The sequence below is a fragment of the Calonectris borealis genome, chromosome 6 (assembly GCF_964195595.1).
Source record: "Calonectris borealis chromosome 6, bCalBor7.hap1.2, whole genome shotgun sequence".
Classification (NCBI taxonomy): Eukaryota; Metazoa; Chordata; class Aves; order Procellariiformes; family Procellariidae; genus Calonectris; species Calonectris borealis.
This window is the reverse complement of record NC_134317.1, coordinates 27352942-27497120: the sequence shown is the minus strand read 5'-3', so window position 1 is coordinate 27497120 and position 144179 is coordinate 27352942. Positions and strand designations below refer to the sequence as shown.

General features: G+C 41.6%; 1 protein-coding gene and 1 long non-coding RNA gene across 8 annotated transcripts; both read right to left on the bottom strand.

The window, feature by feature from the left end:
* Positions 1-71814: 71814 nt before the first annotated feature.
* On the bottom strand, positions 71815-130664 carry UBE2E3 (ubiquitin conjugating enzyme E2 E3). Of its 7 annotated transcripts, none has more exons than XR_012674126.1 (7): positions 130479-130664; positions 129081-129283; positions 126883-126933; positions 77385-77517; positions 75407-75554; positions 74081-74335; positions 71815-73751 (listed from the first exon to the last, which is right to left on the bottom strand). XR_012674126.1 is itself a non-coding variant. In XM_075153364.1 (6 exons), the coding sequence occupies exons 2-6, from the start codon at positions 129272-129274 to the stop codon at positions 74238-74240; spliced, it is 624 nt and encodes a 207-aa protein (XP_075009465.1). In that variant the 5' UTR covers positions 129275-129283; positions 130479-130664; the 3' UTR covers positions 71815-74237. The 7 variants fall into 7 exon arrangements, 5 of the variants coding, with proteins under 5 accessions (XP_075009465.1, XP_075009466.1, XP_075009468.1 ...); XR_012674127.1 differs by having other exon boundaries at positions 71815-72646; XM_075153364.1 differs by having other exon boundaries at positions 71815-74335.
* Positions 105475-113002, bottom strand: LOC142083641 (uncharacterized). The gene is made up of 2 exons (XR_012674128.1): positions 112105-113002; positions 105475-108636 (listed from the first exon to the last, which is right to left on the bottom strand). It is a non-coding gene; the product is annotated as an uncharacterized LOC142083641 (long non-coding RNA).
* Positions 130665-144179: the final 13515 nt, after the last annotated feature.

Here is a 144179-nt window from a genome sequence, read left to right as displayed (position 1 = left end):
AACAAACAGAGCATGTCAAATGTCGTAAGTGGAAGAAGGTTTTAAGCTTTGTCTGGGACAAATTTTGCCGAGCAGGAATAGCTGGCTTTAGCATTTCATTTGTGCCAGTGTAGTTAGTATCTGATCCAATTTGGATGGAAAGTGTCTGTTCCAAATGTTCAGCAGATGGAAGGGTGGTGAGTAGTCACAAGGAACAGGTTATTTCTATTACAATAAATTGCTTGGAAAACCAGGTATTCCTCCACTGCCACTGACAGATGTCATTATAGCACAGAGTGTCTGTAAATCAGGTAGATTACTGTCAACCCAAATGTAAGGTCTCTCACTCTGGGTAGTGCTTCTTTATAAAAACCAGTTTCTTTCCAAATGCTCTGCTCATTGTTTGCGCTCAGGGCTGCGGTCACATTGTAAGGAGTTCTCCTGGCACGTTCTGCCATCCCTTCAGAGCAGGGTAAAGCTGATTGATTGGAACTGGAGATTTTGCCACTATAAGGACTATACATTCAGGTCCCTCTCTGTTTCACTGTTACCTTGGAAATTTCTTGTATGAAGGAAGTATTTCATAGTACTGTTGCTACTGCTTTTACTATTAAAAATAAAAGGTACCAACGGGAAAGGAACAGAATCAGTATCTCTTTCTTTTCCATACAACCACTTGTAATTCTCTTGGCATGCGAGCTGCCAGACACTTTGACTCATGCAGTCAGAGCTAATATACCAGTATAAAAATAAGAGATACTGAGACAGCAGGAAGTGTTCCAGAAAAGCAGTCTGATCTTCACACAGCTTCTTTTCTCCTTTCTTCTACTTGGCATGCTGTATTTTGCAGCTCATTAGTTATCATATGTTCACTTTGCTTTCTGATTCTCATGATAAATACCTCTGGTAAAGAAGAGCACAACTCAGAGAATCTGCCTCCTCATTTTGGGTACTGAAGAAACTACTTTTAACCCCATCATCCTCAGTCCCAGATTGCAGTTGTGTCTTTGAGGTCCTCATCTCATATTCCATTTGCTGTAGCTTACTTAAAAAAAAAAAAAAAAAGAAAAGAAACTGCAATATTATAATCAACTTAAGCTGGTAAGCATGACACTATTTCTTGGGTCTAGGCCATATCCCTAGCATTGTTTTATACATGCAGTGGCAAATGTAGCAAAGGCTATAAGATTGGAATATTGATTTAACCCTGAACTTCAACATCTGTAGAGTGCTCAGTTTCATGGCTCTTCCTTTGGCCAATAGTATATAGAGGAAATTCTCAAAGTTCATTCAGAAACATCAGATCCAAGTTTCTGATTTCTTCTCAACTGAACAGGGAGAAGTTTTATAAGTTTTGCATTTTCATTTTTATAATAATTGAATACTTTTTTATGTGGTATTTGAGTGGAGCTCTGTATTACCTTTGTACAATTCTAGCATAGTGCTTTCTGTGACAGCAGGAAGATTTATGCCCTAGCACATATCAGACATTTAAAGCTTTCTGATACTGAAAGTACTGTTGCCACTGTGATTCCACCCAAATAAAGCCAAGGAAGGATGTAAGTATAGCTTGGAGAGCAGCACTGAAGGCGCAGTGTGGTCATTACAAAGTTTTCTTCCTGCTTCTGTTTCCAGAAAATCATCATTGGATGATGATTGGAGATGGAGAAATATACTACAGGCTTAGGCTGTAACAAGAACATATTTTGAAGGGCAAAATGTGCACTATGGCCATTTCTCTGTCCTCTGGTTGTCTTATGGACAGCTCCTCATCTCATTAGTTTTGCTTATTCCTCAGGTTTAGGCATGGAGTTTCTCAGTGTTTACATAAAGCTACGGAAGTGTCCAATGTTATACTTCCATGGATTTAGTATGTGGAGAGCAGCTGCAGAAGAATAAGTTTGAACCCTCCAAGATTTATACGCTGATCTCAACAAGGCACAGAAGATCGGTTTTTGATCTCCTGAGGGGCACCTTCTTTTTCTATGTGTGCATGTTCGTCTTAATATGTAGTCACAAATATATCTGTATTTAAGCCAGTTCTTTAAATATCATGGGAATTGGATTGAGACCAGTTCCCACAGACGCAATAGAAATGGAAAATTAGGAACTGGGAAGAAATCCAATGTATATGAATTATGCTGCTTCACTTCCACCAGTTTCCATTTACAAAGAGCCAGAGCTGATGATGCCACTCTGAAGACTGCAGAGTCTAGCACTCCAGTGAAACGATCTTATCTTCTGTCTCTATATAATTATTATTGCTAGTTCTTACAAAATTTTACAATAGTAATACAAGATGAATAATTAAAGAAAATAATATTAATTTCAATATTACAATAATACTTGCTTTAGGAAAATGTACAGGAAAACTTGCAGTCCTCATTAAGTTGTCCAGAAACATTTTCCCTGCTGCTGTTTTTCAGCAGATCTTTTGTACCCTGAAGTGCAAGCATAAGGATTTATATTCCTGCCAAAATTCTTGAATATTATGATACTTCACATTGCAATTTTAGATATCCATAGAAATAGCTTATCTCAAACCTTGTCCATCTCCTCATCTTCATGGTATCATACGTAAACAAGATCCATTGACCAAAGCTGTTTTGCATGAGAACATTTCTCAAACACGAAATAGTTTGTATTCTGCCAGAGAACTGTTTCTGTTGCGAACACACAGCCTCAGGGGCAGCTTACAAGGTGGAGGGGAGTGGGATACAGCCTTTGAACAGGTTCAGCAGCCCAGAGCGCCTTGTGCATCAGTGTTTGCCCTGCTCACTTACAATGCAGAAGGCTGCATTTCACTTCAGAGCAGGCTGCAAAAGACAATGTACTTTCAAAGCTATCTGACCAAGAAAATTGTTCAAATGTACAAAAACCTTTTGAAACTTCTTCTTCTGTGATGGTAAAATATTAACTTAATCCTTCAATTATAAGTTTAGCTGGAGATACAGTGACCCGATCTGAATCTGAAATATAACACACGTGTCTAACAACTGCTTTTACCCCAGAACCTGTTGTCCAGTTTCAGAGAGCCAAGAGCAATCAGAAATCCAGTTTTATCTCATTCTTTTTAGAAACAGTGTACTGACATCATGATGACCTTTTAAATAGAAGGTATATTATAATGACTGAGTGAAAGAAAACCTGCATGTTGTCTGTCTGAGCAAAACATCTAAATCCTAGTGTTAATCATCTTTTAGTTGTCCTTGTGATTCTCCAGATGTTAATGTTTAAGCTTAAAAGTCTACCAGCAGCTGTGACACTTCTATGATACCCCAAGGCTCATACCTGGGTGTGAAGCTCAGTGTGCTAATGGGAACACCAGAGAAAGACTTCTGCATGATCTGTTACCACCAAATCTGACTCTATGTAAGTTCCCTATGAGATGGCTCATTTTAATCTGAACCCAGAATGAAAATAATCTTTCATATGTTTTCTTAGTAACATACTCGGTTCTTGTACAAATGCCAAATGTTTTAATGAGTTTCCTCATTTTTATGAGCATTTTTACTTCTTATTCTGAAGCTTTGTTGAGACAAACCTCAGAACAATGAAGAAATTCCTAGTCTCAAATATCCTCACATAAACTGAATGACTGGTGTTAAAGCTTTTGTAACTACAGATCCTATGAAGAATAATTTTTCCAAGATCTGATGGTGAAATAGAATCTGTGGGGCCTGTACTTCAAGGGCAGTGTAATATCGGAGGTGAAATATCAGAGGTGTAATATCTGAGCATAACTACTGACAGCATGTCATCTCAAACATGCCCGATGTCAGAATTCCACTGTGCTCTCCTATTTTTAGTTTGTCTGTTTACATTAACTAAATTAAAAGACATTGTCAAAACCTCCAGGCATTGTATTTAATACTGATAACTATTTTAATAACAGATAACTATTATAAAGGATTTGCCATTGTAGTCTGAAAGTCTTCCTAAACTTTCTTCTAGAATTTCCCTAGAATCACTCATATCTTCAGAAAAAAAAAAGAGGCAGAATATACAGAAGATCTGTAAATTGCCTTCGAGCTTTTAGCCAAAATTTAGCTGTCTCTTTGTTAAAGCCGCTATTGCGCCAGTACTTTGGAAGATACCAATCTCAAGCATAAGTAGGATCATATTAGAACATCATTGTTCAACTTTTAACTTACCCGAAAACACTGTGAAATGCTTTACACATAAGGGAACATAGTCTTAATGTATTTCCTACATATGTTATTAGCAAGTAAACACAGCAGTTTATACAAGCAAAAGTTTTTTAATGGTCTGTCTTTACAGCATAAGCAGAGTCCAGGAATTTACACTTATGCTTACAGAAGCATAGTATAAGATCCCTAGCTGAGAAGATGATAGGTAGCTTCCAGCAAAGATCAAAATAATTACCATGAAATGGGTTTCGGACAGTAGCCAAGGGTTCAACAAGATCCTGTATAACAGGGTTGAGGAATTCTCCTGCTCTCTCCTGCTGATATGTGTGTTTGTGACTGGGCTGAGTCATTAGCTAGTTCAGAGGCGCTACCCAGCAACCCAAGGAGTCTCTGGGAAAAAGGTAGCATCAGCGAAAAGGCAAAGAAATCCCTATCTCCTTCTGCCACTGAAATCACTGGAGCTGGCATAAAAATTAATTGTGTTTCTAACTATCTATTCCACGTGACAAAAAGGCCTTTTTCCTTTGAGTTCCTGTTTCTATGAACTCCAGGAAAAAAAAAAAAAGAAAAAAAAAATGGGGGGGGGGGCGGGGAAGGAATGTCCTGTAGGAAGAAAAAGAGCCCTATCTGGGGATCTTGGAAGCAGAAGGAAATGTGATCAGAAAAAAAGATAAATCAATTTAATTTGAGAAGACAAAACTTGCAGGCAGGCAAGAGCAACACGAAATGACTGTAGAAAATGTCTATCAAAGCTTTTATGGTAACCTTTGGAAAGTGTCCATAACAGCAGGCTCCAAGATGGGCTTTTAAACCTTTTGAAGTTTTTTAATCACTAGTCATAAGAGTTTCCCAGTATTTACTTTGTGAAATTCTTCTTTATAGTTGTAGGAGAGGATTGGTCAGGATATGTTAAACCAAGATGTGCAAATGCTTCTGAATTTAACCATTCCAGCAGCACATTAAGAGCTCTCATACCATGAAAGCAAACCTTGCTGCTCAGGCAAAAAAAGATATGATAATTCAAGCTCCAAAGACTGATCAAATAAGGAGTATAAACATGTTTTAGGCAAGTCTCTTTGTATAACTTAAAACTTCTGCTCATGTCTCTGCCAATGCATCCTCTTCCAGGAATATGGAATTGAGATCTTCCAAATTTGGCTTTGCATGTTTTTAGCAGCTTTTTACAACTGGATCAGACATCCAAGCTGATACCATAGCTCTGTTTTTCTTCACTGGGTTACTGCAGATTGATGACAGATTGAAAAACAGCTTTATATGGAAAGAGTTTCAAAAAGCCTCCCAAACTGTTAGCAATTTATTTATTTTTCTCCTTACTGTGGAAATGTTTTGGCTCTGTATTGCAAGGTAGCATCTTTAACTGGCACCATTCAGCCTGTTTCAGGCCATTTGGTTCTGTAGGGAAGCTCTAGCAGCCCTCTGAGCAAACTCCAGAAAGGGACCCCTTGACCACGCAAACATTCGCATTCACATCTTCACAGACTCCCCGTTATTTTCTCAGAAGAATCAAGATTTGGTCACTTGAAATCACCTGACCAGAGTCAGACAGGAAAGAAATATATAGTAGGCAGTATCTATGCATTCTATACCCATACCATGTAATCAAAAACAGTCTCACGAAACCCAGCCATTGCGTGTGCTCTGGGTGAACCAGAGCCCATTCCCGCTCCGCCTGCAACATAGCCTTTTTTTTCCTCTTTTCTGCTGGATTTGTTCCATGGCACCCGACAGAGTGCTGGCCCTGAGGAAGGGCGAGAGCTGTGGAGGGGAGGAGCAGTTGAGTGGGACAGTTCCCCCCTCCAGGGAGCTCTATGAGTTGCTTAGTTTGACAGCCATGTAGCTGATGGGTGCACAGCTCCTGCCTTGGAGCCAGACCAGAGGGAGAAGAAGGAACAGTTACTGTTTCATTTCTTGTGACAAAACAAGAGGTAAGCCAAGATCCCTGTGTGCAAGATGCTGTGCAAACAAAACACTGCTTCTAACCCTAAAGCAAGTAGGTACCATATATAAAGACAAACCAAGGGGAAGTAGTAGCACTTTCTAGACCTTTATATGAGAATGTGAGAGGTTTTATCCTCAATTGTTCAAAAGGGAGATTTTGAAGGAAAATGAATCAAAGAAATGGGCATATGCACAAGTTCATTTTTAACCACAGATAGTTAAAATTGACCACAGGGAACAAGACCTCAATGATCCAGGTAACCTCAGAGTAAAAAAATTAGGTTGTATCTCAGATCTAATCTCTGTAAAGACAGGTGGCTAATAGGCTGGTGTTTTCTGACACTGACCTCATGCCCATGCTGAGCTTTCCGCTTGCAGAGGTAAAGACACTCTTGGCCTTTGCAGTTTAGCTTCTGAGGTGTGGCTAAGACTTACTTCCAACAGGCTGCCACTTTTCTTCTTTCTTAGCATTATCTGTATCTATGCATGTTTTATAGGTTAGTAGTATGCTATTTTCATTCTTTTTTGTATTCTACCATCAATATGTTTAGTACAGTTCCTTTAAAGCCAGGTCTTTGAAAAAAATTGTTTCTCTAGAGCTTGATTCTTTCACATTCATGTCTTTCTCTGGGGAACAACACGTAATGCTTCCAAATATATTAATTTCTAAGTTCTTTACTTTATTTAAATACTCTCATTTTGCATTTGCATGAAAATGACCAGATTCAATACCAGATAAGCTAAGGCAGGGGTCTCTTCTCAAAGAAGTGGAAACTCCAGCGCAGTGGTCCTGTTTCATGCCACCAGTACCAGGGAACAGCTCAAAATCCCCTGAGAGTTGGCAGGGCTCATCATAGAATCATAGAATCATTTAGGTTGGAAAAGACCCTTAAGACCATTGAGTCCAACCATAACCTCATGCTACGGTGGCATGGCGGTGGCAGTAACAAGGACACTGCACCTGAACTGAACTTCCGCTGGATGAAAGTTGCTTCTACTGCTGTCTGTCATAGGAAAGAAACTAGCTTTGCCTGATGTCAGGAAAAGCAACTACAATTTAAAAGGTAAATAAAGACAAAGTACATGACTGGTGGTGGGTAAACATATTTAAAAGATCACAAGTCAGAGCTGTGCAGACAGAAGATGCACAAATGAACCCCTTTGAAACTGGAAATAATCATAAATAACTGTCTCCGCACATACTCTTCCTTCTGTGTGACTTCCCAGTTAGCCAGAGTCACTCCTTGCTATGCAGCAGTCAGCTGAGCCACTGAATAAATGCTTTGCCAGGTCTTCTTGATTTGTTTGTCTGATGTGTCTCACTTCCCCTGCAAACTCTCACCCTTGCTGCTAGGTGGCCACGGCCTCTTCAAATCTGGGATGCATCACTGCATACTGGATTCGCTGCATTTAACACCAAAATTTAGCCACCGACATTCACAGAAGTGTCTGTGACGCATGCACAGAAACTTAGAGAAATAAATGTTTCTGAAGACAAGGAAATAACTGGTAGAGAAGAAGCTTGATCCTGCAGGGCAAAGAATGAGGATTATTGTGTACATTTCGACAAGGCAAATGTAATGAACAAAATAAGAAGGCACGGACTATCTTATTCTTGCATGATTGCCCCTTCATAGCTCCCTAATTGATGCATGACCATGATTATCAGAGGCAGATGGAAGAACGTACAGCTAAGCATTCATCTGCACAAAGAGGATCATGGTTCAACTCATGGTTCCCTAAATGTGCTCATTCACTGCCCGCGCCTTGAACTTCTTTTAACCTGCACGCTGGCAAATAGGCGGGTGGGGCTAAGATTAACTTCTTTAGGGCACAGCGATCTACTTCATCCACATGTGACCTGAAGCGCAAATCATCATGTCCCCTGGGACATATCACACAAGTAGCTGCTGGCTCAGAGAAGAGAGGGTGTGCCATCAGCCACGTTCCAGCCTCAGAAAATGCTAATTACACATCCGATTTGCAAGTAAACTAGACCAGCGTAACTCTCATTCTTCAGATGAACTGTACCTACGTGCATGCACATACTGAAGTACCCAGCATGTCCTTATTCATAAAAGATATTTTCCATTATTTCAAATGCAGAATGATTCCAGATAAATTTAATTTTTATATCTTTTACCACCCAACATAAAATTTTAGCTGTTTTTTTACTACATAATTCCTATTAAAATCATGCATGCTTTTGAAAGTTTGTTTCCATGTCCTGGTTCACATAAAAGGGCTTAAAAACTTTTAGACAAAACTGCCCCTTTTCAGCAAGTCCTCAGCTTCCTGTTTCCTCAATAGCACTTAACACTTGACTTTGAAGGTAGGTGTGAGAAAGGGAAAAATACTTCCATGCTGAAATACTGCTTTCATTGATGTAAAAACTTGGAAATCAAGCAGAGTGCCAGAAGGTAGGGATAGATTCTAAAGCTAAATGCTTTCCAGTACTTTCAAACATAAATATCTGTTAGATGAAAGCACAAGACAAGAAAAAGTAAAGACCATATGGTTTCAATGCTGTCCATGTGAAAACAAAACCACTCTTAAAAATAGTTAACTGATGATCTTTCTGAATTAGATCAGACATCTTCACGCCACTGAGGGGAAGAAGACACGATAGTGCATGCCGCACAGTATGTGTTACAGAAAAAGAAATCCTTGGATGAAGCATCTTATATAAGTAAATAAGCTATTTTACTGGTTCTAACAGCTATTTTTAGAGGCATTTCTGTGTTTTATTGGTTGCTTGGGAAGAGGGAGAAATGAGATAAAAGAAGTATAGAAATAGACATTTAATGTCCCAAAAACTGATTTCCCACAAGCTGTGTAAACTTTTTATGTTTAAAACAAATGGATTTTAAAAATTTTAAAGATTAGTTTTTCACAGAATGTTTACAAGAAGCTTTTTCTGCTTTTGGCTCTCATGATATCTAACAAAGAGTTCACAAATTTCTGCTGCCTATCTCTGAGTTTGACATGTTAAAAAACATTGATTGATCTCAGATTCCTTCCTTAATGCAAATATTCCCAGACGGAAACCTCAACTAGATTACAGATAGAAAAGCACTGGACAAGGTTTCTGGGGCAGCCAGGCAAGATTGCACTAGATCAGGATTTTTCAGATTTTGGAAGGTGATGGTGACCCTCTTTTGGATCACCATCGTGACCCAAACATGACATCTCTGGATCAGATGAGCTATGGGAAGTGGGAAGAAAACCTGTGCCCGATTTTGAGTGTTTTCTCTTAATGCCCTTCAACCTTGTAGTTGTCTGTAGGAGCTGCTCAGCCTTCAGCAGTTACAGCATTGGCTTGCCTGCGGGTAGTGGAGTCACTTGTAACCATTAGTTAGGGTCTGCTTTCACTCTTCTACCTTGGCAAAACTGGCCTGCTGCTAAATCACCCTGGTATAAAATACTGTGTGACCCTCTACGAAGCCTTTTCTCATCACCTTGGGAATCACAATCCACAGTATGAGAACCTCTGACCTTGTCAAGCATATTGATATGATCTTCCAGTGTTTTACATTGTGTACAGGATTGTGTCAGAAGTTTGGAGCTTGACTTTCCAACCACAACCAATGTATAGGTGAACCAGGTGAAATCACTTGTAGATTTTTGATTCGCACCTGAGGGCAGTGCAAGGGCTCACGGATATGCTGCTGCATGACTATGCAGTTTGGCAGAGACCCTGCTGCTGCTATCAGCCTTCTCAGCCCATTCATTCTCCAATGTCATTCACATCGTTTTTCCTGTAATGCTGAAGGGCAAATAAAACCATATCCACCAACCATAAGCGCTGAGGTTTTGCTTTGCATAGTTCTCCACCAAACTTTTTGGCTGCCTTCAGTCATTGTAAGAAAAATATGGAATTCCCAACATTTGGTGTTCAAAAAGATTCCACGGCACTTTTTGGTGGGGAGAAGGGGAAGGGAAAAAACCCCAAACGACCAAAGAAAAAAACACTCTAAAAGCCCAGAGGCATCAGCATAGTATCTGGGCCAGATTTCTGGATTTAATTTTTCCTCTAGAAACTAGGTTTACATGTTATCTATATTCATGCTATTTACAGTATCAACTAGTAATACATGTCCTTTATTATAGCAGCGTGTGCAGCTATGTGCACTGCTGAGAGGATAGAAGTAAAGGGTTTGCAAATGCAACATAATTCTTAGCTATTTGTTGTGTTAGGATTACATGGTAAGGCTGGGAAGTGGGGAGGAATGTAAAAATTGTTATCTTTATTTCCATATGCAACTTACTGTTTACCTTATGCAGATATGGCTATTGTTATTTTTCATTTCTTATGGATTAGTCAATAATCTCCCAAAGAATGGTAAACCACAGCAAAATCAACTTAGTACTACAAACTGCACTCCTAATGAGCTGAACATTTATTTTGGTGTTTCCTTATACAAGTCATACTCTCGTAACAGGAAGTCCCATGTTAAAAAAGGAAAATGTTAACTGGAAAAATACAAGCTACTCTCTGTTTTGAGAAAGACCTTGAAGTCTTTGTAGAGTAGCAAAAGGATGTGGCTTTAGTTTCTTCCCATATCTGAATGTGGGAACTATAAATAGTGAGTAAACTGAAGCACTTAAAAAAAAAGAAAGAAAAAAAAAGAAAAGGCATGCAGGAATAGCACATGATCAGGAAATGAAAAGGGACTTTACATCTTGACACACTCAGTCCTATCTAGGGGAGCTACCTTGATCATTGAGCAAAGATCAGAGCCAAGATGTATAAAAGAAAAAGCTAAATTGCTCTCATGAATACCATAACACATACTTCTTTTTCTCTGAGTTATTTTTACTTATTCCCTGAACATAAACTCATTACTTTAAAATTGCTTTAAGGAAAACTAATAGAATTTTTTCATCAAGAGTCTGAGGTTTTCAACTCATAGAGTCTCTGTGGATCTTTTATGCTGGACTTAACAGGAAAATGTCCCCTGATGAAAACATAGCTATAGCAAGAATGACACAAGCCCAAACATCTCATGTGAGGTGAAAACATAAACCATATTTCCAGCCTCTATTGTTTTCTTAAACACAGCACCTAGGTGAGCTCAATCTGTTCTCATATTGAGTGAAGCTGTGATGTGAAAACTGAAATGTTGGGTACTTTTAGGAAGTGACCATTAGCTTGGTCTCTGAAAAAAATTTTCCATGTCCTCTGTGTATGCAATGTGAAAGTCATACCCCTTGCATTTCTGGGGCTTGCTTGTGTTTTGTTCTGAAATTAGCTCCTTTTTTTAATCTTATTTTGAAATGCTGTCCATTTCTTAATGTTGAATTCTTACAGTTCTGCTTTTTTTGTTCCTCTCCCTTTAGATATAAGACCAAACATTATACTTCAGGCGTCTAAACCCAAAGCCTTTAATAAAGTTCATGAGGATTTAAATAATACTAAGGGCTTGCTTTTTGTTTTAATTTTCTCTTGTCCTCTAAACTGCATGCCTTTTCCACCATGCTGATTATCTTTGAATTTTTAAAGGGTCCATCAGAAGGGACCTCTGAGTCAAAGGAGAGCAGCCTTCTCCTTTTTACAGGATGCTATCTGAATGAAGACAAGACTTTGAAAGATGATCATTGCAGAAGTTTGCCCTGACAGCTCTTCAGGAAAGGGATTGATATCCATGGCCTCATATTGAAAAGATGGTGCAAATGCTGCCATTAAAAATGTTAATCCTTCCTAGCAGCTGAATTTATAAAGGGAAACAGCCCCCGTGGTAGCAGGATCTCTTACAGAGCTTACTCTTAGGTAAGGAATGCTGACAGGGAATTTTATTCTGCACTGCAATGACTCTGCAGTGGAAGACCATGGTGTCTATTCCACTATATTCAGAATAAGTCGGATTTCCTCCTCTTTCTTCGGAATGTTTGGATATTGAGGTGAAAAAAGACAGGTTCATTCTAGCTAGATCTTACTCCAAGAAGTCAGCATTTCTTGGTGACTTAAGGAGAAGCAAGGAAAATTCCAATGTGTGAAGAACCTCACTCTTATAGTGCAAAATCAGTTGGATTTGGGTACATGCATTTATCTGACTCCTTTGAAAACCCTTTCTTAAGCTCATGGAGTGAATAGCAATGTAAGAATATATAAAAGAAATTAAACGGAGTAGAGTATCCAACAAATTGAAACATTGAGAGTAAGAATCAGACCCTCCTTTGGAGGACAGTTGTTCTGTGCTGACCAGTAAGTCACAGCTCATGTGGGTCATTCCTGTTTAACCAGAATTTCTTACTGATATGGACTTGATCACTTTTTTGGTATTTATAAGCAACAAACAGAACACCTGAATAGGGATTGCATTAAATTAAGACATTGGATAAGTGCTGTAAGATATTGGTCAATTATCAACCTTATTTTCACTCTAATGGAGCAGAGGAAAATCTACACTATTATAATAACAGCTATTTGCTCAGCGGGTTTACTTAATGGAATGATAAGAATTAAGAGAGAAAGTCCTGCTGCCTTAGCACAGCGAGAAATAATTCCCATGGCTTGAAAAAGGATCTGAGAGGATAAGACTGCTAAATATGGCAATTTACTCGAGTAAAAGTTCCTAGAAAATCCATATATTATCAGCTGAAAGCACTGAAGGCACAATTACCAATTGAGAATACATATAGTCAGATGCTTATAAGCTAACTTCAAGGAGAGCACTTGTAGCATGGCATGAAAATAAAAATTATTATGTCCTCTTTCTCTTCATCATAATGAACTTATCAGTACACGCAAGTTCTCTTTTATTTTCATGAAGCCAGCAGCTAAAAATAGTTGTATATATAATTAGTAGTCAGTAGTTGTGAATATAATTACACAAGTATAAATTATAAATATTGTAGTACTTTTACATTTAAACTCATAAGGAATCCAGTGCTGTCTGTATTTCCTATGTCTTCTTGTTGTTGAAGCAGAATAGATTCGGCATAATCTTTTAATTTTGCACTGATTCTGCATGGAAAACAATAGGAGTAACTTAATGAGATTTTTGGTTGCTCAGGTCCCCTGTTCCCGCAGTAACCCCTATCCACAATGGACAATGTGATACTTTGTCTTAGATTTTAAGTAAAGTTTAAGATTCTCTAGTATGAGAGTTTTGTTATGTACATACCTGTCAGCCTACAGGATGATTTTGGAGTGTATTGTTCATAGCCTTCTTTAACTCCCTGCTGAAATGAAACTTCATTTTAGCAAACAACAGTGCCTCCATGATTTCTGTGCACTTTCACTGAAAACTAATCACACTAGATATAAGCCTGCATTCTGGTTTATCACAGGAAGGACTGTGCCCCAGAAAAAAATAAACTGTAAAATAGTCAAAATATTCGCATTGTTGATGCAACTCACAGGGACACACTAGAGTGTCTAGGGCAAATGATGCTGATTTTGAAGCCAGTGCATTTGAACTAGGAAGACCTGAAAGCCAAAGAAGATACCAGCAGTGAGGTCCGCAGCTCAAGCATGCATCCACAAGCACAAATCATCCAAATCACAAACCAAAGCCATGTGGGAGCTGAGCTGTTGACTCCCTTCATGGCATGATAGAAATTACTTGGCCAGAACACCTTGGCAGCTCCTGTTACAGACAGGCACAAGGACCAAAACTGTCATCACTCAGTCAAAAGAGCATTCCTCAGGAATTGGAGAGAAGCTGAAATTTTACATTAAAAAATGGATGTCAATGTCCAACTATGTATATGAACCCAAGGATTCATTTAATTGTTTGCCTGCAAAACCCAAGACTTCCTAATCCTCTCCCTGCAATTCTGGCACATTGTGTGAACGCAAATGTAACTAATATGTTAGTTAGGCAGAAAGCATTCTGCAGTGTATCAGGAAAGAATCCCATAGAAGCAGATTAGCAGCTGTTTTAGAAAACCAAACAAGCCTCTAAATTAAACGCAGCTTCACTTTGATGCTGGTGAATAAAGTGCTTTTGGTGCCCTTGAGATGCCTTTCTCTAAACAGAGGTTCCCATTGTGACATTCCTGTACAGAGCAGTAACAACATGGTTTTACTTTCTGTGTGATAAAGTTGTGTGCTTTAAGTCTGACAACATTCATGATACCTTGCTGCTTATCAGCACTTTGAACAAAGCTCTTTTTTTCACTAGAAAACAGTGCTGATACGTTATTATCTTAAGAATAAAATTGCAGGTTATCAAATGGTATTTTAGAAGATGCTCTCAAAACACTGATTTTTACGATCCAAAATTGAGATTTCATAACAGTTAATAATCTAGTTAAACATTAAACATCATTTGCACAGTGCCATTATTGTGCAGTCAGTCACGATGCAGTCTAAATAATATCTAAGTTAAAGTTTTATTATTTCTGCCAGGTGTATCTCATTATTATTCTTACTACTCCCCTCTAATTTGTGGACCAAGAATCCAGCAATTTTACCCAACAGATATTAGCTAACAACGTAAGTTTTTCTATGCAGGAGAGTGAAAGAATGACTGACAGGGAATATGATAGTGGAATAATCATCTGTTGAATAGTCCATTCAAAATAATTCTCAAATTATTAATAGACCTTAACTGAGCCCTCTTATGGAAAATTTTCAGTGGTGTCAAAGCTGTTATCCTTAGCTGATAAAAGACATCACATATAAAACCCTGACTTCAATGAGACTTTGTAAAAAGGACAGGAGAAAAACTTGAAAAGATATTTAGGAACCTGATTTTACATACCTGTTTTTTAAATCCTGGCTTCTTCGTGACCTATATGAATGCAACTTTGCTGAACACGAGAGTTTCTTGGATTTGGATTAGCTAATTTGATGGATTAGCTAAATCACACTCTCCACATGCCTCTCTCCTCTATTAGCTATACAGAAAGCCTAGGGCAACTCAAATCCTAATTTAAGCACTTCCTGTAAAAGCCAGATGCTGAGTGGGATTGATCCATGCCTCTGTTCATGGTGAGGTGGGCCTTCCAGGCGAAGCCAGATGAAAGATCATTTTGATGTAACTGTGCTGCTGCTTCTTGACAACAGGCAGCCTCTGCCACCCCTCTCAACTTCACAGTGTTCATCCCTACAGCAAAGAAAAAGAAACTTTGGCAAGGTCCCCACTGACCCCAGTGGGACCAGCAGGCAGGTTAATGGCAGCATCCGACAAGATCAGCTTTCCTTTCAGCAGCAAATACAACTTTTGTAATACCTCAAAGACTACAACATAGAAAAAGAAATGCAGCCCCATGGAAATTAGTGACAAAGCGCTGACTGTTGGCTTCACCACGTCACCATTTCATCCACGTCTAAAGCCCAGTTTTCCTGCTAGCTGAGGTATCTGTACCACAGTGAATTGCTCGTTGTAGATATAACATCTTGCTTCAGACCCTCGCCTTGAACCAACCCCAGCACTTATCCAGCTGCTGCCGTGGCTCTGGGAAACAGCAGGGAGCCGAGGCTCTGATGCACACCAGTTGTGGCAAAAAACGTTTCTTTCCGTTTGAATTTTTAATGTCCCATTGGAACATGCTCCCAGATTAACACATTTCAGTACATCCATATCCCTGAACAGAAACTACAGTGGTTAGTCAACCTTGTGGGAAGTCAGTGTTGTCCTCTGACTTTGTGTCACTCAATGGTCTGAGTGACAGCTGCTCAATTCTCTGCAAATGTAGTCATTACATACTATCATATATTGCAGGTTTTGTTATGCAGTTTTTTATAGAAGGTGCTGAAAACATAGAAATCAGGTCACTTGAAATTTCAGTATGTCTTGTTTTCTCTGAAAGCACTTACCTTGTTAAATTAATGGTCTACTGGTGGTGGCTAAATGAAGCCTTCATTATGTTATCTATCACCTCTACAGACTGCTTCAAATAAACACAAGACTCCGTCCTTCTCCTGAAATTCGCTGTCTATATTTTTGTTCTCGGCAAAATTGGACACTTCTTCTATCATCTATTAAGCAAAGTTCCAGATGTGTTTACTGACACTTAAAAACTCATAAGTAGAAAATGTTTTGCTCATAATAATGTTTACATGATTAGATACATTTTTAATTAAAAGTAGCAGAAGACATTAGATCATAAAAATGAAATAACCGCCTCATTGACTGATTTATTAGAAAGATTTAACAAGAACATTTTACTCCAATAATGGTGATAGTACCAGTTTCCTGTTTAATGGATGTTTTCAGAGATATTTAGCCCACAAATATTTCAGAGCTATCTCAAGCATAATATTAAGTTGTTACGGAGGAACTATATAGAAATAATCAGAAATACCAGACTTGAATTACAAATACATTTTTTTCCCCTTTGAATCTAGGTTGGGAAAGTTAAAAAAGGGTTCATTTTATTAAACGTTAGACATAAATTGGAAAATGCAAAATTGAACAAATTAAATAATTTTGAAACAATGGTGTTATAAATAAACATGATAAACAGAATAACAGCCTTAAGAGATTACATATGATTTAAAGTTAGCTGCAGCTCCCATGTCATCATAACTTTTAAGGTAAAGACGTATTTGAAGAGATGTTACCAAATTCCAAGAAGCAAGCTTGGAAGAAAGTAAATACCGAGAATAAACTACTACTTTGCGATTGATTTTCATATCAGTTCTCTGCATGTATTTTATTCAGGCAAATTATTTCAGTAGCAAAATATATTATGCAGAATCAAGTTTCTGTCATGGTCAAAAGACTCATTAATGTATAAACTAATGCATTACTTGAGTCTATGAGTTTTATTTGTAAAGGCTTTGTCTTTGTGAAATGGTTCCTGCCAAATAAAGAAATAGCTACTTTAACCTCATGAATGGTGAATCGTTCACCAATTACAAACAGATTGTCCTCATGTGCCATATAACTTCATTAGGTTTTTCTCAGTTTGCTTTGTTTAACCTGCCCCACACATCATCATCTCATTCTGATCATTGGTATTAAAAAAAAAAGCAGAAAATAATGAAATCTTTCTCACTGATTTTGAATCACAAACTTCTGAAACGGGCATAAATTCTAAGGTGTTTTATCACATTTCTCAGCAGATCCTATAAAGCAATGACGACCTTAATGCCAAATGGTTCCATAACCGGTAGGAACATTGTACAGTCAGTGAATGAAATCACTTGGGCATTACTCATGCTTGTATTACCAGGGCCATTATCCCTTTGCAAGCATTAATTACTGCAGTGATTCAAAAATAAAACCAAATTCACAGCCTTCTTTTAATTTAAAAGAGATTAAATAACTATCTGTATGAGGAACATATCCTAGCTCCATAGCTATTTGTGCATAGAAAACCAATTTAAAAGCAATAGAGCACGCTGGCAGTGGTACAATAGAATAGCTCTTCATTTTATAATACTACCCACAAGTCTCGCTCAAGCAGACTAAACATTCTTCAATGATTGTCAAGTATTTGAGTTTACCTGAACTATGAGAAATTTTGATTCAGAATCTGCACTAGAGACTGCAAAGAAGATGGAATAGTTTGCAGTGCATGACAACTCTATCCTGAGCCAATTCTTTTGACATTTCTACAGTTTCAGTGTGGACCTGACAAATTAATACCCGAGGCAGGTTGTAACTTTGAAGTTAAATGTGCAATTATTCCAGTTGAATGTAAAATGTTTTCATAACATGAAGTGCCTGTGAGGCAGCAATTCATTTACAAGACTACAAGATAGAAGGTTTAACATCAGTCATGCAAATGGCATTTTAATCTTTTCCCATCCTGAATACTTGCAGGGCCTCCTGGAAATCAGTAATATGACCATCTTCAAATGCTTTCCTTTTTTATAATTAGAAAATCTGATTCTTCTACATAATTAGGACTCCTCTAGTGACAATTTCCCCCGTGCTCATGAAGAGAACAAATCTCTCTTTTAGCGGGTGTGTAGGATAAATAAAACAAATGTCATTTGTAGGAACAGGACTACATGCAAATGGTGTGTGAAACTGGTAGAGCTGGACTCCTGCACACGGAACCCTGACTATTCTATTCTGCCTGTAATGTTAAATTTACACAGTTACAGACAACAACAACAAAAGAGCCCAACAAACACAGACATCTCTCAACAAATAGAGCAGCTCCCAAAAGAAAGCTAATGATTGAGGTTGAGATTTTGTAGCAGGAATTTTTGGCACAAATGTGAGGCTGATTACCTGTTATTTTTATAACTCAGTGCCTGTATGTTTGTATACACACTGCATATAATTGTATATCAATATATGAAACCATGAGCAGAGAGATAACCCGTCCATCCATTAGATACACACACATGGTAAGTAGACCTAACCCAAGAACTCTGTCATTCTTTCTGGTAAAGAACAGTCTGAAATCTTTTCCTCTAAGAAAAGGGATGGAGACAGATTCTGCTAAGAGAGGTTGTTTGCTTCATTCGGAGCCAGGACTATCATATTCTCCACCACTATTTTCATGGCAGCATATCTAAATGGATGTTTCTGATTCTTTTAGGTTTGCTAAATTTAGGCATTCAGTAAAAATGAATTTGTTTTTCTGTTCTGCATATACTGAGACTCTCTTGCAAAATGATCCTTTACACCTATATTTTCACTAATAGTGCTAAAAACAGTGTGAAAGATATCTCAGGGAAGAACAGTACTCAGATGTAAGGAAGAAATAAAAATGAAGCAAAAGCTCTTCTATTTCCTACTGTCAACAACAGTGTCGTTTTGCAAGTAAGTTTGGGAATAATAGATTTGAATTCAAGTTCCCTGAGAGCCTTGTGTATAAATTCTCACATGCACGCGTGTGGCTTGTGAACAACACTATCACCTATTTTATTTATTAACTAGCTGTTTTATTTATTACCTTGCTGTTCTAATTTTGAAGTGACAAGGAACGGCAACCCATGAAATTCAACTCTTGGTTCACAAACTGCACATGTATCACAACTCCGTGGCCACAGATTTGTTCTTCAGTCGAGCAATGTTTAGTACTGCCTGAAAACTCCCCATGAGATTCCTGGCTGCTGGCACCAGAGCCCTTCCCCAGACTGCCTGTTGAGAAACGAGGGGACAGGGAAACCTCCACATCAGCAACCATGTTCAACAGTAATGTAATGCCAGATGTGAGATCTCACTCATTAACACTGAGTGAGATCCTGGCCCTGAGGAAATCAATGACCTCAAACAGATACATCCCCCGAGACATGTTTATAACACGAGTATGCTGTTGGCCATGTTAGCATTAATGTGCATCTTGGGAACAGAAAGCCTATACTTATCAAGACAGTATAGACAAAGTATAGACAGTATAGCATAGCAAGGCCGTCAGCTGCATCTTAAAATATATTTGAATCAATTGCTAATACGAATTAGTATAAGTCAGTTCATATTCTATTGCCACTTATGTTAAGGCACTGTCCTGAAAATTTACTATATAGTAAAATCACAGTGGCCCTAAATTTCTACTTTAAGTAGATATGTCGTGATCAATCCTATAGAATAATCTTAGGGCAATCTCTCTTTTTGCATTTAGAGTTATTTTTGAGTTATTTTTTCTCTTTCGTATTTATGAAGCAGAAGAAAGTAATATTGAAGCAGATGGTCATGGCAGAACACTGATTTCAAGTAGGAGACTGTGAGTCAGCCTGTATCGAAATGCAGACAGGATAGATTGGGAAAGAACAGTGACTTTCTGATTGGGAATTCAAAACTCATGTAAAAGGGGAGCCTGTGAATGCTTGTGGATATTTCGGACAAAATGGGAACAGGTGAGGTTGCCACTGGGAGCCCGAGTGGTCAGCGCTACCCGGAGGGAAGGCAACAAGCAATTTTTCTGGTGCTGGAGAGAAGGTGCAGCATTGCCCCTGTCCCACTTCTGCTATTCCTCACAAGGAAGTGCACACATAAATCATGCCATTTTGTAAGAACAAGTATTACAGCCCCTGAAACGTTGAATGCAATAAATTTTTTTATTAAAATTCACAAGTCTATATTTTTTTCCTCTCAGAACTAATATGTAAATGCAGATAAGGACTGCAACTTGAGGAAGAGTCTAGAATAAATCAGCAAGAGTTCCTTACCTTCCAGAGGTGTTTCTGTATGTGTGGCAAGCCAGAAAAATGCAGAATTAATGACAAAAAGTCACTTCCTGTATCATTTCTTCTGTAAAGATCTGGTAATGAAGTCCAGATCTTGAGACGTGCAAGATTTTTTTTCTGCGCTTATACATTTGTTATATATTCAGGTTTCAGCATACTACGGTATCACTTTCAAGATATTTGGCCAGGTCAGTTCAGACACTCTGGGGAAAATACTTTAAAATGAAGCAGGTAAAAATTATTAGAAAGTAGACTTAAAAAAGCAAGCCTCAGTGTTCAACTTTGTGCATGTATTCATGGAGGTTAAAGCAGAAAGGACCATCAGATACTGCTGTCTCATGACTTGCTAAACACCTGTTAACCTGATGTTTTGGGAATTACTAATGTGTGGCTTGCGTTTAATTAAAGCCTATCCTACTGAAGATCATCAATTCTTTATTTGAAGGAAATGTGTGACTATAAGTACATGACCTCCAAAAGCAACTCATTCTAGCGGTTCATCTAATAACATCTAATGCTCATCTAAGGTTCATCTAGCATGCCTCATTTAAATTTGTCTGGCTTCAGCTTCCAGGAACTGGTTCTTGTTATGGCTTTTTCCACTAGGTTAAAGAATCTGCAATATGTATTTCTTCTTTTTATGTGGCAGCTATTTGTGCATGGTAGTCAAATCACCTCTTTCCAGCGAACAGACTGAATTCTTTGCTTCTTTCATTCAGAAACTTTTTTTTTTTTTTTGCATCCTCTTGTGTGGCTTTTTTTGCACTTTGAATACTCCTTTAAAATGTGGATACTGGAATGGAATGAATTGTTTCCGTATCATCCTTGTCAATGATAGATTCGGAGTTAAAATTGTTTCTCTCTTATTTGTGCCCTACACGTATGTATTTAGCACAAGGGTTTGTTTATGTTCTGGTTTCAGCTGGGATGGAGTTAATTTTCTTCCTAGTAGCTGGTATAGTGCTGTGTTTTGGATGTAGTATGAGAATAATGTTGATAACACCCTGATGTTTTAGTTGTTGCTAAGTAGTGTTTATACTAAGTCAAGGTTTTTTCAGCTTCCCATACTCTGCCAGTGAAGACGTGCACAAGAAGCTGGGAGGGAGTATAGCCAGGACAGCTGACCCAAACTGGCCAAAGGGATATTCCATACTGTATGACATCATGCTCAGTATATAAGCTGGGGGGAATTGGCCGGGCTTTCTGATCCCTGGCAGTGATCGCTGCTCAGGGACTGGCTGGGCATCAGTCGGCGGGTGGTGAGCGGTTGCATCGCTTGTTTTTTTTTTTCCCCTGGTTTTGTTCCTCTCTTTCTCTCATTGTTTTACTTTTCATTACAATTTTTATTAGTATTAGTATTATTACTATTATTATTTTTTTTTTCCCCAAGTATTAAACTGTTCTTATCTCCACCCACAAGTTTCCTTACTTCGCTCTTCTCATTCTCTCCCCCATCCCACCGGGGCAGGGAGGGGGGAGGGTGAGCAAGCAGCTGTGTGGTGCTTAGTTGCTGACTAGGGTTAAACCATGACAGTTTAGTTGTCCACTTTGACCCTAATTCTTCTTGAAGGTCACTGCTTTCCAAGATATAGTCCCTTATGCTGGGCATGTGGTTGCATTTATTGTCCCTAGACATATTTTGCATTTAGCTCTATCTGAATACACTTTGCTTCAACTAGCCCAGCCTGTCTTTGGGAAAGTGGTATATGTACAGTAAATTTTATTCACCATAATTTTATGTGTACTTTCCAGTTCGTTGATGTGAATATTCAGTACTGGTAGGAATGGTTGCAAATCTTTGTGAACCCTGCGTAAAACCTCCTGCTTAAGTCCCAACTGAAAAGTTAATGCTACACTGTATCAATAAATCACATATTAGATGATTTTATTAGACGAATCTAAACAAATAGCTGTCAATAGGAACAGTATGCCAAATGTCTGACTGAAGCTTATTACATTTATATAGTTATTTATATAGTTATAGTTATTTATTAACCAGCAGTCCTGGTTAACTGGGGAGGTCCCGGACGACTGGAGGCTCGCCAATGTGACTCCCATCTACAAGAAGGGCCGGAGGGAGGATCCGGGGAACTACAGGCCGGTCAGCCTGACCTCGGTGCCGGGGAAGATCATGGAGCGGTTCATTTTGAGGGCGCTCACGAGCCATGTCCGGGACAACCAGGGGATCAGGCCCAGCCAGCACGGGTTCATGGAAGGCAGGTCCTGCTTGACCAACCTGATCTCCTTCTATGACCAGGTGACCCGCCTAGTGGATGAGGGAAAGGCAGTGGATGTGGTCTACTTGGACTTCAGTAAGGCCTTTGACACTGTCTCCCACAGCATTCTCCTAGAGAAGCTGGCGGCTCACGGCCTAGACAGGTGCACTCTTCGCTGGGTAAAAAACTGGCTGGACGGCCGAGCCCAGAGAGTTGTGGTGAATGGAGTTAAATCCAGTTGGCGGCCGGTCACGAGCAGTGTTCCCCAGGGCTCAGTACTGGGGCCGGTCCTGTTCAATATCTTCATCAACGATCTGGACGAGGGGATCGAGTGCTCCCTCAGTAAGTTTGCAGACGACACCAAGTTGGGCGGGAGTGTTGATCTGCTGGAGGGTAGGAAGGCTCTGCAGAGGGACCTGGACAGGCTGGATCGATGGGCCGAGGCCAACTGTATGAGATTCAACAAGGCCAAGTGCCGGGTCCTGCACTTTGGCCACAACAACCCCAGGCAACACTACAGGCTTGGGGAAGAGTGGCTGGAAAGCTGCCCGGAGGAAAAGGACCTGGGGGTACTGGTTGACAGCCGGCTGAACATGAGCCGGCAGTGTGCCCAGGTGGCCAAGAAGGCCAACAGCATCCTGGCCTGTATCAGAAATAGTGTGGCCAGCAGGAGCAGGGAGGTGATCGTGCCCCTGTACTCGGCACTGGTGAGGCCGCACCTCGAATACTGTGTTCAGTTTTGGGCCCCTCACTACAAGAAGGACATGGAGGTGCTGGAGCGCGTCCAGAGGAGGGCAACGAAGCTGGTGAAGGGCCTGGAGCACAAGTCTTATGAGGAGCGGCTGAGGGAACTGGGGTTGTTTAGCCTGGAGAAGAGGAGGCTGAGGGGAGACCTCATCGCGCTCTACAACTACCTGAAAGGAGGTTGTAGCGAGGTGGGTGTTGGTCTCTTCTCCCAAGTAACTAGCGATAGGACAAGAGGAAATGGCCTCAAGTTGCGCCAAGGGAGGTTTAGATTGAACATTAGGAAAAATTTCTTTACTGAAAGAGTGGTCAGGCCTTGGAACAGGCTGCCCAGGGAAGTAGTGGAGTCACCATCCCTGGAGGTATTTAAAAGACGTGTAGATGAGGCCCTTAGGGACATGGTGTAGTGGGCATGGTGGTGTTGGGTTGACGGTTGGACACGATGATCTTAGAGGTCTTTTCCAACCTGTATGATTCTATGATTCTATGATTCTATGATTTTACCAACCACATTTTAAATTTTTTCGGGGACTGAAATCAGGCTCTTGAAGTAATGGGACAATATGGAAAATTTCCAGAAGGCTGAAGAGGGCTCCTTTTTCACTTTGAGCCTCTCCCTATGAATATTGTAATGCTCCTTCCTGCTCCTGGCTATGAGAGTCCAACATTTCACTCTTAAAGCTGCTATGAAATTTGTGGGTCCCTGTATAAATCATGAGAAAAAGCCACCTGCAAAGTTTAGCTATCAGATCAGAGAAGGCAGGAGAGAAAAGGAAGGACTGAGCATCCTTCAGTAGGAGACAGCGTGACTGACTTGTGTGTTTGCTAACACTTACTGAGTTTAATCAGTGTCGGTAAATGTCTGTTTGAGTGGATTTAAACAATAAGTCTTGGTTAAATATAATGAGCAAAAAGAAAAAGAATGGGAAGCCCAATACAGATCTTCAAATTGTTTCACTCACCCAAGTCCCCTCTCATCCTAGCTACAGTGCCTGGCTCCCTTTCAGTGAAAGCAATGCCTGAAGGGCACAGTCTATGGCCAAGTGCAGACCTATATGAGCACTGTGTCTGGAATGCTTTTCTGTGGAGCTTCATCTTGATTAATTGTTCAGTTTATTCCTCTAGTGATGCTGGTTGAGCAATTTTTGGAAATCAGTGTCTGCAAGCCATGTGAGACACACACAACCCACGTACCGCAGTCTGTTCCCTGCAGCAGTGTCTCTTGGGTAGCCCAGTATATCCCTGAGGTGCTTCTCAACAAGCATGAAGCTGCATAAGAAGGAGGAGAGAGAGGGTCACTGGATTCCAACTGGCCACCACTGCTGAAAGACAGTAGTCTCAGGGTCCCCCCTCCAAATCGTTTTCCTGCACAATCCCATCTGCTTACATCCATTATTTACCTGGTGCCAGCTATGATATTCTTCTGAACTGCCATGAGATGCAGCAGCTCACTAATCCAGCACAAAACTAAAATTGCAAAAAGACAAAGCGGACAGTTTTCTGCTGTACTGTTGGAAGTGGCTTGTAGAAGGATGTGAGTGTTGGGGGCTGTGCAGAGCTGAGAGGCAGGAGCAGAAGCGGAGGAGGAGAGCAGCAAGGTAGAAAGAGCAGGAGTGGGACCTCCCTCAATGGCCACCGGGTATCAGAGGTACCCCACGCTCTCAGGCTGCATTACCGAGTCCTCCAGAGCCAGAATGAGCAATGCAGCTCCTGCCCACCAGCCACCTCAGAGACGTGGGCAGCCAAACATCTGCCTGGAGAAATCTCTTTCACAGAGGTTATTTAGACTAGCTGGTTTCAAAATGTTTGTGTCTAAGATTTCCCTTAGTTGTAAAAGGGCTATATCTACCTGTTTCCTAATATAGAACATAATGATTTGTCAAGCTCTGCCTTTCCTGAATCATTGTTACTAGATTTTCCTGCCTGCTTTGAGTAATGCTGCGAGAGAGCTCCTAAGATTATTCTTTTTTCTGCTACTTTTAACATTTTCCAGCTTGCTAGTTTTCTAGCTTCTTATATCACGTTTTCATACTCCATAAATCTTTTTTTAAATTGCCTCTTTTTTAATATATTTTTAATTCTCCCAATAAAACAAATGCCATCTTTTCTTTTTCTTGGAATAAATATTTCTCCTTTTTCTTGTTTTCCTCAGATGTAAGACAGTATATACACATGTGCGCATAGATCTCAATGTACCTTGGCTCAGGATATGCAGGAAACACAACGTGATCATTTGTTCACACGTTCTTCTGAAAATTTCAGTTCTAGCCACAAATAGTAAAAGAGTGACATTAAAATACCTTTAAAAATAAATAGGTAAACCTCATAAACTTTACATTTGAATGAAGATATAATAACTTCCTAAGCTGATCAAATAATAAAACCTTTTAAAGAGAGTATTTATTTAACAGAAATCAAGCAGTATCACCTGCTGTATAATCCACAATAGTTAAATCAGTCAGTGTTGGGTTTTTACTCTGTACTAGAAACCATGTTTGCAGTGCACAAATACAGTAAACCCAAGCAGCTGTATACCAAGTCCATCAGTATTACTCTCTTTAACTAGGAATTTCCCAAGATTATTCTCCTCTGTATTACAGTTCCAATCTTTGGACTTTCAACTTAAGAAGGAGATGAAGGGGCATTCATTGTGAGATTAGACAGGGAATGATTTTATAAGCCTCATAATTTGGAAGGTTTCATTGTGTGATTTACTAAGCTTTTGTTAGAGTCTTGTTTTGGTTTAGGCTTTTGTTGCTTTAATTTGTAAAATGTCTTATTCTGACAATTACTAATATCACGTGGGTGGAGAACAAGACCCTGTTTCTCCAATTCTCACAGAAAAACTACAGGGATTAAAAGACATCCATGCAGGGAAACCAATGCTCTATCTCCTGGGGTTCTTTTAAACTGACACCCACTTAAATTTTCTTTAGACTGCCAGAGAGCAAATAAACGTTAGAACTTCTGGGTTTTCCTTTTGTTCTCTGTAAATAAAGGAGGGTCCATAGATACTTGGGTTGAAACACTGACTATTCATTCCACAATAGCTCTTTTATAGCCCACTGTGGATGATAATGATGTAATTACAATCCTTTTAAGGCTACATTGTCTATATGTGATAAACTAGCAATTATCTGATTAGAAAAATTTTAGAGACCAATATTAAGTATACAATAGACCACAAGTCTAGTCAGCCGTGCAAATAAGGAACGCATGCTGTTCCTAATCAAAATTTATCTAAAAGCACTGCTTAGTGCATGTGCAAAACATAAGTTTAAAACCTGGCTGTCTTAGTTTCCTTTAATAATATTAAACAGTAACAGATGTTAGTTTGGGTTGAAAATTGTTTTCTTATTTTGTCCATTTATTATTAAGTTCGTTCTAATTTTACACTAATATAAATCTGTCTTACTAGTTGATGCCATTGTGAAATGCCACTCTTAACCAACTCATTTGGAGGGATGGAAATGTATCCAGACTTTGGAGATGCCTTATTGCTGTGTGAGGTTAGACTAATCTTCCCAGAAGGTCGTTCTTGAACTGAGTATGCAAGAATGTTATTAACATGTTGATCTTTTTTCCATGTTATGCACGTTTCCATGTTATACAATCTAAAGCTATCAGTTTCACTGTAGAGAGAGATCATTAAAATGTTGATAATGCTGAAACCGGTGAGGATGGCAGATGTGGTGAATAATAATTAAAGAGATGCAAATGAGCAGGAAGTTTCATGTGCTTGATTGAAAAACATCCAGTAGGTTGGACATACTTTGAGCAATTCTGCCCTGCCTTTCCCATGACAAGAAGCAATAGACAAGTGAGGGGAGACTGGAGAACTGAATAGACCCTGGCTCAGTGATTTCAACACATGAACCTCCTCCATCATATACAAAGTTTTGAGGTTGAAGTAACTTGAGGTAATTTCTGCAAAAGTGAAGAGATTCCAAACCACTTAGAACAAACCTGGAAAAAGTATTACAGTAAAAAAAAAAAGCCAACAAGTTTCACTCAACTTCCCTGAAAAACTAAACTTACAGGAGAAGTACAGCGTCCTGGTTTCAGCTGGGATGGAGTTGATTTTCTTCCTATTAACTGGTATAGTGCTGTATTTTGGATGTAGTATGAGAATAATGTCGATAACACACTGATGTTTTAGTTGTTGCTAAGTAGTGTTTACGCTAGTCAAGGACTTTTCATCTTCCCGTACCCTGCCAGGTGCACGGGGGGCTGGGAGGGAGCGTGGCGGGATGGCTGGCCCAGCTGGCCAATGGACTATTCCATACCATATGACATCATGCTCAGCATATAAGGCTGGGCGAAGAAGAAGGAGGGGGGACACATTCAGAGTGATGGCGTTTGTCTTCCCAAGTAACGGTTACGCGTGATGGAGCCCTGCTGTCCTGGAGATGGCTGAACACCTGCCTGCCCGTGGGAAGTAGTGAATGAATTCCTTGTTTTGCTTTGCTTGTGTGCGCAGCTTTTCCTTTACCTGTTAAACTGTCTTTATCTCAACCCATGGGTTTTCTGACTTTTACCCTTCTGATTCTCTCCCCCATCCCACCCGGGGGGGTGTGAGCGAACGGCTGCGTGGTGCTCAGTGGCTGGCTGGGGTTAAACCATGACATACAGAAAGAATTTGAATCACCTTTCGAGTCCAATGGGAGGTTAACTGTGTCTATAGTCTTCAGTCTCTCTTCAGTCAAGGATTTGTTGGACATGCAGTCACTAGCATCTCATGATTGTAACCTGCAGTAAAGCCCTCAGGACAGGAAAGTTGGAAAGTTGGAAGTTGGAAATAAAATCAGACCCTCTTAGTGTGGGGAAACATTTAGGTAAAGCATTATAAGCATCATACAGGGGGAAAACAATCAATTGGGCTGTAATAACAGGGGAACTGAAGGAAGAAGTGAAATGAACCAAAATTGGAACCAATGTAAATGTGTTAAAGGAAACAGGAAAGCAAGGCCATACCCACAGAAAGCGGAAAGGGGTAACTTGAGTGTAGGATACTCTGTTTTAGGGTCTGATATCTGTGGCATGAAACCTAAAGTAGCTCGCGGCTTGTCCAGAGAGTCTGGCAGGGGAATAACCGCATGACCTAGAGACTGGCATGCCCTGAAGAGGGTGCAGGGTCTTGGGGAACACCTCCACCCCGGCGAAATCAAGGCAGCTGCGCTTCTGTTCAGGCTGCATACCTGTGGTCTCCCTGTGATGATGGAGCTGGGGATACCTAATGCTGATGGTGCTGGAAGCAACAGGGAAAAGGTGGCTGGGCGTGGGCAGCTGGGGCAGGTGCGCCACAGCTCCTGCCCAAGCAAGTCTCCAATATAGCTGTGGTGGAATCACCCAAATTTTACTGTTGGAAAAGTTTCTGTGCAAACACACTTTACTAGAACAGAGATCATCTCTGTCATGTTTTTTGACTTTCAAATTAGAAGAGTAAGCAACACCTGTGGAAGAGTAATCAATGCTTACAAATCATATATCTGCGTATGAGCTGATCTTACTCAGACACTGTGCCACTGTTAACAGCTCACTTTTGTGAAGTCTCAGGTGGAGTATTACACACAAGTGACCACAGTATCCAAAAGGCAGTGTGTGTAAAAATTTAGAAGGGAAGTCACTTCAATTCTAACTTCCTTTTCTGCACCTGAACCATAATAATAATAACTATAATAATTGTATAATCCAACTGATATTTTAAAAAAAACCTGTCACAGACGTTTTAGTGATGTGTGTATGAGAAACAGGCATTTACACATGTATTTTTGTAAACCAAAATCATACCAGATTCAATGTCAATGAAAATATATGATCCCATATCTTGGGATTTGTCGGTGTCCTGGGAAGTGCCCCTAAAACTGTTCTGCAGTAAAACAATTTCTGGCCTGGATCTCAAGCTGTATTTGACAGCAGTATTTCCCATTTCTGATAGAAAGAGGCTACTCTCCTACCATATACATTTGTGAGTTCATGAACTGTCAGAGGAAGTTTTCATATTGTGAACATCTGTTTTTTCCCCATTCAGCTGCACAACTACAGCTGGGAAAGACAGGAACTGAGCTGTTAGTCATTTCTGAAATAAAAATAGATATAGTCTATGACTTCAGACTTTGGCTGTGAGCCTGAGACCATCATTTAAGGCTTTTTATTCCACTACATTGCATTACATTAACTTACTTAATTACAGGATCCTTATTTAAGAAAGCATTTGAAAAGAATAGAAGAAAAAGCACAATCTTTTCTGATAAATTAAAACGCCTTTTTAATGGTCTATCTTCCAAAGGCATGTAGTTTTTGTAGTACTACTCTTCAATCGTTGACTAGCCAACACATTGCAGACAACTTGCATGGATCCAAACAGCTGAAAAACTGGCACGGTGGTTAATCTTTTTCCTGGAAGCACTGATTTCTGGAAGTCATTTCAAGTAATGATATAGCAGTTCAGGTGTGGCCTGTGCTCTCTCCTGTAGATTTAGCACTGAACAGTACAATAATATATAAGACAAAATATCTAGGAGTTGCTTTTTATAAGTAATTGTGTTTGAGAGCTAATTTCAACATGGTGAATAGAAGAGGTTCATGCATTCTTATGAGGAAATAATGGTATTGGGCAGATTTATCCAGTGGAGACACACACGGAAAGAATGATCTCCAACCCATCCACCTCTGCTGCATTACTGTTTCCCTGTCGGGGAGATCTTGGGATCTCCCAAGTGAAAAGGGTTTGAGCCAGGAGTGGGATCAAGGAAAATGAAATTATTTTCCCCGTGAAACCAGCAGAAAATTTTGAGCAAGGTTAAATAAGCCTAGAATTTGTTAAGTTTCCTATAAAAATTTTCAAATAGAGATGATTGCCAGAGTCTTGCTCTGGGCTAATCTGACCATGGCAGCCCGACTCCGAGTAAGGGTCTTCTGCACAGAATGTCATAGGTTTCACCGGTTTTCAGGCACAACCTCCCTCCTTTTAGTGAGAAATCTTCGCACTCACCAAAACCATGTGAGGAGGCATGTCAAAGATATGGTAGAGCCCTCAGAACTCTCCCACTCCCTAGTTATCACCTGAACCCTTTACTAAGTAAAGAGAAGCAATTTGGTTAAATGACAAACATGAAGACATATGTGTGTTTCTATAACCCACAACATGAAGACTCATCAATGAAAGGTGCTAGGCTAGAAGAGGGTGCCAGCTGAATCTTTGCTGAGAGCCCTATGGTGCTTCTAAATTAGGCAGAGAATAAGCAGGAACTATCCAGGACACCACAGCAAAAATGCAATTTTTGCAAACTAACCAAGGGAGACTAACACTCATCTTGCTTGAAAGACAGCAACTGTCAGCGCTACAGACTATCTCAGTAGCATCTTGGAGTCAACATGGATCAACATGCAAAGGTGTTAAAATAGGAATTAACTAAAAATTGTTTTTCATTAATTTGATTTTCAAAGCCATTGACATAGCTGATCCTTAGATTACAAGGAAAACCAAAATTGCATTTTCAGAAAAGTAATTGCCTTTGACTTAGTAGTATTCAAGTTTCTAAAATACTTCACAGTTAATAGTTTTCCAAGGCTATGTTCTATGCTCCATTTCACTCTCAATAATCCTTTAACTAAATTTAGGCAATAAGGAAACCACTTTTAGGTGATTGCAGGTGACTTAGGTGTTGCTTTGTTCAGTATACTACTCACCCGCCACTAACTCTAGTGGCATGAGTATTTTTACAAAGTTTTACAATGAGCAGTGTGCTCTTCAGTCCAAATCAACATCTTCAAGCAGCCCCCAAGACAGCTCATGAGGTGCCAGGACAGCAAGCACTGGCAATATTCCTGTAAACGCAATTTGCGAAAAAGATATCATATACTGACAACCCCAGTCAGTCTCAGTGTTTGGACAAGATCAGATAATGAACAAAAAAATGGCTGCTCGAAAATGAACCTCAGAAAGAGAGATGAGACTGATCTGTGAAGGAAATACTTGAAGAATTTGCAGATATGGTGCAGTCCTCTTCTTTTAATGGTACACATGCATGAGTAAGTGGTTAAATCCATCATTGTAAAAGTCATTAAAGTAAAACTTTCTGCTGTCTCTAACTGGTAGGGGAATGTGTCCCACCCTGACATCTTGGATATGTGTCTTCTCTAGCTGCATGGAAAATAGCAACACATCTGGCCATGAAACTATGAGTCTTAGGAAACACTGATAAAGAGCAGAGGAGTGTGGTTCCCTAACTACTCATCTCCCAGTGAGCCCATCTCCCTCTCTTCACCTTCCCTTCCTCTCTGTAAAACTCAGGAAGAGGCTGGAGGCTGACAGCAGAAATCCCTACCATAGGGCAAAAGTTCACCTATGCAGAAGACAGAGCTGCTCTGGAATAATCCCAGATTAGAGAACAAATCTGTGCCAAGCAGAACAGGCACTGCAGACATCCCTGCACTTCTCTTAAGTGAAAAGTGCAGCTCTGTGGCCTGTATCCTTTCATACAGATGCAGTAGGACAGACCTGTTTTATTTAAAAAGAAAAAAGAAAAAGAAAACACCCAAGTACTCATTTTTTCCATTAGGGAGAGAATGAAAAAAATGAACAGCATGTAGTAGATATTAGTTGTGTTACTTAGTACACTGCTTACTCTAACTTTTCTATATACTGTGGTGGCAGGCATTGGTATTAAAACTCTAGTATAATCTGTTTTGAAAGTTCACCTCAAAAAAGAAAATGGGGATCAGACATTTTTTCTTTAACGTTTTCCCATAAGTGAGTTAAATGCTGTTTCTATTTACAAAATGTGCGAATAAAACACAGAGAGTGTGAGAAGTCATCACAGGAGTGAGATGGGAACTCAGAGCAAGATGAGAGCGTGGCAATCATTTCTACCCACTGGCAAGGATCAGCTATCCTCCCTCCTCTTAATCTTCCTCCTTCTGCTCTTCCTATCCCACTTCCTACTCTCCTACTGTTCTCTTGTTGTGAATTCTTCCATATGCTTCTTGTTTTTACAATTCCTCCCTCTCCTGGAGATTGGAGTTAACTTAGATCATCATCTTCAAATATCTTCTCTTGAAATACACTTTTTCTGAGATGCTTTCAAATGGGAAATCATGAGAAGTTGTATCAGCATAAGAGGGCAGAATATGTCTGATGATAGATAATTTTCATGAGTTATCAGTTACTGTAGATACAAAAAGAAGAAATAATTTAGTCTTGTTCCAACAGGGAATTATATTTTGCTGATTATTTAATTGCCCCCTGTCTGCTTACAGGAAGACAATAATACACCTATTAGCTTCCAGACCAACACACGCCACCATTTGGAGGTTCTTGATATTGACACCTCTGCCCAGACCTGTGAAACAAATGCAATCTATGTAATTCAGAGGAGAATTTTTTTCTTTCTGTTTCAGCAAGAACAAGCTGCATCTGTCCTGCTTGCCCTGGCAAACCACAACAAGCACCCCAACCTATTCTTTAACTGAGTTATGAACCCAATACAGAATATAGTGAAACTGCTGGTGTCGTATTCACAGGAAGAAAGATTCATTAGCAAAATTCACTTTTTGGAAAGATGTGGATGTATGTTAGCACTGCTACATTACTGTACAGTGTTGCCAGCTAATGGAAGGGAGAAGCTGGGTGGTGTTGATGCGCTACAGGAAACAGTGGTGAAAGAAAAGGGTGATGGACAGAAAATTAGGTGTTACTGCAGCTGTGCTTAGTGAGAAGAAAATATGCAAAACCATGTATTGGTATTTCCTCTGATACATTTGCCTCTATGGCTCCCAAGACTGGAGCATCTGCACTAACTCTCCTGCTTTTACTACCAAGATTACAACAGCTGCTGTGAGAATTGCTTTATTTTCCTGCAGTACAAATAATTAATCTTTATTCAGCCCAGTTATTTCCACTAAATATTACACAAGGTTTGAATGCCCACACAGATTAAACAGATAGCATTTCTCTGCATATTTATCAGCAGAGTGCACAATGGTATAATGAATGTGCTGAGCTTCTTTTTGAACAGCCACTCTAGTGCTGCAACTTGAAGCATGACAAAAAACTCAAACAAACATTTTCTGAGGTTTTGAAAAAGTCCAATTGTCTTTTATCAGGTTGAACTGCTCCTTTTCTTCAGCCTTTACCACAGTCTTGATGAAGACTAAGACCCTGGAATTGCAGAGATACAACTAGCTACTATGCGTGAGCCAAAAGTACCCTAACTCTTCTGTACAGCACAGTTTGGACAGGGCATACCACATACCTGACCCAAAGAGAAACACGCAGAACTTTAACATGAACATGGCTTAACTTTCCCTGTTGATGTCATCTCTTCCATGTGCTAAATGTGGCTGTACCTCCTTTGGCCTCAGTGGATCAGCTCCTGAAATCCTGTTAGGAAGAATATAACTGTAGCCTTTAGTTTACTTATTTATTTTAACAAAATAGATATCTTGAAAGCAAATTGAATTGTATCTTCTTTTCCAAAGTGTTTAAATTCCTCAGAATCTGGTATACACTAACAGAAATTGTAACTGGGAGGCTAAAGGAGCCCAGACAGCCATCTGTGGCTTAATCACACAACAGGCCCAAGGGCACCTCCAGGGCCATGAACAGAACTGCCTCCGGAATCTGTGGAGAAACCAGATGCTTCTATATAGAGGAGAAGTCTTTGCCATTTACACCCCTGAGGCTTCTCTGTGCTTGGAGAGGAATCTGCACTGGGGCTGATACACCCGCAGCATCCCTCCTTTAAAAAACACATATTATTAAAAGACATCTCAAGTTCAAGAGCAGAAAATAAATGAATAAATGGATCAATGACTGAAAAATGAAATTATTGTTTTTGGAGTTAATGCTCTCATTGACTAGATAAATTGACTCAATGACTAGATGAATAAAAAGGCAATAGAGATAACAGGCTCCTCTTAGACTACAAAGGAGCATATGAAGCAGGCAAAGGTTCCCGGAAACATTTGGACATGCTCTGATTCCTTCTAAAAGAGCACAGATTGGCGAGAAGGTCACTTCTTGGTTAGTGGAGAATTTTATCACCGTTTGGTTTCAATGTATGAATTATGTCCATTTAATTATTAGGTTTTGTGCTGATTTCTTTATGGGTGTGAATGTCTTATTGCATGAGGATGATTCCTACATTCTTGAAAAGACCTCTGGTGAAAGTAAGAGCTTGCTCCAGATTTCAGTGTTGAAAAACACCTCCACTGTATAGCTGCTAAGGTTAATTCTTATCTTTGAGTTTGCTTTGATTTTGGATGTTCAAAATCCAAATTCATCTTTTTACACCATGTGCTGGCCACTAGACTTCTACAGCTGCCTAATGGGAAACTATCATCACAGCAGTCGTTCATCTCCTTTTGTTTAAATGCCACCTTTTCCCCAGTATCCTCTGTAACTCATTCTCTCATATGACTACCAAGAGGTCTCAGATTATGATGATGGCACATATCCTAAGATTGTTTGACCTCTATCCCATCTTTCTGATTTACATTGTACAAACTGCCAAAGCTAAGTCTGGAATATTTTTTTTTTTTAATCTCAACAGCTGTGACACTGTCCATGAAAATATAGAAATCTTTTCCTAAAACAGAGTCCCAGGAATAGCTCAGATCTGTTACCAAATTAACAAATCTGATAACAGCCCAGAACATCTTTTTGAAAGAAGATGTTCTTTTTCATTTTATGAACTGCAGCTGCACATCTTTTTATGTTTACATTTTCCTCGTGAGCATTTTTGCAGGTTTATTCAAAATAATTTACCAACTCGTATTAGATCTATAGGTCAAGCACAGTGAATTTTGACAGGCATTGATTTCTTTTAAAATCTTGTGAAGATCATCTTCCTTATGACTGAAGGTTGTAGCACTGGCATTCATGTTTCATCATTCAAAACATAGTTTTCTACAAAAATGTTCTAAGATTATTTAAGCTAACAAATTTCCTGCCAAAACCCCAAAGGTTGATACACTTTCAAAAGCACAAGTTTCATAAAATTTCATTTATGAGCTTTGAAATGTTTCCTTGAGTAATGTAGAAAAGACTTTAATCCAGAAAGAAGTTGGTACACTAAATTAAATGGAAATGCATTGGGAGCAAAGGAATACATTGGAATTGTTAGATAAAAGTTCCCTTGAAACATTTCACAAGACAGAAATGTATAAACATCCTATCTAACATTTGGCTGTGTTGTATCTGATATCCTGGATTGCTGCAGGATCAGAGGCTGAGGATTTATCTCAGGACATATGGAAATTAAAATGTCTTCAGATCCATATGGGAAATATCTCTGAGAGCAGAGTAGAGATTTACAGGCTAATGTTACTTCCTGTGTAAAAAGAAAATCCTTTCTACAGGAATTGTCCTTGTCCTAGATGTTTCCAAAACTTTGTTTCCAAAGTTTTATATTTAGTTGGGTAAGTTTTCCTGTGCCTACGTGTCATTCATCAGGCTTTCATACTGATTACGGCATTTCTACTGACTAGTTTTCTTTCTTCAGTGGAATTAGTTGGGCTGGTTTGAATTTATTACGAAAATTATCTTCAAAGCATATCGTTTTTTAATTCCTTCCCCTGCAGTATCATTGAAACGTTTAATCATGTAGAATAAAACTGTTTACCTAGCTCAAATCAACAGCAGTCTAGAGGCGGGAGAATATGGAAATGACTGACGAAGATTCCCTATGCCTCTCGTTAAAGGTTATCCTAACCACATTAGGGCTTATTTTGTGAGCACATACATAAGTGTGCATGCAAACCTGCCAACACCGAGAAATTCAAAAGTGGCTGTTTTATAGCCTCCCTGTGCCCATACAGATGAGTTTACGTGCACGGATAAGCTTGGCACCACGAACCAGCAGGATTGGTGAGCAAGCAGACCTGCAATCTGAGCTCTCGAGAGAAGAGCATCACATCTCTTCCCTGCAACTCAAATACCTGCAGTGGAGCTGGTAACATCTGGGGAAGGACTCAGAGTCCATTAACCTCAGGACAATGTCCTTTGTTCAGGAACAGGCAAATACACAGGGCACAGCATTTGCTTACGCCAATACATGTATATATGCACGTGTATGTATGCAGATTTTTCCCCCAAATGTACAAAGACCAAGCAGATCAACTGATTTATGTTTCCAAGAAAAATAACAAAACATGTTTGAAAGAAGTGGTTAGGGTAACTAGCTATATTCTGTTCTGAATCACTGTGGTTTAACATCTTCACAGTAATGGCTTAAGATGTTGATTAAAAATCTGAGTTAAAAGCAAATTTACCTGAAAATCAGCCACCCAGGCAGGTCACAGGAAAATAGAGCTTTAAAAAAATCATTCAAACAAATAACAAGATTTTCTGTATGCAATAAAAGAGAAAAGAAAAGACTCTTGAAAAAAAATTTCAAAATTCCTAAGCTGTTTGACATGAAGTAACTTACAACCCTCAGCTTTCAATCTGGAATCACAACAACTTGGAATCTCAATCCCAGTGAAAATCTTACCCTTTCTCTCCAGTTTAAGTGATTGACTTATTGCTGAAGGATAAACTGTAAAATTTAATAACAAATGTATCCAGGATACAATGCTGAAGTATCACTTACTGAAATAAAAAAATCCTCCTTACATCTGCACAGTTGAGCAAATGTCATTAATATGTTTGCCTTTTTCTGCCTTTAAAACAAAGCAAACAACAAAACCACCACCTAAAAAAATTAGTTTCCATATGATTCAGGCGTGGTATCAATCTCATGAATGAAACTGTCTTGGTGTCTGTTCACACAGCACTGCCTGCTTGCACCAGTAGCAGGAAGTTGTAGGATAGCAGTGCTCAGGTAGCATTAGCAGGCAAACCTTCAGTCTGAAAAAGTAACAGTCCTTCTTATTGTAGCTATACATATTTAAGTTGAAAGTGTGACAATGGTCGGTTCGCATGGAAGGGGGGTACTGAGATTATTGGAGAGGACTGGAGAAAGCACAGAGCTGTGACAGGGACTGCTTTCCCGCTGTGTTCTGCTTTGGCACCGACTAAGACTAAGACTTTGTTTGACTAAGAACAAAAATTGTCAGCTTCACTTGTTGATAAATTCAACTTTGTATCTCAGTACCCAGATGGGGAAAGGAAAGTGGAGTAAATCATTTGGCTACCGGTCATGCTGTTTGTTGTGCTATCTGCCTTCAATGCTGAAGACAAAGCTCCTCCCTCTCCCCAAAATGTTGGTGTGTTCAGTAAGCAACAAATATAGCAAATTCACCCTTTACAGTACAATTTTTTTTTATATTGCCAACACTTGTAAAGACAGTAATCTGTTTCAAGTGCTGACAAAGGTTTATTTTGCCTCACTACTTCTGCTAAAGAAGAAGTAATACTGCAGTGCACCTATCTGGCAGTTCTCAGCTCTGGTTCTCAGCTTTGAGTAACATTTCGTACCTGAAGGAAAAAAATGCTTAGAGGTTTTTCCATCTTAATGCTCTCCTGCTGATTTCGCTACATGGCAGGAAGCAACACAGAGTGCTGAGACTACATCTTTATTGCTTGGGGCAGCATAGACCAGAGAGCAACTAAATTGTGTCTGCCCCATGACTCCCGTCCTCCCCCCATCCCAGCAACTCCCAGGGCACCTCCGACGGAGCCACAGACGTGCCCAAAGGCATTGCTGCATCCAGCAAGGGCAGTGGCAACTCGTCTGCTGGGTGCCGGCTATAGCAGTGCCTGCTTGGCCTTACTGCAGTCACGGCTGTCTACAGAGAGGAGCTTAAAATCAGCCTGGATGTGTCATGTCTGACTTCTGTGTCAGGAACACAAAGGAGGAAAACTCATGAGATATAACCTCGGTCTGACACAATGCATGCAGCTGTGTGGCACCCAGTTAAATACGTGTGACAGGGCTTGCTGGGCTGTACAAAAGTTATTACTATAAAAACACAGCATTCACACAGGATGTCCTACAGCCTGCCGTTGCTCATGGCTACCCTCAGCTACTCTATTCCCTTAGCAGGAACGGGAACATATATGAGGAAAGACTCAACCACCTGTGGATATTTACAAGTCCATTGAGAAAAAAAATTAAATGCCTCTACTTTGCTTTATTTCGTGTGACATGTGCATCACGTTACATCTGGATGTGTCAAAATGTATTATGTCACGTGATGCTCTGTAACCTCATGGCACTGAAAGTGTGTGTCAGGCAAGTAGCTTACTCAAGACAGACTCAAAATGAACAAAAGAGAAAAATTAAATAATGCTTTCCAAGCCAGGGGACCTAGCAGAATTTGCTCTCTTGTCTATGAAAGCGTGTCACCTGGGACATCTCTGCTCACAGAAAGGCATCCTTAGCAAAACCACCAACTATTTTGCCCCACTTGTATCTAACCTCTACAAAGTGATGAGCTGAAGTTTATTAAGCAAGGGAGGGAAAACAAAAAAATCAAAAAGAGGTAATCCTTTGTTAATTCAAAAGATTTGGGATATTTGAGACTTTCTACTGCAAACTGTTCATTTGGCTGCATCGCACATGTATAAATGCATGTTTCTGCAGAGGGAGTTATTCTTTCATACTTCACTTCTGCTACAGTAATGTTAAACTGATACAATCAAATATACAGTGTTAAAATGCTAACTTTTAATTTCATTTACTTTACATTATTTAGATTTTAAGACTTGAATTTTAAACACAGCCTGGCGCTTGTTTCTCCATTCAGCATTTTGAAGAGAAAAAGAAGTGTGAATCTTAAAAATATCTAAAGGATCACAGTTAACTACTGAAGCTCATATCTCACTGAAATAACTGGATATGGGAGTACCCAGAACTGTTGTGAAAGGCTGAATTAAATGACTGAAGTAATAAATTGTGGCTGGGTTATATTTGTGACTGTAAATGGTAAAAACACACCCTTCTTTTAAAAGAAAGCCTAATATATCTTGTATATCATGTACATACTAGAAATGGGAAGGAACTCTTAAAATACATTATATGGATTTTTTTTCTCTACTCACAGTTTTATTTTGCTAAGCTTCAAACAGCAGCTTTTGCATGTGAAGACTCTTCTGTGTGGTTACACTGGAAACTTAACAGGGTCCTGCATACAATAAGCTCAGTCTCAACCCCATGGGCTTCCCACTCTGAGTAGGGAAAAAGGACACGCCGATGCCACGGAAAGGACTTTATAGCCCTATAATAAAAATCCTGTAATGGGGTTACAATCAGCCATGATAGTCTGCTAATTCAGGAGAAGCAGAGTTTGTTTGCAGGCAGAGCCAGTATCTTTTGTTAGACCAACTGAAAATAGCAGGTGAAAACAGACCTGTGTTCAAGCACACAAGCATGAGGTTAAAGTGAACCTAAAGAAGGGTTCCTGTGCCTGCAATTTTGCCCATTTTCATACAGTTTTTACAATTCTTTCAGATGTTCTAATAAGATGTTAAACTTTCCAACAAAAATCAAGGTAAAGTGCATACTCCAGTGATTTGAAAAACATTAAAAAATTGGTTGATTAATTTTCCTTTTCAACCAGGCTCCCTTCAGCTCTGTCAGCAGGTACATTACAGAACTACAGCACACTTTTTCAAGCTGTGGGTGAAACAGCCCTTTTTAACTCTGTAACAAAAGAAACTCTTTCTGTTCGTGTTGTGGAAATGGAAGATAAAGTGTTCCTTTCAGTCCAAAACAAATGTTCCCTTTCACTTGCATCAAGAGTTTTACTCTGAAAGGTGATTTTCTTCTGTCTCCATGCAAGTGAAAATAGCATGTGTAGCATGTTACTGACTGTGTTGTGTTGGACTGTTTGTCTCTAAATTAGTGCAGATCAGAATATATGGGTTCTTGTTAAATTCTAACCAGTATTGATCTAGTTTTGATAATATGAAGATATAGAAACAAAGTCGCACAAACTCATAAATTTCTTTTAGCCTATTTCCACGATAGTCTTTAAAGAAAATACAGAAGAAAATGTGGTTCTGCTTCTCTTTTTCTGCCTTTAGCACCAAGAAGTTGCAATACAGTAATGATAGTTTTATGTGTGCTTCTGATAAACAGCTAGCGATAAGTTGTGGTCAAGGAAGTGGTTTTCTGTTCCATATAACAGCAGGTACAAGTGGTGCTGCTTGAATCAGGCACAGAATTTCTATAATACTAAGAACGAGAAGTCAAAGTAAGTTCAGAAGCAAGTAACAAGAGTTACACCTTTTACACTGCGAGGCACTTGGCCCTAGCCGAGTGAAGTGAGAACATGAATGTTATTTACTTGTAGCAATTGCCATCAAAAGCTATTTCATTCCCAGAATTTAACCATCCTTAGGTTGCTCGTGCCTTCCCCATCCTCAGCATTACCAAGTTCCCAGGCTGTGCAAATGCAGAACTTCACACTACGTGAAAAAATTCACACACATATTTCCCACCATTTAGCCCCAGCTCACCAATATATACATATTATCTTTCAACAGTATTCAGCCCTGATATTTTACTGCTTCAAGACTGTCTCAGTTTGGCTATGTTGTGCTTATTTGCACCTCTAACAGGCCACAGTAAAACCGTAATTTGCACCTTTCGAGGGAGGAAATTCAGAGGCAAAAAGAGAAAGGTGTTACTGTTCAAAAGCTGTCAAAACAGAAACTTAATCAGGGAAATCCATATAAAAGGGAATGTGGGACAGTATGTGATGACAGACTCTTGTTACAGTGCCTGTGCACAGCATGGGGCTTCTGGATCACACTTCTTCTGACGCAGCTGAGACACACTCTCTGCTTTCCAGGTGTCTGAGATAGGTAAAGCAATCTCTTCATTATCCTGCTTCCTCTGTAATGTGATCAAATCCATCATTCCTTTTGTTATCTCCTTTTGTGTTTGCTTTGCCCCACGGTAATTTGCTAACTGCAAACCAGGCAAGTGCTTTAAAAACATACAAGCGTGCTGCAAGTTAAGTCATACTTATCAGATGTGCTGGTAGTGAATCATGCTGACAGATTGGCTCTGTTTACCTCAAACAAACTGTCAGAAATGTTCAGCACCCGAACCAAAGCATGCAAAAAGCTTTCAAATACACATGCAGACCGCATCATAGCCCAGCGCATTATATTTTGCATATTTCATACAGGTATCACATGTACGTTTGCATGTAACAATCTGAACATGCTGCTTACAAAGATATTTGGTATATCTACAAGAGAAAGCAATTAAGGCTCATGTAGCTAATGGAGCAGGAGTGGATTTTCTCTCACTTGTTCAGCCCAGCAAGGCTGGCTGGGGGCTGCAGGAGCTGGCGAGCTGCAAACACTGCTGTAGTTCCTCCAGTGCTCTGTCCCTCTGCTTCATACAAGGCTCCCAGAGGTTTTGTGCCACTCTGTGCTGCACTGGTACTCCAGATGGACTGTGGGATGACATGGCAACTAGGAGTACAGGAGTACAGACAGCACAGTCTGCTCGAGTGGCCAGAGCATTCATTTACCACAAGCAACGAGCAGCATTAAAATGTGCTGCTTTACATTGCCTGGGAATTTCCCCCTCCATAGGGGACTGTATATAACAATCTTGCTCTTCTTTCTCTCCTTCAGCCTCGCAATTTTGGTTCTAGGACTAGTTTTCTTAGCAATTTTAGAAACATTTTTAAACTAAGTTTCTTGAAAAGACATATTCCCTCCACATGATCATGTTTTCAAAGTCATAAACACACACGCATACAGCTATGATTTCTGATAGCAATCCTTACCCACTCGCCACAGACACCCCTCTATGTGTGGTTGTAGGTTGGGAACCCAAGGTGATGTTCTTAAAAAAAACTTTAGATTGGTGTGATTCCATTTCCAGTGCTTTTAAAAGAAACCTATTTTTTGTTTTAAAGAGCTTTTAAAATAATCTACTTCCCTGCACAAGATTCAGAATTAAGAATAAAATTACACAAATTCTGGCTGAAATTTATAATTGTAAATTTCAAAACTGTAAAATCTGGGGAACTAAATAGTTTGTATTAAACAACTTACCCGCAGCCTCGCTCAATATGTAAATGGAAACCAAGTGGGACAATCTGAGGCCAGAACAGAGGGAGCAGCAGAGGGTTGTTTTGTTTTTCACTTCTCCTTGTTTTGTTTTTTTTGTTTTTCTACCTGTGAAAGTGTCAGAAAGCCTCCCCCCGTGGCTGTGAGGCATCATTTCTAATTTCCCTGAGCAGGGACCAACCCAAGATGCTCCAGATCTGCACTTACCCAAAGGGGCTGGCAAGCATTTAAAATGCGAGCAAGGTTTCTGGTTAGAAAAAACTACAAATCAGGAGTTCAGAAACAGAAACGTCCTGGTGAGAGAGAGATCACTGGTTACAGCTTATTTATGTGTACAGGAATTCAATTAGGATCGACCTGGACACCCACCAGCATTGTTGTGATAGCGTGACTTAGGAGAGAAAGGCTTTCCAGGGCTGTTTTCTGCTATAAAAACTGGTTTAGAGCTGCAGTGCCTGTCCCGTCACTAGGTCTGCATGCGCCCCAGGAAACAACAGCTTGTTTGCATCCAGTACCACTGAATGCGGCAAATAAGGCACTCTGAAGGGTGCTGTGGCTAGACTTACGGTGGGTGGATGTGATACTAATGCCTATTTTGTGTTTATGATCCAGGACAGGATTACAAACTGGCATCTGGCCACACAGGACAATAATTAAGTAAAAATTAATTCCCTCAATCTATTTTACTGCTAGTGAAAAATGGATTTGTTTATATAGAAAAAAAGGGGGAGACAGTATATTCTTGACTTTGTAGGGAACCTGATAATGGTTCTTTCCCGCTAGGTGAACAGGGCTCCTGACTTCTTACACAACGTGTAGTTTTACAACAGCTGTCATGTTTATGAAAGGGACTGAGAAGACTTTTTGCACTTGACTTTCATTGTGTTAGTTTTGCTTTGCTATTACTTTTTCGTTCTCCAGCCCTCACCGCCTTAAGCCAATACTTGCAAACAGTGAGAGAGGAAATGACAAGTTGTTCTAGCCAAAACACTTGCAGTACCCTCGCTGCTGGCAACTTCGTTTCCCTATTTTTAAGATTATCTGTTACTTAGGGGGAGACTAGCCTTTGTAGAGGACAAGAAGAGGAGGGTCTAGAGAGATTCTTGCGGGTCTTTCAGATCCTTCTTACAACTGTTTTTTTAAAAGGATCTATGACCTGCAGAAATCCATCAGAAAGACAGAAATACAGGCAGACGCAAAAGCTGCCTGAAAGATTTCTTTACATAGTCATTTCTTTCTCTTTGTTTTCAAGCCATTTAGCAACAGCATTTTATTCTTGTAAATATGGCAGATGATAGAAATTTTTCTATTTTTGTACAGCTTTTCACCTTCATAAATCTGGAAATGATGTGCCACTTGCCAACTCCAAATGAAAATGCAACCTTCTGTTCCCTCTTGAATAGTGTTATCTGTATCTATAGTACAGGCTACAGGAATGGGGGAAAGCAAGCTAATTAAGACATTCTTCTCGCTCTGTGATACTAAAGTAAACTGCAGATACATTAAAAATATTCCCTTCTTTGCATGTTATATAAAGTCCTGGGAATGAATCGTCCTCAGATGGTAGATGTTTTTAAATTACAAGCTAAAATGAAAAAAAGTTTCCGATGGCATTCACGTAGTTCTGTGAAGCAGACCTTGCTCAGGCTTCAGCTTTGGACTCAGCATTTAAGTGACTGAATCTGTCAATCACCAAAGGGCCGTGGGCTCTTTCTTGTCTCCTCGGGTTTGTTGACAGCAGCTTCTCAAGTCCGCAGCGCCCTGATGCACCACCTACACAAACAGATGTACACAAAACATTTAAAGTAGTGAGATAATTTGAACTGTGTTTTGGAAATAAACACAGCTTTTTCTTACTGGATGAGAACAAAACTGTCGAGGAATATTTTTAATGTCATAGATAAAGTGTATTTATCTAATTGTTCCTTCCTGGTTTTCCTTTTTCTTACTGAAAAAATTTTTATTCAGTTCCCTGACGAAACTACTAAAAACTCAGCCTTTGGGACACCAGAACGGGCCATCTTTTACATCACCGGAGAAGACATAAGCAAAAGAAAAAGTGTCACAACCAAAGAGTCTAGTGTGAGATAGATATGCTAACACCTGCCCCCCTAGCTCTCTCTCTTTATAGTATCTAATATTTAGCAGTTTCAGTGGAATCTTTCAAATCTTGACAGTGCTGTGGGATGTCACAAACTGCTTATAAAAATGAAAGATCCTGTGAGTCATCAGTCTCTTTTTCCAATAATAGACCTGGGTAAGCTCAGGGTCTGTCTGACCCCTGGTTTATCAGGTTTTCTGTCATATAAGACACAGGAGATGAAAAGATTCTGATTTGCTTAGATATGGCCTAGTTCACTGGTATAGGTTGTGTTTCAGACACAAACTTTCCTGCAACAAGCTGAAGATGGCAAATTTATGTTCCTTTACTCATCCTAGAACTGTCATTTTTTGCATGTTCTGTAAACCCCTAATTCTCCCTCCCTCCCTCATTTCCCCACCACCACCTTTATAAAGTAGCATTCTGCTTTCCTGTGTTACTATGACAACATTTACACTTGCCTTTTGAAGGCAAAATATGTGGCTTCCTTCCACATTTTTGTCAGCATGCTCTTGTGTTAGAGGGACACACAGGGGAATGAAGGCAATCGCAGATAAAGCTTTAAGCAGCAGGCTGCAACTTTATTTCTCAACATAAAGGGTACTTAAGTCGGTCTAGCATGGATTTACCTATGATATAATTCCTCAGTGTACCAGTAAGACAGACTAATTCAGTTTAGTCTTCTGAATCTTCTTCCTCAGTGCAAGAGAAAATTAAAGGAGAAACAGTGAAAACTTCAGACCTGCCGCTCTCTCCTGCCTCCTCTCGTGCAGGCAAAAAAAACACCAGCAAAATTCACAGTGGCCTTTACTTTTAGGACTTGTCAACCAATTCCAGAGAGGGAGAGCAGCTAAAACAAACGGAAGGTTAAAAAAGGATGCAAGCTACTTTTTAAATTAATCAGGAGGCAGAAACAAAGAGAAAAAGCCCTTTCCTTCTCCCTCCTGCTGCTCAGAGGAAGGCCTTTGCGAATGTAGTGTATTGCACTGCAAAATATAGGAACTAATGCTTGCGCTTGATAAGAGTGACGGTTGGTTATATGGGCGGGGAGGGGTGCTGTGCTCCAGCTCTCAACAGGATCCTTGGTGCCACTACCTTGCCAGTGACTTTCCGTATTACGAACAGCCCAACTGACCTCTGCCTCTTCACAGATCTAGAAGCTGGCTGGCAGCTAATCTACAGCAGAGGTAAAAAAAAATTCTCCTCTGCAACAGGTTTTGAAACAATTGGGTCTTTATTAGAAATGTCAGGAGCTAAAAAAAGCCTTCCTTCACCAAGTGCCTTGCTCTCCTATTTAAGCCACCGGACCTGAGTCAGGTTAGGTCTTACGGACTGCAGCACTCTCTGTTTGGAACATAAAAACAGATGGAGACATCACATTCCCTCAAAGCAACAGAGAGAGGCTGGCTTAGCTGATGCTCATTTCAGATCTCTTTAAAATCCTACAGGAGAAGATACGCAGCAGATATATCTCTATATTTCTGGCACTGTTAGCAATCTGAACTGCCTCTCCTTACTCAGGCTGTGGGAGCATTGCCCTTTTTTTAACAGAGCATACCTCTGCAACACACTAGCTAAAAGAAAAGCTTGTGCTCGCTGAGCATGGGAAAATACTGCACTCTGAACACTGCTGACAAGATGCTAAACCATGTCAACAGACTATGGAACAAATACATTTGCAAACAAAATGTGTTGCATTTAAATAGATTGTTAATATGTTTTTCAGTGTATGATGGTGTCAGCTGAGTGGCCTTAGAAAACTCACTGCAGTCAGAACTAAGCAGCATGAGACTCCAATATTAATCTAGCTTGTATGAGCATGCCATGAACTCAGAGGGAACTATGAGGGCCTCTCTTGCTCCAGCCCTGAACACTGTATTGTCCAGTAATTCCCTGTCACTCCCACTTTCAGAGATATCCCTCAACAAAATGCAATCCACACTTTAGAAGGCAGACAAATACACTGAAAATTATCAACGTAGAACAAACATGATTTAGCATGCTCAGAGGCCAAGTCAAGTTTGCAGAATGCTGGTGACAGTTCCACCTTTGACAGAGAGGCTGGTTACTGGCGATGTCTCTTCAGCACCCATCTCCAACAGTGGAGAAGCAACTTAGCAAAACAAGAAACAGAAGGTGGCTACAGCCGTCTCAGAGGGAACCTGATGATCTCCATCCCCAAACCCTGAAGTCTAAATCACAGCTCCACTGGTCAGTTCCATTTTGATCGCCCCGTGCTATTCTATCACTAACAGCTACACTCGCTGGATCCGCTTTGTGGTATCCAAACTGTAACCACTGTCAGCTTCTTAATGTTGTTTTTTTTTTCTTAATCTAAAGATGTACATTAGAACTGAATCAATATCTAAGCCTCCACCATGGAGGACAACAATCTGAAGAACTTGGCTTCACTACAAATTTACAGGGCTTAAATCAATTTCCCTGTTCATGCTACAAAGACATTACTGAAAGAGGCGAGTTTTGGCACACATCATTGGCACGTACTGCATAAACGATGGGAAGAGTTGTTCCTGTGTAACAGGAGAACTCAAGGGAAAAGGCAGGTGGAGTAGGAGCCTCTCAGTTTCCAGACCTTTGGTCTTTCAGAAGGCTGTTCCCTCACACGGTCACTTTTGTCCTCACTGGAGAGCAGAGGGCAGCTCTGGGCGGGATGTGTTCGGGCACAGTCCCATGTACACCAGCAGCAGAAGCACGCTGGTGCCCACACAGCAGTGGGAGACGAGGTGCAGCGTAATCCCACTGTGCCTCAGTCCTGCTCCCTCTTTTCCAACATGCTTTTATGTCTCTGCACAGATTGACTGTGGCACATTTATATCCAGCAGCGTTCCTCTACAGCAGGGGATTCTTTGTTGTGAATTTATGGCTGGATTATGTCCCTCTTTAAGCTACCTCATAGGACAAAGCAGCTGTAACACATGGTCCTCACAGCACTCCCACACTGGAAGAAAGCGTGAGTGATGGGCAGTAGTCTCATCCAGCTTCCATTATGTTTTGTCATAAAAAAACCCCTCTAATGTGGTAAGAAAATTTAGGCAACGCCCTTTTCCCTGAGGTAAGCAGTTTTAAAGTTTGTATTTCAGCCAAGCGGTGTAAGAAAAATAGGAAATGAAATACGCATATTTCTGAAAGCATATTTTCAAAATTTGAGCTCTATGAACAGTTTTGGTTTGTGCTGCATCATTCCTGTTTAAAACTCCATTTTAAAAAATCCACAAAATAAGTATACAACAGCCAAGTCTTTCTTTTTTGCTGACTCCTCAGTGATACTACTGCATGTATGCAAATAAAGGTATATTTATGTGTCCATGGTGCTCTCTCCCAGCTCATTTTTCTGTCCCAAGAGAGCAGTCTCAGAATTTTAAGTTTCCTAAATCAAATAATAATAATAAAAAAATACTTCAAACTAGGGATGGTGAGGATTACTAGCTCATGCTAAGTTCCCAAATGAGAGGTGCTAGCTGCTGTACTGCCCTGTGGCCACATAACACCGTGTGTATACTCCTAAAAGACTAAATGATCTGTGCCTGTAGCTCCTATCTAGCACATATAATAAGATACTGCTTTTGTTCTGATTGGTGCAAAACAGTCTGGAGACACACAGGTGGATGCAGAAGTTACAGTTGGCGAATGCCTGACCCATTTAGGGTGTGTTGGTTGCTGTTCTGTTTTTATTAATAATTTGGTTGCTTTGTTTGGGTTTTAAGACCCAAACAATGAAACTTCACTCATCAGCCACGGAAAACAGTTCATAGCCTGACATTTTCTGTGACAAGGGCTCTTTTGATTTTCAGTCTTAATTTTCTTTCCTTTAATTTCTACTTCTTAATTGGAGTAGTGTATGACATGCTAACTAATTTCTCTCCATCATTAGGCTGTAGTGCTGCACATATTTATACACATGATTAACTTTGTTATCACAAGGAATCTGAAATGAAGGTGGTAAAGCAATAAATGTGTATACATGCATAGTGTGTTGGGGATCTGAACCTCCTCCAATATCTGTTGACTCAAACAGCTATACTCTCCTTAAACGCTGCATTGTCAACCTACGTGTTTTGCCTAGGTTAGTCTCCTTTCCAAAAGCGATCCATCCAGATCATTAATCATGCAGTAACTTTTCCTTGTTAAATATCCAGTCTCTTCAGTTAATTAAGTATCCCAATATGAACACAATATTCCAGGTTTGATTTCTTCACATCTGTCCATTATTATATAAGACTCATTCACACGGTTTGTCACAACCATTGATGTACATCCATGTTCAGAAAGACACAGCTCCCAACTGGAAATGCTCCTGGGGGTGAACAGCATATGTTCCATTTTACGACAGTGGAATGGATGTGTATTGCTCAAAAATCTTCCATACTTTTTTTATAATGTAAGAAATACATTAAATAAGACAGGAAGAGTGAGAAGATTTGGCAGAGCAGAGCATTATCTATCAAGAGGAATCAGGCAAGTCTAAAGGAGCAGTGCTATTTACAATGCTCTAAAGTAGAATTCCTAATTAATGTAATTCAAAGCCTTTATCTCAAATAACAGCACTAGAAGTTCCAGAATTTCGTGGTGTTTTCCTTATGCAAAGAAGTGTAAGGAATAAATAAATAAATAGGAAGTACAAGAATATTAAATAACAGCAGAGTAATCACTTTGAGCATAGGAAGAATTAAATAAATACATAAATGCTTTTTAAACCCTCATTCTCACACACTCCTAATGTCTTTCTCAAACACAGATGATCTGACATTAATGTTCAACAAAATCCAGACTCTGTACAAAGTGCAGTGCAAAATTGACAGCCATCCCTAGGATTCAGCTGATATTCTTATCAGACAAGAGCAAAAAAGAAAGTTGCGTGAGCTCTCACCACTACTGTAGCCCCTGCAAGCGGTAGCAGGTGGAAAGTCTTAGAGCAAATACACAGTGCTGTCTTTTTTAATCATGATTCTTCCACACATTATAATACATTTAAGTGCTGTGCTTGCTCTTTAAGACAGCCTCATCCTGATAATCAGTGTAGCCAGTCTAGTGAAGTGTCACTTTCCTGCTGTGAAAAAGCACAATTCTTCTTACTGCCACAGCCCCCTGCTGACATGTTTTACAACATTTAAGCAGGAAACTGTTAAAACTTACTTCTCTTTTTTCTCACTGTGCAGGCAGAAATCTTCTTTCCTGCTGGTTTCTCACTTGAAGTAAGAGCCGTTAAGATGTGCCCTGGCTTTTACCCTGAGCATTGCCCTAATTTTAACCTTGTGCAACGGTTATCTTAATTTTACTCAGATTTTTAAAACTGACTCATTCAGTAAGACAAACTGTGAACATGTCTGGTAGAAGAATAGATTTCCAATACACACGGTAAAAAGGTCACCTACGCCAAATTTTCTTCAGAGGCAGGCGGGAGGCAGCTTCAGTGCATTCACTTACAAACCACACCGAGTCAGTTCAGGGCATTCTTGTTGCTGTAAATGCAAAAAGCAAAGAGGCTGGACTTGGAAATCTGCGCCTGCAACGTCAGGCACGTGTTTTCATGCCATGAGCCCCACTTCTCACCAGCAGCACTTTTAAAGAAGGAAGGGAAAAATGAAGTTAAGGGGCTGATAGCTCTGTCAAGCTGAATAAGCACCATTAATAGATGTTGAATTTTACAACTGGGAAGCTGATACAGGTGCAAGTTTTATGAGTTTTAAACTTTACTTTGACAGAATGAGTAAAGTTAAAGCCGGAGGCTTTTATGCCATTATGAGAGGGTCTGTCAGTGAGCACTGTAACCTAATTAGTTTTGATGCAGCAAATCAGCAAAGCCACTACTGGTTATGACCTCTGCCAAGAGCACGAGAGAGCCAGACAAATGAAGCTTAAGATGTTATTAGTTGTTCTGTCACAAAGTTCCAGATAAAATATGACAGGATGTTGTTGCTCGACTTCGGCATCAGTTCTCCAGATGGCACTCAGCACTGGCTTGTAGCGAGGCTCGCAGGGAGGCTGCCACATTGTCTCTGTCAAAATGAAAGTTTTCCAATTACAAAGAGATAATGCAAAGAGATGCAAACTTAATCTCCTGAACGAAAGGTTACAAGCTGTGTAATAGCAGTTGAGGGTAGAGATTTCACATAGTTCACTTGCTTTAAATACTGCTGTTCAGGAAAGCTTTATTATCCTGCCCAGTAAAACAAAGAAATCAGATGCACTTGACTCTGTGCGTGAGGGCAGCTGTGGCTGGACACAGCCGTGGCACAGCTGCTTTTGTGGAATTAGTGGGTCTGATCCTCCTGCTGGGCTGTTGGTGTAAATCAGGAACAGATGCCCCTGAGATAAAATGGTGTAAGGTGGATCAAAAAGGAAAATTGAGGACCTTTGAACTAGCTGAGAGCTGTTCACTTACTTTTATTTAGTGGTAGACCAGGTCACCTCTGCCAGTTTGGTTGAGGGAAAGAATGTATTTTCTTTCCCAAATTTTTATTAAGTCTTTAGAGAAAAAAAGAAACAGAATGTCATGCAAATGGTGAGCTTACAGGATTTGACACTGATGTTAGGAAATATTATCTTCATATTTATAATGCTGTACGAGGCATGTTGAAGTTATTCAGTAGCCACAGTGACAGAATGACAGGGTAATGGCCTGATAACCAGCAGAAACAGCATCGCACTTGAAGATCATTTTGAGCTGCTGGGAAGCATCAGGGATTGTATAAAGGCTAGAAAATACAGTAAAGAAACTATCCTCCACTTGATCTGTGTACATATAGAACTGTTGAATGAATGTACCACATCCAATTTTAAATGCTCTCAGTAGTATAGCTTTTATGTATCACTCAGTATCACTGAATGAGTCACAACTGTGCTTTTCAGGGTGTGAGTGTCCTCTTCCATCGGACACTTCTGATGTTTGAAAGCAACATATTTCAGGAACGTTATTTGAAATACTTCAACACAAGAAATTCCTTTTAAGCATAAGAGAAAACCTTCATCCTGTGCGGGTGGTCAAACACTGGCACAGGTTGCCCGGAGAGGTTGTGGAGTCGCCATCCCCAGAGACACTCGAAGCCCGTCCGAGTGGGCGGTGAGCAGCCGGCTCCAGCTGACCCAGCTCAGGCCAGGGGTGGGACTGGGCCAGCTCTGGAGGCCCCCTCCAGCCCCAGCTGTTCTGGGTTTCTATGAGTCTATTCAAATTATTGTCTACTAAAAATGATTACCCATCGACAAACCAATTTGAAAAGAAAGCCAAAATCAATTTAGAAAGAAAGTCACATTCTCTATCTGATCATAGGGATGTACTTTTAATACACAGGAAAATATGTAAATACAGGCAAGCAATATCAAAATATGAAACAGCAGGATTATTTTCGATTCTCTGACTTGTGACTAAAACAAAACTACCCGAACAGCCCCACCAGCACAGAGAGGGGTGACTTCTGCCGGTGCACAGGCCAGCACCGTGGCAGCCACGGATGGCTTTAGCCGCAGGCATCTTTCCGCCGGGACGCCGAGCGTTTTGCGTGTTTCCGCCCCACCGCCGCCAGCCCGGCCTCGGCCACGCCGGCCCCGGGTGGCCCCAAGCCGGCGCCCCCCGGCCTTTGCCGAGCCCCCACCGCCCCGCCCCGCGCGGCCCCGCCGTCCCGGCAGCCCCACCTGGCGGGCAACGCCCGGCCGGGCGGGGCCGCGCCGGCGGAGCCCTGCGCGCTTCTTCCGCCGCATCGGAGCCTCCAACTGATGCGTATCTTCAACAACCTAAGGGAAAAAAGCGCCCCAAAACCTTCCCCGCGCAGGGCGCCCGGCTCAGCCTGCGTGTGCTCGGCAGCGCCTCACCGAGCCCGCAGCAACTGGTTTTATTGCGAACCCGCCGCCTCTACCTGGCCTTTCCGTACTGCCCCCCGCCCGCATGCTCTGTGGCCCTGCCCTCTCCTCGCGGCCGGGGACGTGGGGGCAGCCGTCCCCACGCGAGTGGCAGCAGCCACGGGCGAGAGGGGCACCGGGGCGGCCTTCCTGCCAAGCTCTCACCGGGGCACTGCTGGGGAAGGGGGGGGGGGGGCTGAGGGAGGGCTTTCCCCTCTTTCTCGCTTTAGAAAGGCCTAGTGATACTGAAGCTGCGTGAGGTGGGGGTGGGAAGGAACCCCACACATGACCAGGTGGGGTTACATTTTTCCTTTTGGGGGACTGGTTGTCAACCTAAGGATGACAAGGGAAAAGGGCTTGGAGGGCTACAGAGAAATCTGGATTGTGTCGTGTGGAAGCAAATCTCGAGACAAGACTTCAGGAGGGGCATTTCTGTGCTTTTTTTTCAGCCTAGTCCAAACAGCAAATTGAGAGACAGCAATTTCTGACTAGAGTCTGTTCTTCAAACCGCACTGCTCTTGCTCCATGTACTTTAGGATGTTTGTTTTCCAAAGTCTATATATCCATACTGGTTAAGACAATACATAGACTCTCTAATGACTGTCATAAATGCTGGTGTGCCTCAGCCCTAAATATTTACTAGGTAAGAAATATCTCTGCTTACTAGAATGGAGAGGAATGGTGATATACATGTCTATGCAGAGAGCCAAGAACGGCCTTATTTTCAAAGACATTTCTGTCAATAGTTTGCCTTTGCATGCTGCATCCTTTTTCCTCCAGATTAGGACGGGACTTTTGCATAGGTACAAACAGCTGTGACAGCCACAGCGCTGCCATCATGGAAAGAGAGGAGGTAAAGAAGTAGGTCACTGAATGGCACAAGGCTTTACCTGCAAAGGGCTGTGCACCTTTATTTCCTATGGCATCCAGTGGGAATAGGATACTTTGAGAATCACCATCAATGGCATAGCTAGAGATACTGAAAACTTGAATCGGAAGGGAGATGTGACAGCATTTTCACTGCTTGAGAGTCGCATTTGTTCAGACAGCTAAAGATAGCAAAGATGAGGGAGGAGATTGTCTTGTGATTTGAATTTGTCTTCTCCAGGGCCCAGAATGCAGCTGTCTCAGATTTTATTCATACATATGGTTTAAAAAAAATGCACCTCTCCCAAAAAGCTGTCCCCAAAAGCTGAAAGAGTGTATATTGAAAATGGGAGCTGAGCCATGAAAAGAGGATCCAACAAAAGAGTACAAAGTAGATAGGAGAGAGCTATTAACTCTACATGCCCTTGTTAGTGCCTTGTAGGCTGCAGCATGTTGGTAAATGCCCACCTGAAGGATGAGGGGTTCTCGTGGATCTCCCCAGGGAGCTTCATGCACAGGGAGAGCTCAGAAGATGTCCTGGAGCTGTTTGCTGGGGCTGTGCTCTACTCAGTAAGGAACGACAGAGCAGAGACCGTGACTGACAGGTCACTGCAGCACGAGCCATCATCTGATGAGCGAAGACGTGGGTTGGACATGAAAAACCTATAAAGAGAAGAAAACTCTTTTGCATGTTTGATTTGGTAGAGGTAGGGAGGATCTTTTTCCCTCGGCAAAGTTTAATGCTCCTTCAAATGAGCAGCAAACCAGTGTGGAGGGATTTTTATTAAATAACGGTCATCCTATGAACATTCCAAGCACTGAGGATTTGTTAGTAATAGTATAAGGCTGCTAAAGAGCAATTGTAGTTTTAGAGTCTCTGAAGTGATAGTAGAGTAGGAAAAACAGGCTGAGGAGTGTAACTATCAGTAGATTATGTAACGGAATGCAGGCGCAGGAAGCGTTCGGGTGGACACCTGCTTTTGACCAATCTGTGTATGTTAAGATTCGTGTGCTTGCTGACTGTAAACCAATAGAGGATTCGTAGGTGCGCGTGTTAGTGTGGCTAGCTTATAAAAGTAGCACAATATCTTGAAATAAAGGAGAATGACCATACCCACATTGGGACTCATCATTACTCCGGGAACGCACTCCTATTCCGACCCCGGGTCACTCCGACAAACCAGGGCCTGCCACTGCTTACTGTTTGAAATTATGTTCTCCCTTTCGGCTAAAAAGCACCATGAAAAGCATCTTGCTCCAAAGCATAGCTGTAAATTCAACATTAATAGTGCAATAGAATAAGAGAAAGACTTTTTTTTTTCATTGAAGTAGCAGGATGTGAAAATCTCCAGTGCAATTGAAGCAGGACTTAAAGGAGGACTCTATAAATGGGAATAAAGAAGTAGGTAAATGCAAAATGTAAAGAGAGGAAATAAAAAATTCACGTACAGAAAAATGAAAATATCTAAAGCAGAACAGCTTGGGGGAAGTGACTCTAGTTTCACATAGGTGTGGATGAGAACAAAACAGTGGTGAAGGGAAATGCCCTATAAGGTGAAATACTCATTTACTGAAAAAATTAGTAGGGCTATGGGGTTTATGGGTCTAATTTTGCATTGTTTGCAAGATCGTTGTTTGGCAGATACCCAGCCCCCTGAGCTGGAAGACAGGGATGGGGAGCAGAATGAACCCCCCATAATCCAAGGGGAAATGGTTAGCGACCTGCTACACCACTTAGACACACACAAGTCTATGGGCCCAGATGGGATCCACCCAAGGGTACTGAGGGAGCTGGCAGAAGTGCTCACCAAGCCACTTTCAATCATTTATCAGCAGTCCTGGCTAACCGGGGAGGTCCCAGTTGACTGGAAGTTAGCAAATGTGATGCCCATCTACAAGAAGGGCCAGAAAGAGAATCCGAGGAACTACAGGCCTGTCAGTCTGACCTTGGTGCCAGGGAAGGTTGTGGAGCGGATCATCTTGAGTGCCATCACGCGGCACGTACAGGACAACCAGGTGATCAGGCCCAGTCAGCATGGGTTTATGAAAGGCAGGTCCTGCTTGACTGACCTGATCCCCTTCTATGAGAAGGTGACCCGCTTAGTGGATGAAGGAAAGGCTGTGGGTGTTGTCTACCTAGATTTTAGTAAAGCCTTTGACACATTTCCCACAGCATTTTCCTGGAGAAACTGACTGGTCATGGCTTGGACAGGTGTACTTTTCACTGGATAAAAAACTGGCTGGATGGCCGGGCCCAAAGAGTTTGATGAATGGAGTTAAATCCAGTTGGCAGCTGGTCACCAGTGGTGTTCCCCAGGGCTCAGTATTGAGGCCAGTTCTATAATATCTTTATCAATGATCTGGACGAGGGGATTGAGTGCTCCCTCAGTAAGTTTGCAGATGACACCAAGTTGGGCAGGAGTGTTGATCTGCTTGAGGGTAGGAAGGCTCTGCAGAGGGACCTGGACAGGCTGGATTGATGGACTGAGGCCAACTGTATGAGGCCAAGTGCCGGGTCCTGCACTTGGGTCACAACAACCCCATGCAATGCTACAGGCTTGAGGAAGAGTGGCTGGGAAGCTGCCCGGCGGAAAAGGACCTGGGGGTGTTGGTCGACAGCCGGCTGAACATGAGCCGGCAGTGTGCCCAGGTGGCCAAGAAGGCCAATAGCATCCTGGCTTGTATCAGAGTTAGTGTGGCCAGCAGGAGTAGGGAAGTGATTGTCCCCTTGTACTTGGCCCTGGTGAGGCCGCACCTCAAATACTGTGTTCAGTTTTGGGCCCCTCACTACAAGAAGGACATGGAGGTGCTGGAGCGTGTCCAGAGGAGGCAACAAAGCTGGTGAAGGGTCTGGAGAACAAGTCCTATGAGGAGCGGCTGAGGGAACTGGGGTTGTTTAGTCTGGAGAAGAGGAGGCTGAAGGGAGACCTCATCGCTCTCTACAACTACCTGAAAGGAGGTTGTAGCGAGGTGGGGGTTGGTCTCTTCTCCCAAGTAACAAGCGATAGGACGAGAGGAAATGGCCTCAAGTTGCGCCAAGGGAGGTTTAGATTGGACATTAGGAAAAATTTCTTCACTGAAAGAGTGGTCAGGCCTTGGAACAGGCTGCCCAGGGAAGTGGTTGAGTCACCATCCCTGGAGGTATTTAAAAGATGTGTAGATGTGGTTTAGTGGTGGACTTGGCAGTGCTAGGTTAATGGTTGGACTTGATGATCTTAAAGGTCTTTTCCAACCTAAATGATGATTCTATGATTCTGTGATCTGCAAAACATTTTGCCTCTAACCATCCCTGCACAATGAACTGATCCCTGTCTTACCTTTCTGAAGAAAACTTAATTCTTGTTTCCTCATTGAGGAAATATAAGTTTGATGTAATCAAAAGTTTTGCAAGCACACATGACTTTCATGAATATTATCTTTCATGGGAATTATTTAGAAATCCCCTCTGTATATTTGGTCAGGTGAAGCTGCTTTGTTCTGGCTGCTCATTCGGATGCTGATAGTGGTGCTCTGGAAGGCACACATGCAAATGGTAACATCAAAACGAAGAGCTCTGATCTTATCTCAGCATAATGCCCAAATAAATTCCTTTTGGTATTCCCAAAGTGCATGGTTTTTTCCGTTACACAACTTTTAAAATTTCAACTCCTTATTCTGTCTTGGGATGAAAGGAAATTCTGAAATGTTAAGCCTGTTGTTTGTTCACGTCGGTGAAGCAAAGGCAGAGAGCAATTGAGGCTTAAAATTCTCTTCTGTTGGACATTATGTCTGGACAGTTTTTTAATAATAAGATCCCGTGGTGTGGTTGAAAACATTCTTTCACAGCTGTTGAAGTGTTAATCCAGCATGGGGAAGAGAAAACTGAAAAGACATTTCAGCCGTAGGGTTTATATTTATATATAAAATTAGTATATGGTTAAAGCCAACAGCGTGTTTACATCTGGATCCTGTATGATAGCAGTTGATACACTTAATATGGCATGTGGCATAAAACAGGATTAGATAAGGTTTTCTGCTTAGCCGTGCTTCTCTTGTGCAAAAGAATTTTTATAACAATGATGTTCTCTACAAATCACATCGTAATGCTGAATACTGTTTTGAAATGCTCTGTGCATCAGCAGTATTTTCCAAAGGTTATGTCCCTGTGATTCATGCTAATTAGCAATGAGTTGGCTCTGGGGTAGAAGACATGCTCAGGAGGATTTTCAGAGGTTTGATTTCAAAAACCCAAACTGACCAGACCATTCCCCAAATTAGCTGGTATGAATGGACCTGAAAAAATAGGCTGGGGCAGGACCTCACATAAAATCGATCGTTTGGAGCTAGATTATGCAGAACTGAGAAAAAAATACATGTTAATGTGAACTTTGGGAAAGCCTGTACTCAACATCCTAGGCAAGGGCCCAGGTGGTACTTTATTATTTGACATTTCTTATCCACATGACTTAGTCTTCAAGTCCTCCCAAAATCTGAAGCCTCACCGACGTCTATTCGTGCAGTCCTTAACGGCTCCTAATTTCTGTGTGTTCACATTCCCATCTCCTCAGCTCCTACAGCACTATCCTTCCCAAATTGAACACACAGGACCTGAGTGTGATTTTTTTGTGAAAAGCCTAACTAAATCATAATGATGTGTTCAGAGTAAACCTTCTCCTTAATATCCTGGTGCTCAGCATCTCTGTGTATGTCACTACAGTACCAGGCAGTGGTACTCCAGGAGGCTGGAGTGCCTGACAGTGTGGTCCCCAGGCAAGAAGGAAAAAAAAAGTGAATATGTGAACTAAAGGTAGCTGTAGTGTGCACTACTGATCTCTGTCCACTGGAACTTGCTACCCAATACCTAGAAGTGGTGAGGGGAATGGGCACTGAAAATACTTTCCACCAGCAAGTCAACAAGAGTGAGAAATCATGCCTGTACGTGTACTGCAGGTACACGTTCAAATTCACTTTTAAGTAATAGAGACATAAATGAAGTTAAAATAGATGGGAGGCAGTGCTGCTAGTCATTCTCTAGGCTGTAGATATAGCACAGGATAATGTTTGGTGCTGTCAAAGAATATGCAATTCACAGCCTAAAGAAAAAATGTAGGTGTGTTTTCATATAAGTCCACTAAAGACTGGTCAGAAAAATGCACACCATTTCTGTAGTCAGCACTGCTGGCATCACTCTGTGTCTGAATAAGAATAAACACTAAATATTAAGAATATGGAAATAATGAAATATAACAGGATTTGTATTTGGAGAGAAAAATGGCTTATTTCAGTATGTATCCTGAGTGCATTTATGAGTCACGTAGTCTAAATGATGAGAGAGTTCAAGCACAACAGACAGGTAATAAATAAAGCCCTAGAAATGCCCAGTCTGGCGTGTGTTGCTCTATCATGAAATGGAAGCATTCAGTAGAGAGGAAAATTGACCAGCCACTGACAGGAGATAATGGTCTTATCTGTTAAGGGAGTGGATAACGTAATATTTAATATGACATTCCTGATAACTAGTCAGGAAGAGCTACCTGTGCCAGATTTCCAAGGTTATGCGTAATTGAATGCAACTGAATATCGCTAGAAAGCAATGGAAAAGGGAAAGAAGTCTCCTGCAATTTATTGTGAAGTGCAGAGCACCTTCAAGTCTGAAGATAGACTCTTTGTCCTGTAGAGCTTACAGGCCCCGATTTAGGACCGATTTAGATTTAAGCAAGTAGCTAAGCACTTTGCAGGGAGAGGGCAGCTCATTTTGCTGCCACTGAGAAGGGCAGATATCTTCCCGTCCTCCCTGTCTCTGCATCTCTGCCGCTGCTCATGGCTATGCAGTCTCACCCATGCCTGTGCATGAGCTCTGGCACCTGTTTGACCCCAAACTGAACTGATGTAGCAAAATGCAGGGGCACAAAACTAGATCTTTTTTCTCCTATATTCCTTGTCTGCTGGTTTAATGAGCTGGGTTGGCCTGTAGTTCACTTCTCAGTTGTTAGAGGGCTGGAAATTACAGCTCCTGGTAGGTACAGTCCTTAGTCCTCAGCGTGCAGTAGTAGCTGTCTGGATGTATGGGGCAGAGCGGGGCTGGTGGGGCTTCTTATAGTGATTTAACAATGTGATTCCTGACATGTTTTGAATTATTGTTTTTTCCTTTAGTGTAGGGTTTGATCCCTACATCTGCGCCAGTGCAGTATCTGCTGGTTTCAGGGCCAGCAGCTGGTGTAGGGCCAACAGAAAAATTAGGCTGGTGATGTTTGAATCATTCGTGGAAGACATCTGGGCTATTCACTTTACATATGTGTAAAATCAAAACCCTCTCTTTTTCTGTTCTTGCCACTTTTTTTTTCCCCTCTATAATTCCAGCAAAGATGGAGTTCCTCCAAAAACGAACATTCATTTCTTAATGGTGAAGGCATTTAGAAAAGATGTAGAGAGCAAGCAAATTGCCAGTAAGTGACATGTCAACATTTAGGGATGCAGACTAAACTGTGTTATTGATAAATCACCATTAAAAAGCGCCTTATTTGGGGAGTATGACTTGAGCAGAGCTCCTCCTGAAGTTTTGCCCACATAAAGGATTTCAAATTTGGTTAAAATTGTAGTGTTCACTTTTCCATCAAGAAGCAAAGTGCAGAAATAGTCTCCTGACACATTTCTCACCTATCATGTACTGTAATAACTGTTTTCTTCAGACAAAAGCCTGATACTGGCACTGCAAAGTACTTCTGCCTAGAAGGATGAAGTGCAATTCAGAAGTAAGAGATGATGAGAGGGAAATAAAGCATGGGATGATTTGATGACAGCCATGGGGAGAACACAGATGGAATGAAAAACTCAAAAACCACATATCCTTGTTATTTAAAAACACTAAATTGAAAGAAAGAAAAGAAAGAAAAGAAAGAAAGAAAGAAAGAAAGAAAGACAGAAAGAAAGAAAGAAAGAGAGAAAGAAAGAAAGAAAGAAAAAAAAAAAGAAAAGGAAGAAAGAAAGAAAGAAAAAGGAAAAAAGAGAGAAAGAAAGGAAGGAGGGAAGGAAGGAAGGAAGAAAGAAAAGAGAAAGAAAGAAAAGAAAAAGAAAGAAAGAAAGAGAGAAAGAAAGAAAGAAAGAAAGAAAGAAACCTGAGCCAAATATACCACCAGACTGCAGGGTGCAATGAGGAACTGTCCAGGGCCACAGAGAGGCTCTGCTTTGTGCGATTAGTCCCTCAGCAGGGTTTGTTCATCCCTACGCGTCTCTGAGCAAGCCCACCTCACCATGTGGCACCCGAGCTGGGGCTGGAGAGCTCCAGCTGGTCCAGAGGCCAGGCGCAGTGAGGTTGGGGCTGTCTGCACCCTCTTGTGCAGAGAGAAGAAACATTTAAGTGGCGTGCTGCTCTGCTCTTTGCGTTTCTCACAGGGCCCTTGATGCTTTGAGATACTTTTCAGCTCTCAGTCTCTTGGGATCTCGATTTTTTGGGAACCAGAGCCTGCTTGCTGCAACCGCTGCCTCTGAGTCACTCCTTGCATCAGCCTGCAGCTGCTGGCAACTTCCCACACTGAAAGATCTTTTCTTCTTTTTCATTTCCCTTTTCAGAGGCAGGGCAAAACAGCCCTGCCTGGAGCTGGGTGTCAGGAATCATGACTTCACATCTATTATGCTGACTTGGCATTTGGGAAGATGCTCTTTACTGAGGCCATTGTCTCTTTTTTCTTGCCTGGCGGCAGATGTTTCTGATTTACACCCGTACCACATACAACTTCAGAAACAGACGTCTCTTCAATTCCAAATGATATCGCTATATTCGTCAGTGTTTAGATTCACTATGAAACTCTGCATTGTGTGTTCATTAAATGGAGTGTCTCTTTGCCAGTTTGAGACTCCACAGATTTGGCTAATTGTCTTGTTGTTTGTTCATTTTTAATTGATATTGCAACTCCCTGATTTCAGCTACTAGAAAGAGTCTTGAGGCATGTTCTGGAATTCCTCAGGTTTCGGGAGACTTTTTCTCTGGTGGCAGCTCTTCTCCCAGGAAATACTCTTTTCGCTGCTTTTCATGCCAGTCATTGTCAGCTGTTGCACTCAGAAGAGCAGATCAGGAAAGCATAGGTAGTACTTGACAAAAGTTGTTCCTGGAAGCACCAGCAGCTCAAATTAGCACAAGGACTTACCTGGCAACTTATGAGGGATGGGGTGCCTTAGTTTTGTGTGTTTTTGACACATGGCAGTGTGTAACGTGAGTCACAGTGTGAGATGATCTCCAGCACAGAAGGAAGGAGCAGAAGGAGTGTGTAATGGAATTCAGGCAAAAGACAGGAGCTGGGTTTCACTGTAAGACAGAGAAGTAACCCACTACTGTCCCGAATTTTGTAGGGAGCCAAGAATGCTCTCTATGTGGACACTGAGAGTCTCTGGTGTTGAGGAACACCATGTATTAAGTTGATTTCTTTGTTAGTGTTATTCCCACCTACGGAAGAGCTCCTGTCCTGAAGCACCTGAGCTGCCATTCAAATCAGGCCATAATGTAATCTATTTCTTGTTCTGCACCGTGTCTTTTTTCTGAAACTGCTGAGAAATACTGAAGTGGAGGATATATAGATCAGTACCTTGGAGCACTGGTCTCAATATAGCCTGAGGTATCCCAGACCCTTGGCACAGATTTGTAAGTGGGTTGAATGTAATTATCATAGAATCATGGAATAGTTTGGGTTGGAAGAGACCTTTAAAGGTCATCTAGTCCAACCCCAGGTATGACTTCGTAGAAGATGAAAATAAGGGAGACTGACTGAAGTACACGTTGAGGTTAGCATAACATAACAATACTGTTCCACTACAGGATTCTTGGAAGAATCTGAAGGAGAATATTTAAGCCAAAATTTCCAAATTTATATTCCAAAAGTTTATGATATCAATCTATTATCAGAATATGACTTGATTTCAAAGGCCCTCTTGTTGATGTTAATGTACAGGCTAAGGCCCACCCTTACCTTCAATAGATAGGAGAAAATTAATAGGATTAAAAAACCTTCTCTCTCTGTTGTGTCTTTTGAGGAAGTCAGAGGAATAACAAAGAACTGTAATTCCCAGATTTGCAATAAAAGCCTAAGTGACATGAATCTCAGGTCTTGGGTCCAATCTGCACTGCTTCACCTGCAAGTTTTGCGCTGAGTTAAACTGGAGGGAGTATGGCAGCAGATAATGGCAGCCACCCAGCCTTAACTACAAGGAAAAGTCAGGTATGTAGTCACAGCTCACATGAATATTTTTGCTGAGAAAAAAACAATCTCTGGTTCAAAGCTGCCATAACCAGAGATTGGTCTCAGGGAATATTTTGTTGTTGTTCTTCTTTGACCTTTTCTAATCCAACATAGACTTCAGCATTCCCAACAACATCCTTGAGGAAAGGAGTTTCCTAACATACTTCCTCAGTGCTTTGAGGAATATTTATTGTCTTTAGTTTGTTTTGAAACTGGGCTGTCCTTGCTTCATCCTGGCATTGGAAGAGACAGTGAGCAATCAATCCCAGGCACCACTTTTGAATGGCAAGCAGCAGCTCAGATCCCATTGTGTACATAAAGTCAGACTCTTTTCCTCCTCTTACCACTTTACATTTAACTATATTGAATTTTATTGGCTGTATTAAATCCTGGTCACTGTAAGTTGTTTTGATAGTTCTTCACAGTCGGCTTTCCTCTTATCTGCTTTGAATAACGATAAATCAGCAAACTTCGTCCCCTTAGTATTCAGCCCTCTAATGCCTGCTTGCTTTTAATAGCTTCTCTTATCCTGTAGCTACCTTCTTTTTTCATATTTTAAAAAATCTTTCCTGATCTTGCTCTGAGACCCAATATGCTTTCTCAACAGAAACAGGTTTCTTTAGATACTTTCCAGTCTGCTTATAATAATTTTACTCCTTTGAATGTATTCCTACTGTACTGTTAACAGGCTTCTACATTTTCATGTAGTTATTTTTTTATTTTCTTTTTCCAACTATGTCTTGGTTTCTGGATCTCCAGTATGGATGCTGAAGGAAGTATATTTTGGGCTCTATTACAGGATAGCTCTGCAAAAGTAGCATTTTGTCTGCAATGAGTAGGGCTGCAGTGCTTCTCTTTTTCATTTATGGGTGCTTTCTGTAGCTGCTCAATCTTGGGCTTCCGGTCTTCCCATCATTTATTATTTTATTAAATAAAAAGTGCGATAGTCCCATAGTTCCAGAACCAGCTTCATCCCTAACCCTAGTCCTTGTCTGGGGCTGAGGCTGAGCCTGGGACCCCCAGCCATGGCCAAGAGGAGAAACTCATCCGGGGACCAGTCTTTGGGCAGCACAGCCTCTCCCTCCAGCAGTGGGTGGTCTACATCCAGCAGCACTCCAACCCAATGCCAGGCTTTGTCTGTCTCCCAACCCCATCCCTAACCCTAACAGGATAAGAGCAATGAAGGCCCAGTGGGACCATGGCTCTCTCAGAAGGCAGCAGGCACAGCAGCTGGGATGGGGAAATCTGCACCTTCCCATCCACGTCTTTTGTCTCACAGTTGAATTACCGTCCCTCTCCCGAGGAGGAGGATGAGTAGAGATGTCCATCTGTTCATATGCCACCAGTCAGGCCTAGCTCCAGCACGTCAGTTTTGTTTTCTTCACTCCCACTGTCTTGCTCCTCTTGTTTACCAGAGCAATCCTTTAGACGGGTCCAAGCTTTTGGGTTTTATTCAGTCAGGCTTTATTTCTGCCCTTTGCATTGTGTTGGATTTTTGCAGCCACAGTGGCAGGCTGAGCTGGCCCTCAGTTTCTGGCTCTCTGAGGAGCAGAGATGCCATGCTGAGCGTAGCTGGCTCCTCGCCACCTGCTCCTGTGATAGAGGATGGGTGTCAGAACAAAGCTGGCGGCATGAATTGGCATGATGAGGTGAGAAAGTAGGGTGCACGGTGCTCCAGCTGATGCTTGCCAATGTAATTGCCCTTCAGGCAATAATTCTTGCCAGTGTGATGGCCTCCAGGGACCTTCTGCAAGCCAGCGTAAGCCAGAGCCGCTTCTGCTTCCCCATTACTCAGCTGCCATGAGTGTTAACCTTATATTAATTCAGGACTGAACCCCTAGATTCACATTAGTCAGTTTTTCATAATAACAAATTGAAGGAAATTACCTCTTCTTTCAAAACCCTTAAAGTGGAAGGAAAAGAAAGCAGTAGCAAGGTTTGGAAGGATGGTCTTAGGAGAAAAATCTTTTGTACTGGTGCACAGTATAAACACCATGAGGAAGGTGTACTCATCTGGTGCTTGCAGCCTGCTTGGCACTTACTACAGTAACTTGGTTGTTCTTAAACCAGCAGAAGCAGCTCCCAAAGCCACTTCCCCAATGTGTCCCTCACAATGGCCAGGAATGGCAGAGTCAGTTGTACGGCAACAAAAGCAGGAAAGTAAGAACTACCGTAAACTTAAGGCAGGAGAATAAAATGGGGACAAGACCTGAAAAGAGCTAAGTCAGCTCACTCAGTTATCTGCAAAGAAAACAAAAAAATCTTAAATCTTAGATTCCAAGAGACAGCCAGATCCTCACAGTAAAAGTCATCTCTAGCAGGTTGGAGCAAGTAGTATCCATGGAGACTTTCAAACATTCCCTTCTCCAGAGCTTCATGTTTCCCAAATGCTTGAGTCTCAGGGCTCTGCAAAGACCTCATCCACTCCATTCTGAAGAGCTGGGGGTTGAATACCAAGGACTAGTTTGTCGCTACACTTTCAAATTGCTCTCAGATAAGCTTCTCGGTTGATTCTTGTTTTGTGTGCATTTCTATTTTATTTCTGTGTGGCGAATGTTCCTCAGCTCTGGATGACTGCTGTTATACAAATAAATTGGGTTGGGTCATGAAATGTACCTCCTCTCTTTGTAGTTCCCCCTCTAAATGGAAGTTTGAAGGTTGCCAAAGGCCAGCCGGACTGAACAGCAGCTAGAAGGTCCACCACCCTGAGGGAGTGAGCAAGAAGGTCCCTCATGAAGTAGCAACTGCCTATAGGGAGCATCACTGTGATGGATGGGGCAGTTGGGTCATGAAGTGCCTGGAGTGGGGGGTTAGTGCCACGGGAGCTTCCCATGATGCTGCCCTGTGCCAAATTCCCAACCTGAATCCTGGCCTGATTTGAAAAAGCCTGGTCATTTTTAACCAGCTTTACAAGCACTGCTGCTGATTTTTGAAATTGTTAAATGTTTAAACAGTCCACAGCCAGGAAGTATTGGTTCCTCCCAATGCAGTCTGTGGGACTTGGCAGTAGTTTTGTAGGAATTCCAGCACATTTGCAAACCTAAAATACGTTCAAAGCATAAATCTCAGCAATTTGCATGAGCCATCCCCCTTTGCAGTTTATGGCTCTGTAAAAGTCTTTAATAAAAACCCTACCGCAGGAAACGTCTTAAGACGACTGCTATTTCACAGCTTCACTTCAAGTTCTTAATGTAAGTTAATAAGGCAAACACAATACCTGATGTTTGCGATGATAATTGCACAGGCCTCACTTTGAATGATGGCTAAATCCAATTGTGCGTGACTTCCTTTGCGGAGTGTCTGAATTACAGCCTAGGTTGAGGCCTGAAAAATCAATGGCTGCTTTAATCACTCAATTAAAGCCTTTGAAAATCATTAGCAATTTGGTAAATCTAAAATATTTATCCATACGTCATTTTTAAGCAGACAGTGACAGACCAGCACAACTCCATTTTTATACCGGGGAACTGCTGCTGGAGGGGTAAAAGGAGCAGCAACACTGTGGCCGGGTAGACAAGTGTCTCACCAAAGCTGAAAGGCTCAGAAAGTCACAAGTCGCCTCTGTCAGCTTTACCTGATTTACAGTGTTTAGCTGAGGTCACCCTTCAAGTGGCAAAATACAGGTCAAGGGCCAGGAAAAGTCTTGCTGGCTTACAGAGCAGTAGCCCCCCACAACTGCCACGGGTTTGGATAAACTCCTCCGAGACCTGAACAGCAGAACAGACTGTGCCAAGGAGAAAACAAAGCAGTGCCGTCAGAATCCTTTGTTACTGAACAAAAACCAGCTGTCTGCAAGGCCAGTTTTCAGAGTGGGACTTATGAATGAACATGGCTTATAAGAAGCAGAAAAAGAACTTTCTGATGCCAGGAGCCTAATATTTAGTCTAATAAAGAAAATAGAAACTGAACATTATATTTCAGTCCGTCTGGACTAAATCTACCCATCTGCAAAGATGGGTAAGAAAGATAGCTGAAAATCTCTCTTCTTAACTTGCACATTTATTTTCTTTAACTGCCTCTTCTTTGGAAGCAGTGGCATCTGAGTACAGCACCACTAGTCTAAAGATATGATCTCTCTGAGAAAAAAAGAGATGCTCAGAGAGGATGAAGAGGCAGGCTGAGAGGTGCTGAGCAGTACGCCAACACTTCACGTCCCTCTTGGGCTGTTGGGCTCATGTAAGTGATATTTAATTTTGTGGAGCTTAAGGTAGCTTAATGAACCTGGGAGAGATTGAGTACTGGGCTGGCAGCAGCTATTTCAGATAATCTGTTGCAGTTTCTTATTCTTTAACAATTTGGGGGGTAAAAATACACTTTAAAGTGAATTGTCTGTCCTTAGAGTGCAACATAGTGGCTGTTGAGTAGAACAAGGCAGTAAGTCATCCTGCTGGCATCCCCAGGAGCAGGGGAAGCCCCAGGCCACAGGATGACGCCCTCCCGTCCCGCAGGGGTGACGGCGGGCGCTCGCTGCAGCTCCCGTCGCTCTGCCGGGCGAGAGGACGGCGCCGGGGCTGGCACCCCGGTCCCCAGCTCCCGCACACCCTTTGCTGCCGAGCCCCACAGCGCCGGCATTTTCACCCCGGAGTCACCCACCTCGGGAGGACAACCACCGGCCGTGTGAATTCCTGGCTGACGGCTGGCTGGTGGCCGCAAGCCCCCGGGGCCGCCCGGGGTCCTCCCCCCGCCCCGCCACCGCGCGCGTCCCTCGCCGGGGACGGACGGCGGCGGTGCTCGGTGCGGCGGTGCTCGGTGCGGCAGCGCCACCTAGCGGCGCGCAGCCCGCTCCGCAGCTGAGGGACCGAGGCACCGCCCGGCGCCCCGGGCACCGCCGCCGCGCTGCTGAAACTCAGTGGCGTGGCTCGTTTTAAATAGCTGTGCTGCCCACCGGCAACTTGCCGCCGCAAGCCAGGACCCGCTTAGCGGAGGAAAACGCTAAGAAACAGGCCGGGCCGTTCCTGACCTGGCTGCGGTGGGAGCAGGGCTCCCCGCCGGGGGAGAGCTGCTAGCCCCGGGCTCCCTGCTCCTCCGCCTGGCTGGAGGAGCGCGGCCACACACCCGCCCTGCTAGGGAGGCTTTAGAGGAGCTGGAGGGGCAGCTAAGCCTGACACGCCGCGCTCTGCCAAAAAGCAGGCACCTGCAGACCGCTATGCATGGCTCAGTAGGAACCACTGCCGCTGCAGCTGGGTTTAAAAAAGCCTGCTCAAGTGACAACTTCTCAAATGTTTTATTTGGCTGTTTCCTTGGCTTGGTATTAATTTGGCTATTTATTTTATTTTATTTTATTTCCTGCATTTCCTTATGGAATGGCAGAAAAGCATAGAGTATATAAGTATTTCCCTTCAGAAACTGATAACAAATTTAAAATAATTTGTCCCTTTAATTCCACTGCCTATAAATTAGGAACCGTAGGTACTGGTAATCTCTTTATTTAGCATGTAGTCAAGAGAGTCCCAGCTTGGTTCAAATTTTCCTTATGGAAATGCAGGAAATTAGCTGAGCCAGAAAGGCCAGCATTTGGTCTGATTTGTCCTAACTTTAGTTTTTCTTTAATGCAAAGTTCAGCCACTTAATGTTTTTTATATACACGGCAGTTTCTATTTTCCTTCTACAACAAAAACTCCACAATACTTCATCTTTTCCATTTATTCTGTCTGCTAGTTTATAAATGCTTGGTAACAGACCTGCTAATAAACAGCATAATCTTCCAGAAGAACTACTGTGTAATTTGATTCTTACTCTCTTAGTTTAAGAAAGATAATTCAGGTCATTTTACAGTAAAATATCAACTAAATCAATGAATGAAGCTTAAATGATACCTTAATGTTTTTAGTTCCTCATTAAATCCATACTTATGAAAAAAATCGTCTGGAAACAGCAACACTCAGAAGTGAATAGAATGAAAAACATTGCTTGTACATGATAACTAATCATTCCAGCAGTGAAAAGACAGCACATTAGCTTCACAGCTAACAGGGAAACCCAGGCAGTGGCAGAAAAGCACAGACTATATAAGTATCTCCCTTCAGAAACTGACAAGTTTAAAATAATTTGTCCCTTTAATTCCACTGCCTATAAATTAGGAACCGTAAGTACTGGTAATCTCTTTATTTAGTAGCATGTAGTCAAGAGAGTCCCAGCTTGGTTCAAATTTTCACAAATGTACACAGATTTAAAATGCTGGAATACATGAACACAACCATAGACTTCTACGCTTGCAAGACGCTGCCTTCCTCGGTATAAGAAATGCCACCACGCACCGCTATACTTTAACAGCTTCATTCCGCTTCCATTTATCGCCTCTGCATTTCCAGCCCCACTGGTGCTGCCTGGCCCCGTGAACAAACACTAGACTGCGGATTTCTAACCCAACTGTATCCTTCAGAGTTACATCCAATTGCTACATTCAGAGGAATGGTCTCCCACAGGATTTGCGATTCACCCCTGTCTACCTATATGATATCCCAGAAAACTAATCTCCAGGATGACAGCTCATTCAGCACTCTGGAAAATTTACCCACGCTGAGCTCCTCTTTAAATAATGACCTGACATTTGTTCTGTAGAGGGAGACAAAGCCCAGACTGATGAGAACAGTTGGCAGCTGCTTTCATTTGTGCCATTCAGAAGCCAGATGATAATTTGTCCGCGGGGACCCATCACTTCTTGGCAGACAGACCTGTCCAGTGCACTTTGCTATTACTTTTGCCGTTACCTCCCACCTCTAGCGTACGCGGCACACACAGAGTCAATATTCAAGGCAGACTAAACTAAAACTGACTGTCATAACAGATTTCATGATACTGAGAACTGGGAGATAAGATCACAGATGAATTTTGTCATAATAAATACAAAGTGGCGGATGTTGGGAAAGACAAATTTGTTAAACCTACATTAAAAGGTTAAATTAGCTATTGCTCAGAAAAGAGATTCCAGCATCTCTGAACACAGCTTAACAAAGACATTAGCTAAGCAATAAGCAATGGTCAAAAAGGCAGAGTAGTATGAATTACTAGGCAACCAGACCAAACCAGAAAGCATTATTCCAGATGAATTGTGAGTTCACCTTTTGCATACGGTGCACAGCTCTCATTCCTCTAAATTAGCTGGAGCAGAATTACAAAATGTACAGACAAGGGTGACCAGGATAATCAGAGCATCTTCCATACAGGGAGAGGTTAAATAAATGAAGACTTTCCAACCTGGAAAAAGAAGTTACTAGGGGCTTATAATAATGATGGTACATAAAATCATAAATGGGATCAAGGAGGAGAACAATGCAATTATTCATTATTTCTCACAGTATAAAACTAGGAGACATAAAATGAAGTGTTCACATAGCAGGTTACATGAAATAATCATATAACAAACAATGTATTTTTTCACACAAGTCCAAACTGTAGCATTCACTGTCAAAGGATGTTGTGGATGGTACCAATTTAGGATGGTTCAAAGAGATGTTTATCTTGGACAACAAAGTTACAAAATCCTTCCCAATACTTGGAAACATTACATAAACAAATAGGGCTGTCCACACGTTACCTGCAGAAGAGCAGTGGCAACAACAATGAAAGAGAGACAACTATGTGCATTTGTGTCCATGCACGTGGTCCCACCACATCTTACATCCCTATAGGTGCAGAGCCTGTGCTCAGACGTAGTCACCATGAAGGGATGAGATATGTATATTTTTCATACTGTGCCTCTTATTCTATCTATTCCTGGCAGTTTTTATTTTTAAGGATCCCCCAAATTGTTGCTAGTATGTTGGATGCTTTCTCTTCTACCCAGCAACAGAGGTAGTTGTAACTGCACTCCAGCAAGACATGCACGCAGAGAGGTGAGGGAAGACAAGCTGAAGCAGGTTTCCCTCTTCAAGGATAAAAAAGCAAAAGCCCCTATGCACTGCAAACGTTCCAGCAATTATCTTCCAAGTGCATTATCTGCTCTTCCACCTAAGCTACAGTTGAACGTGTCTAATTATCATCGATATCAGCAAGGTCAGGCAGCAGTACAAGCAGCTGTGCTGTTGCCTCACTTCTCCCTTTAAAACACGTGCTCTATTACATGGTCTCTCCTGTTGTCTTGGGATCCTCTCCAGTCACTTTCAGTCGGGGTGGTTAGTGAGGGAAAGGGAGCAGCGGTTCAGCCTCGGAAGTTACCGTGCAGTACAAATGCAAGCGGTGCCACCATGCAGGGGTTGAAGGGATATTGTACACAGAGCAGTGCCGAGTTCTCGAATGCATCTGTCTCCCTGGCCATAGCACGGGCTGCAGAAATACAATGCTGGTTTACGGCTGGATCAAATCTCATTTTAGTCACGCTACTGTCACTGTCCTTTGAAGCTGTTTTAGTTCAGGATGCCTGCACAGGCCTTCCTTCTTTCACATGAATATCCAGTGCTGAGTTTTGCTGAAGAAAATGCAGGAAAGATGAAATTTACTCTTCAGCCTGGAGTCACGAGTCCTTCCTTTGCCACCTGCACCCACGCAGACAAAACCCCAGGGGCAGAAGACCACGAGATCAATATAGAAGCTGCTGCGGTCTCCAGTTTCCTCCCCCACAGTGCTGTGGTGACCCAGGCAGGGCCACGGGGAAGCCACAGCTCAGAGCTGCACCCAGCTGGCGTGAAGCCCCTCAGCCCAAGCCCTGCAGCTCTCCCGAACTGGTGCAGGAAAGCGGGGATGCTGCTGCGAGGCCACAAATCTGGTTCCCATGCATGAAGGTGAAGAAAGGGAGAAGCTTGGTCTCACTTTCTGCGATATCCACAGCCACAAATAAGCTGGTACAGAGCAGGAACCGGTGCACAGCAAAATGTGGCAGAGTTTCCTTTTGCCCCCAACAAGCAGGGAGGGAGCAGAGCACAAACCAGACCTGGTTCAGTTCCTGCTTTCCTTAGGAGGCTGTGCAAGCCTGGCCCATGGCTCAGGCTACCCTGAGCCCCATATGACTCCCTTCCCAGCTATAGACCTCGAACGATCGCTGGTCAACGTTGATCAGTAAGCGAGACCATTTCCACATAAGGTGCCCCACACATCACTAAGACATCACAGAACATAAAGCAGCTCACCAAGAACATGTTAGTACAGAAATAACAAGGCTGACATATATTTGCCTTTCCATTGTATTTAATATATTTAATACCTTTATATTCACCCATCCCTTCTCATTCGATATGATGAAGTATTTGCTCTGAATGTTCCCACCACCTCAGCTGAAAAGCAGAGAGATGTGACCGTGTTTGCCCATTTGGTTTGGCCCTCTCTGTTCCTCAGCAGTGTCACAGCTCAAAGGGACAGATGGTTCCCACGCAAGCGCTCCTGTGACGGGATATCACAGAGCCCGGTTCGGGCACCTTCCCAGCCAGCTGCGTGTGTTCCCCACTCAAATTCCAAAGACAATGGAACAAGAAAAGCCCATCCAAAACAGAGAGGAAGAGGGGATGTGCGATCTCTTTAGCTGGTCTTTTCACAAAAAATGCCATTTCAATTCACTTTTTCCGAAATACAGAGCCCAGTGATTGGTGACAAGAAGATGGAACTGAAAATTAAAACTGTAAAATAGGATCAGTGCTGTGCTTTGGTAGTGGCCAGTATTCACCCCAGCACAGCCAGGAAGGAAATAGTTTGAAAACACCAGATGCTCTTTGCAACTGGTATTTTGGATATATTTCCAGCAGGGATTTCTCCCCTCCCCATGAAAACAGACACACATTCTCATTTAACAACTAATTGATTTATTTAACAATACAAATTTCTTTCTACTGCATGGTTTAGCAGAGAGAACTTGAGAAACAAAATTAGCTTCTTTTCTTTTTTTAAAGTTTAAATGTTTACACAAAAACAACCTTTACTTCAGTAAATATAAAATTTACACACAAAAAAACTACATTAAAAAAAGAACAAAATCATGACAAACCAACAAAAAAAAAAAAACCAAGGATGGGAATTCAGTGTAAAGGATCCAATTGCAAGGAAGGCAAGATGGGGCAACACTAACAAGGCATCCCACTTGTACACCTAGGTGTCTGAAGTTGTAGGTACAATTCAAAACCAAAATACATTAAAATTAGGATTAAAACCTGTATTTTTATACCATAATTTTTTATGATATAAATATCTGTAAATTCTGTAGGCAACACAGTTAACGTGTGAAATACAGTTTGCTCTTCACTGGAAAGTCACTGGAGTGGTGTACGAGCACCGTGTCACCCACGAGTGCACTAATGGTCAGCAGTGAGCAGACTTTAGACGTCCAGCCTGGATGTGATAGCCCCTTGTTTCTTTGCCAATCTGTGCTGTTTCTCACACGTCCAATGACATAATGAGAAACTCTGGTCACCTTCAGCAGTGATTTCCAGCACTTCATCTCCTGGCATTAGTCTGTTACCTGACTTAGGCATATTCACCTGCCAGATCCCCTGTTTCTCATTCCCTTTTGCACTTTATAACCTGAACTCTAAAGCTATCTTGTAGCTACCAAGAGAGATTGGCTTCTAGGTTGAGATATTTGGGATACACAGTTCTTCAAGCCACCTTCAGGAATCTGTAGAAATATTTAAAGTAGGGTGGATAATTCATGGTCAAAGGTTACGTGATGCAAAAAACAGGGACCTATATAGTGATGCTAACTTTAGATCTAAATCTTTAACATTTTTTCTATTGCTTTAATATTTAAACTTAACATTCAGTTTTCATATATTAAACGAGCAGAGCATCTTATTGATGGAAGTGCTACATTATCTCCAAAAACACCAGGTAGTAAGGGAGACTGTAAAGTTTAAAATTAAGTGTAATTTTAAAAATCATTTAAAGGGATCAAGTCTCTTTTTTTTATAATCAATATTGTGACTGGCAACCTATAAAAGCTTAAATTATAAAACTATTAGTGACTCTACTTTTTAAACTGTATGTACTATAAAGCTGTATATCTTTGTTACTTACAGATGTTACAAAATTTCCAAGCCAGAAAGTGAAGTGGGGGAAACATAGTCTAAAAGTTTTACAAGATTTCATTTTCACTAACAAAGGTTCATTTCCCCCACAACTGTTTTTATGTCATAAAAATCTGATTAAATTTATTCTACTACTTTCTTTTCTGGACAGATGATAGAGTGTTCAATCATGCTTTGGAAGACCATTTTCAATGGGTAACTGTAGTCCTCTAGATCAGCAAGTCCGACTTGCTTTACTCGGAAACAAAAGCACCAGACTATCTCTAACTTGGCCCTTGTCCTGCAAAAAAAAATTGTAGCAAGACTCAGGCAGTCGGTTACAAGAGCAGGACTGGCCCTGAAGCAACCAGCTACATTTAACTTCTAGAGAAAGCATATGCAATGCTCTCATTCCAACGTGAGAAAGAGCCGAACAGTATTAAATTTAAGGAAATTGTAGAAATGACATTTGTTCTGTGAAAAACAAAACAGGGAAAACTGAAACAATCCACAGGTGTGCATTAAACATTTAATAGCAAGCCTTTGCTTATGTATATTAATTTAAAGATTATCCACAGGGATCTGTGATACATTGGCCCTGCCTTGTTACTATAATTAAATTTATTCAAATATTAATTTAAAATAGGAAAACAAAGAAACTACTCCTTGGGGAACATGTTTATTGTGTTTGAGATGATACACTGGGTGCTCTCTGAGCTACAAAGGGAAAAAGGAAATCCTTTCATTACAAACTGACAGAGGTAAAAGTTAAAACAGTTTTCACAACAGCATGTACCACATATTGGAAATAGATCTGGGTTTAATACAAATGACATAATTCCTAGTAATCTACAGCTACCTTTAATAACTTCATACAGATAATGAATTAGGCTAAAATGCACTATAATATTTGGTTGACTTCAGGAACAGTATCCTTAGTACATCACAAAATACATTTTGATATCCCAAAGAAGCAAGACTTGCAAGTAGGCATTTTAAACATAACTAATCTACAGCTACAAATTTCTACTCTTGATAGCATTTACCTTTTTGGGGGGCAGTATCCCAGTCTTCAAAAGGATAAAAGCAGAGTAGAATCAGTATAACATATACACAGAAGTCCGTATTGTAAAGGCTATAAAGATTTGTTGCACACTGCAAAGTTGCCTTCTGCACCTTCACACTGCACAAGTAGTTTGTCATTTATGTTGCATATCTCTTGGTCCACTGTCTGGCTATCCTGTCATGTTCTGCTCTGTTGGTCAGGTACTGAGTGGCTATGCTTCCAACCAGAGGGTCAGCTGCAAAAGGCAGGAGAAGATGCATTAGAAAGCATTCCACAATAAAAAAAAACCTCACATGATTTAAAATGCAGAATCTATTCCAAAACATAGTCTTTGTTAGCCAGAAAATGCTGTGAGATATAGTGGGACTCTTACCATACAAGAGATTTCCAAGGGAAAACACACAAGGCACAGTGAACAGAAAAAGAAAACAGAAAAATCTGTTGTGGTTATCTGCATATTAATGAATCTTGCCCCAGCCAGGTGCCCTGCTTTCACCCCTTTGGAAGGGCCAAGGGGTACAGGGGACATTCAGTGAGCGCAGCCTGGCGCACTCCTGTCACAGTGCTGGGACAAGACTAGTGTATGTTAGGGTATCAGGACTATGGACACACACCGAGAGGATCCAGTTTGCTTCAGGAGTCATCAAACTTTTTGGAATGGCTAATCCATTTCTCCCTGATAGCTACCAGTCTTCTGTAAATGAACTGTCATCTTAGCACCACTGCTCAGTTCCTGCCCTGACCACAGGCAATTAGCATTCATTGCCTAATGACACTGGTCTCACAGTTGTTGCTGAGAAACTGTACTGCTTCCGATGGAGTTCCTCCCCTCCCAACAGGAACAAGGAACTCTCTTTGAAAAAGAAAAAAATCTCTCTGAACATCGTCCCCCTCACATTTGCAAGATCAAACGTTTCAATTGCTGTCTTAAGAGAAGACACTTCCTGTGGCCTCTTCCAACCTGCAGGATTTATGAGTTTAAAACTCAAGAGAACTTTGTTGCTTTCCTGGATTGACCACTCACTTGCTGTAGCTCCTGCAATACAGACCTTCAATGACATCAGCTTATTGTCTCCACCATAACTTGGGAAAAAAAAGGGCTTAATGCTATTTACTTTCTGTTGTGCTACAGGAGTGGAAAGTGCCATTAAATGTGGGACCGCATCCAAGCAGGAGCGTTTCATCCCCAATTCTAAAAATATTAATTTTTATTTAATCTGCATACAATCAAATATGCAAATTACATCCCATGGCAAATAAGTCAAACGACTAAGAGTGGACGCTCAGTAAACTATCAGCTCCTTACCCGGGTTGCAGTCTGTCAGAAGAGAACAAATAGACAGCAGAACCTTTGAAATAGTCAAAGCAGGGCTCCAGTTGTCTTTCAGGATATCCAGACAGATGACTCCCTGACTGTTGATGTTGCAGTGATAAATTCTGGTACGGAAAGTAACCTAGAATCACAGCGTAAGAGACAGAAAGAGAGTCATTCAGTGTTGCCCAGGGATGCTGCCCTTTGTCTCTGAGCAGCAGCAGCGCCTGGGGCGCTCCCCGTTCTGCAGAGCTTCTGTGGAGGCAGCTCCTCACTGTTCGTTTTCTAAAACACAATTATTTAATAGAAGAGTGTGTATTTAACTGTAGTCATGGCTACCTGAAGGCTACAAGAAACCTACCGTGGAGATCTTTGGTGCACAAACTGCTTTCACACAGACCCTCTGTTCGGTATCCACAAAAATCAGGACCTACTTTGTAGTACTGTATGCTATTTAATGAACATATTGCATGTCAAGAACAATCTAATCACAAATGTAACTTTACTGTGGTTTCTGAAGGTGAGGAAGTAGACAGAATTTGGCTGCATGTGCAGTATTAGTTGATCTTTTCCTTTCTTTCAAAAGCCTAAATATAGACCATGAAAAATGATATTTAAAATTGGAGTATTGTATTATTCTTGTTCAAATTAGCAATGAAATCTTTGCCTTACCCTCATTAGGCAGGACATAATATACATCCAAAACAATGCTATCACACTAACTAACACTATCCTTGTTTTTAAATTATTTCAGACTAATATCGGTAGAGCATGTGAGCATTATTCTGCATAAATAAGAAGTTAGAAATATTTAAGTGCTTTAATTACACAAAGCACAAGAAGATGAGGAAAATTTTCTTTTTCATGCTGATGCAGGGGGGAAAAATCCATGATGTTTTCTGAAACTACTGAAAATTCAAAAATGATCATGCTTTAAAAAAAAATCCACAAGATTTTCATGAGGCATTTCTCTAAAACTCTGCATCACTTCATTATAACAATCTTAACTCAGAGAATATTAAATTTTGTGGGTTTCAGAGATGTGTGAAAAACATAGAGGGTATATTATTCTTTATGCTATAATCCTTCTGGGAATGAAAAGAGATATCTGATTTATAACAACAACATTGTAGCCACACGAGCCATAAGTTGTAGAAACGTGTGGTAGAACGTATTTAGTCTTTGCGAATGTCAGCAGCGTCCTTTCTGGTGACTTGGTCAAGAGCTGTAATTTGGCATTAAGGGAGGGGAGAAGGGAACAACCTTTAACTTCTTTGATATCTGTTAAGAAATTAAGATTTCTTAAGTGTTCATACTATTTCTGAGCAAGGAAATGAAATTTTAGCTTAAGTTAAGATTATTTCCATTTAATAAAAAGAGCTTTTGCTTAAAAGTATTATCAAGCAAGGTTGCTGATCTTGCCAGGAATAAATAGATTGACATTTTACAATAATGGAAATCATCACAATAATTTACCCAATTTGAAGTCACAATGTAACACTCTAGTTGTCTATCTAAACTTATTTTAGCTTTCTGTTATTTTGCTAAAAATTACATATATTGAAAATATACATAATATATATGACAATATATAATATAGAATCTGGTTCATAACAGAAAAAAGTTTATTATACATATATTTTAGTAGCTGGAATAAGAAGAAGGAAGCATAAGAAGATCTTGCGTTGTCTTCTATAAAAATTAAAATTTCTTGAATCTTAACTCTTGATCAGAATTATCATCTCATTTATCGCTTGGTAAAGCTTGGAAATCAGTATTGACTGTGGTAATCAGGAAACAAATTAGAACACAGGATTTTTCTGAAATTGCAAGCCAAGATTTTGGACCTTGTAGTTTTCAAGAGACCATAAACAAATTTGATATTCAGGAAGCGATGAGCACTCACTCGCTGCAAGTTACATTCTTCTCACTTGTGAAAAAATTATAAGCACAATAAAAACCTTACCCTTACCTTTGGTGGCTTGAATGGGTAGTCAGATGAAAATGTGATATCCAGGAAAAAAACGCCTCCTTCGTATACAGAACCTGGAGGTCCAAGTATAGTAGATCTCCATTCATAAATGTTATCCCCTTTAGGACCGGCACTGTGTAAAAAAAGAGGAGAGAGAAAGAAAGAGTCAGGTGTACCTTTGAGAGAGGCATTTTATGGATTTCCTTCTACATTCATTTTGTTTAATACATACCACTTGCCTATCTTTAACATCTGACTAATTTCCAATTGATTTCAGTGGGCTCAGTGTTTTAAACAGGCACGAAAGCTGGCACTCCGCTGTCCCTTTGGAGATACAGCAATGAAACAGATTGACCATGAACTACTGGACTGTCACTGTCTGAAACATACCCCCAGATCTGCTTTCTCGAGTATGTGGTTGCTCTGAGCTTCCAATGACATGATATCCACACCCAAAAGGAGTTGTATGTCTTGACCACATTCATCTTCTCCAGGCGTTAAATGGATCATACCTTCATAAACAAATGTGACTTACACGTATACTGATACACATTCATTGCCACTTGTTTCACAGGCTAGAGTGAAATGTTACACCCTTGGGCAGGAAAACTGGGGATGGGAGAGACAGAATCAAGTAACCTGGAATTGAGCTTCTTACAGCACTGTTAATCCAAATAACTGTTTTCTTCAGGATATATTTGTATTATACTTCTAGGCAATCAGCATTGAGACTACTAGCCAGAAATAGTTTATTTTAAGAAGTACAATACTGAACATATTTCTCACTAGGGGAAGGGTTATTGCATAATTAATTATTAAAGTAAAGCTTTGAAAGAAGGAGTAATGAACAAGCATTTTCTCAACTTCTGAGACATCATACTTAATGCCATTATCACAAAGTAACCCTCTAACCTCCTCACAAAAAAAAACCAAAGCACAATCTTATTTCTGTAAGCAAGTCTCAGGGTAAAAAACTAACCTCACCTTCCGCAAAAGGTGCTGAATCTGAACCGCCGAGATCCAAACTGACTGCTATGGAAAACAACATGGCTGAGCTCATGCAGGCACGGTGGATTCATCACATCTATGCAGACAAGTCAATAATGCGGCACTGTGAAAGATCCTTTCAATTCTCCCCACCTCGGCAGCCCCCCGCATCTACATCTCACCGACACATGGTGAAGCGTCCCCACCATTCTCCCCCTGTGGTCCCAAGGAACAGGCACTGAGGACTGTCATATGTGACTGCACATGAAGCAAGCGACAGGGCACGGCACCAAGCTGTAGCCTGGAGTTTGTGGTTTCTGGCATTGCTCGACACTCAGAGGAGCCTCCCTACAAGCCCTCCAAGCGTTAAGGCTCTTCCCATGTCATGTCACATCATGTATTTGTCATACACATGCCCGTAGTCTGTAACACGGCATGTTGGACATTCATCCTTACTATGTAGCCAAACATGTGGAGACACTCATCAGAGACAAGGAATATGAGCAGTCTGCACTATGCATCTGCAATTCCCACACCAAAAATTCAGCTATTTTTACATTAAGGTCACATTTGAGAAACAACCCAAAGCTGATTTTGATTATGAATTTCCCTTCAATTCATAATTTCCCAACATGTTTTTTATCTTGCGGACGTTTCATGTACCAAATGTTTAAACTGTTGCAGGCCTTTCATTAACAGGACAAAATAATCACGGATTTTGGCTGACATCCTGTTTAATTAAAAACAAAAAATTATTTGATGAAGCTGTAGCTATTTTCCTGTTGCCAAAATGAAAGTAGGTAACAACGGCATGCTGGCCTCCAGAGTACAGCCAAGAAAGAAAAACCAGAAGTGCTGTCAAAACAAAGTTTGGGTCTAGAATCACAGATTACCTTACCTTTCTATTTGCAATGCATGCACAAAAGTGGAAGAAAAACAGTAGATAAATTTTAGGAAAAAAAGGGAAATCCAGAGGCAAGGAGGTCCATTTTCGATGATGTAATGAACCGTTTGTACCCTCAGTCACTCCAGACGATAATTCCATTCATGCTCTCTAAAAAGCAATTAGTGTAAGAACTGAAAATATTGGGGCAATAATGACAATATTTAAAACCCACACAGGCCACTGAAATGTTTTAATTAATTCTTGACATTCATCAAGCTTATAGCTAATTAGTATTGTGCTTGGAAACCAAATTTCTATGGAGCAATTCAATTTCAGCATTAGATGTCCTAATGACTGGTTTATAGTTTAATGCAGAGGTTAGTGCTCTTGCCTTGTGTGTCAGGTACCTTTCTTTCATACACCTCTCACAGCTGGATGCAATTCAATCAGATTAATGAAATAGCTGAATTATATTAGTGACATATTTCAGCCCAATGAATCAGTCACAATTAAGTGCGGCACCAGTCCGGTGCCAAACTATCTGGTAATCACTCACCACGTCAGCACCAGGGCATCTATCAGCTAGTAGCCAGAAGCTAAGTGCAATAACTCTCTGCCTATTACTATCTGCTATCCTCTTCTACGCTACCGCTAGCAATATATAAAAGGATCAGGCTACAACGTGAGAAGGGGAACTCCTAACCTTGTAAGAGGAAGAAAACGCTGTGTTCAAAACCCCTCCTACTACCGAGAAAAGATTTCTGCAATGTCAAAAGTAACACAAAGCTGTAACAATAACTGCACTCAGATAAAGGAGAAAATTGTTAAATTGAACAATTTCATTACATCTGATTGAGATTTGTGAAGTTTCTATTTAACAGCTGAAGTGGTGTCTCACTTCCAGTGGTCTACAAGATACCCCTGCTTCATTAGCAACCTGAAAATCCCCGCAATTACTACATTATTGGTGTGAGGAGACATGAGATTAAAGAGCAGAGACAAGACATCACACTTGGCTTCTACCACCTGTATATTTCCACTGGGGATCATCCTCAGCCAGCCATACCCTACTTTGTCTTTTGTATACATATCAAGGTAATCTTTTTTGGAAGTAAACAAACCTACGCCCTCTAAGGCTCAGCAAAACACACCAGACCTATTCACGGCAGCCTCAGCCTCTGCAGTGATTTCCACAAGGACAGGACAGTGGGCTTACACCCACTTGGACGACTGCAGAGAAGAGCAGAAAGCGCAGTCCTGCCTCAGGCAACACCTCGGTTGCGTACCGAGCTGCAAGCGAGTGCCGGAGCCCTGCTGGAGTCACTGCCTTCGACTCTCCATCACCGCAGAGCATCATCCCAGCGCTGCAGAAAGCCACAAGGAGGGAACTGCGACTCCCTGGTGTGACTCTAACTTCTTCGTTCCCACAGAGGACAGCAAAAAATACACACCCCGGACTGAAAACTGGGAATAAGGAAGCTTTACCCTGTCCGCAATTTTCTATTTCATTGATACACTCAGAAGAAAGACTCTCCTCCTTCTGTTGGGCACTAAAGAGGCTGGCACGGGAGGTGCTTTTAGGGGCTGTACTTGAGCTCTTTATTCCCAGTTCTCCTGCTATTCAAGAGGCTCACTCTCCTACTGCAAGCATAGGCTTCAAGCATCTCACTTTAACCCTTGAGAGTTGTGGTGAGTGACAGCCTAGGAATCTCTCTCGCTGTCTGCCGCACTGGACAGAACACCCAGGCAGAGCGCTACAATGGGGAATTCCCATGGTTTTCTTCCCTTTCCTTGAAAGGGTCTGAAAGACCCAGCTCCTTCCATATGGACACAAAATCCTCCTCTATTCTGTCCTTTAAAACACAAAATCCTGATGGAGCAACGGATCTGATGACAACTTCAGTGTTTTGGCTACACAGCATACATGTGCAGTTCATTGCTACCAGCCTGCTGCCCTCCTAAATTAGCTTACAGAACATCACAAATTCAGTAAAGGCACCACCAGTATATTCTCAATAAAAGAACCACTTGATTACTTTTTTAAAATACGGGCTAAAAAAATCTCAGACAAAATAACAAAGCAAATTAATTGAAATGACAAAATATTCTTTGCAAAATTAAGGGGTTTTACTTCATACGTAAAAGCTGAATTGATTTTTTTCAATAAATTAGATAAATTGACAGAATAAAGTTAACTGGCTACATCTGCTTTCTAAGTAAATATTCATTATGGCACTTCACTGAGGAATATATACCTGATCCAGATAAGATAAAGGATTTATAACCATGCTCCATCCCAGCTGGTCCACTGCACAGATTTAATTTATAAGTGTGACTTCAGATGGTGAATTTGAGAAGACTTGAGGTTAAACTCTAGGGGCCCGTGGGGTCACAGCAGATCCTTTAAACCTAACTCTGCTGAACCCTGGCTCTCAGGCTTCACAAAGATGAACAACAGCTTTTCCAGCACAGTGTTATGAGCATTCACACGGATGCAGCAGCGTTCACACCAGCAGAAGTCTGTTGGAGTCCTGACGCAGTGGTTACAGAAATCAGAATTCAGCATTTGTTACAATTCACTAAATCAAAATGCATTAAAGCTGTCCATATGGAACTAGCTGCAGGATGAGAAACTGGGACAAGAAATCTCCAGTCAACATGATGCTAGTAGCATGCTGCTTCCTGCACTTGCTAAATGCGCTTCTCCTGTCAACAGCACTCCTCTGAAACACAGGACTCTAACTTCGGTGACAGAATGCAACTTCATTGTACTGAGACTGTGATAATTAAGAAGAAAAAGGGTGAAGGAAAATGTAATTTAGCTAGATTTGATGTTAACTCTGTGTTATGCTTTATTATGAGAAACAATTTGGGTCTATAATAGGATACACCTGAGGGGAAAAAAACATAATCTGTTTTTTAGGAAGCTTCCTGCCAGTGAAGTCTCTCAGACTCTAAAACAGTCTTATAAGAAATGTCATTGGTACCATAAAACTAAAGGTACTGGTCTGTATCCCAAGATGCCCATCAGGGTGCCTACGTAGCACAGATTTAAGTGGTGGAATATTTTCCTACATTCTCCTTTCAAAGGCCCACCCTTAGATCTGATGCCCAGGCAGGTGTCACAAAGGCAGCAACTAACAAACCAAACGGGGTACCTGGAGTGAGAGTTAGGTAAGGAGAGAGGCCCCCCCATTCTCCCCAAACTTTCATCTCCAGATGACAGTCAGCAAAAGTAAAACTCCCGAAGCTCTTCACAGACTGCTCAACCGCAGCAACTCTGCCACAATGGTACAATTATAATTTTTACAGCAATGTAAGTGAAGACAGTGCTTTAAGAAAGGAGTAAGATATCTTTTTTGATTTTTCTTAATTCAACTGAAGGTGCTAAGGAAAAGAAGAATGTTCCACAACCTCATGCTTGAAAATCCACTTCATAAAGCTACATAGTGAGTTTTGCAAAATCCGCAACACAGCTTCAGAAATTGAGTTTTACAAATCCTGCTGTAAGAAAGGCACTCAGCACGTTATCAGCACGAGAGGCTTTGTTTTGGACAGCAATGTCTCAGCTAAAGCTGTTGGATGATGTTCTAGTTCAGCACTGTGCCACTAGAGGCTAACGGGGCTGTAACAGATCCTACCAGCATATACAATTCAGGCAAATACACAGATCCCATCTGTAGTAGGTCTGCCTGCCTCACCAGCTAAGCTTCTGAGCTTGACGAACTCATCTCCAGGGGAAGGAGAAAGCCCCAGGCTCAGGTAACTTCAGTTATCGCAGAGGTGAGGACTCATATCTACCATGTAGGGTATCTAGTGTGGATGCCGATGTTTGCACCTCAGACTTCCGAGACAATCAGGGTAGAGAGATCAGTGACTCTCTGCAGCGCAAGAAGCACTAAATACTCCCTAATACCAAGGTTCTCCCACTCCCTCTGGTGACACCTGACTGCATGGGAAGCTTGGCTCCTAACTCAAGCCTCTAAGCTCAGTACTTCAGAAAATCCTCCTCACCCTCCATGTAGTGAGAAAGGGCTGTCTGGCTCAGTATTCACACGCTACCTTGTAGCACACGAGCTTTTTATCTAGATATAGATACACACTGCCATGCTGCTGGTAACTACAAAAAAAGAAAAAAAAAAAATCTCACCAGGAACCGAAGGATCTCTGTATGGTGCAAGCGGTCTGAGAGTTAATTCATTGTTACTCTGTGAAGCCTGGAGACAGCACAAATCACTTACCAGTAGTTGTATTTTAACGTTAAACATGAGAATGGAAAGATGCTCAGATTATTTTCCTGCTTCGATATTTTCAACATTTGGAAGAAAATTTATCCATTAACTTTTTTTCTTAATCCTCTTTTCCCAATTGTGGAGGCGCTCTTGTATTTTTGGTTACAGAGCACAAGAAAGGAAACGAACATTAATTAAAAGACATACGTTTGTGGCTTTCAGTCCTGTGACCTTTAAAAACTAACAAGCATGGACAGCAATTACATTTTCTTTATTTTTCAATGCCTCGTTTACAGGGCTTACTGGACTACTTATTCTCAGCATTAATATTATCAGTGTGTAAGCACCTCTACTTACAGAATCTGGGTAGTACATCCTCTATACACAGAAAGCATCCTGGTTTCACTAGCAAAAGCCTCAAGTATAGCCCTAATTTTTGGATTACAGCATTTTTCTAGGGTTGGACACATGTGGGTTGTCTATAGCAATATATCAAATCCGTGTTGAAAATGCTTTTTGATAGGGTACTCACTATTATTAAGGTTTCCAGGTTATGTGCAATTTCTTACAAAGAAAAAGTTTCAGTCTATTGTGTTCTTTATATAGCTACAACTGTTCTTATTTTACCTGCCACTGAACTGCTACATCTGTTTGCTGAAAAAGGTTATTTACTGCTTCTAGCAGATCCACAGAGACTCTGTGTAACTGAGGATACACAGAGTCTAGTTCACTGTACAAACCTTTGCTTCTTTCACTCCCTTAAAGTCTATCATGCCCTTAAGACTGAAATCTAGAAATTACTGCTGGGAAAAAAAAAGCCTATTTTTAACTCATGGATCCCCTGCTAATTCAGCTGGTTGTAAAGCAGTGCAGGACTCGTGCCTGAGGCCATGGTTCGATGCAACAGTAAATCCAACTTGAGAGCTCCTCCTACCAGATCAAAAGCGGCGTGGCTACTCAAAGCAAAGTGCTGATCCAACGTAAACTCACTTGGCCAAACCATGTATGTTCCAAAAACGTCAATGGATTAGCTTTGTAAGACCAGGCTTTATGCTTAATCAGGTATCATTTGTCCTCCTGCAGCCAGCATAAAGAGGGCATAAACTTTAAATTGCACGGTCCGGCTTAGAAATGTAATCATGTGGCTGTATTTGGTTCACATCAAATTGTACCATTAGGGGAATCTAACCAAGTGCAGATCTGTTGTTAATCACCCTAAAGAGCAAGATGCCAGACTGTAGTGTTTTAGACGATTAAAATCTCCAGCGCTAAACTTGCCATCAGTAGAAGAATACACACTGTTATTACTAAAGGAAGCTGCGTAACAATCATTTGATAATTCCATCAAAGCTGTAATATGTAGATAACCCAACTAATGTATTTTGGAAAGCTGATAGTTTTTCCACTGCCAAAAGCCCCATTAAATTAGTTCACTGCTACAATAGCTCAACTTTACTTTCCTCTTTGTATTCCTGCTGGTTCCTAGGACCCTTCTTGCTGCTGTTAGAAGACTGCTCAGGTTCTCTCCATCTTTCAGAACAACCGTAGCCAATTGTGGAGGCAGAATTCCTGTAATTTTTCATTTGAAAAATAACTAACCCCAGAACATAGTTCGCTAAATTACAGCAGAAATACTGAATTTAAACCAGGTAACAAAACATATCAGATTGTTTCTGTCTATGCTCTTGACAGAGGAGTTGTAAATATATACTACCCAGGCAATACATAAAAAGTTTACCAAACATGAGTTGTTCTTGAAAACAGAGAAATCACAGGACTTACAGGCATGAAGAAAGTTTGTGCTGAACATTTGGTTTATTTTAAATATCTTGAAATCTGCACAGAAGTCTCTCTCACATGCCTACACTAGAGAAATTATCCATACTCCCTATTAAAACACAGAGCAGGACAGTCAGTAAAGGGAAACATTTCCTGCTACCTCACCATGTGTTCATAATAACGAAGCCGTAATTTAGCATAAAATAAAAGACCAGCTCCCTGTCATCAGTGTTGAAACACTAGTAGTACTAGTGGCAAAACGTGTGCTATTTTCTTGCTGTTGGTATAAAGCCCAATTTCTATTAAGGCCAAATCACTTCATCAAAGAAATTTGTCTACCGGGTATACAGTTCACATTTTCCTTCCACTCAAAATTACTGATGAATCTGTATTTAGCAAACATGGCAAATTTTGCTTTTCTTCCGTGAGAGAGGATCCTTCTCAACTCCCTAACACAAACAAAACTCATTTGGGATACACGTGTATTTCATTCTTCAGTATGTTATAGCCTCCATACTGCTGCTAGCAATCCATACTGAAAAATCACACGGTACCTGAAAAATCATGCAGCCTTAGTTTAAGGCGTCTGCCCACAAATACACAAAATGGAGGCACTCAGACACAGGATCGTTTGCCTAATGTCATCCAGAAAACGTGTGCTGTGGAGTATGACTGCAATGTAAATCTCCCAAATCCCAAGCCATCACCTTACCCACTGGACTGAGATTACACTATTAGTAGCTCATTCAATAGTTCTGTGGCATCCACGTGTTTTAGACATCAGTCACATCCATCATTCACTGCAAAATCTTCATGTCAAAAAGCTAAGTGACACTGAGAAACCCAGTTTAGGATTTCGTACTAGTATTTTCAATGACACTTTTAACTTCAATAAAGAAAATCTATTATTCCTGACATCCTTTACGCTCACACTTCAGACGGAGGAAGAAAGAACAGTTAAAACAATTAATTTCACTAAAGGATCTAGTTAATCTAAAAATACAACTGGCTTTAAAACTGTAGTAAACTTATAAAGATTCATGCCTAGGAACAATAACCGGGCAATTTTCAACAGACTAAGCCTGAAAGTCAGCTACAGCTGTTCAGATGAAGTCCCCAGCTATCAATCTACCCCAAATACCTAAACATTAGGCAATTTCAAATACTGACCGATGTATTAAAAAATCTTCTGCTGCTCTCTGGATTATGTTTTGTTTTTTAAGGAATGTATCTTCAGCCAAAAATTGAAAGGAACTCCACCTATGAACAGTGCTTTTCAAGACAGAAAGCATATCAGCGAATTAGAGAATCACCACAGTCTGACAATTCATGCCTAAAGGCAGATTCCATGATTAAACTTGTGAATGGTGTTAATGTTGTGGAAAAACTTTCTTCTAATATCGTAAAAGGAGAAAGTGCAATTTAGTGAACACGATTTATTCAGGGACTTCATCAAGGACCAAGAAAGAGAGGATTGCTGGGAAGTCACCTTCACTGAAATGCGGGTGTATCCACCTGTCAAAAAGATGAACACCTGACGTGCCTGGTGCTACCAGAGTGGAACCTCCTCCTCCTCTGGGATGTCCAGGATTGGGCTTCTCCGGCACAGCTGGAAGTTAGCTAGAAGTTGCTCTTCCCACTCCCTCTCTAAAAAATCAGCTTTCAACTTCAGCAACAAAGTTACAGCTTTGCCACACAGAGATGGAGAAAGACAAAACCAGTCAGTCGGATAGCCTGCTTCCATTAAAACACATTAACACTCTGCATAAGAAGCACCTACTTAGGGATTTAATGATTTTTAATACATGCATATTAGCTTAATACTTTTAGTTGTTTCATACTAACTTCCTGAATGTTGCCCTGTAGCAAGCACTGAATATTTTCCCTCAAAAGAAGTCTGTATTGTCATCATCTAAGTCAGTGCTCAGTTCAGTCTTTCTAACCTTCTAGCACAGGCTTTCTTCCAAACGTAATTCTATTATTACTTTTAAATAACTTCCTCCCTCTTGCCTCCATCCATTTCCACATCACACTGTACAGCCTAACAAAACAGAAAATGCCGCACCACAGCTCCCTGTGTCAGATGCCTATCTTGAAGCCATAGAAGTCTGATGGAAATCTCTGTAACTAGTAAAAGGCTGTGTTTCTCAAAAATAAAATTGACCTTTCCCAGTTCATACACAAAGACCTTCCCCACCTCCAGCACAATAAGGATGACTTCTCCAGTCTGGCTCCTTTCCGAACATGTCTGGCGTCGCTACGTGGCTTTTGTCACAAGCTACTTCATCTGAATTGAAAGAAGTTAGCTGTTTTGAAGGGGCGTGAATCTGGTTAGCCAAAAACCAAGAACCCTGTTCAACGCAATGGTCCAATGTTCAGAAGAGCTGTCTTTGGTCCTGTTCCCACACTGGTTAACAAAATTTCCTACACTGAAGATTGATTAAATGAGATTTTCACTTTTTCACAAGATTCATGGTGTGAAATGATCATCAGAGCTCTGGCTACAGTCTTTAAACTCCGCTTAAAGCAAAATGACAACAATCTTCACATTCAGTGCAGGGCATGAGTTTATCTTTGTTGACAATTTTTATATATTTAATCTATTATTTGATATTAGATTTTTTTACCTTTGTACTTTTAACAAAATAATTTTGTGAATAAGCTTTTGCCAATCTGAATGTCTAAATCAAACCTCTGGGGTATAACACATTCCAGTAGACCTGAGTGCAAGGTGACCAGTGCTGTCCCATAACCGATTAACCCCAGCAAAACCAGCCCCGTGCCTCCTCTTACTCCTTCCCCTCCCGTGACACCTGCAGCGGTGCTTGTGAAGTCACATACTGAGTTGCTCTGTGGTGCTGAGCGGGTTGGGAAGTAACCAAGGATTGCTGTCAGGCTGCCTGAGCTCCTGGAAGCAGCAGCTGGCTGCAGACTGGCACGGACGCCAGCATCAACACAAGAACAGGAGCGGGAAGCTGCAGCGGGGAGCACGGCAGAAGTGGGGGGCTGCAGCAGCTCAACCTGAATTGGCTTAAAACATGCTGGAATTATATTCTGTGAATGCAATTCTGGATCCGCAGTGTCCTATTTATCAAAGTAGAGGCTCAGGATCCTCTCTCTGTCTCTTCACCATTCCACCCTGTCCATTCAGTACATAAGCTGTACAGTGACCCAACATTATGAGCAGTAACTGTCCTGTACCGAGCATAAGGCAGACTTGGTTCAGGGGCTAAAACATCAGCCCAACAATGTACGTTTCACTAGCTCAATATGTATATTTGGAGAGTTTCAAAACAAAAGCAGCTGAGGATAGGAATCTGTTTTGTATAATGCAGAATTGGAGACAGCTGAAGCAACACTTGGTACAGAGTAGATATAAATGTAGTTTGTGTATTAAAAGCATTAAAAAACCCTGTGAATGCCAGCTTTAGTTCCAAAAGCATAGCAATTCAAAGGAATGGAGAAAGCACCATGCATACAAATACACAGAAATCAATGTCTGATATGAGTTCATTTTACTCCACAAAAGTGTACTACGCTAAAGAAAAATGTGAAAATAATAATCATTCCAGGGGAAAAAAAAGTCAATAAACATCTAAGTGAAACAAGTCACACTCAGTAAAATCTGCTTATTGAAAAGCCAGCTCTAGCCCAACTATTGCTCCCTCTAACAATGTTAATTTAATGAGTAACTCTTCCAAAGGAACATTCGCTGTGGAGACAGCTGTAGCGTTTGGAGCACAAGTTGTTTGGGTTAGCCTTGGGAGCAGGGCTTTGTACCCCTCCTCTGAGACAGCCACCGCTAAAGGATGAGCTAAGAAATTTGTGACCCACACAGAGCTTTGCTGTAGAGCTCGGACTACCGGTACCAGTGGACTAAGATATGCTGCAATTTCATTCCACCTTTTTACACCTCTGTCTGTTCAGGACGATGATTACAAAGAAATGTAATTTTCCCCCGCAGCCCAGATTCAAGGCAGCTGTTAGGAAAGGGGCAGTTTACTGCCTGCAGTAGGTTACAGCAACTCGGACCTCGGGCAAAGCAAAAGCACATGGACAGCACCAACCTCCTCCTGGGCGCTAAACCCTTCTTTCCAATAGATCAGGTTGCAGCACCAGTTACCTTGCATTCAAGAATTAGATACCACTACAACGTGGACACAGAACGGCTGTAACCTCAAGAAGAAAACGCTCAGACCGTGTATGCTTTTTATTTGAGACTATAAGCATGATTTATCAGTGGAAAGAATATGCTTAATGACTACCGTTGCAAAATATGGGTTATATACAAATGAAGTATAATCTCTTCCAACATGTCCTAATATTATATATTGATACATAACTCTACTTCCTTCATATTCGCAGTCAGATATAATTTAGTGAATGCCGTTAACCACATATTTGCTTACATTTGCAATCTAGGAAAAATAATGTTCTTTCTGATAACTTACCTCAATAAAGCTCTTTCTTTGCTGCAAATGCCTAATTTTGAAGTACAGAACTGCTAGAAAAATTAACTTAAGACAGGCTGCTCATTGTACTTAACAGATTCAGGATAAACATTTTTACTAGTAGTTAGCCTGCTGGGATTGATTACTGATCTTTAGATGATTAAATATTTGTAACAAAAAAAGAAAAAAAAATTAGTAGTAAATATATAATTTGGATCTTAGACACCTGCAGTAAAAATGGTTAAGATTCTGTTTTACAGACAGAATAATAAAAGTGACTGTATAGTCACAGGGACAGAACAGGGTACAGAAGCAAAGTCTCCCAAGTCTCTGAGAAGTAACCAAAGCACCAGGTCTCAGCGATTCCCATTCAATGCTTGAAGGTTCACAGGCCTGAACTTCAGAAACCAGAGAAACACACCTTATCCTATAACCAGGGTGTGGACAGGTGCTCCCAGGAGACAACGTACAAAACGAATCCAAATGGAAAGTTTTCTTTCTTGTTTAAACATTCCTTAACAAAATTTAAAAAATAGTGCTGGAAAATAACAGCAGCAGTAGTAGTACGTGGTGGTGCATTTCCCCCCCTTCCCTGGGCCACGCGACATAGTAGTAATAGTAATAGTAACAGTAGTAATGATAATAATAATGAAAGGATCAAACTCTGTGGCCTGGCTCTGGGTCCCTTGCACCCGAGCGTGCTGCCGTACCTCCCCGGCGAAGGTTACTCACCAGGTACCCAGCTCTAACAGCAGTCCCAAGCACCACCGGCATTTTGGGCCAGGCAGAGGGAGGTAACTTCAGCCGGTCGCAGTCCAGCATTTCCCAGCTGCCGCGCAGTCCCCGGGGAGCGCAGCAAGCTGGTGTGGGGTAGAGTGGCAGATTGGCTCGGGCCGGGAAAGTCATAAACGGCTCTTTGATAGCTTGTTCCCCTCCCCCACTGCACCAAGCAAATGCCAGCAGAGGAGACAATCCTGCAAAGGGAGAGATGCCGGGCATTTTTTTTGTAGGAGGTAGTTTTCCAAAGAGGTACCCAGAGACTCTTCAATAGCCCGCTGATAATTTGTGAACACAAAGATCTAGCTGTTCAGGGTTACACTGCGTCTCCCTCCTGCTCCCCCTCCAGTGCAAGCAGCAGCAGCTTTCACAGGGCAGGACTCCATAGGAGCTGGAAGCTAATTACCAGATGTTTTGTAAATCTTTCCAATCTGCACAACTTCATCCAGTTTGCAATGCTTAACATCAGCTCTTTTGGAACCTTTTCATCCTTATTTTTGTGTAACAAATTTTCAACAAGCCAGGAGTTCTTTGTTCTCTCCTAATAAAACAACAAAATGTTAACAGTTCAGCATGAAACTAATGAACTAAATGCACTTTTCTGGAGATCCGAGCAGAAGTACAGGCATTTCTAGATTTATGTGAAAATTTATTAATTCTGGAAAAAGTGCTTTGGGCTGTTTCTTTAAAATAACTTTAGAACTACAAAAATGAATACAAACAACGGTTGTAAATTATTTATGTGTTTTGCCAAACATATGGCCACTCAAATGCTGCGCTTATTGAGGACAATTTAAATTAAAATCTTAAAGGGGGCTGAAAAGAGAAGTGGACCAAGTCAGACGTTTGCTTGAATGCAACTGTTCTGTCCACAAAATTTTACTCCAAATAACTGCTAGTGGCAATGCAGAGATATTCTGCAGAGCATTGAGTATTCACATCTACAATTTACATGAATGGAAATGATTTTCAATTGCCTCCTCTTGGGGGATATAGTGGAAAAGATGAAGAGTGAAGAGTCAGTCGGTTGAGTATTTCTGTTCCTACAGCAGTGCTGACACAGGATACTGTCAGTTCTCCCTAACCTATTTCAGTGGAATCCATACCAAGTAACCATATGGATTTAGTATGAAGCAGGAATATAGACCCCCACTCACATGAATCCTCCAGCTGGCAGAGTTGGGAGGGGTTTGAACCACCACAGAAGGCGGCTGGTAACATCTCCGTAGGTGCAGCTCATTGCAAAGCGAATGCCTGACCATGCTCTGACTGTGCTATGGAAGGAAAGATGACTCTGAACTACGTAGGAAACGTGTCCTATGCCTAGGGCCAAGAGGAATGGGTGACATACAGCTTTTTGCTAGTTGTGTAGCGGCAATGTCCTGTTTAACACCAAAATTGCTTTATTTAAACCTCTTTGGCCACAAGAAATGAAGCAAGAACTTTCACCTCGGGCAAAACACCCAGGCTGCTGGATGCCACCTGCTCTGGAAAGACTGTCATGACTGAAACTGGAAGCAGTACCTTCACTTTTATTTTGTATAAATTCTACCCTGTGGATGCTGCAGATTACGTGGTGTAAAAATAAATAACCTTTTTCAGCACTCAGTATTAGATGTATTTAGATGCATGCATTTTGGATAGTAAGCCTAAAATACACTGTACTTCTTGGTAGTTGAAGATCATCTGCTACAAGTAGCATCTTTCCCCCCCTCCAAAATATTAATTTAAGTACCTAAAATATTGTTCTCAGCAGATTATTTTCACAAAAGCATTCAGGAAACATCAAGTTTATAGGAACTGCCACTACAGAAGGAAGCAGTTATGCCCCAAACCAAGTGACACTTAAATCACAATCTTCATTTCAGCTGCTGTTGCAAGCAAACACTAGCATTAACTACAAAACCTCTGTGGCTAAAAAGAAGAGTGGCAAACATAGAATTAGTGGCTATGTTCACATGTAGACAACTATCTACGGGGATTACAGTTACATGAAGCTCCCATTTTGGCAGGCGCAGAATGACACGACCCCTCCATCACCGGTACAGCCACAGCTCCCAAGCAGCAAAACTCAGTGAGAAAGGACTGGACCCTTCTGCCACATTACATGCCTCACACCTTCAGAAGAAAGGAAGCAAGAGGCCTCATTCATTCAAAAGCATTCAGGACAACAGGGTAGAAGAGTTGCCCCCATTTACTGCAGCTGCAGTACCTGAAAGACAGTGCCGCTCCTGAACTACATGACCGTGATGAACTTGAGGCCCACGTGGGTATGCCATATGGGAGCCAAAAGTGTAATGCTAAGGCAGAAACAGTGGTTTTTTCCAATCAGACTAAAAGCAATAAACTGCTTAAAATATATTCTAGGAAGGGAAGGACTGCAAAATCTGGTACTATTCTCCTGCTGAGAGTCGACGCTGAAGTGATGATGCCAGTAATTTCTATCTGACTTTTTCCATATGCTTTTCTTGCATTCAATGGGAACAGTCACTCTTGTCAGCTCTAAGGAGCCCACCCTAAGTTTCTGTGTATTAAAGATAAAAAGAAGATTTATACTGTTTTCCTCCAGGGCACTTGGCTCCCCATGCTATCCTGAGTGCCTTAAACACTTATGAATGCTTCTTTTCTTTAAATGTTAACAAATTTCAGTCATTATTACAGCAATTTTACAAGCGTGGCTTTGTGAAAAGATAAATCTCCTAACACGCTCTGAAACAGTCAATCTACAACACTTCCACACGCCTCTCAAACACTTCAGAGCAGGCACCTCCCTTTAAAGGTCTGCCCTGGAGAGACCTCCAGCAGCCAGCATGACCTCATTAACACTGACTCATCAGCACCATGGAAGAAGCAGCAGTCCACCTTTAATACAAGGCACTAAACCACTGAAGGTATAAAGACAGTGATTAGCAATATGAAGTGGAGCGTATCATGATGATATATTCTTGACGATGCTTCTTAGCTTTCTTCTTTCCATTTTTAAAGCTTTATATATACTCTGCAGATTGACATTTCTGTGCTTCTCGCATCAACTAAGTGGCTATGCCAAGCCTTCCTACAAACAAGAATTACATTAGTCACTTAAACATCAGCTGCCTACACAGTCATAAACTAATCCACTCAGCTCAATTATATTGCAGTTGCAAATCCTGACCAGACCTGCAGTCTGATGGGGGGAGAACTTTGTGGAGCACAGAAAAGGGTGAACTCGCTGGGCTCCGGGGAGCAGGTGCCATTGGGACGCTCCTCGGAAACCCGAGCATGCTCCCCAGACAGCAGGTATGGAGCAGAGAGGAGCCACCTCTCAAATACCTGAGCCTTGAAAATCTCTAATGCTGTGAAGGTCAAGCTCCACCTCGAATCCATGTAAAAGCCAGGAGGCAATTTTTTTGGCACTCTCAACAAAGTGCTGCCTAACAAACAGGCACAGGCTGGATTTTAGCTTCTGAACAGTCTCTAGGCACAGCTCCAAGCAGTGTGTCATGGAGACAAGGCACAAGGTGAAGCAGGTACGGATATGGACTGCATTGAAAACAACATGGTACACTCAATATGCCAAGTACAAATAAACTAAACATAGCTGTTTATTTGGCATCAGAAAGCATCCAACAGAAAAATAAATCCCAACTTTCAAACACTGACTTCCCCCCACCTTTACCTACTTGCTGTTCAATTAATTTTGACAAGTTAGGTCCACAAAATTAATGCACTGCTTCTGCAGACTGTACGTTTCCAGCCTCCTCATAGTTCAAATTTTCAAGCTCGTCTACACCTTCCCACTCCATTCACATCCTTCTCAACCTCCCTTCAGAAATGCAAGGAAAGTATGTCTTCCGCTAAAATCTCAGCCAGCAGAGACCAACCGTGGTTCTCTCAAAATGTGCCTACATTTGCTCTACCTCTCTCCCTCCATCTGGCTCAGCCGAACGCCTCCCATCCACTCGCAAAGAGATCTTCTTCCTCTTCCCTTGAATATGCCCCTAGTACTCCTTCAGACTGTTAGTCTTCTTACAATGAAGACAATCTTCATCTCATGAAGACAAAAGTCCTTTTCCTAACAGACTCAAGGAAGAAATATTATTTACAAATGGCATAGTTATCTGCTTCATATCTATTGAAAATATTCATCAGACAGACAGCAATACCTAAGTATCTTTCACCACCGCTGATTCCAACACAGGTTGAATTAGTCACCTTAGACTCATATTCAAACTGGAGAAGTTTTGTTTATAAAACTTTTCTTCTGAGCATGCCTGAGATAACCACATAACCACCAGAAACTACTGAAAACGAGAGTATTTTCTTCTTCCTGGGTTTCTAGTCAAATGAATGCAACGATCCTCTCTGTGCATGGTACTTCTTCATCGATTTATGCCTGTTGCATAACAATATAGACATAATCTATCATGTTTTTACTATAAACTAAGTCTAAAGAGGATGATACACTGCCTCTAGCTGGTTGCGTGTTAATCTCAAACAACTATATCGATGCAAATCTGCTGTAGTTACCTGAAATACTTTGATCTGTTAACAGTGTTTATATTTCTACTGTCAACGTTTAATTCTCCTTAAAAATCTTTCTTTTTAATCTAGAAATATTTCAACAGTGAAAAATAGAAATAGAAAAGGAAAATGACAAGGAAATATTGGAGGAGATTGATTAAATATTCATAAACTAGGAAATGCTAAATTTGAAGTTACACATGGCAACCTTAATCCTAAACTCTCCTACAAGTTCCTAAAGTTCCCTTTAACTACCTGACCAACACTCTATCTTAAACAATTTTTCACAACTTTAGAGACACCACCTTTTAGTAAGACAAATGTTTTGTTTCTATAACCTATAGAGCAAACTGTCTTTACCCAGCTTCCTGCCAGTCAAAAATACCAAAATACCAGAAAACACCTATGGCTTGTACACTGAGCCAAGTTCACCACTAACATATGCCCTGAAACAACTACGAGGAAGACAGTTCCACTGCTAAAGTGAATTACATGTTATATGATTATTAGCCTTGATATAAAAGAAAAAATTTTGGAGAATAGTTGTTGTTTTTCTAGAAAAGACATCAAACTAATGCCAGTGTTATAACATAAGAATGATGCAAATATACAAGAAAGAAAATATTACAGGATTTATTAAGTGTGTATGAAAACATAGGCAAAAATAGGACCATCAATTTGAAAAACAGTAATTTAAAGGGACTATACAGTATAGCACAGTTGTATGTACAGTTTTAGAGATACCACAAGAAGTCTCCTTAACATAAAAAATGCATATGTATAAACACTCAGATTTACAATTGTTTTACACTTGGGCATTTGTAAAGTTATCCAAGCAGCAGCAGCAGCTGCATTCCTTCTGAGCTTAGCACTCTGAATCCTCATTTTTTTAAGAAAGCCGAAAAATGGTAAGGCATAAAAAACCCTCTGACTTCTTCACAGTGAATTCTTAGCCAAACACTCTGAGAGTTTGCTTGCTTACTTGCTCTCAGTCCCCTGACCATTACATTTTATATACTTGTCAAGCACAAGACTATAGCCCTGCCTCCTCCTTTCTTTCAGCTACATGACACTGCTGTTACTTTTCTGCAACTTGTAGCTAAATCAGAGCTTGAGACAATACATGTCAATACTCAAATATCCAGAAAAAAGACATAGGATTGAATAATTTATTCTACAGACCCCCAAGAGTGAGAATGACTTTCATCTGTAAAGAAACCATCTCATCTTCCCTCTATCTCAATAAATAAAACTATTTTTTTTTTCCCTCCATTTCAAATCAAACGCCACCTCCAGACTTCAGTGGATCACATGGGTGTTGTAACAATAAAAACCAAAAACAAACCAGAAAGACCCAACCCCCAAAAACTAAACCCCCAGACTCTGTGTGGTTGGTTTTTTTAATCACACTTTCCTCAGAAACACCAAAAATAAACTCTGCCAAGGTAGGGAGCAATTTGCTTATCTGATGAAGTAAACCAGACTATGTCAGCAGACTCACTGCATCCCAAGGAACTGTAACCAGACAAAGGTACTTGCATGGGATTTTAAAGAAAGACAGATCTGGCTGGAAGGGGGTCGGTACTGTTCCCTCAGCCCTGAAGGCCTGCCCCCGTATGCCCTGCACCAAAAGACGGACAGGGTGCCCTATGCTAGACCTGTTACTGGTTTTAGATGGAAATACCTGTTGGAGGAGAGGTTACAGATGTCTCTGTTCTGGCAGAAGTACCGCACACACAACAACAAGCGATACCGAGTCTGAAATTTGACTGCACGACAACATTCAACTTCCTCTCTGCGTGCTGACGCAACGTTAACTTTTGAAGCCTTATTATGATCATTGAAATTTCAATAAACTCACTCCACTGTTGAACAACAAACTGAAACATGTTATCAGGCAGGGATTTGTTCAGAGCCGCCAAGGATACACTTGGCACGTCCCACTCCTCTGTTCGTTTCAGTGGGGCTGTTCCAGAACAAACACACATTCAGAAAAATTTAAATAGTCTGGAGCAGCTGGATGCAATCTTGATTCTTACTTAGGAGAGCAGCGTTCAAAAACGTGTCCAAAAACGAACCAAAAGCCGTGTGCTCAGATCCAAACTTGGAGGGGGAATTCACATGACTGCTGAGGAGCTGTCAGCGGTGGGTCTGTGGGAACTGGTGGGGGGGAGCCGAGAGGAGAGGACCACTTTCCTGGTGGTTACGGAAAGTCACACAGCTGCTCAGTTTTATTATCTGGGAAATGTTACAAACGTCAGCAGCGAAGGGTCAACTAAAAGGAGCCTTAAAATGATAAATGAGATCAGCGTAATACACAGTATTACCTTCTGTTTCTAAAAAGATAGAGTTTATGTTGGCTGGAATAATTTTAGAAACATCCCATGCAGAACATATAACAGGAGGATTTTCTATTCTCCCCTTTCCTGAAGATTTACCAGAGATCTCGACCAGCTCTCACAGAACCAGGGGGGATCTAGTGGGAAGAGCTGGTCTCTCACAGCTAGCCACTGCCTTCGTCAGTCTGATGAGCAGGTTTAGCTCTTAAGCTGTTAATGGCTTTTAGTGGCAAATCCAAGAAACCTGCAACAGGGCAGGAGAGAGGGAGGCAATGAAGACCAATGAAGACCCAAAACTCAGGACATTTTTCTATTCAAATGCTTTCTGGAGATGCTCCCCCCAAATTTAATGGAGGAGGAAGAAAAGATTTCAGCAAAGCTATTTTAATCTGTAGCTTTTAAACAGGGCATATGCAGGGTATATACTGGTTAGTATATTTAGTTGGTATAGGGAATATTTTACCAGCATTAGCTATGCAGAGCATTATCAAAATGAGCAGTCCCTTTGACCGAACTCTGTTCTCAGTTAGTCTCATCTGAGGCTTAACTAATGTCACTCAAGTTAACGGAGTTGCTTTATACCAACACAATATTATATTTTAGACACTAAGAAATGCTAGCAAGAATTAATTTACTTAATTCAAAATTCATAAAAAGACAGCAACTTGTGCTTTTATCTATAAGCATGTAGTAAAAGTATAAAGAATACTTTAATGTATAGCTAATGAATTAACATTAATAATTAAAATTTAACAATTAACAATAATTAACATTAATAATGTATAGCTAATGAATTAGTATAGCTAATGAATTAATAAACAGCGTAAAAAGAAGCAATAAAACTGAGAATGAAACAGACCTCCAGTGCTTTAGATAAAAATCGATTTATAATTCTTCAGATTTAATATTTGTTTTACAGAAAAATCTCTCTCTCAGAACCTCTACAATCTCTCCAAGTAAGATACAAAATCTCTTAGCATAAGATATAAAATCTCTTTGGGTTAATTCACTGTTCTTTTCAGCTAAGGCAAAACCCACAATCATCTTATTTGGGTTTCTTGGTAAACAGATTAGATCCACAGATGCAGGTACTGTCTTACATATGCATGTGACAACCACTGGCATATTGCTCTAGCAGTCCTCAAGCACACATTTCTCTACCAGTTAAACAATCTTTCCCGAAATAAACACATCTTTTCCATTATCACAAGCTATAAAGCACTTCAAGAGCCCTGAAATGATCTTTTCATTAGTTTGAGATGCTTAAGCATCCCAGTACCAAAACATCCCATATAAGCCTTACGAGATAGGAAGAGTATAAATCCTGGTCTCCCATTCCCTTAATGAGAATGCCTAATAAAAATGTAAACTAATTCTCTTGGCTGCCACTATCCTGTCTACTGAATGAAATCTTCCTTTTCACCCTCATATATTTATATAACTTTAAAGCTACAAGATCAGTATGGCTGTTTGAGATTATTCATCCAATGCCACAAGCTGGCACTAGTTTCTTAACTTCCCTCATTTCTTTTTTTTTTTTTTTGCCTTGTCTGAGACCGGACAGGATCACGCGCCCTGTCGGCAAATCCATCCTCTTCAAGGCGATACTGTAATAGCCTCACCGAAGTCCATCCTCCCCCAACAATGCAATCACAAACCCCTTAGCTTGCAACATTTCCTTGTTGAAGCTATGCTTTAGTAAATTTGAATTATCTCTGTGATTATAAACATTTATTGCTTTTAAACTCAAATTTTAAATATGCTTAAACCGTGCTTTCCTTTCTCTCCCTGTAAAGGCCTCCTTGTTCTCCTAATTCAAACAAACACAGACGGTGCTTCTCCTGCAACATTTGTCACTGTTATTAGCTGGGTGGACACTTCTGTCTCCTGCTCTACTTACACAGAGGTCCTTGCTCAGCCCTTTCCCTGCATCCCCGGGGTCTCTCCGGGGAAGCGAGAGTTTCAGGCAGGCAATAATCTGGCTGTCCAGCACCAAAAGGAAGAGAATGGAGATTTCAGCTCATTTTCATGCCTGACCTGGAAGCCAGCCAAGAGTGCCAGCAGCACCTCTGAACAATTTGAAAATAATAAAAGAAAATATAGACGATTTGAAAATATAAAAGAAAAAATAATCCTGAAGCCTCCAGCTAAAAGCCAGGGGTTATAAGAGAGATCCCAGAAACCGTGGGGTCGTGCAGAAAAGCAAGTTGTCTGGAGAATGGGTCAGGGAATGAGCTGAAGCACGGGTCATTCTCAGACGCGGCAGCAATCGCAGCTAACCGCAGAGCAGAGCCATGCCGCCCGCACCAGCCTGCTTTTACCACCGCCCAGCCAAAAGCAGGATCGCAAGACGTGTTTCAAGGCCAAGAGGTACCAGGGTGGAAGCTGCCAGGAAGAATATGTAGAAGATGAGACTGTTGGAGAGGTGGGCTGCCTTTCATCAAACAAAGCTGGAAGTGAAAGCATGCTCATTTGGTCCTGATCGGCCATCAAGCCTACTGCTAAGGAAGCGTTTCTCCAAGCTCACTCCTGAAAGCACGCATCTTGCCAGGGACCAAACAGGGAGAAGGCTGCAAACCTGCTCTTCCCTTCTGCTGCTCTTGTGGCACGGTTCGCAGGTGAAAAGAAGCGCTTGGGCCCCAGCTAGCCCAAGGTACTCCCAGGGGACACAGCTGGACAAACTGGTCTTTTAGGTGTGCTTCTCCACACTCTTGTTGGGTGCCCTCCCTCCTACTGCCCCACGATCGCCAAATCACAGGTTTGGAACAGCCTGGCAGGCACCCAAGCTTGTTCCTGGCTCTCCCAGGTAAACGCTCACTGCCAAGGAGATGTACTTTCCCTGGAAACAGCAATCCTCCCCCTCCTTGTCTCACATCCAACAGGGTGAGAGAGTGTCTCCCTGGCCAGAGAGCAGGCTTCCTGGCAGAGAAGGTGCTCAGGCGTGGAGCACTCAGGGACATCAAAAGAAAGCAGGAACTGAACACCACTACTCCTTTGTGGGTTTGTACAACAGGAATTAGACCACTTAGGAGACAGCCTCCAGCTCATTTGTTTATTATAAGATGCCTAATGCATAATTAGGCAGGAGGCCCTGCCCTTCAGAGTCCCTCTTCTTTCAGCCTGTGCTCTAACCTTTCGATGAAAAACAGGCTGAAGAAAGGAACCGAATGCGTTTAGTACATGTAATATAAGCAGGTCTGGTGGCATGCTGATACTTCCCAGTCTCCAAGGAGAGGATAACAGCTGTCTTGCTGCTTCAACCTCCTGCTCCTGAGTTGATTCACACAGTGTCTGAAAAAAAAAAAGCTACGCCACAGTGCCGCCGAGCTGGGGGACAGGCAGAGCACAGCCTCCCGTGCAAGCCTCGTTACGCAGCCCTACACACAAAACGTCCCACACCAACCACTCTGTCCTCGCACGAATCATGAGGGTTTCCTCCCAGCAAGCTCCAGTCGAACCTTCTGGTTTTTCTAACACTTTGTTTTTATGCAAAAAAAGAGCATTTTTCTTTTTCCTTCAGTATTGCCGTTTTCCTGGAGCACTAGAAGATACAAGGCAAGGGAAGGGCTTCTGAGAAATGCTCCTTCCTGCCGCAGGCCGCTCCTGTTGTCTTCTCCACACAAGTGCAGGACGTGGAGGTGGTCTCTCTTGCCTCGGTTGCGTTGGTCTCTGGTGTGTGAATACAGCTCCTCGCAGGACTCCATGACGTTTCCGTACTGAGCAGGCAGCCTTCGAGATGAAGCTAGGCCAGGTGGTTTTCCCTCACAGTATCCATCCCCCAGTGAAGCTCTGCCTTTCGGCAGTCGCTGCAGCGTGCATTGTCAGGCCTGGCGGCTCACCTGCGCTTCAGGCTCCTCGCCATCCTCCCAGCAGCACGGGAAGGGGAGCTCGCCACCGCCTCAGCCCTGCTCTGCGTTTCCTACTGCTGGCAGCCACGCGCCCCAGTTCACACAGAGAGCAGCTCCCAGAGGAGACAGCACATCGAGACAGACCCTCTGGCAGCTGCCCGCTGCCTGCAAGCCTGGCCTACACTTTTTAAATACGCACACGACTCCATGTAAGAGCTCGCTGACGCCACAGTGCCCCTCACCACAGCCCTGCCCGCACAAGAGCCTTCTGAGCTCCCAGCTTCCAGCACTTAACGTGACTTTCTTCCCTGTTCACAGAACAGACCCGACAAATGTCATCCAAGCTGTTTTGCTCTGAAACAACAGACGTGGGATGATATCACCTGCAATCTCATAAAGGTGTGTTTCAGGCACTGAGGGCAAGCCAAAAGTTTTTTTTTATTGCAACTGATTCAAAGCAAACAGAGAAATTCACATGCCTGGCACTGAGGTAAGACATCAGATCCGCTTTAGATGATCTCCTGCAATGCTGACATTACACTGGGCAGCTCAGCTCTGCGCAGAGGAAGACAGCTTCTGCAGTGATGGCAGCCACTTGTAACACGGATCCTCAAACCTGTTTCTCACAACAACTAAAAACTACATTTGCTTCCATTTGGCATTTTTCCCACCCTCCTGGAAACACCACGGTGAAACAGTTTTTTTTCCAAAAAGTTGTGACTTAGAATAAACACACACAAAGTTTCCTTTGAAAATGAGAACTTAATCCCAATGTCAGCGATCACGCAACTGCTAGAGGAATAGTGCTGCTCAGCACCCAGGCCAGGCGTCTCAGCCACAGATGGGCAGACAGACACACAGAGCACTGGCAGCCACCTCCGGACACTGCCCATTCCTGCCTGGTGCCTGAAAGGGACCGATCTTCTGGGGTGAAGCCCCCTAAGGCTCATCTCCTCCCACCACCATGGATATGCAGACATTGCCTTTTAAACAGGAGCTGCCAAGGAAGGGAGTGAATGAGTAGGATCTGCAGCGGCAGTTGCCAGGGGTTAAAAGCTGCTCTTGCAACAGAAGAGGACAGCTCAGAAAGACACTCTGACTCCAGATCTGACTTTTTATTCCAGCACCCACCCAGATTACAGCCCAAAGCCTTCACAGGGTACTGCTCCCCCCCATTTCGGTCATTGCCCATTTATGTGCACTGCTAAGAAATGCAACAGCTGCAAATCAGGCAGAAGAAAAAGGGTTTTGAAATCTATGACTGCTTCATCTGGCTTACAACTGCATTTCTGGCACACGCGCAAAGCGCATCCGGATCACACTTTCTTCATCGTAGACAGGGACCACAGGAATTGCCCGCATTGTGTGGAAAATGTATTTAATCGTCTTCTACCAAGGACCGAGATCCTCTGTAAGACACTCTGAAAGGGGTAAGTCCTACGTCCCTATGCGGGGTAACAGCCTAAGCTCTATTTCCTAATTATGTCTGACCTGGAGGTCATAAAGATAAGTCATCCAGCCCTCTTTTTGACCCAAGCAGGAGAACTGTTAGCTATAGCGGGTAAACTCTTCAGAGCAAGAACTGTCTTTCTGAACATGTTTGTGTTGGGATTAGCACAACAGGGTCCCCTGACAAGCATCCCAAGAAAAAAAAAACCCCAGGAGGAATCTGCAGTGTTGAGGAGGCCTGTACAAACAGACAGTGCAAATGAACAAGAGCCCATGTTACCTTTCAACCCTCCTACTTAGCGCTTAGGGGTTGCCCACCCTTCTCCCACATGTGAGCCCAGAGACACTCCTGCCCTGAGCATTACACCCTTCAGCACTTACTGAGGACAAAAGAAGGTGCAGTTTACACTTACTTTTACAGCTCCATTAAAAGGTGACCTGCAAATAAAAAAAAAATCAAGCACATTTAGTATTATGTGCTGAATGCCCCCAAATAAACAGGATTAGATGAGCATTCAGCCCTCATGTAAAAATTAGGCGAAAAAACTGGCACTGAATGTGTACTTTGATTTTACGTTCATGAAACAGAGTCCTTCCTAACAGCAATGTAGTAAGCAGTTCCTGACAACTACCGGCCTCACATTTCCGCCTCTCGCTGCTTGCAGACAGCATACTGGGATGGAGGTGTAGCAAAAATATTATTCCTTTGAATGGCATATTCCTGAAACCGCCACAAGAAAGCTGGGAAAGGCGAGGGGACAGCAGGCAGGTCCCACTTCCCCCACTTCCCCTCTCCTCACCCTGCTCGGGCACCGAAGGCTACGCTTTCCAAATGCACTGACCTGACACTGCGCTAAACCCCATGCGGAGCCACTGGTGGATCAGACATCTTTGAAGATGAGGCTCTGAGATCTATTAAAAATATTAGCAGGGCATTGCACAGCTACAGGTGGAGCTTTCTCCTGTAAAATATTGAACACAATAGCTATTTCCGACTCGCGTTTGCCACACTGCTTTCCCGTCCTCCTCCTGCGTTCGGCCCTGTTTACCTGACTCCCCTCCCTCAGACCCAAGCTCAAGAAAGTGAGCATGTGCTTAAAACCCACCAACTTCAATGGGAGGTAAGCACATGCTTCAGTACTTTACTGAATGGGGTGTTTAAATGAATGTAGACCTCTCCCACCAGTGCTCTTCTATACCAAATTTGCACTTTTATTATCAATTACCCTGTATAAGTGATGAAAAATTAGCCCATAAGTGATGTGATTACTTCATAGCTACTCCCATTCATTCTGACTTAAAAACATAGGGACATGTAAAAGAAGATTAAGGGTTTTTCTGTCATGATATTCTTATATCTCTCCCCTGGCTCACAAGAGGAGGCTGTTAAGCATCGTGCGGCAGTTCTCAAACAACCTTGCTCTCCCCCTGATTCTTATTTGCCATTTCTCTAAAGTGAGGCTTCACAAAAAAACTACATTAACCTACAGAAATACACTGCAGTGGTGTTCAGAAAGTTATTCAAATAAAGTCTAGCACCTAGTTTCAAATCTCTTAAGTAAACAGTAGCTTTGGTGACCTACTGTCATCAAAATACATTCTGGTACATGCTTACTGTTTGTCGGTTTAATTTGGCTTTTTAATTTCTCATTCTTTTGCGAAATCTGATACTGCTTTATAGGTGTCCAAGATGTTAATGTAAATCAGCAACATTATCCTACAACTAAAACTCTACTATAAAAACTTTAAAAATACTGTTTTGTAAATACAAGTGTTAGAGCAACCAGAGGTGTGCATGCTCTCTACATCTAAATACAGAATTTCAGGCAAATTGATTGACATTAACAAGAACCATTGTTTAAACTAAGAAACCAAACAAGCGAGTTATACCAATTCCTGCCAACAACAATTCATTTTTTTGTAGACTGTTAAAGACATCTGCAATGGGTTAAGAAAGAATTTTAAAATAACTATAATTTTAAGCAGGAGATCTTTTAAATTAAAAGCGCTAAAAGAAACAAGAAAAGGGAGTAGGTTTTGCCAGATTCGCGCTTACATTTTAGAAGAGGCAGATATTGGAGTTGAACAGAAAGCACAGAAAGCACTGGACAAAAGCTGCTTGGGTTCATCATTTCTCCTTACCATCCTCCCTGAATAAACCCACCTACCTGATGTCTTTCTGCTTTCAGCTAAATACGCTGCTGACACGAAAGGCAGGTTTCCTTTTGCCTTGCCTGGGAAAAAGCATGCCAGAGAACAGCGTTGCAGGCATGGTCACGCCCCGCGCACAGGCACGGTGGTGTCATGCCAGTGCTGCAGCCGGGAGCATGACTGACCACTCACAAAACAGAGGAAACCAGCCAGAAAAAAAATGCCTGGTGTCTAAAACACGAAATAAACAAACAGAATAAAAACCCCAAACAGCACTTTTGTTGATTTCACATGGCCAGTAACAACAGTGGACATCATACTTCAGAAAAATATCCCAGGAGCTTTCCACAGAGCAATACTGGCATGGCTTTTTGTTGTGTGTGCCTGATCTAGCATGCTCCAAGCAGTCCTTCCACTAATATTTCAGCATACAATTAAAAGAGGCTAATTGTGTATGGAGAGAACCATGCATGAAACAGCGGCATGGGGGCTGGCTGAGCCTCAGTCCCTCGGCAAGTGACTTCAAGAAGTTTTCAAGCAAGTCAAGGAAGAGAGCAGAACCACAGTAGAAACTGCAGCAGACTGCTTGCCCAAGAGCTACACATGCAGAAGTAACACTTAAATGAGACGCCCTCTCTTGAACAATTAGAAGCATGATTCAAAAGGAAAAAAAACCCAAAGACATACACACTGAAAGATTTAAATATTTTTTAATTACTCTATTGATTTACATTAATTTCAGCTATTTTCAAACTAACACTCAACTGTTGGACTACTACGCAACGCCATCTAGTGATGCTAGTTGAAAAAAATCATGCTACATCCTTTATTAAAAAGGTTCACTCTTGCAAAATCCTTGTTAGTAGAACTACAGTTTCAAGAAGTGCAAAATTTTCAGTACCTATAAGCATTTTCAAACCTACAGCATTAATTTAGCAACAAGGTCTGAACCATTTTATTTACCCTGAAGTAATTTACAGATCTGACAACACAGAAAGCGAGCTGGGTTAATCACATCAGAATTTAAACATGCACACCATTTAGTCTTGAAATGATACGGGGACACGTGCAAACCCCAATAAATTACCTTCCAGCTTTGGGAATAGCTACAGATAGTATTTGTGTGATAAACTAATTTACCTAATTTTTGAAGATTTCTGTTGGTGTGTCTAAAATACCTGCTTGAAAAATTTTACCCCAGCCTTACAATCTCAAGGGAAAAGAAACCCTGTTCAGGTTTAAACTCTCTTCTTTAAGAGGTGGAACCACTCACTCAGTCATCTGCTGGCAATAGCTGCTAGCTGTAATTAGCTTCTGGTGGAAATTGCCAGCAGACGCAACTAGAAGTTTAAATCAATTGGCCCTGCTTCCTCCTTACACGAAAATTGGCGTTCCAGGGCTGCATTCCAGCATGATGGATCTAAGAAACCAAAGCCAATTTGACAAGAAAGGGAAGTGTCCCTTTTCATGGCCTGCTTTAACCCTGAACACGCTGCATGTTCCTCGAGGATGTCTCGTTTTTTCATTTTTTTGAATCCCCAAAGAAAGTAACTACAAATATACAACAAATACTCCTCCGAAAAAGCCAGTGTTCAGCCCCAATTATTTTCACTTCACAGCTGTGAAGATGGAAGAGGGAGGAACAAGATGCGAAAAGTCAGAAACTGAGAATAAAGGTAGCACATGTAACAGGACTTGCAAGAGGAAGCAGGAAGGTGCGTGGAAAGCCTTCCTCAAGCACCAGTACTGCAGCTGGTTCACACTCACCCCAAACACCATGGGCTCATGACAGTGCTGCATTTTGGCTGCACCATAGTGCACCTTTCAACAGTAGCACAGCAACTGCCGCACAGGTACCTGCTCTCACCCTGCTCTGCTGCACACCCTGCCTTCCCCCCGTTTTCTGCGTTTGATCAATATTTTATTATTTCAACATTCAGGGCTGCATCAGCCTGTAGCGGCGTATGGGCTGTGCATTCTTGTGACCTGTCCTGATCTTGTCCTCCTTCATACAAATTTTGTCAAGCAGATACTGAATGTTCGGCTGCGACGAGTAAGTGGTATCATTGCTTTGCCAGCACTGGGCTTTGCGTAAGTCTTGCTGGGATTTAACTTCCTTGTATCTAACTCCCAGGGCTACCTGAAGACCTCGAATGGTAAAGAAACACTTCCCCAAGGCCACCATTAATTTGCAATGAACATGTCTCACACTTAGGCAATCGTTTTCAACGAGATGGTATCTATAACTGGGTGTTGTAACCACTCTTCAGAAATAACAACTTTTTAACAAATCATGTAAACATCTACATCAGGAGGCTGCCTGAAGTCTCCATGTCAACGGCACACATGCACACCTGCCTTATCAACCCGGTGGCACGCACACAGTAAGGACTTCTGTCAGGCTACCTTTCGGCACCCACTTTATTTGTATACTACAAAACTTAGCCTTCAGACTCACCAGGGAGTAACGTGATTTGAGATATGTAAGAAACCCACATGCAAAATATACTAAATACAGCACATAAACGAAAGCTTAATGGAACAGGGAAGAGTTTAGTCAAGCAGAAACTCAAGCATGGCCTTTTTTTGACACTAGATAGACTGGTCACATTGTAAACTACTGGAATTATGTAGATCCTGCTACAACAAAGTGATGCTAGCAACTGTTTTGATGCGTTTCCTGAAAAGACACGCAGTGACAGCACAGCAGAACTGCCACAACCACTCACACTCCAGCTGCCCCATATGTGCACAACTCTCTCCTAAACATCTTTTAATACTCACTTAGTAATCCTACTTAAACAGGTCAGCTTCTGAAAAGGATGGTGTGGGGGGGTTATTTACCAGAACTTTTCTAGCAGATTAACCAGAAAAAACATGCGTGCACACGCTTGAGTATATTACTTACACACAATATTACACTTTAACAGCACTTTTAACAATTTTACTTCCTTTTAAAAATCTGATTTTAATATCAAACCTCTTCCAGCATGCTAGATGGCTTTAGCTAGATGTGATCTTTTCCCCTCCAATTAAGAAGAAAACATTCTGTAGAATCCTGCCTACAGGCTATCTTTTTCTTTCCTTTTTAAAAAGCCAACACTACTTAATTATAAATCTGGTGTTTTGCACAAAAATGGGATCTTTCTTAAGCTCTCTTCTGCTCTGCGTTCCTCTGACCTAAAATTGCAAAGCTGTTTCCCAAGACTTTTATCATGTCTTTCTTGTTAAACAGTTATTCTTCTTATTAAACAAGCAATAGAACAAATCCTGATTTCTTCTTTAAGCAGTGGAAAAGCAAAGTTTCTGCCAAAAAATCTACATAGCCAAGAATGTTAACTAATGTACATCCATTGCTTTCAGGGCTAAAGTAGTTTGCACAAGATAGGAATCTCACCCAGGAGCTGAAACTCTCCAAGACATATGCTCTTCAGAGAGAGTGAGCAAGAGATTAATAGCTATATAAAGAGGAGCAGGGAAAACTGGATTCATACTTAGTCCAAGGATTCCCCGCACACTTAAGCGCTGTGGAGTGCTTAGCCCTCTGATACGCTGGTTTCACGCCGCGTGGCTCCATCCCCCAAGGCAGTGTGGGGCTGTAGGACACAAATCAGTAGTTCAGCTCTGCCATGCCACACGAGCCTTAAGTCTTTCCTGATGGAAAGCAGGCAGCCGCCAAAACGACCGTGCTGCGTACAGCACCTGCATCATTCTCTGCCTCTCTAAGACACCGTTCACTCAAAATCCAACATCGTCTTCACCCGAAGTACCAGTCTGAGCAGAAATATGGCCCATAGGCTTTGCTGCTCCCGTTGAGATCTTGGCTCGGTTTCTGTATGCTTGCTCTTTTCTAAAGGGCAGAACAAAGAGAATATTTGGCTTTAAAAATGCCTCGGAAACTACAAATGAAAAATTACATGAAAAGCGTACAGCTTTAATTACATCTCTCAAGGTAGCATTTTTGTGTCCCCATCTTGTCTTCTCTCTGCGCTGGAAATTCATGAGATGATCGGACGTACAAATGTTCGTATTTGTATGGGAAAAAATGACCTACATTACACCCCCAGCAGATCATGTAAATAACAGGACGTAAAGTCTCACAGAATTAGTTTACATTTGAAACATTTTCAAAATATTGTTTTAGCTGGGTATAATAGACCACCATAAGATGTGACACACAGCAAACACAGGGCTGCAATTAAACAGCTGGCGAACAGCCAGGAAGAGATAAAGGCCCAGGCTGTCACTTGCTAGACAATATATATGGCTATTTTGGCAGCCAAACCCAAACGTGATAATTGAGCCATGACACATTAAAAAGGCACACGATTTCCAAGGAAAGAGTTCCTGAGCACTAAACAGGGAGCATCTATAGTGTGCTTACAGCAAACCAAGATTTAGGAGTAATAATGAGATTGGACTGATTACGATTCAGTGGTGCAAAGCCAACCTTGTTCAATGCACCGCACCACTGTAAGCGGTTATATACAACCAAACACAAAAATACATGTATGAAGCCCACAAAGGCTGTCAGTAGTAGAAACAATGGGAATCTGAGGAGTGTGTGGCACTGTCTTGAATTGTTTCTCTACCTATTTTTTATATTAATAAGGATTTTATACAGTAGTATTCTTATCTCCAGAAATTACAGTGCACTCGATTTGACTTCCAACACTGGGAAAAGCCCCAATCTATATAATTCAGTTTTAAAATAAAAATATATAGTAATACATGAAGAGTAAATAACTCTTCAGAATCACACTTTTGCTGTAAAGAAAAATGACTGTTTTGTTTAAGACATAAAGAACCTTAACACTGACAGCAATAGCTGTTTGGGAGACAAAGTCCAGGAGCTTTTCCAGTGTTTCACTGCATGTTTTATTAAATAACCTAAGCACAGAACAAACAAATATACCAACAGAAGACACGGTTTTAAGTTAACACCCAACAGCTATATAAAGCCTCCTATAAATGCACTCCATCAAATTAACATGCTGACATCAATTGCACTTCCTTCTTGAGTAAAGGTCTTGAAAGCCTATACATTGTCAGCCCCCAGTCCGTTCATTCACTAACCTCCCACAAAGTGTAGGTACTTCATGATCTAAAATTATGTTTATATAAAAGAGAAGCTAAATTTAGGCTCTGTAATAGGAAAATCCCCATGAAGAGTTTACTTCCTAATCTTATTCTAAACTTAACCACATTAAAGATGTATTCAAATAAAGAAATTGCGTGTGTACCTTCCCTAACCAAAAGTTGCAGTGTATCAAGAGAGCTTAAAAAAATTACAAGAATCCACTTTTAGGCCCACTAGCAGCAGTGATATCAAGAAGACAGTTGCACAGCTCTTCATAACATCAATACCAATGAACCAGAACTGAGGCCAGTGATACCGACAAAACTTTTGAAAATGATCCCCTGCACTGAGCATTAAAGAAAAAGGGGAAAATACAGAGACATTAAGAAGGGGTCCCTTCAATTTAACCTAATTTCTTACCTCAAATAAAAACATCAAGGTGCTTTAAAACATACAGATTTCCCCAAAACAAACTCCTTACCCACCTCAAACTCAAACACACACTTCATATCTAACAACCAGAGCAAACTGGCATTGCCATACTGGGCCAAAATGAAGAATCAGCATCCATACTTGACTTCATACTAAAAACAGTGCAAGAAACTGTAATAATTACATAATCTCCTTTTACAAAATTATCTTTAATGGCTGTGATAGTAACTTCATTAAGTGTCAGTAAAGGAAATGAAAAAGCTTAAAGATGAGGTCAGAACATGCACTTTTGGCTGCTTCCTCAGGAGATGCATCAAATATGTTACTTCTGTCTGAGAAACAGCGGACTCCTGAGGGTAGCTGTTATGCAGCCCCAAAAAGAAAAATGAAATCATGGTACGAATTTTTCTGACCCCCAAATTAAAAGGAGCATAAGGGGACAATTCCAAGAATAAATTAGTTGATCTTCATCTGAAAATTTCATACGATTGCATGGATCAATGCCATATTATAATAGTGAAATATATTAAAGAAGCATAGTCTTTATTTTTTTTGACCCCAATACTGCAGCAGACACACAGGCATATTATTCCATAGGCTCTGCCAAGTGATGTTTAGTGGAAGCTGAAACACGGCCAATTCACACTCCCTTCAGAAAAGCATTTAAACACACACACACACACACGTTTTCCTGAAAAAGGTGAGAAAGGTATGGCGTGCTTTTTCTGACTCAGGGCCACAAAGCAGAAAGGCAGTCATTAAAAAGGTAGAAACAAAAGAAGAATGAAGAGGAGCAAGTCCAACTTAATTAACATAGCTCATACACTTGCCCCTTGCCCAAATATCCTATGAAATCTCAGTAAAAAAAAGATTTTTTTTCATGGATTCTTTATTCCTGTCTGACTGTGAACAGCCAGTTATGAAAAGAGCTCTCATGGAATTAAATATCATCCAAAAAGTAAATTTTCATACAGATTAAGGGAAAGTATGATGGAAAACTGTTTTAGGTCAAGGACCAAACAAACATAAATAAGTAGCTTTGCAGTACATTCGAGAACTGTGAATAAAGCTGTGTCAAGCAGAAAAGGAAAGACTGACTAACAGATGAAAAGGAATACTACAAGTAGGTAGTTTCACCTACCCGGGAATCAGGGAGTGTTTCTGGTTATGACTATGTTAACTCCGTTCAACCTTTGGCCACTAGTAACCAGCTGTAATTGCAAAAGAAACTTTGTCTGAAAATACAAGGAATTATAGGTAAAAGTTTTTAATCTTCTGCTGCATAGAGTAGTAGCTGTAGAATGGTGTGTCCCAGTATAATGCAGAACACTAATCCTCCCCAGAAAGTAGAATACCCTGGAGTAGGTAATAACATTCTCTGCAAAGTAAATCCTCTCTTTATTTATACACTGGCACAGTTTCCCGATGTTTACATTTATTCAACAAGCCAAAAAATTACTCAGACTTATTTTTTCTTTATATTTCACGTTTAGAAGAACAGCAAAGCTCTGAGCACCTGGACCATAATTAAATCTATAATTCATCCAGCAGCATGAAGACTAATACACAAATAAATTAACTCCACCTGCCAGAAGAATTAATAATACTGGGAATAACTTATTGCAGATACCAAAAATGAGAACAGAAAGGTTTTATAGTAAAGCTTCTGTCTTTCAAACTTCATTTAGGAAGATCTTTTTCCCCAAATTCCTATTCCAGTGGCGATCCAGACTCCAACACCAAAACTTTAGAGGCTAGGAAAAAAGTCAGAGAAACTACAAACTGAAAGACTGAGAGGCACAATACCCGTCAGCACAGTCTTTGAGTCACGCTACAAGCAGAGCATGGCTACGCCATTAGCACGCTGGGCCAACACTGTTCCTCGCCGGGAGAAAGAAGTGCCCTTGGCTGGCGCTGCTGGCTCTGGAGCAGAGCTGGGATGCCCCAGAAACACGTTCACTCCTAACGGCGGTTTCAGCCTCTTGGAACCACATGCAGCCGGTGGAATTTCAAGTCAAACAGCACCCAAGATACTACAGTTTATACACCCACCCTAGGACAGAAGAGTGCAAGGTTGTGTTTCTCTGTCCTGTTCTGCACCGTTTCTCTGTCCTGTTCTGCATACAGGCCAGATAAAAGCCAGGGTCTGGCTTGTACCTCGCTTAGAGACTGTAGTTATACACTCCAGCAGTGCCAGGATGACTGACGGTGCTTTGCACTCTGCCAGCTGACTTTGTACCGAACAGAGATGTTGCATATGGAAAGCACAAGCAGTTGCAGCACAGCATCTCACAGACGCTGCTCGTCAAGCATTCATTGCTAATGACATCTACTGCAAAACTAACCAGAACTGACCCCTCAGTTTTGTGATCAGCGACCAACTTGAGAAAAAGATCAACAGAATTACTTTCAGAAATAACATTCAGTGCACTGCATGGACCGCTCACTGCACAATTCAGTGTTGCCTTTTTCTTTCCTTCAGGCTTCAACAGTCAATCACACTTTCAAAGTTAACAAACCTGGAATGCTTCTGGGCATAAATGGATTTGGACTAAGACCTGGGGCAATACGGTCTCTCCTAACTAGCTGTTCTTCTTACGCACTTTCAAGCAGGAAACCAAAGTGACATTTCTATTGGTGCAGTAGTATTTTTCAAACCTCCTGAAACTAGCTGCTATCACATTGGTGGGCACGTGACACCTTTACTGGAGGATTTTAGAGGGGAGGTAGGCAGCTTACCCCAGGTGTAGGAAGAGGTATGCTCACTGTCACTCCTGTCTCCTTACTCTCATGTTTAAAAACAAAAAGAGAGTGCAGCTGAGTCCGATAATCCAGATCAGAGATTTTATTTACATTTACTCTTCACAGGTCAGAATCTGAATACAGCAGTAAAGAAAAATTAAGCACACCAAATTTGCATTTGTCAGAAAACAAAGCAGAGGGTTACCAAAACCTCTCTTGCAGTCCTGCCTGAGTGAAAAGTAGGCAGTAGCCGTTTACAGCACAAATACCAAGCACGGCCTGCTCCTCAGCTAACAACACAGAGCCGCACACAGAGCAATTCAGAGGCGATGCAAACGGCCTAAACAGCATCCAGCAGGATGAGGAGTCACATTCATTCACTGAATGGCACAATCCTGTACTTAAGCAGGCTGCAGAAGGGACAGGTACCCATTAGAGGGGAACGGCCTGCCAGCACACAGCCCTACCACCCCGCTGGGACTCAGGCTTCTTCAGTCGGCAGTGCCGTACCAGGGAGCTCAACAATGCAATGTGCCCACAGCCATTCGAACCAAGCACCCAAGAAATCCGGAAAGCTGGGTCCCAAGTTCAGACCTATTTTTCCAATGTTACATACAGCCTAGGTATTTGCGAGGATAGATTAATTTTGGCTTATGATTTCTTGGCTAGCAGAGCTTTGTCTGCCTCAGACTACAGAACTCCCCCTCATGCTTAGATGGAATAAGGACCCAGGGAATTTGAAATTTTCTAATAAAATCTCAGTGTGAGAGTTAAAATGTCAGCACTTCACTGTTTCACTGGTGATCACCTAACAGAAGCAGCCAGCAAACACGTTTGACCCATTCCACAACCCCCCCGCTTAACTCAATCCTGCACGTGCTTCAACTTTTCTCCAGATACGAGCATACAAGGTACAAAATTAACCTTGCCCCATGCAAAGCAGAAGGTGCCACCGTGCAGATTTAACAAAAAATTTAAAATTTTGCATCAGCTTCTCCTGCATTTGAATGAGGCTGGAGTGCAGTGACACTCCTGGCCACAGAGACTGGGACATGGCTGGTGCAGGTGCATCAATGCGCTCTGCAGGCCTCCCCGCGCCCACCGCCTGAAACAAAGCCCTGAGCCAGAAAACCTCCGCAACCCAAAAAAGAGATAGCTTGTTGCAACCACCAATTCCTCTTAGGAAAGGGATAGAAAGAATCTTCGAGGAGAATCTGAAAACACCTGGTAATTGTATTAAGAAGCCAACAGTAGTGTGATTTCTTACTGGTTGTGTCTGAAGGGATAGAAGGCTAAAGGTGAAGAAGGTTAGCCAAAGCAGAAGAAACCTTTTCCATCCCTCCAGCCAACAATTGCCTAATGGAAAGTGCCTAAAGTACCCACCCTTTTAACTGTTAAAAAGGAAAAAAACAAACTGTGTTTTTTTTTCCCCTCAACATTCTAATACCTTTTCAAAGAATCTATTACTGAAAACAGCTTTACCTATTTGGTAACTACAGCTTCAGTGCTATAAACTCATGGTTCCACGGAAATAGCTCAAAACATCTCACAGGTGCTTCTATAACCTTGGCATCAACTTGCAGAACCAGCTCCTCCTTTTCAACTCCATTAAAACACTACAGAGAACAGTAAGGATCACCATTGCACAATGCCAGGCCAAATTAAGTTTATTAGACCTTCAGCAAATAATTATTTCTAGCTTTATTTAGACATTGTATGTAAAGCATAGAAAAATCACACAAAAGACAAACAAGTGCAATTCGCGGGAAGTAACAGTTCCCAGTTCCTTCTCCCCAGATCAGAATTGTCGAAGGCATATTCTTACAGAGCTTGCTTTCTGTACAGAAAGAAAATAAAGTGATAACAGAACATTTATCTGATTAGTACAGCTCACACCTCTCTCTATTTCCTCCATCCCTGACCCCACCTTCACTAATTTCTAGTAAGGCACACGTGTCATTGTATGGGAACTTCACCCAGAATGCCCTTTATATGTAGAACCACACAGATACAATAGTTGTTTTAGTATCAACAACTGCTACTGTTAGCTTGCCTTCTAACTGATAAGAAATTATTTTGTTTCTTCTATTCCTAAGACAAAAAACCCAAGCAGGCTTAACAAAAAACAAAGACTTAAAATAATGCTAGCCTGCGGTATTACCGTGAAAAATAAACAGCCAACCAAAATACTTGAAAGAAAAATGCTTTCACTGTATTTGTTCTCAGAGAATCTAGAAAGTAATTGATTTCTCCATGTATTTATCTATTTAAGGTTTGGTACTGTATATTATCAAACAAATCACTGCTCTCTTACTGCTCTGTTTTGGTGATGTTCCTTTTACTTTAGTAACTTGTTTCTTTTTTAAAAAAAAAGAGTTATGGTGTGTTTGCTCTGGTATAACTAAATACACCAGTAGGAATTCTGGCTTTCTTACCTTAAAAAAAAAAAATTTAAAAAAAGGCAAACCAAACTCAAAAACCGAAGTAGCCAGATTGCTATTTCAACTCTTCACACTTCCCCAGCAATCCCAGCACTCTGTGAAGGAAAAGAAACCTGGCACTAGGCACTACCTGGCTGTATAAAATTTGTATGGGTATCATACAAAATATTTACTCCAGACAAGCAAACACTTTTGCAGCCATAGACTGTGCTGCAAATAGTTTATCAAGTGAAGATCACCCTCTCAGGTTTGATTACTATTTAATCACGCTTGTAGAATTGTAGGTTGTATAGTATTTCTACCTTTTGCATAAGAAGTTTGTTTAATCACTCAGACTATGCTTAATATGCAGTAGGTTGTGCTGTGTAACTTAGATCACTTAAATTTGCTTCCATAAGAATATAGTGTTTGTTGCAGTGTTCATTACAAGTTGATTTTAGTCTCTTAAGACCTCTCTTTGCTTTTGCTTTATTGGCTAGAAATTAAACTAAACCTCATTTTTTTTTTCCCAAGATGCTGAAGTCCAAAACTCTAAATGCAAAACTGGGCTTTGGGTTTGGTTCACCGGGCCCTTAAGGCGTCTGTTGAGGGAGGTGTCGCTAAGTCTGTAATGTCCCACCACAACTTCTGCCATCGATATTAACGAATTAGATACAGCATGCCCTGGGTATCTATGAACAAGTTAGGACGAGCACCAATGGACAATGATAACACAGAGCTCAATGCCAACTAACCATCCCTGCACCACTTCACTTGTCCCATGGATCCTCCAGCCTGCATGAGGTCTCTGATATTGAGATACCAGGGGGAAGGACAGAAGCTAGTTAAAGTATGAGCATACCCCAGGCGGTGACTGCACAGCAGACAAGTCCTTTGTTTGTTAGAAAAGGTGCCTGTGGGCGGGGAGGAATCTGGCTGTCCATTGTCTGCTATAATAGCTGTGGCTTCACAGCAAGGATCACCATCAGCTGAACCTATCTCCTATTGCATAGCTACTAATCTATTGTAATGTGTCCCCCCCCCAACCTCACTCTCCTCAAAGCATTTACAGTCTAAATGCTTTAGTAAAATTGCAAACAAAAATAGCTTTCTGCTGATAACCTTCCCTTACAGAAAGGAAAACACCAATGTTTCTCTTTGCCATTTGTCCCATGGAATCTGACCTGCTGATGCTCTACTGATTTAGTCTGTCTTCAATATTTTGGTGACTTCCATGTCTAGGCTTCAGAGTGAAGCGATAACCTGAGTTCAAAGCTAAACCGCCTCACTTCAAGCTCAATGAACTGACCTGGCATGATTGAGAAGCCCCGGCTTTCTGCAGCACCCTGTCCTGCTAATCCAGTCATGGGGTGGCTTGAGTGCTGGGCATAGCTACCTTTGCTCAAGCTATGCTAATCAAGCATCCACAAGTCAGGCTGGCTTCGCACTCAATACGTACCTTGATTTGCTTACTAATTTCCAGCCCTGCCACTGAAGCTACATGAAGGGTTTCTGGCAAGGGAGGAACCCAGCTCAAAGACAATCGTGTTGTGAATCCTTGAGGCTGGCCTTTAGCTTTGCCGTCTGCTCTTTGCCTTTGTTGGCTACCTTCCCAGCGCCTGCACCCTTCTGCATGCCTCAGAGAGGAACTACTGAAGTTTATAGCAGCATTAACTCATCAGCTGGAAACCTGCCAGGCTGCTTACATTTTCACTACAGTCTTCTGAGCCCTGACTCCAGAGGGTGCTTAGAGATAGGATCCATGGTCAGAGGCAGTATGCTATACAACTGTTTTCTGATGTGCTTGGATCCATTTGGGGTGTTGTGCACAGATGCATTAGGGCTTGCATATCTACTGCAAACTGCCTCTATGAAGCAGGGAAAAAATGTCCCTTGCTTTTGTTTATCTCAGTATTAGAGGTACTTACTTGCCTGTAGAACAAAAGCAGAGAATCCCAGCAGAGAGCGCATGAAGTATCGAAAATCAAGATCTACTGCACAACCAGTGCTATTAGATTCTCATAAAGGTGATATACCTCTGGAGAATTGACGACATGTGCCTAGCTTATTTCTAGTTAGCAGAACATGACAACTTTGTGCAAGGAAAGTAGGATTGGACGCAAAATTAAAACAAAACCAAAATGGGGGGGAAAAAATAATAAATCAGCAGAAAAATCACTAGACATTTGCTTTTTTTATTGATGACAGGACAAAACCTGTGTGCTTCCAGTGAATTCTTTAATAATTGCTGTTACTGTTGTTGCTTGAAATCATAGAACCTCTATATTTTCCAGGATGATTATACTACAAAATCCTGATTAAAATACAGTTTTTAAATGAGGGGAAAATCGCTTCCTGATGAGTTTTCCTTTAATATTGTCATTTAAATCCGGTATCACAGATAGCTTGGTCAAACTGGTCCTCAAGAGGTCACTTAGTCCATTTCCTGCTTAAAGATAGAATCAACTGTATCTAAACTGCTTCTGCCAGTCATTTGTCTAAACTTTGTTCTTAAAAACCTCTCCTGATGCAGATCCACCACCTCCTTACGCATACTGTCTTTATAGCTAGGTACCCTCACGTCTAAGTTAGGTCTTCGTTATGAAAATTTAAGTTGCTCTCCATAACCACCAGACAGGACTAGCAACAATTGCCTTATTTCCTTTGCAGCAACTTTATTCTATATCCGAAGATTATTCTTTCTTTTTTTCCTCTAAGTCTGTATTCTTTCCAGCTAGCCCACGTCACTTTGCAGTGTTGTGCTTAAAACTGGATAAGGTACGCTAGCTGGCCTTTACTAGTGCTGAACTGAATGGGATGGCTTTATATACCATGTCTCCAACATTTCTTTTTTTTTTCTTTTTTTAAGCACATCCCCCTATCGTGACTGCTGTTCTATTTATTTTTTTTGCTGTGGCCTCATATTGTTGACTCCTGGAAAGCACATGATCCTCAGAATGGCTACACCTTTTCTGAAGAACTGCTCCTCATCCAGTCTTTTTTTCCCCATGGATTTGTGCAGCTGATTATGCCTACTAAAGTGCTGTGCCTTGCAGTTCTCATTATTCAATTACATGCTATTTTTAAGGTCACTTCCTATATTTGCCCATGTCACTTTGCATTCTAGTCCTGTCCTCCAATGGGCCTACAACCCCCTCCTCCCCGCTGTTACCTGCAAATGCAATATTTATATGCTGTAATCCAGTATCCATGCCAATAATGAAAATAGCAATTACTAATGACTGCAGGATGGTCCTCTACAGACCCTCTCTACAAATTCTTCCAACGTGAAAGTGACCCACTGGTAACTACAGGTCACCGTGGTGTTTCATCAAGGCAATCTCTCCCCTCATTTGTTTCTGAAAGTGATGCTTACAACAGTAGTTTCAACACTGTCAACTAAATCTGTATCTGAGTTCCTAAAAGATCTGGCCAGTCTGTTTTACAGTAAGTGCGATAAAATTAACAACTGCTTCAGCCACAGTTCTGAACTAGGTAACAGTATAGTGCACTTCTCACAGGGAAAATTAATACAAATTAATGCAAGCAGGCTAGGACTCGTTTATCACTAGCAGTTACTGGCTCAAAGTAAGGCATCAATTTAAAGTTACAGCATAGTTCCTGGCTAGCTGAATGGTATGCATGCTCCTGTCCTAGATGGCAGTTGGATATCCTTGCTCCTGCCTACTTAGGTCTGAACTCAGAAAACATGCTCAAGGTATTTTTCACTATGTCTGTATTACCTGTTTCAAAATGTTCCACATCTATGCAAATCCTAGTTACACTGCTCCACACATCATTTTTATATGAAGCAGTCAGCTCATTTTAAATAGAGTTCAATGTAGTTTACCTGATTCTCTTACATTTGCACTTTGTTGATTTGAATCAAAATTAGGTGTCCCAAGTCTGTAAAAGTAAAGTTCAAATCAAATCAGAGTAACTGATACACACAGACAAATCGGTCTGATGGGGAAGCATTCAGTGTGCTAGGACCTTGCCATACATACTGTTTGTCACAAACTAAACATGACAGACTGGCAGTGGTGAGCAATGAACAGTTCGAGTGTAAAAAAAAGAAAATATATATATACATGGTATATTTTAATCAGTCTTATCACAGAGCCTGAAGGGCCTCTGTAGAGTTATACAAATGGATATTTGAAACACAGATTTGTCCTTAAGTCTAAGGATACATTACTTCGCGGTTTTTACAAATTTTTGCACAACAATGCTTAAAGTATTGTTTAAAAAACTGGTCCAGCTCAGGCTCTTCTATTGTTTCCAGATAAAACTTAGACATAATGAGGGTCAGTTCTCTAAAACCAGTAGCTGAGTGAAAGTGTTTGAACTATTTCTACAACTCTAGAATAGACAGACAGCCATGAATTTTTTTTTTTCATTTTGACAATAATGCTAATGAAAACTGGTGAAAGATTTATATGACCTTTTGACTAACACACAGGCATTTAAGAGCATGTACGACAGCACCGTGGACACTGCTTACACAAGTGCCTAACCTGCAAATCTGTAGGCATGAAAACTTACTCCTGTGAGTAGCTGTGTTGATTTGTGTTGCATAACCCTGTCTTAATTATGCCTCTGAGATTACTCGCATGAGAAATTCACTGTGTGGGGGTTGGTAAAAAACCTTGGTTTATAGCTTGTGAGGGGTCGATACTAGCACAGGGAAAAAAAAAACTTGAGGCATTTTGAGTTAGTGGATCTGTCATCTACTCTCAACTGAAAAGAAAGTAATTTAAATATTCTCACAATTCAAAACATTCAGGAGTTACACAATCTTTCGCTGTTGCATTTTTATAATAAAAGCATGTTAAATAACAGTGCGCTCTAGCTCTACTTAACACTTAAATGTTTTACTGAAATGCCTTTATAAATTTGTTTCATCCCTACTCCTTAAGCAGTTTCACTCACTACTGGCAAATAAGGTAAAAGCCACTCTGCACACATAATGATGGCAGAATCAGGCTGTTACTACAAATGGACAGAAATACAAAAATACCAGACTTCTGATTGCTGTGCTAAATTATACCACTCCTTCCTACTCCGACCTAGACTATACTCTTCTGGTAAGAAAGAGGGAGGGAAGAAAGAGAATGGAAGAAAACGCTTAGTAGAAATAATTCTAGATAGATCAAGGCTATCACTAGATAAACATACCTTTAAATCACTGCGAGCCACTGATTTACGTTCAGCAACTAACAATGAAGGAATTGCTTTAGAAGGCTCCGCAGAACTATGTTCAGAGCTGGACAATACTAAAAAGTAGTATTTCATTATTCACTTGAGAGCTACTTCAGACATGTTCTTACAGGAGTTGTGAACCCTCTTTATTGTATTTTTGTAACTGCAACTGCAAACTTCTGTATAGGCAAGGAAGTGTTAGAAATAATCGTATGGGTTTGTGTTCTCAGAACCATTCTGCAAACTTCAGCTTTCTTTTCTTGTAGCATGCATTTATTGTACTCGGTGGTGAGAAAGCGCTGGGCAGGGAGAGACAATAAAAAGTATAACATAACTATCAGAAAATACATTATCAAGTAGAGTTTGGGTGATGTTTTTTAAATTTTGCTCATTCAGCTTCAGCACAGGCATTTTTGCACGTACTCCTAATATACTGTCTCTTACATATCAACTTCACCTTCTATAGGGAACTACTTAGTGTTCACAGTCGGGGTTTTCCCTGCAGACGTGAAAACAAGCAAAACTGCCATCTTTTTTTCCTCAATGAGACTCAATATTTAGCAATATGAAGACATTTGCCCAGTAAGAAATGAGCAGAATAAACACAATGGGACTGCCATTGATCTGAAAAGTCAACAGCTTGGCTAGAAAAAAAAAATAGTACATGTGAAGACTTGGGCACACGTTTGTGCTACTGTATAGGGGTATTGGGTATTTGACTGCATTCAGAATATTCTTCCTCCTACTGATTTCAAAAAAGCAACAGAACTAACGCGGGGCTTTGACAAAGGAGAGATGGAAACTTATTACATTTGAGAGACAAAGGAATGGATTGACTTATTCATATCCTGGTGTGTCTGACAAAATGCTTTGTGTGAACAATGCCTACTCTGAAGGGAGGGAGGAAAAATCCAGCAGAGTTAGTTTGAATCACCTATTTAAACCATTTAAGCAAACTTGGATGACTTTTTTTTTCTTTTTTTTTTTTTCTTTCCTCCCTGGGGAGCACTATGGAGTAATCACATGAATCTGCTTCACTTACTGACTGGAGTAGTCACCTCCATGGCAGAACTGGAGCAAACCACAGCTGTGCAGTAACATCTTCAACAGGCACAACTGTTTGCAGAGTAAACATTTGCCTATAACCTTACTGTAGATAGAGTATGTTAACAAAAGGAAGGCTTCTACCAGCTTAGCTGCGGCACCCTCCTTGCTAACACAAGGCTGCGTTAGCTCAACTCCAGAGCTACCTCTGCACATGGAAGAGCCTGCACCACCAGCACAATTGTTCATTGCTCCTCATTGTTTCAGACAGCTCAATTGAAAGAGCTTAAATTGCTGGTCTGAAGAATACCTTCACAATATTGCTTTAAATACATACTGCAATGCTTCCCCACTGATGGGGTAATAACCACAGTGAGACAGTTACAAACATCTGGATTCATGGGTCCATAACTAAACCAGTAATAGCATTCGTCTGCCAGGGTTTTGCAGGCATTTTTCTTTGTGTCAAACTCCAGACCGTGGGGTTGGGCTGGCAACACTCTGCAGCGTAGAATTAGCCCAAGATGTGGCAGTAATGAAAGGGACAAATACAGTCCTTAGGAAGCAGAAGAATCCTGTATTAAAACAAAACCCCTACATGTCCTGCTCCCGTTGTGCTCAGTACACATACTTTGGAGTGTTATTTTAAAATAAGTAATTTTAAAATGAACTACTCATAAATTATCAACCGACTTGCAAGCCTAGGAGAGGCTACAAACAGCAAAATCACCAACTCCTACCTTTTGTAGTATTGCTCAACAAATCACATTAGTATATATTAGCATACAAGGCCTGAAAATAAATAGTAATCGAGATAGTAATCCCTATTAAGGAAAATATTTTCAACAGACCTACCAGGTCAGGCACTCACTAGCTAGAGGATGAGACAGAGCAGGGAGCCTTTGGGACGATCCAAGCAGCTCTCCCTTGGTAAGAATTCCCATTTCCCAGCAGCTACGAAGAAGTGCTGGCTCTCCTCTGACCAGCGCCCTAAGGCACGTGTTTTGTCTGGCCTTTCTTCTTTTTTTTTTTTTTTTTAACCACTTGCTTTCAGACATCTGATCTTTAATTTAAAAAAGACAAGAGATTAAAGCCAACTGACAGAACAAACTATAAAATGCTTAAATTCTCCCACTTGCATGGGAAAGATGCACTATCTTAACTCACCTCTTTTTAAACCACATGAATTAAGCTCTGAGTGGACACACTGATTTTGGTGTTTGCTTTCATTTCCTACAAAGTTTATACCAAACTGGATTTGTTGTAAAATGGGTTGTAAACTATAAACTAAGCTGGCATGGGTGTTACTAAATTTACTTAATACTGGGTTGAACTTCAAAAACTTTCCCATGAAGATGAACAATGATTACTTTTGGAATGGACATGAGGAGGAGTGAGGAAAGAAGACAGGGAGTACATGTTTTTGCTATTGCGGATCAGCAGGGCAGCCAGGAAGAGCTAAAGGAAGCTGCTATAAATCACGGCACCCCTGGGAACGGCCTCACTTGTGCCAGCCCTAAAATCCAGGAAGTACCACGAGCGTCGGAGCTGGCTGTGCCCCACTCCACCTGAGCTGCAGCCTCCAAGTTGGGCAGGTCAGAACAGCCTTATATAACCTTATATATAGGGTTAGATAGCTCAGATATAACCTTAACTTCAGAGCGGTGACCTCTGATCTAAACAGTTTTATGCCATGAACTGAAAATAGTTATTCCAGATATGTCAAATGTATTTAAGAGCATCTCTGCAGCCCAGATTTACCACGCATTACGTGCAAGATCTTTGCAGCATTTTCCTGAGAATGTGTAACGGTGGGGTTTGGCACACTTCCATACCTTGAAGTATGTATAAGCACTTGGCCATGGTTTGAAATTGAGCTGCCTAGGAGCAATAGGGCCAAGACCTTTTTAGCTTTGCTTTATGCTATTAAAAGCACAAAAGAAATTAAATACAGCACACTGCACCAAGTAGCACAGCTTTGAGTTAAGCCAGCAAAACCAAGAAAAAACAGGATCAGATACCTGTGTCCTCAGTTTACCTATCTGTCCTAGTGCTACGGTGCATGCTGGACAGTAACTGACTCGCTTCAGGCTCTTCTGTTGGACAGGAGAAAACATGAGGAGAAAGCAGTACTTAATTTCCCTCCAACATCTTTAGTGGCTTAAGACCAAATCTAATTTTATTGGTTTTGATGTTCTATCTTTCTTGGAAATCACACCGAAATCACAGGAATTTAGAGTATTACTGTATGTTAAAGAGTAAAGCTATCAGCATAAAGATATTAAGTTTTATACTTGGTACCCCCAAGATGCAGTTCATATTCACTGCTCACAAACATGACAATGTGATGCATGACAACATGATTTTTCTAACAGTTCATTGTCCAATTAACAGAATCAGAAATCAATCTCTACTGTTGAGACAAGCAAGCAAAAAACTGCTATTTAGACATTTTTACTGTGCCTGTCATTCTGCTATCCCAGTGCCTAAAATAGAAGTTAATGTGCAGCCCGGGCCTGCTCAGCACACCCAGGAACAGGGCTCTCTTGGGGCTCTGGCATTTTTATAAAACAGATGTTATAGCAATAGATGTGACTGTGGGAAATTTAACTGCTGAGGAAACCGACACCTCTTTTGCACCAGAATCACAGTGCAACCAGTGGGTGGTCATTTTAAAGTAGCTAAATCAGCCACAGATCACTCCAATGGAGTGACGCCACGTGCACTTACACCGGCAGGTGAGAAGTGGCAGCAGCCATCAGTGTTTAACACGATACGGGAGAGTTCAACATATTCTTCAGTAGTTGTACTGTATCCTGTTAAAGTAACATTTAATGTTTTATATGTGCCATTATCATATTTTAAAAATCGCGAATTCTTTATCACTTATGTAACTGAGTAACCAGACGGACTATCAACGTCCAAGAGCATCGGTTGGCAGTTGTATTCTTGTGAAGCCTGAACATGTGGACTGCAAATGATAAGGGTGTGCTCTAGAACTGGAGGAGAAACAACTTTGCATGAAGAAATCTCTCTGGGAAAACTTATGACACAAGGTTTTTTATTTTTAAAGTACATGTGAATATGCCCAAGTTATACAGGCTTTTAAAGGTTTTTTACAAATTCTTTTTCTTTTACAAGAAATATAATAAGTAGCGTTCCGCTGCTTGTTGCCTGGCGAGCAATGAAGAGGTGTCATATGCCTGCTGTGTCAGTCTGTTGCCTAATCTGTGCTACTACACCCTATAAGAAAGCGTGTTACAAGCTTCAACTGCTCTGCACATAACACACAGCTGCATTTACCTCCGGATACCAGAAAGGCTCCTTCTAACAAGTCAATTTGAATGTAACGGTAATCCTTCGGGCACTGAAACTCTGTTCAAACTGTTCATCCTGAAAACCCAGAATTTCAGTTACAGAAGCCAATATCTCTTGTAAATATTTTTTACTTTGCAAAGGTAAAAATGCACTCATCTACAGTTGCTATTGAGTAAAAGGGTTAAATTCCTCTTAAAAAATACTTATGGGAACAGAAGCATTGACTTCTTCACCAGCAAAAAAAAAAAATCTTTTCCCCTACGCTCTGTAGGAGAGAAAATTGAATAATTTTAGACACATTGGGGGGTTTTCATCATTCTCAACAGCATTCCTGGGCATCTGGTAGTACCAGCTCACAAGAAAAACTCTTTGCAATACTCTTGTGCTAATAAGAGAGGAACACACTTTCCCAAGGAGCTAAATATCAGATAGTATTGGAGAGTGTGAAGGGGGAGGCCTCTCTTTCTAAAAGCCAAGCTGTAACTTGCTGTACCCAAAACTGCTACAATTATCTTTTTACCAACTATAAGGCAAAGTGTTGGTGTCCTATTTCATTTAAATACTTTCTCTCCTATCATGCCGCTTTGAGGGTCCAAGTATCAAGTGCATGTCAAACGCAGAACTAGGTCCCAGTAATTTATTAGAAGTTATTTAAAAACAAAACATCCCCCCCCCCAAAAAAAAAAAAAAAACAACCCAACAAACCCAATTTGCTCTTTCAACAGAGCTTGCCTCTATTGAAGTGGGAGAGCCACTGACCCTGCATGCAAATACATCAGACTGCCATAGGCAATCTACAGCACAGTCCTCAGGATAAGACACCTTCACCACAAATTCAATAAAACACAGCTCTGGTTAGTCCCTGCTCTCACGGACTAGTCAGATAGGAGAACAACTCACACTTTACTGAATGCGCAAGACCTGCACCAAACCTTTCCAACTACTCAAAAAGCCAAACAATTCCAACATAAAAATCAGAAAGCACTTCCAGCATTTTTTTAAACGTGTACAAGGCTCACTGTTACACATGAGCTATTAAACTGAAGATACCTTGCAGTCGGAAATCTTACTGAGATGCATCAAATGAAAGCAACATTATTTAAATGTAGCTTTACTGCAAATCTGATCACTGGATCCTCACAGCTAATGAGAATTTTTATGCATCCTTTAAACAAAAGTAAAACATGCAGAAGATTTAAAGAAATTAGCTAGCTATGCTACTATTTAACTTTCCCACAGATCAAGCGCTCCAGTTACCGTCACTTTATCTAAGACTAAATCACTCAATCTTCCAAGCTTACAGTTTCATTTTCTAAAACCGAACAGAAGCGTCTCCCAAGTTGGGAACTTCCTTAAAAATATTCTCTATCAAGAGACTACAACTTTGACCAACAGACACATAAATTTAAAGGCAATACGTCAGCTTATCTAACTGATAAGCAACATACTAAGAGAAAGCATACAAAAATCACATATGGTTCTTTACCTTTACTTCACAATGAAGTGATAACTCTGTAAACCTGGCACTCAAAAAGCCAGTTCAAACTACATGCAGACATTAAGCTGAAAGCCTCAGCGTATTTTGAAGTTCATACAATTAATGTTTCACGAAGGCAGTGACCAGCTACGAAAAACAAACTGAATACACTTCACTACGTACATCAATCACTAATGACTACGCCTCCAAGATGCAGACAAAATAGCAAACTTCAATATCAAACGTTCCCTGTGCTTGTTCAATCTGCTGTACGCAATTTTTGTCTAGCAGTCGCCGGTCGTAAACACTAAGTTTCCCATTTGTTAGCCTGAGCACATTAATCTCCTACCACCGTCAACAATTTAAGAAGCCGTTACATACCTGCAGTTAGGAGGAGGATCAAGGGTTATTTCAGCTAGCTCCTTCTGGATTCTGTTGGCGAAATGAGAACAGACACAAAGCATTTGAGATAGTCTATAGAATAAATCAGGGAATTACACTGCCCTCTACCACCATGCAGTTAAATGCAAGATTGGCTTTGCCTTCAGTAATGCTAACATGGCTGCTTCCTCTTTGTTCTCAGAGGCATAACCCAAATCCCACAGCTGAGAAACTTTGCAGCTTTTTTCCTGCTCCACGCTGTATGTAAACAGAACACTTACAACCGAGTTGGGTAGAAATTTCCCACAAGTATTCAGAAAAGTAACTCTTTTTCACATCTGAGCACTTTTTACCGGAGAGATTTTCTTTTCAAGCTAATATGCAAATGAGGCAAAGGGGGGGGCCTGCACAGGCAGATTTGACAATGACTTTAAACCAGCCCTACGGACCTGTGACTGAGGCTGGAGGAGTGAACCCCGCTGGCAGCAGACACACTCTTTTCACTGTATTTTACCTACTACTTTGCATTGTGTTTAAAAAGTGGATTTGCAGATCTGCCAGGCTGTCTCTGTTACTGGAATAATCTCTCTGGATCAACTTTGCTTCTCTCCACACCTTCTGCTGCCTTTCCCCCCCCAACCTTATACAGTAGCTCTATATATGTGTTAAAAAATGATATAACAACTTGAAATAATCTGTGCTTAGCTTTACCCTATTACAACCATAGCCAAGGTGTTAAGATCCAGAAGAGGAATACCGAAAACTTTTTGCCAATTTAATAGTTTATTCAGGTACATAAGAGGTGTAATTTCAAAAGATGCATGGTAAATTCCTCTTAAAAATATCAAATAAAACTTTTCTTCAGAAGAGGACCCATATGAGCAAGACCGTGAATTTCATGTGAATAGCAAGTATTAAAATGTGAGCTAACAGAAACTGCTCTGCACACCCTTGCACTAGTACCAGTACGTTCAGTCAGACTACTGAACTATCCGAGATGTTCGGAATTAGACTTACAACAATTAAGTGAAATAAAGGCAAAAGAGGAAAACTCAGTCTCAAAAGCCTGCATCTTAGGCTTTTCAAAAAAGATAAGTAATAACAAATTACAAAGCCTATATAATAGTTCCAGAACTTTTCTTTCTTTAGCCAGTCCTATTTCAAAGGGTTTCTTTAACAAGCTCAAAAGCCATCAAAGCCACCCAGTCATATGCTGCAGCAATTTTAACACATTTCAAAAAGTATTTAAGTCCAATACAAAATTACTAAAGTGTTCCTAAAAGTTAGAACTACAGTATTCATGCTGAATAAGCAAAACTTGAAGCTACTATGGCTACGCTACAGCTTTTCTTGCTACAGGATATTTGTAAATGTTTGTAAAGAAAAGCAACTCCAGGGAAATGACTGGAAAGTTATGTTTCATCTCTGAAGACCACTGGAATCACAGGATTTGATTATTTCACACAGCTGAACTTACAGAAAATTATCGGAGTATGTGTCTTGAGAACTGGACTGCCAGTAACCTTATATGCAAATAAAAATGCAACAGATATAACTAAACAAGGTTTCTGAAGATTTTGATATTTAAAGGTAGAGGCTACCTGTAGAACCCCACGGTTTGAATCTGCAGATCCTAAGGGAGAAAACTCGCTTAAGTTTCTCCTGAAAGAACTGCAGAGTGAACCTATTACTTCAAGGTACATAAGGCTCTCCCATGCATTGACATGAAAAGCTAGTCATAAGGCCCACAGAAGCCATTGGGGTTTTGTGACTTCTTTAATTAAAGAGCATTGCTTCTCATCAATCTACAGACCATAACAAAATACACTAGGAGGACTCCACTCTACACCAATCAGACATGGAAACCTAACTCTGAAAAAGATAGCCGAAGCTGACGCTCTCATGCGCATTTTTGCAAATACAAAACGTATTTAGGTGCCCCCCCAGCCAGCCTGTAAGTTACCGAGTTCTCAAACAACTCTTCAAAAGACATGTATGACAAGTCTGTGTAATTATTACCCCAATAAGACTTGGATTAATGAAGATACTGCAGGCTCCTGTACTACAAAAGTTGGTCCTTCTCTCTTCTCCACATAGCGTTACAAGAAGAACCCCTCTGCCTTGAAAAGTGCAATGCAAGCACTGTGACTCAAAATGCTGTGCAAAAACACTACAGAATGTTTTGCTGTCCCCGTTACCTTTTAGCACTAGTAGATAGCTTAGCAGTAGTTTTGCTGGATAGTTTGGTGTTCTTCTTCTGCTGGGTGGCAGAGGGTTTTCGTTCTTCTTGCTCTTCGGGTTCAGGTGCAGGTGGATCCCTCTGATCTGCATCTGAACTACCGCTGCTGGTACTTGGACTTTCATCGTCTGACCTCTGCCTATCACTGGACATCGTGGGGAGCTTTTTTGGGGAAGGAGAAGAAAAGAGGCTGGGTTAATACAACAGGCAGGACTCTCTCTTGCCATTCCCCAAGTTCCAGAGAACACCTGAATCGGTGACAACTCCGTTTCACCGGAAATTAACCAAAATATACTTCTTTGTCTGGTCCCCAAAGGCTGCAGTTTGACAGCTGCAAAGCAGTATTTACACTTCTGAAAATACTTCTGATATTTCCAATTTTTAAACCCACTCGCATTTTTTTCATACTTTAAACAATATGCCAATTGTCGACTTTGTTCTAAGGCATGAGACAGATTTAGCAGGGTACTTAGGCAATGAACATTAATAACTTATGACACATTGTAAATAACAGACCTCACTGAAAATGTTTTTTAAAAAGTCACTAATGCCCTGTAAATATTTACACTGGAGCAGAGCATTTTATTGGGTCCAAACGCCAGATCCCCCCTCTCCCCCTCTCTCCAAGAAAATATATTGCCAATAACACTTGGGTTGATTTCAGATGGAAATGTACACTTGCTCTGTGCATTTAAAGGGCTGGGCTGGGGCGGGGGGGGGGGGGAACGAGGGTATTTTTGTTAATGTTGGTTTTTTTTTTTTTAAAAGGGAAAAACCCCAAGATGCATTTAAAGCAACTCGGGCGGCAGCAGCCCCGGTTATTTACATGGCCAGCAGCGAGAACTGCATTCGGCCACCACAGAGCTGCCGGAGGGGGAAGAAGCATAATTCAAACTGCACCTTCTGCACAGCTCTCCCCGCCGCCGCTCCCCGCGCCGCTCCACCAGCCAGACCGACATTTTTCCGTCGACCGGGGGGGGGGGGCGGGGGGAGGAGGGGGCTGCCCCGGCGGCCGGGGGGGGCCGAGGAGGAGCGCGGCGGGGAGCTGCGGCAGGGCTGGAGGCGGCCGCCCGCTCGCCCGGCCGCGCTTTGTGGGGAGAGCCCGGCGCGGCGCGGCTCGGCGCGGCTGGGCTCGGCGCGGCGGGCGGCGGCGGCTCGCCCGGCCCCGCACCGCACCGTGCGTGTGCACCAAGTGAGGCGTGAACTCGGGCCGGCTCCGCGCCCCCGGCCGCCGCCAGGCAGCGAGCGCCGAAAACAAGAACAAAGCTCCTCTACCAGCCCCCCCGCCTCCTCCCCGCCTCCCCCCACCGCGCTCGCCCAGCCGCCGCGGCAGCCGCCTCGCCCGCCTCTCCCTTACCTTCGCCGGCGTCCTGTCCCGCTGCTGGGTCGGAGGGGCGGGATGGCGGGGGGCCGGGCCGGGCCCGCGGCGCCCGAGGAGGGGACGGAGGCGGCCGGGGGGCTATACGGCGGCGGCGGCGGCTCTGTGGCCGGGCAGTGTGGAACATTGAGAGCCGGAGCAGGGGGGGACGGGGGGAGGCGCGGTGCGGCCCCGCGGCCGGCGGGTGGCGCTGGCGGGCCCCGCTCTGCGGCGCGGGCTCCCGCGGCGGGCCGGGGGGCCGGGGCGGGGGGCGGCGGGCGCGCGCCGGCGGGGGCGGGGGAGGGGGCTCCGGCCGCCTCCGGCCTCCCGCCTGCCGCCTCCGCCCGCCCCCGCCGCGGCGCCGCCGGCGGAGCTCCCGGCGAGCGGGGGAGGGGAGAGGGGGCGCTCGCTCCCGCCTGGCGGCCGCCGGAGCGCGCCCCCCTCCGGGCCGGGGTGCGCGCAGGCGCCCTCCCGCCGCCGCCGAGGGCGCGCGTGCTCCGGGCCGGGCAAGGACAAAGCGGCGGCGCGCGGGGGGGGCGGCCCTCGACGGCCGCTCGGCCCGGCCCGGCCCGGCGCGGCCCGGCCCGGCTCGCGGCCTCCCTCACCGCAGCCGCCGGCTTCGCCCGGGTCCCGACCGCCTCCAGCCCGCCGGCGCCTGTGGGCCGCCGCCGCCGGCTTCGCCGGGCCGGTGCGCACCGACGGCTGCACCCCGGCGGGGGCCGTGGGGCCGCCGCAACCCCCGGCCTCCTCAGCCGCCCCGGCCTCGCACCTCACACCTCGCCTCGTGCCTTGCGCCTGGTGTCAGGGCAGGGACAGGCGCTGGCCGCCGACACAGGAACGGGACCGCTGGTGGTTTCTCACCCCGCCATCACCTCCCTCACGTATCCCCCTCCAAAAAATCTCCGCTCTTGGCACATCTTCACACATGGCAATTGGAGAAGCTCCGGTGTCTGGCGCGGCGTCTCTGCGGGAGCCCAAGAAGCGGAGCAGCGGCCCTGGCTGTCCCGCCAGCCAAGCCCTGCACGGGGCTGAGGAGACCCAACGTGCTGGGAGAGCCTGCGTCGTAAGCACGGTGCTGCACCCCCGCTGCAGCAGGAGTGCCACCCTGCAGCCTCACCACTCCTAATAGTAGTACTCGGGATTAAAAACAGAATTAGGAGTTGTTCCGTGAGCGGCCAGCGTGCCAAATGGTGAATGTTTTAAAGATGAAAGAGGATAATCAATAGCAGTTGCGGTAGGTGTCACGGGAAGATGGTATAGGATGGAGATTTAGTTTATCTTCTGGCCCATCATGAATGCACTCTTCTGGTGTGTACTTGAACAGCTTTTCACACCGTGCGCCTGGAGTACGCCATGTGGTAAAAGCACTCCGCCAATTGAAAGAACGTAAATATTCCAAACTTAGAGCCTGATCATACCGGCAATAAAATCCACTTGTAAAAGAAGATTTATTCTATCTGTGAAAAGTGGGTAACTGGCTTCAGCAGGGAAGGAATTAACAATTACTGTAAATGTTTGTGCAATTTACATGAAATCTCAGGCTAACGTTGCTGTCCAGCACAAGGGCTTTCGCCTCGATGGCTTTTACCTCAAGAGCTTTCATGATCAACAGCCTAATGACTTAAAACTACTGTGTTTTCTTAGCTTGTGCAGGATCAAGGGGTCAGAGAGCGTATATTGTGCTCTAGAGGGAATAAACAATCGGTGTGTCAGGGAATACCCTTCTCTGGGCAGCTGAAGTTAGCTCAGTTGAAAAGTATGCTGAAGATTTGGCGAGAGAGTTGAATGATGTGATGCGGAGGAATACTGGAGGTTTGTTTGTTAAAGTAGGCTATAGAGAATTCCCAGGTCACCGCTACAGGCAATTTGCCCCTGAGGTATGCTGTAGAAAATTCCTGGCATAAACAGTATCTGGCATGATGAGCAATCTGGGCATAATTAGTAAAAAGGAAGCATGGCAATATCAAAAATCTATCAGTCAGCACTGAGAGCCTTTTTTTTCTTTTTTTTTTTTTCCCCATTCTGTTGATGATGCTCAAGATGAGGCTTGCTGGAGCTTTGAAAGTCAGGATTAAGTGTTTAAATTTTTATTTTATTTCAGGTGAAATTTAACACAGGCGTCCAAAAAAAAGTACTAGAAGAGCGTGCATATACAGAATGAAAGTAAGTAGATTGGTCAAGGGTTGCACACCACGTCAGCTACTATACGTTGTGTGCCTTCCGTGGCTTTCAGGATACAAAGTGAAAATAAAGAAAGCCCATTTAACAGAGACTAATTGAAAAGCCAGCCTAGATTTTATTTTTTTCCCAGCCTTTTGTACCTTAATAAAACAGATTTACTACAGCAACGTGTGGATATAACAGATGTTTATTTGAATGAATATTCATTTGACATCAGGTCTCAAAGGATGAAACTTTCTTCTTATGAGGTTGTATTTTCCTTGGGTATGTTTGTTATGTTGTCAGCCATAGAAAAAGTACTGTGCTGAGAGGTACGGTACAGTTTGAAGGAGAGGGAGAAATGCCGATTTTAATAGCCATTGTTACAAAGCCACATGTCACGATCTCTCTGGCTTTTCATATCCCTTGTGATTTGACATCAGTGTAATTTTAACTGATGTACCCATCATGAATGCTTTTTCTCTGCCAGTTTATTGGGTACTTGAACTGTGAAACTGCAGCTGGTATTGTGAAGTGCAGAGCCTTCCTAAGGACCGTTTAGACTTGTCTGAACAGTCCTGGGCACTCAGGAGTGGGTGAGGCCTGCATTTTTTTCCCCAATCAGTTGCCTTTGTTGTTTGTGTTTTGTTTTGTTTTTTACAAGCCCTGCTCCCAAAAGCAGTTGATGTTTTTTCAGGAGCCCAATGTCTTTTTTGGTATGTCTCCATCCCTGTTCTGTCAGAGCACAGGTATGAAGTTACTGTCAGCGTGCGGAGGTTTAACAACTGCTTTGGGCTGCACAGACATCTGAAAATATTTTTCTAGGATTAGGAGTTCACAGTTCAGCCTCCTCCATCTGACATGAAATTCTGTGATAGCAAACAACTCAATGCCTGGCACCAGAGCTAGGGTGAAAGGCATTTTCTGCTTCTCGCAAGAAAACTATGAGGGATGGAAAAATCATTGCTTGATCTCCTTGTCCCTACCATTTTAAGGGTGTACAGATGGTAAAATAAGGCCAGCATACATTTTTCATGATTAAGAGCAGCTCAATTGAAAATACTACTTAATGTTTACAGTCATATACTCCATCTTCTTTATCACAAAATCATTGTTTCCTGACACTAAATATATCTCCACATAGCAATGCATCCTTCTGTTCTATGTGTGTTCCCATACCAGGCTGCGTTGTTAAAGCACCTGTTGGAGCTCTACTACAACGCCACAGCTAGATGGGCACGAACTGCAGAACAAGGAAATGAACAAAATAATTTTTTTTACAGTAGATGGGGTAAAATTCAGATTTTATTAGTGCTTTTATTAGTAATTAGAGTCATAGTAGCTGCTAGTCCTCCTTGTAAGGTAGATCCTGTACAAATATCCAGTGTGTCTTTTCCGAAGATAATTAACAATTTTAACAGAGAGAGCTAGGAAAGTAGATTAGGCAAAAACCTTGGGCCAGGAAGAGATGTAGTGACTTACAGAAGCGAGTGCAGGAAGCCTGCTACGAGTCAGTAATTGCAGCTCATCCTGTTGTGCCTTAAACTTAAAATCACTACCATAAATAGGATTATTTTTACATTGTGATGCTATAGGTTCATTTGGGTTTATGAATGAAAAATAAACCCTAAAGAACAATGTTCCTTCTGTGTTTCGATTAACTTGTATCCTCAAGAATTTACAAGAAAAGCAGAGGTAATTTTTTTGTCTTCAAACCGAGAAGTAAAGTAAGCGTGGCAGTGGGCAGGAACCAACCGTTAGGAAACCACCTCCCGGTCCCTTTGTCAGCTGGTGTTTAGCCCATCTGTTGGTTTTGTATTGCCACCTTACAAATCCTGGCACAGGGATATGGTGGAGGAAGGATGGGGAGGGGCGTGGGGGGAAGAGATGAAGGCAAGAGCCAGAACACTGCTGTGCTTCAGTTGCTCTTGTTTGAAGAGTGACTTCTTGGAGGCTGCTGTAGCTCAGCAATAGTCCTGAGACTGCTCTAACGCAGACTGTCACGAGGCCTGGAACTCGGCATGCCTAGAGGAGTTTTCAGGATATCTACTTTCCCTGGATCCTTATGTGCTTGAATAAAGCCCGGAGGAGAATTTTACCAACTGTATTTTAACGCAGGAGTTAGCTAGTTAGCCAGGGTTCTTTATAGTGTTGAACGCTGCTGTATCTAAATCCACAGAAAAATACTTAACATACGTTAAAGCACTACAGATATTAATTAATCTGCATCGTAATCCTATGAAGTAGATAGCAAATTCTGCTATATGTTATACATTGTATTTGACAGTTGTTTTTTACATACTAAAAGACTAAATGGTCAGCTGGGTACTAGTTTTTAATGGACAGATTAGCGTTAAGCACATAAAAAACATAACAGGTAAATACATGTTTTTGAAGCACAAAGTCATGTGGAAATGTTTTTATTTCAGTGTTCCCATGGAGTCCTTGTATTCTATTGTGTAAATTCTTTCCTTGTGTGTGGATTATTGATGCAAGAAAAAACCATAATGGCCCCTTTGGAGTTCCTGTATTCATTCATGCGAATCCAGTGTCTGTGCATGTCAAATGAGTATCAGTGCTTTAAAAAAATCCATACTTTTTTTGTTGGAAGCAGCTTGTGTTAGCCAGCTTTTAACCTCTATAATTTCCATTTTACTTGGAAAGCTCTAAGAAAAGTGAGAAAAATTAAATGAGAAAATTCAGGTGGAATTGGTCTGTCTACTGGACAATAGAAATTTGTACTTCATAAAGATATTTGCCTCTATAAATAAGCATTATTTCAGTGAGTATTCATCTGCAAGCAATGTCACGAAGAGAATTTTTTTTTCCTTGAAATTTTAACTGAAAAAATATCCTTGATGTATGTATATGGGTAGTTGCAGCTTGCTTTAACACCGACTTAAGTTTTAGTACGGTGTCATGAATGTTTTACTATAGTAGAGTAAAATTAAAATACTGGCAGACTTTTACCTGTAGCAAAGTGTGAGAACGATAGGTCTATAAGCAACTTCATAAACTCCATAAAACGATTTTGTGGTGTATATTCGACGGTATAGTGTGTAAATCATGTTAGGGAGAACTTGGCTCTACAGATACAATACTGACAGAGCAGCATTCTCGGAAAACCTTCAGTGTGAGAATCTGCCGCTTTTCTGCACATGGGGCGTAGTAAAATAACGCTGTCATTCTCGGTGTGTGATATTCTCCTATGAAAGTAGTAGCTGTTGTAGTGAATAATGTTGAAGGCCTAGTAAACTTCTCATTTCCCTGTTACAAATAGAGATACTCCACTCCTAAACCATCTCGGATTAAATTATCTGTAAGTATATACACATCTTAGTGCTATCTACAGACTGCTTAGGTTGGAAACCTTTGGCTCCATAAAACCTTTGGCTCCAAAAGACCAAAGTTTGAGTGAAAGCAGAAAGTTAATAGGCTGGTAGTAATAGAGCTAATATCCTCATTCATGCCAGCCAGAAGGCAGCAAGATAATTACAAAGTCAGACTCACTTGACTGAGTTGAGGTCAGAAAGAAACACACATGGGGTAGGCATTATTCATAAGCTGATTGATGTTTTTTCAAAAAAAAAAAAATAGAATTTACATGACTAAATTGGTCCATCCTGAGGGTGTTATTAAAAAAAAAAGGATCTTGGACAGCTCCTTACAGCTTCAGTCTGGCTAACCTATTTCCCTGGGGTTAGGTGGGTAAAAGATTTCCTTCATCACCTTTAGGGCTGTCGACAATTGGCACAAACAGCTTTATCTGGCTTATCAGCAGTTTGACACATCGGCCCCCAAAAGGCTCTTCAAATTCTGGTTTCTGACATCCCATCGAAGAGGAAGGAACCGATCAGCACTTAAAGAAAATTTTACAAATCCCTGAGAGCAGTCACACCCTTTAGCGATGAGTCATGGTGCTTTACATTTGCCTGCCTGGAAAACCTGTGACACTTCTGAATGCACCCTAATTATAGGGTAAGGCCCATACATATTTCCCATTATCATGTCTGCACTGGATAAAAGGCCAGCTTGGCTGATCGCCTGTTCTGCAATAAAGAAGTAATACCTTTTTAGCGTATAAAGATCAGGATTACCAAAGACTCCTGTGGAGTAGCTTTGTGGCATCTTGCTTTTTGACTAGGAACATTACTGTCTGCATTTATCCACTCCCTTCCTGCTGTAGGAGCCCTAACCTGCCACAAAGAGACAGGAAAGACAGGTCAGGGCCCGATCATGATAAATCACTGCTGCAAATAACTGGGCAGGGCTGATCTTCCACAGCCTGGACTCCTGAGCTTGCTGGGCAGTCTCTGCAATAGGAGTAGGTGTTGCAACTCCCAGCAGTCTCTCTTGTGCCCTGGTCAGCGGGAGTCGTTCCCATAGCAGTCGCAGCAGGAGCAAATGTGTGTCAGGAACGGGCAGGAATGGTGGTGAGGGCTGAGAGGGGAGGACAGCCCTGGCTGAAGAGCTTCCACATACTTGCTCTGTTACCTCCCCTGCTGGAGCAGTCACATCCAAGCGGAGAGCCTGGGTGGTGCTGTCTTAAATAATTGTAGCTAAAGCCATCGGAGATGGAAAGTCAGGCCCTGGAGATACACTGGGAAAACTCAAGGGCAAGAATGGATTGAATCCTGCAGGGTAGTGGAGGGTTTATGTTTGTCATTGAGCGTGTTGAAAGGCTTCTCTGAAGTATTTGAGTGGTGAAGTGGTGCAGACTTAGAAATGAGCTGCTTGTAGTGTTACAGTCATTTTTATCACCCCCATCTGTGTGATGTCAAGATGTGACTATCTTCAAGTAGCTCTTTTAGTATCACCAGCCAGAAATCTTTGCACAGGAAAGAAGTTATGATTAGCAGGTGTGAGACCAGTCTGATCTTAGTCTTGTCCCATGGTTTCAACAATAAACTCTTCTTTCAGCTTTTGATTCTTTTTATAACGAGCATTTTCATTTTACACTTTTGAGCAACATTCTCCTTCCAAGTGAGAACTGAACCAGGCTCCCTCTGGAGTCCCTCATTACTGCTAGGCTGGCTGGGTAGCAGCTGGTGGATGAGTGTCCTTCCTGGCCAGCCACATGTGCTGTCTCTACTGCACTCCCAGCAGAGAATCAAGATCAAGGATGTTCTCTGTGCCCCTGCAGGTCACAGCTGCACTGCCCAGTGCAGTTATCCCTCAAGTTGCTTTTGTCTTAAATACCCATTGTGTCGTTTCCCTATCTCTATTCACATGTATGTCAACAGACTGACTGTTGTGTGTTTTCCAGTGCAGTAATCCCAGCTGCTACCGGAGTCCTCCTTCACAATGCAACGTGGCACTGCAGTGCGTGCTTTTACTTACAATGTTTAATAAATATGTAAATTAACCTACTCTATCTCTTCAGGTAGGAGAGTTGTATGACTGCGCTTGTATATCACTGAATATGCTATTCATGAGGATGGCACAGTGTGGAGGGGCAGGAGCTTGAGGTGGAAGTTTGAAATATAATTAGCACAAGGAAAGTGTCAGTTAAAGCCTAAGTTTAAAGCGCTTTAGTGTTTCCAACCGGAGTTATGCTCCTGTGTTCTGTGCAACACTGGTGAGGAAGAGTAGGAAACGCAAGCTTAATTCACACCAGCTCTGCTTGGATCGGTCTAACTATAGCATTGCCTATTCATACTTGAATTTCTAACAGTTATCTTTTGCTACTGCTTTGCTATGTTCTCACTAATATTTAATGTACATATTAACATACTATGTTTTTAAGAGTGCTTTTTGGTTAAATAAAAATAGAGGAGACTGTACTATGCCAGAACAAATAAGAACATGGTGCTAACTTCAAAACAGCAGAAAAAATATGCCAGTGAAGCTGCTTCCACTCATCTAACATCAAAAGATTACTTTACTTTGTACTGTATCCATGATCTTGAAAGCCATGAAAAAATCTCTCAGGGGTATTCTTATTCCTAAGTTACCTTACGTTGTTTTAATTAATTTGCTAAATGGAGATCATAATTCCTGAGGTCTGCTTATTTTTGTCCCTGTTTCAACTGTGTGTGAGAATGAACTTTTGGCCTTTGCTGTCAGGCTGATCATGATTTTAAATAGTAATGTTCTTGCTAGTAGACTGTATTAATCCTACTAGTGGAAATTTCAGAATAGGGAATGTCTTGGTCAATGGAATCAAATTCATCTAATTTAGTGCTGAACTGGGACACAGGTACTTAAAGTTAAGTATTTAAATGCCAGCACATAAACAGGTGGCCAGATTGTTTAAAAAAAAGGCTAGTAACTCCCATCAATATTTTCCATATGATATCTTCTAATATCTGGTATAGATATCTGACATATTGGTGTGGTACTTTCCTGTCTCAGCATCAAACCAAAGATAAAGGAGATGTAGAACCAAAATGGTTCCGTTAATTGGAATTGGTTAAAGCATATCCATTCAATAATGGACATTTTGCAATGTGCATTTTAAGTCTCCAGAGTACATTTTTCCTATTTAGTTATCTTTCTCAAACTTAACTTTGAGATAGTATGGCGCTAATATAATTCTGGCTGAAAGACTTGTTTGATACCTCTTTCAATGAAAAAAATACAGTGACATTAAAATTCATTTTATCAAATTAATAGCTATTAAACTTTGGTGACTTGGATAAGTGATTCAAAATGTGTGAAATCCTGAAGCAAACAAAAATCTTTTTAATGATACATTATTTTTCATTGGTTTCTTGTACCAAGGAAGCAGTGAAGTCAGCCTTCGTGTTCCCAAATTTATCTTTCACAGAATCCTACTCAAGAGGTAGATATGTACATGAAAAAAGAGTTTTAAGAGTGCAAATCAACTTCTTTTCTTTGCATTGTTTCTTAGCAGTTAATATGCTATTGATGGGGTCATTCTGAACTATCAAAAAGCCCAGTTCATACAAGTAATGTCCAGCAGAATAGGAAGAGCTTTTGGGCTGAGGCTCAGGGCTAAGAGGTTCTGCTCCCAGAAGAAAAAGGGAAATGAGAAATGAGTGGGAGAAAGCACCTATCTACCACCCCACAGTATTCAGATATACAGATCTCCATTAGCATTGTACTTTACTACACATTGATGCAAAAAAAAACCTACAGAGGAGAATAAATGCAACATTCTCTTGAGTAATTATAGGTGAATTGATTATGTCTGTTTCTTTTTGTACTTCGTTAACAGAAAACTCATGCTGCTGAGAACTGTTGAATTTCGACCTCAGAGCTCCACCCTGACCTTCATTAACAAAACCAGATCAGATGGTGCCAGCTAGCCAAGGTCAGTCCACTAGGCTGTACAGAACAGGAGAGAAGGTGTGCTATACTAGTCAGCCACAAATGATAAAATGTTAGTAGTATCATTTGAATATATCTACTTTCAAGCCAGCTCTCAGAGCTCCCCACAAGAGAGGGTTCCCAAGATTGGTGCTTGTAGGTTTTACATGCTGGTGAAGCTCATTTCCTAAGGCGCTTCGGTATTCACACAGGCTGTACTCAGACATTCCCAAATCGTCTTTCCAATCAGTCACATGATCGTCATTCAGGTAACCACCTTGGCACATGTTGGTTACATCACAAACTCAATTACAAACATAGGTGTGGCCTGAAAAATAAAGTTGCTCACCTACCCCGGTGTGTCTGCCCTCAAACTGAAAATCTTTCGGCTCAGGTACTTTAAAGCATCCACTAAAGAAAAAATCATCCTTTTTTTTCTGAGAATGTGGGGCCTCCTGCAGATGAACACCACCAAGGTGGTGTTCTTCCTGTCTCTTCCTCCATTTTCTTAACAGTATTGTCAGATATAATGGGAATAAAGCAAATCCAATTTGTGACATAGTTTGCAGGTCATGTAATACTTGCAGATAAACTCTGTCATTAAGGTTTCCACAGTCTGAAATTCGGCTCTCTGTAGTATCTTGAGGCCGTGGATTAATTTCTCACATTGGGCTGAACACAGTGAACTGTGGAAGGACTGTACTGTAAGGAGACGTGAGTATACTTACCAGAACAGGTCAGCCTTCTTTGGCGGGCAGTAATCATGCAGCAGGCACCGGACTTAATATCCTGCAAAGACATTGGCAGGTTTCTGGGAAAAGGCACTCCCTAGAAATGTGCAATGTTCCTACTTGTGGTTTGGGGTGATGGCTGTCCACCTTTGCTTCAGCACCTGGCAAAGAAGCTGCGAGATTGTCAAGATCGTATCTGCAGAAGCAAACTTGTATTTTGTTCAGCACTGTGCTCAAGTTAGACCACTTTTCCTGACGTTTCCACATACAACAGAACTTCCAACTAACAAATAAATAGGTTTTTTCTGCCAACCACTGGAAAGGGGAGATTTCTGTTCTATCTTCAGGTGTACCTGTTCACTAATAGTTACCCTGCTGCCTGGAATCTAAGAGGTTTTCTTCCCTCTGTAGGCTGGCCCTCCACAGAATTTGGGTCAGTTTCAGAATATCATTAAATTTAAAAGCTTTGTTTTCCAAGTCACTTCCTAGAGCAGCTTATTTTCAGACAATGTTCTCTCCTGCCATCTACTTTACTTTAGGAACAGCGTTTCTCCTAACCTCAGGGGTAAGTCTCATGACAGTAGAAGACATAGAAGACTTTTGAACCCCTTGTTGAAACAGATAAGAATGATCACAACTTTCACAGCCTTCAGGGTAAAGTATAACATGTTATTTAGCCCCACTATCCCCACCACGTACACAGCTTAAAGCAGCAATGAAGAAAAAAGGAAAGCAGAAAAGGTCAGAATGGAGAGAGAGAAGAGGAAATAAGTTAGATAAACCCTGTCTGGGGAAAGGAAAAAGTGATTTTAGACTTGTGGCTTGTTGTAATATTGGTTATTAATTCTTAAGAGAAGATCATATACTGTGGGAAAGGGCAGCAGAGATTGACAGATGAGATAGATAGCATTGCTACACTCTGACCCCAGCAGTCACAGAACTGTTCTGTGTCTGAGTTTCCTCATCTGTAAAATGAGAATTGTTCTTACTTACATTCCAGGGTCCTCGGAAGCATTAATCAGTGCTTATTGTTAAGGCTCCTTGAGACCACCAGTTGGAAATACAGAATAACCTGTGTCTTCTGGGCTGTCTTTTCCATCTCTATATTCTAGCCAATTTAAAAAAACTTACCATTTAAAAAACAGGTACTGTCAGCTCAGAGTTTCTTGGAAAATAATCAACTTTAAAAATGGGAAGAAGGAAAGGTTGTTGTGAAACACATGTCTAATTTTAAAGCAGAGGAGCACTGCTAATGCGGTCTCCTATCTGCTGTGGTGCTCGTCCCCCCCTCCCCATTCCCATCAAGCACAGCCAAGTCTCAGAGACTGCTCGGGCTCCTCGTGAGACCATTCTCTGGAAATAAAATTGACATTTTCTTTTGAAGGCAAGAGATAATTTCTTTACAAGAGCTGAAAATAAGATGCCAACCTTGCCTCTTCCCTCTATACCATGTACTTTTCTTACCACCAAAAAAGAGGACTGTTCAGTAGCTGCTGTCATAGGGAAGGCCAAACTATGGCATTTCTTTTTCTGGAGAAGGCGCACTAAAGAAGTGGAGCGGTCTCACCTCTGTAGGGGTAGGTGATGCAAACAAAACCGTAGCCCTTGTGCTCCTCTCTTGATGTCTGCCTTTCCACAGTTATGCAGGATGTGATTTGCGCCAGTGTCGTGGTTCTGAAAAGCATGGTGGGCATGGGCAGTTATGGAGGGGATTGCCTTTTATATCATCTTCAGCACTACCCACCACGGCGCTCCTATTAGCAAGGAGAGTACCAGAGCTGACAAGATGGTCTGGCCCTCATTTAGCCAATGTCAGGAAAGGATTAAAATCATCCAGTTGCATGTCTATGTTTTAAATTAACATTAAACCCACAATAAATTACTAAATGAGACCAAAGACCTTTTCATTCTCAGATCAGGTTAATTTTAATCTTTAAAATTATTCCCATTTTGAAAACATTTCCAAACCAGTTGTAGTGTCAGTGGCTACATACACTTACTCATTATTAGTTAGCTGTCACAGTGCTCTGTAACTTCTCTCACCATGACCTCTTTCCCAAGGCAATCCTGGAACACGAGCCTTCTTTTACTGAAGTTTATTTTCAAACATAATTCAAATATCTGTGCTGAACAGCTTCTTGTTCTTGCAGTTGCAGTATGCAACATTCTTTTTTTGCTCCCTCTGCTCCATCTTGCAGAGTATCAATGACATCGAGAGCCTCTGAACACTGCCATCTCTTATGTCACCTGAAATATACAGGAACCTTTTGCACGTTCCATTGCTTGCATCATTCCTCTGTGCTCCCACAGCTGATATTCTCCACAGGAGAGTTCTTCAAACTGTTTGTTACAGCCCTCAACAAGCTTCCAGTGGATCACAGGAGCTGGGAATTTTTAGACTCTTGAAGGAGCAATGAACTACTTTGACTTCTTGGCAGCCTACATCTGCAGCTGTTATATAAAGCTGGTTTTCACTTCCGTGCCTTGGAAGGGCTGAGCAGACGCTGTTTCCTCAAAGAAGTGGAAGGACTGAGTGGATAACATCTCCTCTGAGATGGCCCCCCCTTTTTCCCTGCATAATTTGCATGAAGATGAATGAATTTCTGCTTGCAAATAATTTGAGACTATGTCCTCCAGAGGGACTAGTTGTTAAGCAGTGTCAATCTTTTCTCCCCAACAAGCCAGTTTTTACTCTCCATATTCTCATCCATTCTACTGTTCTCCTCCGTTTATTCCTTGCTCTCTTCTCTGATTTTCTCTCTCATCTTTCTCTCTCCTTGTGTTTATCTGTTTTCATCCCCGTAAGTTCTCATTTGGCAGGTTGGCCATCCACCTCGCTGCCTCACTTGACCTTTCATTCTAGATCTGCTCTTCCCATTTGAATGCCTGCTTGTCCAGCCTTGTCAACTCTTACCGTAATAAAACAACTGCTCCTTGTTAGTGCTTCCTTCATCCAGTTTTAGGCCTAGTTTCTTAAGGAAACAAAATTTCTGTAATTATTCTGTATAAATGTATATATTTACACTTTACTGTGAATAAAGTATTAAGCCTTCGGCAAAACTTGGAAGACGAGTAGAGGGATTTAAAGTGTCTTTAAGTTTTATTGAAGAAGATGGCCACACAGAAGAAAAGGAGTTTATTTCGTGTTCCTCTGAAAAGAAAGAATGCAGTTTGAGCTCATTCTTACTAGACAATAGAAAATCCACGCAGAGGACTGTGGTACTCTCGTTGTATTAGGTATTGCATTATTAGAGATTATATTGTTAGAGCTTCAGTCTGGGTTTCTCTCCTCTGTGGACTTGCATCTCCAGATGCAAACTCTCATTTTGGCTTTTCCCACAGTTGCAGCCTTCAAATTATTTCTCTCCTGTGTGTATTCTTTGCTGTCCAATAACAAGTGAACTCATGGTATGTCGTTAATATTATTCAGTAACAAAACCAATCAATCACAATGTACAATGGAAAGAAGACCTCATGGATTCTGATATTCACAGAACTACTATTTTCTGACACTTGTTTCTTAATCTATTGTCTGTGT

Coding starts and splice junctions, on each gene's coding strand:
- UBE2E3 (XM_075153364.1), bottom strand. CDS start 129,274: ATGTCCAGTGATAGGCAGAGGTCAGACGATGAAAGTCCAAGTACCAGC. Junction 77,518..126,882: donor GATCCTCCTCCTAACTGCAG/GTATGTAACGGC, acceptor TTTTTTACACAG/TGCCGGTCCTAAAGGGGATA. Junction 74,336..75,406: donor TCTGACAGACTGCAACCCGG/GTAAGGAGCTGA, acceptor TGCCTTTTGCAG/CTGACCCTCTGGTTGGAAGC.